The sequence below is a fragment of the Magnolia sinica genome, chromosome 12 (assembly GCF_029962835.1).
Source record: "Magnolia sinica isolate HGM2019 chromosome 12, MsV1, whole genome shotgun sequence".
NCBI classification, from domain to species: Eukaryota; Viridiplantae; Streptophyta; class Magnoliopsida; order Magnoliales; family Magnoliaceae; genus Magnolia; species Magnolia sinica.
The window spans coordinates 78,152,808-78,296,986 of record NC_080584.1 but is presented as its reverse complement, the minus strand read 5'-3'; the positions used below and the strand labels follow the sequence as shown (position 1 = coordinate 78,296,986).

The 144,179-nt window shown below is 40.0% G+C and overlaps 4 protein-coding genes and 1 non-coding gene across 5 annotated transcripts; 1 reads left to right on the top strand and 4 right to left on the bottom strand.

The window, feature by feature from the left end:
- Positions 1-8,485: 8,485 nt before the first annotated feature.
- Positions 8,486-9,858, bottom strand: LOC131221819 (uncharacterized). The gene is made up of 2 exons (XM_058217124.1): positions 9,174-9,858; positions 8,486-9,071 (listed from the first exon to the last, which is right to left on the bottom strand). Exons 1-2 carry the CDS (start codon positions 9,735-9,737, stop codon positions 8,742-8,744), a joined length of 894 nt encoding a protein of 297 aa, XP_058073107.1. The 5' UTR covers positions 9,738-9,858; the 3' UTR covers positions 8,486-8,741.
- A 26,237-nt stretch (positions 9,859-36,095) lies between these two features.
- On the bottom strand, positions 36,096-77,192 carry LOC131221818 (uncharacterized). Its single transcript, XM_058217123.1, has 3 exons — positions 76,590-77,192; positions 37,494-39,143; positions 36,096-36,783 (listed from the first exon to the last, which is right to left on the bottom strand). Exons 2-3 carry the CDS (start codon positions 39,121-39,123, stop codon positions 36,731-36,733), a joined length of 1,683 nt encoding a protein of 560 aa, XP_058073106.1. The 5' UTR covers positions 39,124-39,143; positions 76,590-77,192; the 3' UTR covers positions 36,096-36,730.
- LOC131222170 (small nucleolar RNA R71) lies at positions 67,017-67,123 on the top strand. Its single transcript, XR_009159877.1, has one exon. It is a non-coding gene; the product is annotated as a small nucleolar RNA R71 (small nucleolar RNA).
- Positions 77,193-97,730: 20,538 nt separating the features above from the next.
- Positions 97,731-100,784, bottom strand: LOC131220290 (probable disease resistance protein At5g45510). The gene has a single exon (XM_058215240.1). It carries the CDS (start codon positions 100,671-100,673, stop codon positions 97,731-97,733), a length of 2,943 nt encoding a protein of 980 aa, XP_058071223.1. The 5' UTR covers positions 100,674-100,784.
- A 35,252-nt stretch (positions 100,785-136,036) lies between these two features.
- LOC131220289 (uncharacterized) lies at positions 136,037-143,093 on the bottom strand. The gene is made up of 2 exons (XM_058215239.1): positions 142,636-143,093; positions 136,037-136,133 (listed from the first exon to the last, which is right to left on the bottom strand). Exons 1-2 carry the CDS (start codon positions 143,091-143,093, stop codon positions 136,037-136,039), a joined length of 555 nt encoding a protein of 184 aa, XP_058071222.1.
- Positions 143,094-144,179: the final 1,086 nt, after the last annotated feature.

Genomic DNA, 144,179 nt, shown 5'->3' with positions numbered 1-144,179 from the left:
TGACATAAAATGTCTGTTTTTGTATCAAGATTGTGATTTAAAGTTCAGATTCATTGAATGATGATCATATTAATTGATAATGAATAGATTTGTTGATGATCAGTCATAAAGGCTTAGATCACATTTAAGGTTGATTTTGGGAGATCCTAAAAATCAATGGTTGAAGGACTAGATCTAAAAATAAAGATTATTCTTGACAGTTAGGTAGATTGTGATTTACACCGGGCGATAGTGTGTAGAGAAGATTGTGTTTTCCCACACTCATATATACTAATTAGATTTCCAAGATAATACCCTATTATCGAAAAGTACGGGGCATTATATGTAACCAATGATGAAGAGAACCATCTTGATACGAAGTCAATAGTTAATCCTCTCACATGAGATCATCAAATTCTCGACCACCGCAAGTCGATCTATCATGAAACTTGCACGATCATGGCTTGGAGAATGAGATGTAATTGATCACGTCTCCCTTACAACCATTGTGTTCAATCTCAAGATTCCAAGGACAACTAGAGAAAACAATCTCAAATTCATATGAATGAACATTAATTAGGCTAATGAGTGAAGGAACGAGTCATGCACATAATGTAAATCAAAAGACAATGTAACATTAATTTTCCAGAGCACATCTCTAACATTATCAAAGAGCATCAAGCCTGCAAGAAGATGAAGGGGCACCAACCCTCTTTGATAGTTAAACCAAAGCTAATATAAGAAAACTTGTGAATTTTTATTAAAAACTAATGCTTTTAATTCTCCATGGGTTCCTATTTATTAATAAGCAAACCAACTCCTTCTGTCTCTCTCCTTACTTGGAAATAAGTGGTTCGTAAGTAAATAAATTTTTTCTCTACATCCTAGTAGAATTAATATTTTTGCCTTTCAATAAGACAATCACACCACACAATGGACCCTTTTTGGAGATGATGACTATTCGGCTACATTTAGTTTGAAGTCATTAAATGGCTTATTTTCATGTGATAGACGTTTTAATTGGCCTAGCCTAATGATCGAACCTAATAATCTAATGGAGGAATGTGAGCCGTAGGTTGATCTTATACCAGTTTGCTTTCTCATAATTGTTGATCAGCTACACTTAGAAGTTACTCTTTAATTGGCGGCGGCAAAAGGCCCGTATTAGATAACACCAAATAAGTAATTTTTTCTACTTATATATAAGTAACTTATTTGAAATAAATAAGTTTAGTTTATGGCCAATTATAAGTAGCTTTTTTTTTATTTAAACGTACTTCATTTTAATAATTAGAAATCAAGATATACCGCTTAAAGTAGAAAAACTCTCAAATTGCATACTAACCCTTGCCAACATTGATGGTTCTCCTTGGGCCCTGGGATGATGCTTGTGTTTTATGCGGTGCGGTCCATCCATTTTTTCAGCTCAGCTCATTTTAGGGCATGACCCAAAAATAAGGAAGATCTAAATCTCATGTCGACCACACCAAAGGCAAACAGTGGTGATTGAACCCATATCATTAAATACTTACCAGGGCTCACTGTAACGGTTATCTGCCTTCCAACCTGTTGATTAGGTCACGTAGACATCGACGAAGGGATAGTACATGTAAAAACTTTTTCCACAGGAAAAATTTAACAGTGACCAATCAATCACCACTGTGTCCTATGGTGTGGTCCACCTGAGATTTGGATTGAAATAATTTTTGGGCTCATGATCTAAAATAAGCTGAAAAAATGGATGGATGGCATGGATTAAACACATACATCATGGTCGAGTCCACAGAGCACCGATCAGCAGTGACGTTGTACTGGCAGGGTATGCAATCCGCCGCGTCCATGATCGGCTGCTCTTGTACTGGTGCGTGTTGTCCCATCTCTTATGGAGTATTGCTGGATTTCTCCAGACCATCTATTTTCCTGACACTATTCAAAGGGTTCGCAACACCTAATCTCGGAGATTGTTTTGGGTGTCTCCCATCCCAGTGGGATCCATAAGATCAACGGCCTAGATCACCAAACCACGCACCCCATTTGTACAAACTGACTTTACAATTCATCGTCACACTAACAAAATTAAGATGGGACATACAAAAAAAAAAAAACTGGGGACAACGAACATAAACTCTATTTAGTAAGATAAGGCAGTCTACAACAAGAGATCCCGACCGTTCAATTCTATTAAAGACTTTATTTTCTCTCCTCTCAAAAGTCAAGGTCATGAATAAAGCTGAGATCAGCGGCCATAACAACACCAGCAAAAGCATACCCATTGAAGCTTCTTCCTTTTTGAACCTCCTCTCCCGTCTCTCAAAAAGTGGAATATTGAGTGGCTTTCATCACAAGTTACAAAAAGTAACGTACTAGAGCACATTTCCAGGCCACAACTCAATGAGAATCCGAATCGGAGATCGTAGAAGCTATGAAATCTCCACGGTGGAGATTAACAACAATAAAATAATGCCTTTTAATTTACACCACACATTTATTCTCCTCAATTACAAACGCCACGTAAGCATTGACAGCTTGAAAAGAAGACATGACCCACGGTGGATAGATAATACACCGATAGCCAGTGACTGGATCATGTCTTTGTAGTGGGGCACACACGTGCCCCATCAATCAGGACCGTTCAATTGATGGGTGGCATAATGAATTAGAATGTTCTTTTTCTATTTTGGACTTGAACATTTAAAAGTGCTGTTTGGTGGGCCACGTGTAGGGACACGGATTGGGTAGTTACCCCCCACCAGGACCTAGCTAGAGATGGACGGTCCTGGCAGGGGCTCTGTGGGCTCACATTGATTTATATATTTTATTATGCCGGACTTCCATTTTGATAGATTATTTTAGGGCATGAGCCCAAAAAGAGACAGATCAAAGGCTCAAGTGGACCAGACCATCAGGAAACAGTAGGTATGGAACACCTACCATTGAAAACCTCGTGGAGTCCACATAAGTTTTGTATCAAGCTGATATTTATATTTTCCGCCTGTATGACCTTATGAAAAGGTTGGATGGAAAATTAATTCATGGTGGGCCTTAGGAAGATTTCAACGGTGGATGTCATTGTAACCAGGTTCTTATGATGTGGTCAACTCAAGACTTCAATCTATGTCCTTTTTGAGCTCATGCTCTGAAATGATATGTAAAAATGGATGAACGGTGTGGATAAAATACATACATTATGGACCCTCCACAGCTCCTGCCGGGACCGTCCCTCTCGGGGTAGTACTCAATCTGCTACATATTGAATGTAGACCACATGTTAAGTCGACCAACCTTGTTTTCAGGTGAGGTCATTTTTAAATGTGGGGCCCATCTGAAGCACGGTACACACCACACACACGTTCCTGGTTGCCACGTGCTGTTTCACATGGTCTTAAAAAAGTAAAAACTATGTAAATCAGATCAACAGTCGAGATGAATCCTGATCGAAGATCATATACTTAATTAAAAAATAGATAAATAAATCACACCACATGATCTTCGATTTTATTAAAAACCCAATTAAAAAACATAAATCATGACTTAAAAAAACCATACACTAATTAAGGTTTTAAATAATGAAAAGTAAGTTGCAATTGATAATTCTGAAAAACCTTACTATTATCATGGGGGGTTTGCTAATTTCACACGCGTGTGGGAGACCTGCCCATCCACGTGGGACCGTACGTGCCAACAAGGATTAGACCCTCCCATCTGGTTGGAAATGATGTTTGGATCTTCTGCCTAGAAAATCAGGCAGATCAGCTCATCAGGTGGGCTACAATGTACAATGTACAATGTAAACCAACGGTCAGAAACAAAAGTTCTCAGCAGTCCATTTATTCTGTATGCTATGGCCCACCTGAGGCGGGAATAGCCAGATCTTTTAGTCGAAACGATCAAAACGGTGTGGCCCACATGATAGAGATATATGATATCTCACACGTGTTTCATATTGGGGCGTGTGCCTTCATGAGGATAGGCAGGGCTCCCACGTCCACGCGCGTGGAATTTGTAAGCTCCATTATTGTTATTATTATGGTGGTTGAGCTGAAAATGGATTTGGACCCTAGACCTCAAAGGTGGGTCCCACAAGCCAAGAGCACGTGGTCCACAATTATTATATAAATATAGTTTTAATTCTATTTTTCCAAGGAGAAATGCTCGAATGCTGTAAGAGAACTAGAACTTATAATGGTCTCCAATTGCATTGGGACACATAGACAATCCAATTCGTTGATCCAGACCGTTAATTATGTCCAGAACATATTTTACGGACTACCATACAAATAATGTACTAATCCAATAATTATTAACTTTTGATCAGTGGTCTTTAATATGGACGGTCAAGATTTATTTACATAAAATACGTCTAATGAAAAATCGGTTCCATCTATTGGTTAGGGATCATCATGGATTTCTTATATTTCTAAAGAATCACTTTCTTCAGAGAATCGTAGCCATCCAGTCAGTAACTTGGAAAAAGAATGGTTAAAAAAATAAGACCAAATAAAGGATGGATTAGATCATATTATAGTGTGATTTTTAAGTGGTAGTCCATGAAATGTGTTCTGAACTAAATTGAGGGTTCAGATTAATTGATTGGACTTTTCAAGTGGACGTATCCAACTAGAAGCACTATAACTTATAAGTGCTCTGAGAGTACGTGAAATGATCCGATACATAAACTGATACACCGACGGCCAAACGGCGCTTTCTCTGCCCCAAGAATCGGACCAATCAAAATATCGAAAGATCCTAACCGTCTGATGTTAGATCCAGATACCCAGAAGTAGATTACTCTAATAAGATCATCTCAGCCCATTGGTGCCGTACATGTGTAGGCTGTGACGATGATATTTGCCCAATGGTGCAGTCCATATATGTGAACCACAGATAGGCGGATAGGGTGTAAGGATTCCGTGGGGCCCACCGTCACGTGTGTATCTTATCACTACCGTCCATCCATTTTTCCAGCTAATTTTAGGGCGTGAGCTCAAAAATGAAGCATATCCAAAGCTCAAGTGGACCACACTAGAGGAAACAGTAGGGATTGAATTCCAACCGTTGAAAACTCCTTGGGGGCCACAGAAGTTTTAGATCAAACTGATATTTGTGTTTCCCCTCCATACAGATCTGCGTGATCTTATCACTGTGGGTTCTAGGAAACTTTCAATGGTGTATGCCATTATCTCCGCTGTTTCCTGTGGTGTGGTCCACCTGATGGTTGGATATGCTTCTATTTTTGTCTCATTACCTAAAGTGAACTGAAAAAACAAATCGACGGCCTGGATAAAACATATACTTCTCGGTGGGACCCACAGAGTCCTGACACCACGGAGCTACGTGGTGCGGGGTTCACCACGCAATCTGCGTCCGAACCAAAGTACGAAGAAAGAGGGGTTTGTACACACCGCGTCTCAGTCTGTAATTAATGAGCCGGCCTTTGGTACTCGTTTTGGTACACGAGATTCTGTAGATTCATCACATACTCTACAACTGTTATTGTCCGTAGGAATTCCCGCCACTGTCAATGGACAGTGGAGAATTTACGATGATTCGGTAATCCAGACCATTGGTATGTTAGCTCTGATAGTGGATAGAAGATCCAAACCACCCATCTCCAGGGGACCGGAATCGTGTGCAACATTCGGTTTAGGTAGCAGGTAAGACACCCTAGCTCTGTAGGCACACCATGTTGTATAAGTAAATCCACTCCGTCCATTAGGTGAGAAGCCTTAGTTTAACCGTCCATACAAAGTATCGACATCATCAAAACTCTGATGAGCCTCACCGAAGGGAACAATGTAAATCTGCACTTAAAACATCTACGATCACCAGCTGTAGCTCTCCCAAGTTTTAGATCCGGCTGATTTTTCCATCTACACTCCATCTGGGGTCTCATACAAAATTATGGTTGGCATCCCATCTAAATTGTTTCATGTAGTGTGGCCCAAGATCTGACTAATTTTAATTGAATGACACCTAAATTCTGAGTATTGAGCTGATGAGTGGAGTGGATTTAACGTATACAACTTTAGTGTAGAGGAAAAATATTATCATTATGATTTTAACCCACTACACAAAAATAAAAATTTTCAAGTCCACACTGAAATGCGGATTTTGGGAGAGATGTAAATGAATTTATAATCATTATATTTTTCATATTATAAATTCAAACACTGATGTCAAGGCTTATTTGAAATGGTGCATGGTTTTGCATGAGATGGAATTAACATGATCTTAGAACAATAATTATATATTTGAAAATATCAAGATATTTTGACCATTTAATCCTTTAATTTTTCACTATCTTACATGAAAACATTGCTGGGGTTATAATCAACTAACAAAATTCGCAACTAATGCTACTCACCTATATTCATATGCAATACAAGTGTCATACATAAAGTATGCATGAGGATAGATAATGCCGTTAAAACACACGCATCACCGTAGGGCCCAAAGGCAGAGTGTATTTGGTAATCTACCAAAAATTCTATTATGCCACTATTGGGCTTATTAAGTTCAAATACTCAAGTTAATTTAATACTTCTAATCAATTCTAAATGTAGGATGAAATTTAAAGCCCATCAAATTAATGGAAAAATGCTTTTATATTGTGAAAAACCAAACATAGAAGCCAACCTTCCAAAGATCAAAAAGACCAAAAATACTGATAAATGAATTTATAATCATTACACTTTTTCTTTGCATTATCTAGTAATCCAAATAACAGGCTCATATCCGAATGTTTGGATTTTCCTGACATATTTGGGGTGAGGCCCAACATATCGAACCATCTATATTACTTTACAATGACCCCACTTGTCAGATCTGGAAAACCAAATACGCTGTGGTCAACCTAATTTGGTTAGAGGCCCGCTTTTGTTGACACATTACCCAAATTATCAGGAGCCTAAAAGAAGGACTAATATATTGTCCGCAACCCATCTAGAGTAAACAAGATGATGAATCAAGATATTTCACATTCGCGTAAAAAGCTAAGGGTCAGTTTGGTCCGAGGGATGGGATCGTGATATCCTGGGATATGCATGACGAGCCAAACAGACCCGGTGAACTTGTCCCGAGATATAAGCAATCCCATGGATCTTAAAACAATCCACTGACATCACCATCATTACTTTAAAATTGATCCCATCCCTTGGTTGGATGGATTGGAAGGTAAAATCCCGAGAAATGCCGGGCTAGCCAAACGGACCCAGTGAACTTGTCCCAGGATATAGTAATCCCCTGAATCTTAAACCAATCCACTGGCACCACCATCATTACCTTAAAATCAATCCCATCCCTTCTAATCCCATGGGATTCGCCCTGCCAAACAGGCCCTAAAAATATATTCAAGCCATGAGATTAGAAAAGCCAAACGTTGCCCATTCGGCCATTATCTAATTGCAAATTTAAAAAAATAATAAAGAGTTAGGTGACGATCACGCTCAGTTTGGAGGCATGAGAATTACTTCATGTTGGAGCTTGTGGGGTCCACCTGTGATGTGAACGTAGAATCCCAACCGTCCACCTGGTGAACGTGATCATTGATCCAGGCCGTCCATCAGATCGCCCCTTTTTGGATAGGCTATTGCCCGATACTCAGATAGGGTGGGCCACCACTAGGTAGCCCACAATGTCCACTACTTCAACGGTCAATACAAACTATCGCCCCACTTTCCGAATTTTGACCGTCCAATAACTGAATGGCACAGATCAAGGGTAGATTCCCAATGGAGTGCCGGTTACTCAACCCAACCAACCAGCGCACATTAGACCTGGCCCTCAGGTTTGACGACACATGACTGTACTTCAGATAACTGCAGAAGCAGTTAAAAATCGTGTCCGGAGGAAACAAGTACCGCTCCTCGTATCGTCACGTAACCCACCGGCGCACGTTAGACACCTGCCACGCAGTTAATGCCCAACGAAACGTGCTCCAAAACTAACCACCCCATTTTCTGACATTGACGGAAGAAAAAACTTTGATACTCTGGCAGCGTAATGTTAATGATACGCAGGCACTTTAAAAAATCAATTAGGAATTGTTGGACATAATTAATTCAATTAAACCGTATAAATTGTGGGTCCCAGTCTAGATATACCATATCCCAAAATCTACATTTAATTTATTATCATACAATCAGATTGGTGGGTATTTATTGGACGGTTAAAAATGGAAATATCCACTGGTGTCCACGAACGAGAGGTTAGGATAGTTCAAGCAATCTCGCCTGGGGAATGTGGCTAATGACGATGGGTTACACAATGTAGTCGCTTTAAACTGAGTAAATGCATGCCGCGTAATACGTATACAATATCTAAGTGCCTGCATATCAAGCGTCATATGCAGCCCGAGTATCATAACCCCTGGAAGAAATTTTCTATTTCTGACTACAGACGCATGGACAGATAGAGAGGGCTCTGTTTACCTCTAATAGTTTCCGTCCAAAACCTCTGTTGCTACTTTCGGTAATAAAAAACGTAAAAACACAGAAAATAAAGGCTGTGTCTATCAGAAAGATGGATGTAAATATCATTTTCCGAAAATAAAAATAAAAAAGGAAAATGGCAGACATCTAACATCTTTCTATTACTAGTCATTTGGTGTTTTGATTTTCTACCGCACATTCACATAAAAAAAAGAAAAAAAAAAAAAAGGAAGAAGAAGAAGAAAGTAAAAAAAAAAAAGAAAATCTGATTAAATCAATACATACTGATACGAGTGGTTAGAGAGATTAAGATCTGATTAGAAGATTAAGAGATTAATCTGAGAAAATAGAGGTTGGTTGAAGGAGACGGCCAGGAGAGCTTCTAGAGGGGGAATCAACGGCTCTGGGATCTTTGCTCATTTTGCAGATTCCTATAACGTCATCGTCTCCGCAGACCTCGTCTTCCTTCTGGAATCTCTTGAGCGAGCCGACCAAAGCCGATCTCAACTCGGCGGCTCGAGCCGATTTCAGGAGAACCGCTTTCTTTTTCTCCTTTGACGCCCCGAATGACGTGGCTTCGTCTTCGGCCGAGTTCCGAGCGGCCGATGCCGCCGCTCCGGCATCGGAGTAATGATGCGAGGACGAGCAGGCGAGATCGTCGTCCTGTGAGATAAAAAAATGGCGAATCCTGACCGTTGGATCTTGAAATCGGCGATTTTGAGCGGAAAAATGAAATCAGTCGAACGGAGATCTCGCGAGAAATACCTGGGAGCCGAGATCTGCATTTTCGCGCATACGTTTCAGCGAAACCGCCATCAGTTCTATGTCAGAAGCAGCTCCTCCGAGCCGATTTGAAGACTCATCGCTGCTGGAGGAGCTCGGAATTGGCGGTGGTGTCGAGGACCACGGAACGACCTGATTCTCTCCGTCCTCATCATCATCGTCACCATCATCATCACCATCGCCATCATCATCATCGTCTCCACCATCATCGTCGTCATCGTCGTCGTCATCATCTTCATCCTCGATTTCATTGCCGCCTTCTCCTTCTTCTTCTTCCTCCTCCTGTTCGTCTTCTCCCTGCCTTTGGCTCCGTCCGTCGCAGCGACTGATGCAACGTTCGCAGAGAGAGACGGTCGGAGCGAGCCTCGGTCCAGAAGCTTTCCACGGCGTCGGAGACTGGCAGGCCTGGCAGAGGAGGCTCCTCGAATGCCTGGCGACGAGGAAATTCGCGCCGTGAACCTTCGCATCGCAGCCAAAGCACAAGCTCGCCTGATCCGACTCGCAGTACATGCGCGCCGGTACGTCACACAGCTCACATTCCTTCATCTCCTCTTCTTCAGATCTTCTTTCTTTTCTGCGTTTTCTCTCTTCCAAATCTTTATCTCCTCACCTGAAATTCCGGAAATAAAGAAAAGGGCAAGTTCTGGCGACATATAAATATTTAAGTAGTCCGCTGCACCACCCGAAGTAGTAGTCCTCGAACCTTGGCTGACCTGATTTGACATGGCAACTACTCAACGAGTGATCTGAACCGTCAAAAGGGACCCTGGCCTTTTATCTGACTGTCCACAAGTGGGTCACGGCGTGCGGAGAGTACCTTAGTTGATGAATGGCCAGGATGCGGAATACATGCTCCATGTTAGCACGTGTGTTTCGAAGACCATCATCCATCGTCCGGTCCATATCCCATCTATGTTTGACGTTGACAGGCCGTCGAGGACACGGTTTCAGTTAGTCCCGCTGACCACTTGTCTTTTCTCGTCTACAGAAATCCCATCCCTTCTCACGAAAATGACGGAATTACCTGATCCAGCAGCGAACCGGAAGAAGGGTAGTTTTGTAAAATAGTAGTACCCTACTCTCCAGCCAGAGGGTACTGCTCAAGCCGCGAAACACGTGTCGGTCTCTCCGCCGCCCACATGTAGGATATTTCCGTCGGGCATGAATGATGTGGCACCTAGCTGGCGGGGGAGGGGATGGAGATTCTCGCAGTCCTACGTGTCGCGTTCTGGTCCACTTAGACGAGGGGGGCACGTGAGGCGCACCTGCGTTGTGGCGCTGGTGGGCCCGCACGGTCGGCGATATGAGCCTCGAATAATAAGACGGAATTTTATATTGAGAAATTTCTTTTAATATTTTATTTTTTAAAATAATAATAAAAAAAGGAATATAAAAATGAGAAGGGAAGCGAATGTGTGGGGGAGGCGAGGCTGGCGTCTCGTGGCACGACTACCGCCGCTACCACGGCATACAAGGCGATCGTCTCCGGGCTTTACTCGCTTGCTGACGTGGATACTCCCACGTGATGGTGTACATGTGGCGGTGAGCCATCAGCTTTCCGTGGATGCCAAGGTGATGATGAGAATCGAACTCGGTAGCGAGGCGAGGCCATCAGTAGCGAGTGCTGGAAAAGATCTGTGGCCCATCATGATGTCTGTGTTTGATCCACTCCGTCCATACATTTTGCCAGCTCATTCCAGGCCATGATCACATAAATGAAACAGATCCTAATATGAGGTGGACCACACCACAGGAAATTAGTATTGATTGAACGATCATCCTAAAAATTAACTGGGCCCACCGTTGTATATTTGCCATACAACGTGTTGATTAGATTAGATCACATGGACTCAGTTGAAGAGAAAATAAAAATATCAGCCTGATGCCCAATGAAGTTTATAATAATAAGCATTTAATCACCACTGTTAATTACGTCGTGCTCCCACTTATAATTTGGATCTGTCTCATTTTTTTGCCTATACCGATCTAGCAAAATGAAATGACTGAGCGGAAAAAACACATGCTTCGTGGTGGGTCTACAAGCACCGTGGTGGTTGCTGGCGATGTTACGACCGAATCGGATTCCGATGACAGGGGACGTGAGGGATGGAAACGGTTTGGCTGGGTACCTCCCACCAGTTATATATCTGCTTTATTGCCGTTAGTAAGTTATGTGGGTTTAATTATTAGGTATGTGTTATATCCAAACTGTTCATACATTTGGGGAGCTCGGCTTAAGGCTTAACACGAAAACTAAGATAGATCTAACTATCAACTGGACCACACTGCAAAAAGCAGTATGGGATTGAATGTCTACCATTGAAATCTTTTTTAGATTCACGAAAATTTTGGATTGGTATGAAATTTATTTTTTCTCTTCATTCAGATATTTATGACCTTATGAACGTATTGGATGGAAAATAAACCTTATGTGGGCCCTGCAAATTTTTTAACAGTGAAAATCATAATCTCTACTGCAATTTGTGTTGGGTTTCAAATGATCTTTGGGTATGATTCGTTTTTCGGATATTACTCTAAAAATAAATAAACAATGTAGATATAATAAATGCATCACTACAAGGCCCATATAACTTTGATCTCATTTGAACCGTCCATACAACTCGGAGCCCGAGGAGTATGGTGCTCGTTTATGAACGAAACGTACCAACCGCATAAATATAACTGGTGTGTGGTACACTAGCCAATCCACTTCCGTGAGGGACGCCGGTTAATTGGGTACGTGTCGGGCGAAGACGAAGACGAACACGTACGCTCCTCGAGTTCTGAATTGTACGAACAATTAAAAGGAGGTCAAAGTTACGTGGCCCTCGAAATGATGTATTTATCATATCCACACCGTTTATTCATGTTTTTGGGATCATTTTATAGCATGAACCAAAAAATGAATCATATCCTAATCTCAACTGGATCACACCACAAATGGTAGTGGGGATAATAATTTTCACCGTTAAAACATTCTTAGGGCTCAGCATAACATTTATGTTCCATCTAATCCCTTCGTAAGGTCACGAAGACCTTAATGACCAGGCAAAATAAATATAATATTGATCTAAAACTTCTGTAACCCAAAAGAGTTTCAATGGTAGACGTTCAATCCCCCACTGCTTTTTCCCGTGTGGTCCACTTGATCTTTAGATCTTTCTTATTTTTTGGCTCAAGCCTTACAACAAGCTCACCAAATGGATGGACAGTTTGGATGTAACACATACCTCAAGATAGGACCCCAGAACTTGCTGACATCAACACATTAGCTATATCGCGGGGTACACCAGCCAATCCGCTTCCCGATTAATCACGTGGTGTCAGGATTCTGTGGGACCCACCATAACGTATGTGTTTTGTTAATGCGGGCCATCCGTTTTGCCAGCTCATTCTCGGGACGAGCCCTAAAATTGAAGTATATCCAAACTAAAAGTGGACACACCACAGGAACAGTAAGAATTGAACCCCTGTGGTGGAAAGCTTCTCGGGCCCACGAATGTTTTCAATCTAGCTGATATTTGTATATTTTCATTAGCCAGGCTTATCTAACCTCATCAATAGCTTGGATGATAGATAAACATCACCGTAGGCATTACAAAATCACATAGGGCCCACCTCAATCTCTGTGTGAAATTCGCTCCCTATATCAACGTGGCCATATCATGTTCGAAAATGAGTCAGATATAAGACCCAAGTGGACCACACCACAGGAACTGACGGGATATATGCACCCGCGACTGAAACCTTCATGGCCTCACCGTGACGTGCACATGCTATCCAACTGGCTTAGTAAGTGTTTCCTCCAAGGATAATGAAAACGACACAAATATCAGTCTTTTACAAAAGTTCTGCCTCCTCAACAAAGTTTGAATGGTGCTTTTAGTTCCTATTGTTTCTTATGGTGAAGCCCACTTTAGTATTGGATTTGGTTCAAAATTTTGAGTTGTCATCGTAACATGATCTGGTGACAATGATGGACGGGTGGATTTCAAATTGATATTCCAATGAAGAGAGAGTTACATGGGGCCTACCACCATGACGGTTACATCAGTTTCACGGGCTCATGTTGAGATGGGAGTCGAGACATGAAGAATATAGAAAACTTTAGTTGCACACATTGCATATAAAAACATGAGGATTAAATACCCAACACTGAAACCCAAGGACAAGGAAAATTTGATCAGGCTATATTTGTGTTCTTCGTTCATCCCGTTGAGAGTAATATATTCCTTTAAAAAGGTTTGGATGTGTCGTATATAAATATTACATATCATGGATAGGTCCTATTTGGATCATGTTGTACCCTATCTTTCAACATTTACGAAGTAGTCAATTAGAAATGAACACATGTTATAACAAGAAAAAAGATATAATATACTAGAGATCTTCGGGAATATATGATGTGCTTTTACAAAATCATAATTGGCGAGATGATAAGACAAGGAGCTACTGTGAAGTATTTAAAAGTAAACTGGGTGGCTAAGAGGCATCCAGCAAGGTGCAGCTAAGAGAAAAGATGCGGTCAAGAGGTGTTCAGGAGTAGATCGAGCGGTCGGGAGGCATCTAGAAGCAGAAAACAGTTGAGCGGAAGAGGAATAGTTAGAGAGACATGTATTAAGAAAGGAAGAAAGGATGTAGAAGGCTAACATAGTGACTTTTCGGTTACCGTAATAGTTAGATTGAAGGAGAAAAATGTATGAAAGAGAGTACTTGGAGAAATCTATTAGTAGGGGATATCTACAGAAGAAGGCGTCTCACACCAATCAAATCAAGTCATATATATCAATTTACTTTATGTCAATCTATTATAAGATTAGCGATAATTTAGTAGAAGTAATCCTTAGTTGTAATTCAGGCCTATGCTCATACATTAGACTTGATATTTATCCAATATTACCAGTTCTTTCAAGAGACGCATTCTTACATCCGCTCGTAGTGACCAATTGTGAGTTTTTCCTTTTGTTTGATTGTACTAGTATACTAAAAAGTCTTTTATTGTGAAAGGTAAAACACAACTTACTTTAGGAGGAAGAACCCACCCTCTGATTATCTCCTGATCATTACAAAATTCTACAAGTGGCTGAGTAGGTGACTGATCTTCTTATATTCCAGTCATATACGTTCATATTTAACATATCTGCTTATTTCGACGCTTAGGGTTAAAGATGATTGGTTTGAATCAATCTGCTATATCGATTCTGGCACACTTGTACACACTGCACGTGTCATTAAATAAATATAGTGCAAACAATTTTTAGCATGCTCAGTGGGACTCTAAGTATTAGTATATTTACTAGTGCATTAATCTTGTGAAATTATAAACCGAAGACATGTTCATCAAACGCATGAGTAGTTAAGTTTGCTACCGAATCCAATACTCCTTCCATTAAATTCGGATATGTCATCCTCGTATCGGATTAATCTTCTTGAAATTTTGTCAACTGGAATGCTCGATATGCAACAAGGAATTTAGTATGTCGCCGAACAGTTACTTGTTTAGGCTGAAACTTTAGGTAAATGAATGTCTAGCCATTTCGAAAACATGAATCAAATGATGTCTCTCTTTGCTAAAAGAACACTGTGGCGCCTCAACAATAGGTTGATACTAGTTATATTGAAAACTTAGCACCGATACTCCTGATACAGCCAATACTGCAAGCATATCCTCTACGACGAAACATGCCTCCTACTCTTGCTAGTATAGGAAGTGACTAGAATATGAGATTAAAAATGTCATTCCTGCATAAGGAAACCAGGGTATACCTGGGGGCAGTCATTCCTTGGGAATCCACCGTATCATGAAAGACAAAACTAGGTATGTCTATAAATGCCACCAGTAGTTAAACCACACCATCTGGATTGTGATCGAATCATACAATTGGTCCAAGAAGTAGAAGGCCTAGTTCTCGGTAGTACTACTACCTCAGTCTATCATAAGCCTTATTTGGAATGGACTGATTGACAATCTTTATTGCTGCGACTGACTTTGATATTTTTTGAGCAAGATGATCGAATTTGACTAAGATAAGTGAATTTGATGTTTTTCGATCAAGATGGTTGAATTCGACCAAGGTAACGACTTTGATGTTTTTTGACCAAGATGATCAAATTTGATGTTTTTCAATCAATATGACTGAATTTGACTAAGATGACTGAGTTCGATCAAGACGGTTTGACTTTGATATTATTCGATCAAGACGACTGAAATTGATATTTTTGCCTAGCTGAGCAGTCACATTTATTGCGCCGAATGGTGAGTCAACATCGCTCTCACCTTTAAAAACCAAAGGTAAAGTGATGTGCGGGGGCAATGTTGTACCATATTTTTGATTGTTCCTAAAGTATCCATTTTATTATTATTATTATTATTATTATTATTATTATTATTATTATTATCTTTTACACATGCACTCAACACACACACACGCACGTCGTAGTGGGATTTCACCACCTATGGGTATCGAACCCAAGACCTCGTGTTAAAACTCCTTAGAGTCTACCATTGAGGCAAGACTTGAACCCCCTAAAGTAGTCAATAAGATAGACATGTGTTGGCAATGTTGCACCGTATTTCTGACCGTTCCTGAAGTAGCCAATTAATGATAGACATGTGTTATATCAAGGAAAAAATATAGCATACTAAAGATCTTTAAAGATATTTGTAGTATTTTTTACAAAATCACAACTGGTAGGATGATAAGATAGTGAGTTATCAAGATGTATTTAAAAGAAAACCAAGTGGTCGAGAGGCATCCAATAAGGTGTGGCCGAAAGGAAAGATGCAGTCAAGAGGCGTCCAAAAGCAAACCGAGCGGTTGTGAGGCATCTAGAAGTGGAACAAGTGGTGGAGAGGTGCCCAGAAGCAGAAAGTGATTAAGCAGAAGAGGAATGGTCAAATGGACATATATCAAGAAAGGAAGGAAGGATTTGAAAGGTTGACATGGTGACTCCTCAGCTATTATAACCATTGGATTGAAGGAGAGAAACGTACGAAGGAGAGCAGTAGAAGAAATCGAAAGTAGCAGGGGAAATTCTACAGAGCAAGGTATTACACCAATCAAACCAAATCAAATATGTCAATTTACTTTATTTCAGTTTATCCCAAGAGTAGCAATAATCTAGTAGAAGTAATCCTTGTAATCCAAGTCTACGCTCATATGTTAGACTTGATCTTTATTCAATATCAGCAGTTTTTTGGACTTGATCTTTATCTAATATCAACAGTTCTTTTAGAAGATGCATTCTTACTGTGGCTCTTAATAACTGAATGTGATTTTTTTCCTTTTGTTTGATTACACTGGTATACTAAAAAATTATTTCTTATGAAAGGTAAAACACAAGTCACTTTTGGAGGAAAAACCCCATCCTCCGATATGGTCATGTACATCGGGATGAAGTGAAAAAACAAATATCTTCTCGATCCAAAATTTCCATGGTCCCCGACAATTTTTCAATGGTAGGAATTTAATTCCCATGTGTGGTCCACTTGAGCCTTGGAATTTCCTTATTTTTCGGCTCATAATTTAAAATAATATGAAAAAACGAGTGAGTGGTATGGATGAACTCAATACATCACGAACGCCCCTCGAATCGCAGCCTATCTTAAGTTGAAAAATGCACGGTAGTACCTAATCCCCGCCGGTCATGTGGTAGGATTGCCTCCTACCCCCGCCCGGATGGTAATCCATCCTGGTAGGGCTCTGTGGGGCCCACCATGATGTAAGTGTTTTATCCATGCAGTTCATCGATTTTAAGATATAATCCTAAAAATGAAGCAGGTCCACGGCTCCAATGGACCACACCAAAGGAATCTTCAGTGATAATGAGATCCACGGTTGAAACCTTTCCAAGGGCCACTGTGATGTTTTTTTACAATCCAACCTATTCATAAGGTCACGTCTAACCTATTCATAAGGTCATGTAGACGTGGATGAAGTGAAAGCACAAATATCGGCTTTATCTGAAACTTCTCCCGCTCCTAAGATGTTTTTAACGGTGAACGTTCAATCCCCACTTTGTGGTTCAGTTAATCCCTGGACCTGCCTCAATTTTTCGATCATACGTTAAAATGACTTGAGAAAAATGATAAACGGCGTGGATAAAGCAATTATATCATGGTGGCCCCACATAGCCCTACCCGGGGGTAGGACGCAATCCGCACCCCCATGCGGTAACTAACAAGGGTAATACGGACGCGTATTAGCTTCTGATAGGTTGAGTAGCGAGACTCGCTCCTCAAGTGACACCACCAAGCTCCGTGGCCTATGATGTATGTTTTGTATCCACGCTGTCCATTCATTTGGAGAAATTATTTTAGGGCAAGATGCAAAGAATGAGTTAAATCCAAAGCTCCAGTGGACCCAACATGGAAAACAGTGGGACAGTGACGCCTACCGTTAAAAACTTTTTTAACCCACAGAAGTTTCAGATCAAGCTGATATTCGTGTTTTCCCTTCTCTTACGTCTTTTTTTATCTTTTGAACAGGTTGGATTTAAAATAAATATAGTAGTGGGCCTTAGGATAGTTTCAACGGTGAGAATCACTCTCCTCACTGTTTTCTATGGTGGAATCCACTACAGATTTTTATAATACAATACTTACATCACGGTGGGACTCACAGAACTTGGTGACGGCGTATGTACGTGTCGTGCGAAAACGAGCGCTGACGCTCCTCGAGCTCTGAGTTGCACGAACGGTTAAAAGGAAATTAATGTTACATGGCCCCATTTTTCGAGGTTATTTCAGAGCATTATCCAAAAAATGAATCATATCCAAAAATCAACTCGACCACACCACAAATAGAAAGGGGATAATGATTTTCACCTTAAAAAATTCATAGGGCCCACCGTAACGTTTATTTTCCATCCAATCTGTTCATAAGGTAACAAATACATGGATGAAGAGGAAAAACAAATTTCATATTGATCTAAAACTTCTATGATCCCTAAAAGGGTTTCAATGGTAGACGTTCAATCTCCCATTGCTTTTTTGCAGTGTGGTCCACTTGGCAGTTAGATCTGTCTTATTTATCATCTCAAGCGTTAAGAGGAGCTCACAAAATAGATGAATGGTTGGGATATAACACATACCTCATGATTAAATACATACAATTTGCTGACGTCAATACACCAGCTATATAGCTGATGTGTAGTACACGAGCCAATCCACTTCCGTCATGCGGTAACTGAGGTGGATGCACCCACGTGATATCATCCACATGTCGCTGCTGCATCTTCCGAGGGGCGCAGATGGGGGAAAGGGATTGGCTACTCCCCTGCCACCTGTCCGGTGGCTGATGGTCGGTGCTCTGTGCGTCCACCATGATGTATTTGTTTCATCTATTTCGTTTATCCATTTTTATAGATCATTATAGGGCTTGATACAAAAAATGAGAGGGATATAAATCTCAGGTGGACCACACCATGGGAAAACAATAGTGATAGGATATCCACAATTCAAATCCTCATGAGGTCGACTGTACTGTTTATGTGACATCCAATCTGTTGATTAGGTACTAAAGAGCCAGATGAGGAGAAAAAAAAAATAGCTTAAACCAAAACTTTCATGGTCTGAAAAAGTTTCTATGGCAGACCTTCACGCTGTTTCCTGTCATTCAACACTGTTTCCTATAATCTGGTCTACTGGAGATGGGATATCCTTATTTTCGGTCTTATGCCATAAAATAATCTAGAAAAATAGATAGATAGCACGGATTAAACACATACATGATGGTGGGGCCCACAGAGCACCGACCGCCGGCTATGGGATAATGGCAGGGAAGTAGCCAATCCGTTTCGGATACGGCAGGTGGTCAAAGTTCACTGAGTAGCTCGTTTTGGGAGTCTCGCTGGTTATTCCTGTCCGTACATTCGATCTGAGCCATCCATATTATGGGCCATGATTTTCATGCCTTTGACCATAAATTTCTGGCTACTTCACTTCTCATGTGGGCTATAATTTACGGAAGTGAATGGATGGTTCATCGGCCGGGCATGATGGATGATACGCAGCCACTTAAAAATTATTTAAAAGTTTTACAATTACTTAAAATTTAACCGTTCAAATTATGCATACTTGTATAGACGCATGATGAGTGCGCTTATTTGATCATCTGACCATCAGTTTGGTGGACATTGATTGGACGGTTAAAAATTGTAAAAGTATACAATGGTCTTATTTTTAGTAAGCAAGTGTCCACCAATCAGGGTCCTTACTCTTGCTCGGGTGGTAGACTCTCAGGAGTTTCAACTCCCGGTCAAGGGTTTGAGTGCCCATAGGTGGTGAAATTCCACTAGCGTGAGTGTGTAGGGTGTGTGTGCGTGTGTCCAAAAAAAAGAAGGATCCACCAATCAGAGTCTACGATTGTTCCAAAAAAAATCTGAGCATTGGTTTTCACAAATTATAGGTTTAACTTGAGTTAACATAAACGAAGTGTACCATTTGCAAGCCCGGTGTATCAAGCATCATAGGCGGTGGGAATATCAAATTAGTCCCCATAATATAGTTTATTGGGCCATCACATTTTAACATTGTGGCCCACCGAGGAATGACATCTTATTTTTAAAGCCGAAAGAGTCAAGCCCACCTGACTAACTTGGGGTCAAACCGGATCAGGTCCAACTAAGTCTGAGCTGACTCAGATGAGTCCTACAGGATTTTCATTCCAGGCTTATGTTTCTTTTGAGTGTACGTGGGTGGATATGGGTCTCGATGCATGAATAGGTAGCGGACGTACTCCATTTCACTACCGAGATAATGAGTTCAAGAGCCGATATAAGGTACATAGGTTAGAGTGCCTAGATGAGCGTGTGTAGGGGTGTACATCATGTCGAACCGAGTCGAGCTGGCCTCAGCTCGACTTGGCTCGGCCACTAGCCGACCTCAGCTCGAATTCCACTCGGCTCGATCCTCGAGCCAAACTGGCCAGCTCGGCTCGGTTCGGTCAGCAGCTCAGGCCAGTTCGCGCCAAGTTCGCCATTGCAACATTTTCACAAACACCTGGACTACGGTCTTCAAAATCTCACTGTATTTGAGACAGCAGCAATGGTTTTAGAGGTATTTTATCAAGCACCTTTTAAGCAACATAAAAATCAAAGAAAAAAGGGTGTTGGTTTCATATACATACCTTCATTGCCACCAACAACACTTCTTTGAGTCATTTCATCAATCACTTGGTAAGCAACATCAATATCAAAGTAACTGAGTCACTGAACTGGTTTAATCCGAGTTCGATTCGAGTTGGGCTCAATCCGAGTTGACTCGAGCTGGGGCTAGCTCGAACTCAAAAAATAAGCTCGAGTCGGCTCGAAATCAGCTTCGAACGGAGTTGAACTGAGCTTTTTCGAGTTGAGTCGAGCGAGCTAGCTCGGTTCGTGTACACCTCTAAGCGTGTGAAAAAAAATAATGAAGATATAGACACCTGAGTGGATGGAAGTAACCATGTCCTCCTCTAGCATCATAAGCATGCTTGCATGTATGGTATTTATAAATTTTCATGACATTCATGTGCTTAAAATAATTATTAACCTAATATAGACTCACTATATTGATGTCTTTTAGCTCCTAAGTGCTCGTGTATTCATAGACACCTTACCTAAATATTAACAATACTACTCTTGAACTAATTGGTTATGTTTTGATAAAACTACACCTAAAATTTTCAACAGCCGTTAAATGCCTAGACGAATTTAGAAGTAGAACTCCTGGCTTATTTTAGACAAGGTTATCAAACCTGATCCAGAAATTTTCAACTCTCATACCCTCAATAGGAGCCTTTGGACAATACTCTTCAAAATTCATTATCCTAGTGATACTTTGATAAAACTGCATTTGTCCACCATACCTGTGCCTCGATTCTTCTCAACATAAGCCAACTACAGAACAAGTCAGCCAATTCAAGAACGGGGTCAGATTTAGACACATCCGGCCATTCCTTTCAACCTAAGAGGGCGCCTAACTTCCATTTTTCTCTCTCACATCTCTACAAAGCTCAGAATACAATACAATTTGCACATTTCTGTATCTCATATGCTATTCTATGCATTTTAGCTGCATTTATTTCTATTTGTTTATTTTATTTATTCGACTTGTGTGCTCGAAGTTGCTTGACTTGGCTAGAAAATATTCTATTTTCACCTGCTCTGTCCCTTCATGGGGCTATGCAAAGCACGTCTAGATAGACTCAATCACTGCCAGCTTGAAATTCCCTTGAAAAGTGGCACATCTCTTGAAATAGACACCGTGTGAAGTATGGGCAGGAGAGGGTATCCAACCCCTTTCTCTTCTATAACCTAGACCGCTTACACTAACTTCTGCAGTCGCAGGCCAATCATGCCAGTTATTCAGGTCAAGGGATTCTACGATCCTCAAACCCCAAAGGTCGTATATGGACTCTAACCAACTGAGAACAGGAACAAGCCAAATTGGCTAGTAGTGACTCCAAACATTCAAACACATGAAGGAAACAAAAAGTATTGCACCTTGGGGTATTGCACCAAGGAAACAAGAGGCCAGATCAAATCACAGATATCTCACACCTGAAAAGTCATGGGCACATGAGATTCATCCCTCTCTTCATGCGACATACTGTGACAGGTTGAGCCCCATGGGCGGAATTCACAGTATCACAACAAAAATGCAAACACGTACGATCCTGCCTAATAGTAGGTTTGCCCGTTGCAATTGCATAGATGTTCGTACATCAAAATATTCAATAATAATTATAATTGTGGCTGTAACAACTAGTCTTATGGTTCGCATGATGTCGGCCATAAATAGTCATTATTCTTGTTCTTTCTTTCTTTCTTTATTATTATTATTATTAGTATTATTATTATTATTTTGTTTGTTAATGTATCGGCATGATATGTCCTGTTATGGCTCCATAAAAGTTTGTAAGGGATCTTTTTATAAAAAACCAAATCAAGTATTACAGCCCTGTGTTGCGTAACAGGCATTGCCATTATGTATTTATTGTTATTTACATCACATAACCGTGTTTTAATATCATGATATACAGATACGTATTTATAAGGTTTTAAGACTCAGAGACTGGTATGGACTCATTTAATCCTGCATCAAGTCCTGAATAGGCTGAGTCAATCCCTTGAGTTAGATTAGATCCAATTGAATTCAAGTTGACCCGGGTGAGTCTCACAGGGCTGGGATGAGTCTTGAAACCTTGACATCCATGTGTATGTTTGGAAGCTCATGTGTGGAAAGTAATTGGTAGGAAAGATGTGTGGAGGACATTGGAATAGGAAAGGGAGGGGATGGAATGTGTGGAGGAGGATGCACATGGAATGTTCTGTGCGTTAGGATATTTGATGGTGCATGTTGCAACTTGGGATGCTAACGTGGGCTAAATTCTACAATATTTGAGCGTGCCTGTATATGCACTTTAAAAAAAATAAATAAATAAATAAATAAATTTAAGGTGGGACGATGTCACCACCACTATATAAATGAACATGGATATACAGCCTTTCCAGCTGAGCCTAACAAAAAGGATTTGGACCAGCCTATCATATGAGATCTGCACAAGGCTAAACAGAAAACAGAGAGAAAGAAAGCCAAGGGAAGGCAAGGTAGTGACTGTATATGCACTTAGGTGAATCTGTTGTACATAAAATTATGAGAGCAAAAAACTTTGATACTCTAGCAGAGTGTGATGGATGATACACAAGCACTTGGAAATTAATTGCCCACGTGGCATACCAGTAGTCAAATTAAAATGCCTAAATTTATGTTACCAGTTGTACGTGTCATGAACCAAAACTTAAGCTTATTAGATCATCTGACTATTGGATTAATTATTGGACATTTATTGGATGGTTAAAAGTAAAAATATTTAGTGGTTGTATTTCCTTGAAAAAGTGTCCATGAATCAAAGGTTAGGATAGTTCAACCAATCTCATCTTAGGAATATGGCTGGCTGACAGTGGGCTCTACCAATCTACGAAGTTCTGTTTGAGTTAATATATGCCATTTGTACAATGTGAAGTGCCTGCGTATCATATAACTCTATGCGGCCTGAGTATCATATAAATCTTCATCGTGAAATGGGGAAGCTTAGACAAAATAAATGTACCATATCTATTTGTAGAAAAACATGATATGCATGATAACATGCGGATACGTTTGTCGTTGTATGGAAATGGGACGCGGATTTCCTGCTAAAGCCTTCCGTAGGAAGTTCCTGCGCTGGGAACTTAGGTGGGGCCATTGTGATGTTTGTGAGAAATCCTCCCCGTCCATCCGTTCTGTGAATTCATTTTAGGGCATGTTGCCAAAAATGAACCGTATCCAAAGTTCAAGTGAGCCGTACTAAAAGAAAATGTGGTTAGAGAAATTCCAACGGTTGAAACCTTCCTAGGTTGAATAGTGATGTTTAGATGACATCTATACCGTTAATAACGTCATTCCTATTGGGATGAACTGAAAACAAAATTATTAGAATGAATCAAAACTTCTATGGCCTCATGAATATTTCAACTATGGACGTTTAATTATCACGTTTTCGGCTCACTTGAGCTTTGTATATGGTTCATTTTTGGCAGCATGTCCTAAAATGAACTCACAAAGTGGATGGACGGGAAGGATTTTTCACAAACATCACAGTGGGCCCCACCTGGGTTCCCAGCGCAGGAACTTCCCGCTCATGGCTTTCCCAGGAAATCCGCGTACATGGAAATGAGGATGATGTGGTGCAACCGTGCCGGTGGATGGAGAGGTATTACATGATACTTCATTGAAAGAACCTGCTTTCTTTGTTTGGCCCAGCAACTCAATATCTTCCCTCAATATCCTGATGGTCCATCTGGTGGGGCACATTATTCCGGCTGGATTGTGTTACAAATGGACAGTTTAACTAATGATCCCAGTTCAACATGTAATATATATGTGCAATGATCGTGAGCAATTTTCCCCCAAAATACATTAGATACCTCCCAGACATAAGGAACCAAACAACTTGGAAAACTTTTCCGACGGCCATGATTCATTCGCGATGGATCTAGACCACTGAAAGCTTGCTTTTTTGTGAATCAAATAGGGTATATATATATATATATATATATATATATATATATATATATATATATATATATATATATATATATGTCTTTTATTTATTTATTTTATATTTTAAGTTGTGCCCGGAAAAAGTATAAGGGAGTGTTTGGCTGCTAGTGAGAATGAGTTTTTAATGCATTTTTCTCTCCTGACAATCTTGTTAGTGCTTGTTGGAAGCATACCAATGGTTTGATTGAGGTTAAGGTTGCGGCTTTCTCGTTTGCACAAGGTTCTTCAAATTTCAGCCGAATGGGTTTCCATGATAACGAATTTGATGAACAGTGGATTTTCGACTGAAATCAACTGGCTACAATGTGAGATTCACTGCTGGTTAGTCAGTCTCAAAATAAGAGTGGTTGAATAATCCTAGCCTTTGTTTCATTGGCATGCATTTGTTGAGATATTACTATGAGATGCTTTTCATTTTCAATCATCCAATAAATTTCCACTAATCCAATAGTTAGATAATCGAATAACCGTAATCTTTAGTCATGATATAAGAATTAGGAAGAAATACATAATGAGGAAAAGAAGAAATTTGAGATGGAAAAAATCATATTTTTGAGTTCAAGTTTGAACTTAAATATATAGTCAATTCTCAAGATAAATTTATTGTTTTTTTTTGGGGGGGTGGGGGGGGGGGGGGGGGGTTTGGATTAATTCCAAAAAGTGTAAAAGAAAAGAGATGACAAAATATCTTTAGGATATTCTATTCATTAATAGAAAGATTTAATTAGACAAGTAGTATTCAACAAATTTCTTAGTGTTAATAATGACATGTCCCACAAAAACAATTTCAAAAGAACAAGTGCAAGGGCAAGGATGTGAATACAATGACATCATGTCTTTCCTAGAGAGACATTTTCATGCCTCTCCCAGACATCTATATATACTCTTTTGGATAGAAAATTGCTTAACAGTAAAACACTGTTACCTTATAACAACACATGCAAGTACAACCTAAATTGTAATTAGCTAATTAATTGTCATCACAGGTATAACCATGTGTTAGATATACTCAACCAATACTATAGTTAGAACCTTAGACATTAGTGGATTAAGCTTCTTGCTAGACTCCAGTTCACTACTTGATTGTATTATGATTTAGATGGATTTGAATCAATTGCCTAGCTCATTGTGAGGATTCATATGTATGAAGTATAAAGTGTACTTAATAAACTGCCATTGAAGAAATTCGAACCCAAGTTTCATGTTGCAAAAATTTCTACTCTCACTAGGGCTCTCAATGGGCCATGCTAGGGCTGCTAAAATCAAAAATTTGAATAGGCCGGCATGAAACAACTCAAATCTGGGACGAGCCTAACCCTAGGCCTAGCCTGTTGACAGCCCTATCTCTTACTTCTATGGAGCAAAGTTTCATAAATTATTAGAGACTTTTAAGACTTTAAGGTATGGGGGTATAAATTATGATTATTAGAGAACTAATTGGGTAGTTTAGACTGACCACTCATTTTATAAATCTAATTTCAGACAAATGAAATATTCTTTTTCCACATTTGAGAGTCTAATCTTTCATTGAAGAGAAGTTAAAAATTAGTAAAAGCTTTGTACGTAAAGGTACCGTAGGTGGTCATGCTTGCAGCATGAAAATTTAGAGGATCCCATTCATGATGAGTGTACAACTAGCTGACACATGGGATTGCATACATGGGTCTATCGCTCAGTTGTCCAAACAATCATCTTCTAGGTCCCACAGAGGATGTGCTATGGTTCAACAATCTTCCATATTGCAAGATCCCAACCATTCAATATGGTGAAAAATTCATCAAATGCACCTACTTAACAGGGAAAAGGGCCAAACATTGAAGGGCCAGATCATCTTCTGATCTGGGAGACACGGAAGCATCCCCTATCCAAAATGAGGCCTATTGGATCAATGGTTTGTATCACCCAACGATAGGCTACACATGTTAGCAATGGTACACATAGGCAAACTATAAACTTTCCCACGTGTGGTCATATTTTTACAGTGTATACACTCGAGGATCCTATGTCTTTAAAGACTCAGAAACTCAAATTGACTCGTACAGGCTGGAATAGAGTCGTGACTTGCCGAGTCAGAGCTGAATCAGTAGAGTCTAGTGAGTTGGAGGTGAATCAGGGCATAGTTCTAAAACTCAGTGGGTTGACTAGATAGTTGGCTAAGCCAACTTCATGAGATTTCGAGCCCAATATCATGAAAACTGGGTGACTAGTGTCTCAGCCAGGTATTGATAGGGCTTGTTAAGTCAGCTCAAAAAGTCAGCCTAGTCGATACAACTTGGCATGATTTGACCCAGTCACTCCCCGATCAGCTATGGTTTTACTGGCCTTTAGGTTAAAAGTGTAGTATCTGCTCACGGTTGGAAATTTTCCTGGGAAATTGAAAAGTATTTAATTTTAATATATATATATATATATATTTCCAACAATTTCAAATGCAATGCTCCAACCGAGTTCTTGAACGGTTGAATCCATTTGTTGGCAAATCATTGATCACATGTAGTTAAAGGTGGTGGAGAATCTATCAAATCTTATCTAATGTATTTCACATCTACGGAAATAAGTTTGCTTGCTTCATCGGTGAACGATGAGTTTACTAAAAACTCTTTTCTCTGACTGTAATTTCACATGACAAATCATGTGGATTACGAAATCCCTCTACGTCCAAACTCTCTCAACCTTCTTTATCTAAGGAGCCCTACTACAAAACAAATGTCAGGTCAAGTATACATCATAACTTACATTAAACTACCAACTACACTTGCTTATGGAATGCAATATCATCTCCTTTTGCATCCATCTTAGGGTGGAGATTGAGACTAAGTCCATCTATCTTCTCAACAGGCATGTCAATGGGTTTACAATCGTGCATTCGAAAGTGCTCTAACACTTTCTTGATATAAGTCTTTTGAGATAGACCGATAAGTCTTCTAGAACGGATCCTATGAATCTTGATACCAAGCATAAAAGATGCTTCACCCATGTCCTTCATTTCAAAGTTGAAGGACTACTACTTCTTAGTGGAAACTATCATCTCCTCGTCATTACTGACTAATAAAATGTTATCAACATATAAAGACAAAATTAGATACCATTTCCTAAATGATTGCATCAGGCCATGGATAGACTTTTTAAGGCGGCAAACTTTGGGCTCTCATCTTTTAACCTTGAAGCCTGTATGTGTTGAGGGTCAAATATTGCATATCAGAACCTAGTTATTACCTGATTTTACGAACATGTTACCATTTAACGACCTATTTTAATCGTGTTTGTGAGGCAGGGTGTATTAAGGATCTTGAACTGAAATATGGTGCTAAAAGCATGGATTTGATGTTCAAAATTCACTACGGCAAGGGACGGACCCCAGGGGACCAAGATCGATGGATTTACATACCAGAGATCCAAGAAAATCGAGAAACTGAAACTCAAGTGGCCTGAAAGTCAGCCAGAATGCAAGATCACAGGGTTTCCACCGTCCGTTCAGCTCAAAAATTCATACATAGTCTGAGGGACATAAATTAACTGTACACATCAAATTTGATCTTTTGAATCCCTGTGGAAGTGGCCCAACGGACAGATAAGCCCCTTAAATCCTGATTTAGGGCCCACCTGATGTCTGGATATACTTCAATTTTGGTATCAACACCTTAAAATATATGTAGGAAGGATGAACGGAGTAGATTTCTAAAAAAACAAGGTATGACCCACCTTATTTGATTGGGTTGCATACAGTGCACGTCCACACGCGGTGCACCGGACCAGAAGCCTTGGTCAAAGTCGGTTTGACTGACTACTTAAAAAAACGGAAAACACCGGCAACGGATGTCTTCCGATTGGGTTTTGATAGTGGACCCCACCCATCATCCAATCGGATTATCTGAACCGTCCACTCATTCCAGGAGCTAGACACGACCCTTATCAAGGTGAAATTTTGGTCCTATGCATGTGTACACATGAAATTCAAGTCCCAAAGAAAGATGAACGGTGTAACGCAAAGTATTGTGTACCACAGAGAAATCAAACCGGTCTTGCCATTCCCAGACAGTTTTTTGTCCTGAAGCCAATGGACGGTGTGGATTTTCCACCTGACATCAATCAGTAGGCCACTGTATATTCAGAGTTGACGTGCATCGGCTCTGTTTCGCAACAGAGGCTGCGGGTGATCGCTATGGGCCCCTCTCATTGTCTGTATGGTTAATCAGAACCGTCCATTCGAATTATAGGAGGATTTAGACCAAGATCTAGTTGATCTTGGTTTGAAAAATGGCGGATAGAAGGTGAAAAATGAATGAACGGAAAAACTATGTTACATGATAAGCCAAGTGGGCCGCATCAAAAGAAGTCTAAAACCATCCATATCCGACCGGTTTTGTGAGGAGAAACTGATGGATGGAGTGGATTACTTCTTCGGCGTCAAGAATGGGACTTACCAAGAATCAGCGTAAGTTGATTTAGGCAGGTTGTGCGTTTCTCGCTGTGAGAAACAGGATAAGATAATTACGCACCAACTCCATCTCCGACTTTGTCACAACAGCACCCACCGGCCTCTATCCTCTATAAAGGGGAAAGGACGAGAGAGCATTCCCATCTTGGGGGGTAGCCATGGAGGCATCATCCAACGTGTGGAGTGTGGGTGGGCTAAATGAGTCTTTCTTCTTCCTTTTACTTAGTTTATTTTATTAAGAGATTTTAGCTACTCATGTCTAGGATCAGCTAAACCTCTTAGCTAGGGCTAAGAGGTAAAGCTTGTAGCTTGATTGGGGTGTTAGCTTTGCTTTAATTTATGTTTATTGAACTCTCATAAATTTTAGTTTGATTATAAAGAATGTTTTTAGTTTTAATGGTTTGTTGTGACTCAAATTACAGTAGATCTGGGATGCTTGAAATATTCTCTTTTCAGGTATTGAGATTGTGAACTTAGGAATCCTGTTGTTCGCCATTGTCTCATGGGCATGGTTGGGTGATGGAACCTTTCCTAACTTTCATAATTCTCTCATGATTGGCTGTGAGATTGGTAAATTGTTGTTGTTTGCCATAGTCTCCTGGGCATGGTTAGGTGACGGAATCACTTCCAAATCTTCACCACTCTTATCTATTGATGATTAGATTCATGAGAAGTTCAGATATCTGACAAATCTCTTCCTACAAATTGGATAGGATAGGACTCTGATTCTAATTGTGTTCGTGAATCAATGTAAAGTAGCTTCTCAATTGCTACAAGTGGATCCTTGACACCCTAGTTCCCACCTTTATTTTTATTAGTTTTTAATTAATCTATTCACTATTATTCCCTTCCTTTTACCTAGCTAATTTCGATTTCTTCTTATCCTAGTTCTAGTTCGAGTTATTTTCAGATTACGTACAAGGTTCAGTCCTTGTAGATTCGACTTCGGTCTTACCGAGATTATTACTACATCATAACCATATACTTGGGGTGTGAACAGTAGGTTGATCCATTTAGATGTCTTCATCTAGGTCTCCTATACCACAGCAGGACGATATATTGGACATGCTTAGGGCGCGATGTGCGATATTATTCTCTAAATTGGATCTAAGGAGCGGTTACCATCAGATTCACATACGGCCGGGTGATGAGTGGAAAAATGGCCTTTAATACTAAGGAAGAATTGTACAAATGGATGGTCATGCCCTTCGGTCTTCAAACGTGCCCAGTACATTCATGAGGTTGATGAACCAAGTACTGAAACCTTTTATTGGGCAATTCATTGTGGTTTATTTTGATGATATTTTGATATATAGTCAAGACCAAACCACCCATGTGGAACACCTCAAGAAGGTCCTTCAAGTGCTCGCTGAAAATAAACTGTATCTCAATTTTAAAAAGTGCAGCTTTATGACCGATAGCCTGTTATTTTTAGGCTTTATCGTGATATCTATGAGCATTCTGGTGGATGGGAAAAAGGTGAAAGCAATCAGAGAATAGCTGGTTCCCACAAATATTCATGAAGTACGAAGCTTTCATATACTGGCAACATTCTATCGTCGGTTCGTGAAGAATTTTAGTACAATTGTATCACCAATCATAGATTGCATAAAGAAGGGACAATTTCAGTGGACTGACGAAGTTGACAGGAGCTTTGCTGAAATTAAGCGCAGATTGTCCACAAACCCAGTTCTTGTACTTCTCAACTTCTACAAGCTATTTTAAGTCGAATGCGATGCCTCATATGTCGGAGTTGGGAGAGTTTTGTCTCAAGAAGGTTAGCCAGTAGCCTTCTACAGTGAGAAACTTAGCATGCATGCAAGAAGTGGTCTGCGTATGAAATTAAATTGTACGCAATGGTCCAAGCACTATGGCAATTGCGACATTATGTGATTCAAAGGCAATTCATACTTTACACAGACCATCAAACTCTAAAATTTATCAATAGTCAAGCTAACGTTAACCATGTGCATGCTAGGTGGGTTTCATTTTTGCAGGAATTCACCTTCGTGCTGAAATATAAGTCTGAGCAACAGAACAAAGTAGCGATGCATTGAGTCGCCATGCAACTTTGTTAGTCACTATGAGCAATGAGGTTATCGGGTTCGAATGCCTCAAGGACATATATTCTGACGATGATGACTTCAAGAATGCGTGGGTTAGATGCCAAGAAGATCACCTCGGTGACCTACATATACAAGATGGGTTCCTTTTCATCAGGAGTTCGTTAAGGGAACAGATCATCTAAGAGCTACATGGAGGTGACCTTAGTGACACCTTTGGCGAGACAAGACACGAGCTCTTATGGAAGAACGGTATTACTGGCCACAATTAATACGTCATGCGGGAAAAGTAATTTAATGTTGTTATGTTTATCAGACCTCGAATAGACAATCTCAGAATACGGGCCTCTACACCTCGTTACTTGTGCCTGGATTTATCTATGGACTTCGTGCTTGGTCTCCTACGAACACAACGTGACATGGATTCGGTGTTCATGGTGGTAGATTATTTTTCCAAGATGTCACACTTTATCTCATGCAAGAAAACCCTTGATGCAACACACGTGGTGAATCTATTCTTCAGGGAGGTCATAACGCTACACGGGGTCCCCAAGACCATTCCTTCTGATCGTGACATGAAGTTCATTAGCTACTTTTGGCGGACTTTGTGAACTCATTTCGATACATAATTTCAATTTAGCAACGCCTACCACCCACAAGCTGATGAGTAGAACGAGGTTGTGAATCGCACATTGGGAAACCTCATTCGCTAGATTTCAAGAGAAAAACTAAAGCAATGAGATTTGACCTTGCCTCAAGCGGAGTTTGCATTTAACAACATGGTGAACTGTTCGATAGGTAATTTTCCGTTCTAGATTATTTATGGATGAGTGCCTCACCACACACTTGACTTGGTCCCTTTACCCAAACTCCCAAGCATGAGCACTGCTATAGAACATATGGTAGATAGGATCATGAGCATCCATGCGGAGGTGCAGACCAAGCTATATGCCTCGAACGAGAAGTATAAGGAACAAGCAGACAAGCATCAGCGTCAAAAAGTGTTTGAGGTGGGCGACCATGTCATGGTCCATCTGCGCAAAGAAAGATTTCTGACCAGAACGTACAACAAGTTGAAGAATAAGAAGATTAGACCAATATCAATCATCTGAAAGATCAATGACAACGCTTATGTTGTTGATCTTCCAGATGACATGGTGATCTCACGGACTTTCAACGTCGCGGACCTGATCTAGTATCATGAACCAGAGAAGGACGAGAACTCAAGGATGAGTTTTTTTGAAGTGGAGGGGATTGATGTAGAGTGGTTCGCGGATAGTTTTATGGCCAAGATGGATTAGAAAAGGCCCGGTCGACGATAGAAGTGATCTGGACCGTCAGACCTTAAATCGGACGTATCTCACAATCTGAAATGAGTTATCGGGTGTAAATTATATGATGTTGGTGTAGAACGAGCTACTTTAGCCACCCAACCCCGCTACACCGGGTTACACAAGCCGGATTTGCGAAATACCCCTTGATCGACTGTCATTTGCCTCTTTTAATTCCGCTTTTACTATAAATAGTAAGCTTTAGTTTGATTATTACTCTTCATCTATTGAACTTTAGGAGTTGTGCACAACACGAAAAGAGCTTAGAATAATTAGGAGAACGGCTCGATAAAGCCAAATAGGACACTTACTATTTTTGGCCGAAAACCTTGTGCACTAGTAGACATCACGACTGTCTATAAATATTAAGTCTACTATTTATAGTAAGTTGCGAATTCTAGGAGTTTTAGTTGTAGTTTGCTTCTGATTTCTCTCGCATTGCTTGGTATTCCTATTTGAAGGGTTGTGAACTTGTTTATTTTATTCATTAATTAATTTGAATTTTATAGAATTTATTTTCTAATTTGCTTGCTTTCTTCTCATGGATTTGAGAAGTCTCTGTGAGGAGTCCAGAGAAGTTCTGTGGATTCGAAATAGTTATCCCCCCTGAGGAAGACAGCGCTCAACCTCACGGCCTCCCCCTGCGTCACAATAGGTGTAATATATTGGTTATTCATCAAGTGGGCAAATATGTTTTCTCTACGTCATTGGGAATACGGCTTATCCACAAGGTGAATGAAGAGATCAATGGTCCAGATCACCCTGCATGTTTTCCAACCAAACAAATTTCAATTTTCCCAACCAAATAGATATCTTTTATGCTACAATTGCCTATTCCATTCACCTCAGCTAGCATTCAACAAATCTAAAACATATATATATATATATATATATATATATATATATATATATATATATATATATATATATATATATATATATATATATATAACCAGGTAATTCTCCCACTCAAGTTGAAGATTCACAGAATTGAAGAATTAAGTCATATTTTTTTTTTGTTTTTTTAACACACGCACACACACCCCACACACTCACGCGAGTGGAATTTCACCACCATATGGGTACTCGAACCCTTGACCTGGTGTTGAAACTCCTGTGAGTCTACCACCCGAACAAGAGTAAGGACCCAATGTTGGATCCATCTATTGACGAATCGTGGGGTTCTATTTTTCCACAAGCATCAACCTGGTGACACGGTCGGTAGATTTGCATGGTGGTGTTATGTTTTTCCAAAGTTCAGGCACACAATGTTTTAGTACCATTTCTCTTGCTTTCTTTGCTTTTCCTAACTCCAAGGGCTGTCGAGAGGGTTGCTTAAAATCTCTAAGTGATCTAATCCAATCCAAAGGCTCAGATTACAACCATAAGAAGCATATATACTCAAGTCCGCCATTGCTGTTGGCACTGATAGCTTGCCATGGAAGATGATGATGTCGTTGGATCTTGATTCTTCCATTTTTTTTTTAACACACACCCACCCACCCACACACCACAATGGGTACCCGAACCCATGACCTCTGTGTTGAAACTCTTGTGAGTCTACCACTGAGTCCTGAATAAAGACTCATCTTGATTCTTCCACTTCTTCTCACCTTTCTAACCATTGAAGCTTTTCTGTTGCTCGAGTTGAGATGAATGAAGAGGGCATATAGACTGTTCTTATGTTGAGTTGGATTAGTTGTGAAAACTTAGCCATCGGCGAATTCCACCACTAATACTTCTCCTCCATGCCCCCTTCAAAGAAGAAGCCCTGGCCGACTCTCCAGGAAGAGTTGGGCATGGTATTCCATATCCCCATTGGACACCTTATGTTTACATCTGTGTAGGTTCTCATCACAGTTATCCAAATGATCTGAATCCTCCATTCTAGTACCTTCAACATATGTGGTCCATCTTCGGGTCTAATTCTAACAAGGGTGTGTTTGTTAGATGGGTAAGATTTGAATCTGTCTCATTTTTGGGCTTTCGCCCTAAATGAGTTGGATAAGTGGATGAACGGAGTGCATAAAATAGTTCCATTGTGGTGGGCCGAAAGAGCTTTGACACCAGCTAGCTGGGTAGTGCTGGGTCACTAGCCAAACCACGTCCAAAGCGGATTGCATGGTTTGCAACACACCACCGATCGAGCATGGTGGTGTGTTGAGGTGGCAAAGTTCTTAATGTCCCACCATAATGCATGCGTTATGTTATATCTATGTAGTCCATCCATTTTGGGAGATCACTATAGGATATGGTTTTAAAAATGAGCCAGATTCAAACTTCAAATGATAACCCCAAGTAGACTATACCGTAGAAATGTAGTGGGAATTGAATGTCTACCATTGAAAACTTGTTTAAGGACACATAAGTTTTAGATCAAGCACCTGTTTATATTTCTCTTATGAACAGGTTGAATGGCAAATAAATTTTATGGTGGGCCATAGGAAGGTTTCAACGGTGGGCATCATTGACTCTGTTGCTTTCTGTGGTGTGGTGCATTTGAGGTTTTGATCTGCCTCATTTTGTAGGCCATGCCCTATAATGATCTCTCAAAATGAATGTAGGGTGTGGATATAACACATACATCATATTGGGCCCACGGAACTTTGTTTCATCAATACACCATGGATGTATGTGGTGTGTGGCACACCATGCAATCCGCTTCGAACACACCACGGAAGGCCATTTCTTTAAAAAAAATTTTCAAGCAATGGATGGGTGCGTTGTATCCTCCGACCGATGGAAGTGGCTATCCCTTACGAACAATAGGCAGATTACTCTGTTGTTTGGACCTTTTTTTACATCCAATCTGTTGGTGATTGATTGATCAGACGGACAGAACATCATAATCGGTGTGATTTTTGTTCAAGGAGAAACAACCACATGAGCTAAAGTGTCACGTGTATAATATGGAGGCCATTCTTTGGGTTCATCAACGTAACCCTGCCATGCCCAAAAATCAGGTGGGTCTACTCATCAGGTAGGCAATTACATTAACTACATCATCATCAACTCTGCCACCCATGAAAGCTAAATATACACATCCACGTGTACACACATGTGCACACACAAGAAAATTCAAAGAAAGAAAGAAAACAAACAGGATCTGAACAATCCATTACACTCCCTAAGAGGAAAGAATTATTGAAGCTAAATCAAGTGAAATTGCTAGGTCCACTCATGAAGCTCATGAAGTATGCAATCACATTAATTATGTACATCATTACATCGGTGAGGATGGATGAACATGACGAGGTCTATCACCATATTCCTCAAATATAACTACTCTGAATCTATGAAGCTTCTTTGAACTTTTCATGAAGATTCCTCCAATCTATAAGGAAAACTAAGAAAATAGAAATAAATTTCAAGAGATTCGGAAATTGATTTTTTCATGATAAAAAACGAGTTTACAACCTTTTAATTAGTGACATGAACTTAGGAAGAAGTTTTGGAATCAAACTACAAATATTCTCTAAAATCATGACTTACTATAAATAGTAAACTTACTATTAATACATGGTCATGATTTCTACCGGACCTCATGATTTATGGCCAAAAATAATAAGTGTACTATTTAGCTTAACCATGTTATTCTCCTAAATTTTCTAAGCACTTTTGGTGTTGAATACAACTTCTAAAGCTCAAAGGATGGAGTTACAATCAGAATAAAACTTCTTAGAAATAGTAAAAACAAAATAAAATAAAATTTTGACCGTTGATATGATAAAATTTCGTAAATTCAATGTGGGGAACTTGTAACAGAGTTGGGTAGCTAAAGTAGCTCCTACCTAAAATCATATATGGCCGTTTTAAGTTACGGTAACTCGTTCAATTTGCAAGATACGCCCGTTCTAAGTTGCGGGTGGTCCGGATGACTTTCAACTCCAATTAGGCCTTCTCTGTTCCATCTTTGTCCGCGACCTGCTCTGCATCAACCTGTTATCCATCAAAGCTAAATATATAAATTCACACATGCAACCTCTGTACACATACAAATAAAATAAAAAATAAAAGAAAGAAAAGGAAAACAGGATCTGAACCTTTCATCACAGCCAGAAAGAGAGAAGAATCATCTACGCCGGGTAAAAGGGCGCGGATCCTTGAAGTTGATGAGGTGCTGAATCCTCTTATCTTCCCACTTGAGACGGTCCCACCATTCCGACTCTCCTTCCACATCCACTCTACCACCACCAGTGGAAGTAGAAGCAGCAGCCATGTCGCCAGCTCGAAGAGGAAGCTTCTTCAAAATCCCACATCCCCTCACCTGCAGCTTCTTCAATGCCGACAAGTACGTGCCATGACAGATACTCTCTAGCCTTGGTAGCTCCCATAGAAACACCGTGTGTAGTCGTTGCAGTGAGCCTTCTGCCGCAGTGTCCCCTTCAAACACAGTCTTCAGTTTAGAGCAGTATTTGATCTCAAGCGTCTCCAGGCTTTGAAGGAATACACTAGAGGAGAAGACGGTGACCAGTCTCAGGCAATAGTCCAAATGTATGTGCTTTAGAAGTGCAAAGCTCCGGCTTGCATATGTTCCCTCACACAGGCTCCTCAGTCTTGCAAGGTTCGACATCCATATCTTTTCAAGGTGACTTAAACAGTCGGAACTTGCATTATCTCCTTCAAAGAAAATCTCCATCTGCTCGCACCTCTTGATCCGACATTCTTTCAGTTCCTTCATTTTATCGACATCACCCATTTCTGATAATCTTTGGATCGCCGCATTGTCGCGCAGAGTGAGTAATTCCACACAACTGAGAACACCATGGATACCGCTTGGGGACGTACGACCTCCTCTGATCTCTAAGCACTTGTCAAAATGGCTTCCCGGATCTGGTAAGTCAGTTGTTCGGATCTTGGAATGAATGTTGTCATATGTGAATTGCTTTCTCTGGAGATGGATGGATTTACCTCTTTCTTGTTCGTCTTCTTGGCAAGGAGCGATGTAGATGTGGAATCGAGAGAAGCATTTTGAATCCCACAGTTTTGTGGATGGGCTGAAAGATTGTAAGAGCTTGGAATTTCTTACCCTTATACGAGCCCCACCTCTCTCTCCTGGTCGTTCGTTGACATTTAATGATTCCCAGTCTCCACACTGGCTAAGGTTGAGCTCTTCGAGCTCAGTAGTGATATCATCCCAGTTGATTTTGCGAATTTGCTTCATGTCTAGCATGTCCAGGCGCTTTAGATGAGGTGCTTCGGACATTTTCTCAGGCAGTGTTTTGAGATTGGTACTCGAAAGATCAAGCACTTCAAGTCTTTCCATCATAGCTAAATTTACAGAATCTCTGGTTAGATCACCTTTAACGGACAAACTTGGAATGGTATTTATTCCAGAAATCCCAACATGTCTGAGTTTTGGCAAGATACCTCCCTTTGATAAACGATAATCTTGGTAATAGTCGGACTGACAGCTTGGAATGACAAGCACCTCAAGTTTTGAGAGCTTTCGTAAATGAGGCAGCAAATTCATCTTTAAGGAAGAGCACTCAAACAATATGAGTTCCTTAAGATTGACCAATCCGGAGATTGAAGATGGTAGAGATTCCATCGTAGAATTCCCACGTAGGTCGAGGGTACGAAGCTGCCTCAAATCCTCAAAGAACTCATCTGGGATTCTTTCTAAATATTTGAAGTCAGTTAAACAGAGCTGCCGCAAGTTGTGAAGCATGGAAATCGAGGAAGGCAGTGAAGTGATTTGCATTTCATCAAGATGGAGATAACGGAGGTTTTTCATGTGCTGAAAGATTTCATCTGGTATTGATGGGATAGAATAAAATCCATCTGAAAGTTCTAGGGACTCGAGTTTATCAAAAATCTGAAATGAAGAGAGGAGTGTTTGTAAATGAGGGCAGCTTGACAGCCTCAAAAATCTGAGATTGTGCAAGCAGGAAGCAGATTTGGGAATAGATTCGTTTACTATGCCATCAAGATGGAGGACACGGAGGCCTTGAATTTGCTCAAAGAAGGTTTCTGGTATCTCGATCATAAGATCTCCTCCAGAAAGAAATAAAGTGGAGAGTTTGGAGCATTTTTGAGGAAGAGGTGAAAGTTTTGGAATTTTCAATACCACCATCCTCTGAATGTCTTCCACCTCATCATCCTCCATTGGTAGGGAACCATCTTCAATCCAGAATCTACCATGAGTTGAAGCTCTTCTCTGTCTCGATGTCACCAGAGATTTAGCTTTCTCAGCTAACGATTTTGGCATTTTCACATTTGGATAATCGTACACGACCTTGGAACGAACATGAAGCTCCCTCAACAGAGCGTCCACCTTGTCGAACATCATCAAATCCTCTTCTTCACCCTCTTCCGTGATAATAAATCCTTCAGCTCTCCAACGCCATCTCAGCCATACAACACCAATCGAGAAATCCGGGAAAAGCAAGAGGTAAAAGAAGCAATCCAGGACAGTGTCAGGAGTGAAAATGCCCTTGATCAGAGGAGAATTAGCAATATCTGATGCCTCTGCTCGTAACATGTCCATCGACAAGTCCTCTAACTTAATGGCCACATTGGATTTCAAGTCATTGGGTCCGACGAATACAATCTCGGAACCATTTTGCAATACCTTTCTGAGATGTGGATCTCCAATAAGTTTGAAATCGATATCTTTCAGCACATCTCCTATCACAAGCAAGAACTTCTGCCCCATCAAATAAGTACAGATTTCAGTCGCAGTTTCGGTATCTATTCCATCTTCGTCAACACTGTCACCATCCGTTGACGTCGTCATCCCCAATTTGCTCGCAATTTCCTTCTGCGCCTTTTGAAGACTAAAATCCTCTCCTAGTAGCTTTACCGGTATTTGTAGATCGAAGACATGTTTTGACTTTCGAATTAGATATTCGGCAATGCTCCATCTCCCCACTCCCTCAAACCCCCGAATAAAAGAGACTTTGGGATTTGTAATGCAATCAAAGAGTTTTTCACCAGCACTTTCGATGTCATGTGGAAAGTTCTTCAGTTCACCCTCGGCTACTGCAGATTCATTCCCTCCTCGGCCAGTCATGCGTGCTCTCTCTCTTCTCTCTGCTAAGAAAAAGAAACCCATTGAAAAGATGTTGTGAAGCATTTTACCCATCTGTCGACTGTCGGTCGATCAATTTCATTTCTATGAAATAGTTCGTCTCAACAGTTTTAAATATTCATTCGTTGATCTCTTATATTAACAAAGAATCACTTTTTTATATACAAATCTCAACCATCCATCCATCCATTTCTTGAAAGCTTGATGGATACATAAAAGAAGTGCATCTAACGGATAACCGAAATGATCCGGTTCGATTTTTGTTTTTATTTGACTTGGTAGCCCATGAAATGTTATCATTTTCCGCACACACGAGTAATGATGAAATGCGGGTGTGAGTTCACCACCATTAATTGTCGAGTTTGGCTTTTCGAGGCCCACGTGGTGAAATGAATCGCGTCGTCCACCAACCCGTTAAACGCTAACAGTCAGGGGTTGTGGCCCCACCTTGAAGTAATGGATTTTATCCATCTGATCATTGACGTAACAGTCAGGGGTTGTGGTGCTACAGAGCCTTGCCTAGGCGGAAAAACGGCTTTCCATCCGCGCAGGGGCTGGACGCAATCCGCTTCCCCACGTGGTACCTATATGACATCCAACCTCTCACCAAGTCTGTCACACCCTAGTGATAACCAGAGCAAAAAACAAGGCTAATCCAATATTCAGGTGTGCACCACATTAATTTGGAGCATTTTGGATGGCTTTCTACCATTTTTATGGTGTGAATTAGTTTGATTTAATGGAGAGGTGATCGTTATGGTCAAGTAAACCCGTTAGATGATAGGATGTCAAGCACATCATGTGGCCTCACATAGCTGGTAGCCGATTAGCTGGTGCAGCACACACCACCAACCTAGCTGGTGTGGGTACCTTTCCTGCCAAGAGCTCCTTGAGCTCTCAGTTGTGCATGGTAACGCTTCAAAGCAGCTAGATCAAAGTTACATGGCCAGAAAATAATGTATTAAACCCTAAACCGTTGATTCATTTGGAAAGATCATTATTGATCTTGATCCAAAAAATTAGTATCCAAAGCTCAAGTGGACCACACCATATATAGTAGTGGAGACAATGATTCTCCCCATTAAAACATTCGTGGACCACTATCACATTTATTTTGCATCCAATCTGTTCATAAGGATGGACAAACTTAGATGAAGAGGAAAATATAAGTATCATATTGATCTAAAATTTTTGTGACCCTCAAAAAGTGTTTCTATGGTAGACATTCAATCCTTTGGTGAACTGGCTGTAAGGCTGGTGTGCTGATGTCACCAAGGTTTGTGGGTCCATCATGAGATATGAGTTATATACAAACTGTCCATTCACTTGGTGAGCTCGTCATAAGGCTTGAGCCAAAAAATAAGACAGATCCAAAGATCAAGAGGACCAATATTAGAGCCGGCCATCGAGTTGAGTAGGACTGAGTTAGGGCTGACTCGACTCGGTCCGGTTTTGAAAAAGGCCTGACCCGAACTCGATCCGACTCGATACCGAGTCTAGCATGCCTAACTCGATTAGAGTCCGATCTAGCATGGACTGATCCGGACTGAGTCCAATCCGGTCAGAAGTACCGAGTCAGGTCGAGTTGGCACCGTTGGATTGAGAGATGAGAGAGGGAGAGACTAAGAGAGTGGAGTGGAGAGGAGAGAGAGGGAGGAGAAGGAGGAGGAAGGTGGTGATGGTGGTGGGTGGTTGATGGGCTTGAAAGATGAGGAGGATGAGGAAGAGAGAGAGAGAGAGAGAGAGAGAGAGAGAGAGAGAGAGAGAGAGAGAGAGAGAGACCGAGCTTGGAAGATGAGGAGGATGAGGGAGGGAGGAAGAGATTATGGGATCAGGATGGGGTAGGGTGCAACGGGTAGGGTTAGAGAGTCGGGTTTCGGATCGAGTCGAGTCTAACTGGATCTAGTCGGGTCGAGTTACTAGGTAACTCGAACTCTACTCGGCTTGAGTTCAGATTGGGCGAAGCCTACTTAGTTCAGATCGACTCACCCATTTCGTTCGGGTCTAGTTAAATATGAACGAGTCGGACAAGTCGAGTTTACCGGATCGAGTCGTCCGGTGCCCACCTCTATGGACCATAATGTGAAAAAGCAGTGGGAGATTGAATATTTATCAAGTCATAAAAATTTTGGATCAATATGATATTTTTTTTGGTCTTCATCTAGGTTTGTGCGACCTTGTGAATAGATTGGATGGAAAATAAACATTATGGTGGTCCCTTCAAATGTTTTAACGGCGATAATCATTATACCTACCGCTATTTGTAGTGTGATCCATTGAGCTTTGGATATGACTCATTTTTTTGATCAATATCTAAAACGATCTCACCAAATGGATGAATGGTGTGGATATAATAAATACAGCTTTATGGAGCACATGTAGCTTTGATCTCCTTTGAACAATTTATACAACGCAGAGCTCGAGGCGTCAACGCTAGTCTTCTCACCACACGTACCCACACCAGCTAGGTTAGTGGTGTGTGGTACACCAGCCAATCCGCTTCCCATTCTATGCATAAATGGATTGGTAACTCCCTAGCCACTAGCCGCATGGCTGGTGGTCCGTAGGCTCCACCATGATGTATGTGTTTCATTCACTCCGTTCATCCATTTTTAAAGATCATTTTATGGCTTTATCCCAAAAATGAGAGGGATATAAATCTCAGGTGGACCACGCCACCGGAAAACAATAGTGATTGGATATCCACCATTAAAATCCTCATAAGGCCTACTGTACTATTTATTTGACATCCAATCTGTTGATTAGGTCATATAGACCCAGATGAAGAGAAAAAATAAATATCAGCCTGATCTAAAACTTTTATGGCCCCCAAAAAGTTTTTAATGTTCGATGTTCATTCAACACTATTTCTTATAATGTGGTCTACTTGAGATTGGGATATACCTCATTTTTGATATCGTACGATAAAATGATCTAGAAAAATAGATGGACAGCATGGATGAAACACATACATCATGGTGGGGCCCACAAAGCAGAGACCACCAATCATTGGCTGGTGTTAGGGGGAGTAGCCAATCCGTTTCCATTCTATGCGGGGACATGGATTTCCTGCCAAAGCTTTCGTAGAAAGTTCCCGCGCAAGGATGCGGGGTGGGGCTTATTGCGATGTTTGTGAGAAATTCACCCATCAATCCATTTTTCGAGCTCATTTTAAGACACGTGTTTTTCGAACTCATTTTAGGAGTCGCAATGAAAAATGTGGGGTATCAAAAACTCAAGCGGCCAACATGAGACAAAACAGTGGGGATTCAGTGAGCACCGTTGAAACAATCTTATGGCTATAAAAGTTTTCTATTAGGCTTTTCCATTATTGTTTTTACTTCATCCCTGTGGTATTGACCTTATAAACGGTTTGGATGGCATATAAGCACCAAGGTCGAGCCCAGAAAGGTTTCAACAATAGAAATTTATTTTTCCAATTTTCTCTCTCGTGTGACCCACTTGAATTATGGATCCACATCACTTTTGGTCTCATGTTCTAAAATAATCTCTATATCCGGATTAACAGGGTAGATTTCACGTAAACATTTTGGTGGGCCCCACCCTACATCCTTGCGCAGGAACTTCCTGCATAGGCTTTCACGCGCAGGAAATCCGCGTCCTCTATGCGGTCATTCCCGGATCCATGGACATTTTTGGTAGGTTAAGTGTAGACGGACAACGGATTGCCTACTGATAGCGAGCTCGTTACTGACACTTTTCTGTGGGCTGCATCATGATATATGTCCTATCCACGCCATCCATCCATTTTTACAGACTATTTTATTAAATAAGCTGAAAAACGAAGCATATCCAAATCTTACATGGATCACACCACAAAAATCTCGGATTAAGCTGATATTTATGTTTTCTGTTAATCCAGGCCTGCGTGACCTAATTAACAGGTTGGATGACAAATAAATATTATAGTGAGCCTTAAGAAGTTTTTAATGGTCGGTATTAAATTGCCACTGTTTTCTTTTGATGTGGCCCACTAGAGATTTAGATCTCCTTCCTTTTGGGTTCATGCCCTATGATAATCAGGAAAATAAGATGGCCAGCTTGGATAAAATACACGTATACCATGCTAGGCCACAGAGCATTGTCAGTAACCACTCGTTCTAGGGATGCTTTCAACAGTCAATCTGCGTCGAGTGTAGGCATCGGCAGCCGATGAGCTGGTGTACCACACACCACCAGCTCGACTTGTGTGAGTACGTGTCATGCCAAGATGACTTTTGATGCTCCTCGAGCTCGGAAACGGATTGGCTACTCCCCCTCACACCAGCCCCGTGGCTGGTGGTCAGTGCTCTGTGGGCCCCACCATGATGTATGTATTTCATCTATTACGTTCATCCATTTTTGAAGATCATTTTAGGGATTTATTCCAAAAATGAGAGGTATATAAATCTCATGTGGACCACACCACATGAAAACAATAGTGATTGGATATCCATCATTAAAATCCTCCTAAGGCCCACTGTACTGTTTATTTGACATCCAATCTGTTTATTAGGTCATACAGGCCCAGATGAAGGGAAAAAAAAAACATCTCAATCCAAAACTTTTATGGCCCCCAAAATGTTTTTAATGGTTGACGCTCATTCAACACTGTTTCCTGTAATGTGGTCCATTTCAGATTTGGATATATCTCATTTTTGGTCTCATGCCTTAAAATGATCTTTTAAAATATATGGACAGCATGGATGAAACACATACATCATGGTGGGGCCCACAGAGCACCGACCACCAGCCATTGGCTGGTGTCAGGGGGAGTAGCCAATCCATTCCCCTCGAGCTCCAAGTTGTACGAACGGTTCAAAGGAGATTAAAGTTATTTGAGCCCCATGATGATATGTTTATTATATCCACACCGTTCATCTGGCTGGAGAGATCATTCTAGATCCTCATCCCAAAAATAAGTCACATCCAGATCTCAAGTGGACCACACCACATGTATCAGTGAGACGATGATTCTCACTATTCAAACATTTGTAGGCCACCAATATGTTCATAACATCACACAATATGTTCATAACATCACACAGACGTGGATGGAGAGGAAAAACAAATATCGTATTGAAACTTATATGACCCCAAAAGGGTTTCAATGGTAGACGTTCAATTCCCCACTATTTTTTTTGCAGTGTGGTCCAGTTGATCTTAAGATTTGTATTATTTTTGGCACAAGCCTTAAACGAGCTCGCCAAGTGGAAGGACGGTTTGGATATAACACATTCTTCATAATGGGACCCACAGAATTTGGTGGCCTCAACACACACCAGCCAGGTTGGTGGTGTGCGGTACACCAGCCAATCCACTTCCGTAGGCATCATAAGCTAACATAAGATGCTGAGTAAATGGAAATCGGATTGTGTACTGAGTTACTCAGTACGCTCTTATCGTACTGAGTAAACTCAGTTGGGCCCACCGCGGATGCATGTGGTTTATCCACATCGTCCATTCGTTTTTCTAGATCATTTTATGGGTTCAACCCAAATTTTATGCATATACAAAGCTCAAGTGGGCCATACCACTGGAAAAGGTTGAACTATTGATTTCAACCGTTGAAATTTTTCTAAGCCCCCCAGTGATGTTTATTTGTCATCCAACCTGTTCATAAGATCAGAAGGACATGGATGAAGGGAAAACACAAATATCAGCTTGATCTAAAACCTCTGTTGTCCTCACTAATTTTTCAACGATAGATGTTCAATTCACACAGTTTCTGGTGGTGTGGTTCATTTGAGGTTTGGATATACTCCATTTTTGAGATAAAGCCTTAAAATTATGTCTTAAAAGAGATGGACGGAGTGGATATAATGCATGAATGACACAGGGGCCCACGGAGTTTACTCAGTACGCTAACCGTAATGAGTTACTCAGTACGCAATCCGCTTCCGAGTAAATGGGAGCCGATTAGCTGTTTCCCAAGTAACAATTTGGTGGGTGCTACCCTTACTCGTGTGTGACACTTTGATGAACTTGTGTTATATCCACGCCGTTCATCAGCTTTTCCAGATAAATTTAGTACGGTATGCCAAATACTAACCAAATTTAGTTCACAGGTGGCCTGCTAAACCTGCTAAATCAATGTATAAAGTAGTACTAAATGTTGAGGGTCAAATATTGCATATCAGACCCAGTTGTTGCATAGATTTACAAGCATGATACTGCTTAATGGCCTGATTAATCGTGTTTGGCCTGGACCGAAAAAGGTGCTTAAAGCATGGACTTAACGCTTTGATGACACCAAAGCATGGGACGGACTCCAAAGAACCAAGATCGACAGAATTACACACCAGGGACCCGGAAAAATCGAGAAACCAAAGCTCAAACGGCCTAAAAGTCAGCCAGAATGCAAGATCACTGAGTTTCCACCATCTGTTCGGCTTGAAACTTTATACATGGCTCGAGGACCAAAAACTAACCGTACATGTCAAGTTTCAGCCATTGGATCCTTCTAGAAGTGGGCCAACGAACAGATCAGCCTACAAATCAGTGATTTGGGGCCCGCCTGGTATCTGGAAATGCGTCAATTTTGGACTCAACGCCTTAAATGAGGTGGAAAAATGGATAGACGGTACAAATTTCTCTCGAACATTACGATGAACCCATATGTACATTGCATGTACATAGGGTACATGTGCACGAGCAATGACCGGACGGAGAGTCCGGTCAAAAAACGGGCTGACCCGAAGTCCGTTGTTAAAAAGGAAACAGCGTCCGACGCTGTTTCGACGGGCGCTCGATGTGGGCCCCACTCGCGCCTCATTTCGACAATCCGGACCGTCCAGTCATTCCAGAGGATCCAACCGACCGTACAAAAGGGGTTTCTCCAAACCCATGCACGCATTTATGCGTGGGTCTCTGTTTAAATACAGGATAAACGGCTGAGTTACAATTCAATGGGCCGCATCAACAGACAATAAAAACCATCCATATCCGACCGTTTTTTCGTCACGCATCTAATGGACGGCATGGATTCCTCCGTCGACGTTAATAATGGGCCCCACCGAGAGTCCAGCGGCGATCCGTCTGCAGGCTCTGTTTACGCACAGCGAAAAGCCCGGCCGCTGCGGGCCACTTTGCAAGCATGGACAGAGTCGGTCCGTCCATCTGGACCGTCCAAATGAATCTCCAGGTGTGGCCGACCAGGTTCAAGAGGACTGAACGGTTTAGATATTCCAATCGGTCCGTTCAGAGCGCGAAAACGCGGGTTGAGTTCGACCGCAAGCCGTTCAAGCTTCCGGCTGTGAATCCTCTTCTGGCTGCGTAAAGTCTCCGCAGGGAGTGCGAAAATCCGTCCCGGACGACAGTTCTATATAAGGGAAAACAGAAAGAGGAAGGGGTGGTTCTCGGTTTTGGAGATGAGAAAGGATTTAGGAGGTTGGCTGCTGGACATGGCTGGAGAGAGAGCTGCACGGGAACAGAGGGAGAAAGGTTGGTTGCTAGACGTGGCTGGAGAGAGAGCTGCACGGGAACAGAGGGAGAGAGGTTGGCTGCTGGCACGTGGGAGAAAGAAGAAAAAAACAGAAGAAAAGAAAAGAAAAACATGGAAGGAGTAGGGCGGGGCGCGAGCAGAGGCTGACCTGGTTCTTCTTCTTCTTCTTCTTCTTCTTCTTTTTAATTGGAGCTTAGCCCATTCATGGGTGGCTAAACCTCTTAGCTAGGGCTAAGAGGTGAAGCCTGTAGCGAGATGAGAGATTCTACTTTGAGCCTTTAAAATTCATAAACTGAATTTGATTTAGTTGAGTATTAAAGGAATATTTTTCTTAGTCTTTAATGGTCTGTTGTGACTGAAATTACAATGGGTTTGCAATGGCTTTTAATATTTCTTTCCCATTTTTATGTTTATGAAGTCAGGAAGCCCTGTTGTTCATCATTGTTCCATGGGCATGGTAGGATGACAGTACCCTTCCTGATCTTCATACATTGTTGGTTAGTTGGTAATTAGTTTAATTCTGTTGTTTACTTTGTCTCCTGGGCATGGTTTGGTGATGGAATCCCTTCTAATTCATATACCTTTCATCTCTTCAAAACTATATCAAAGGAAGTCTAGTTGATTTCCATGATTTTCGAAGCAGGCATAAGATCTCCCTGATCTCTAAAAGTGGATCCTCTGAATCCCTAGTTTCCTTCCTCTAAATTACTTAAGTTTTAGATAATTATTCTACAATTATTCCCTAAATTTTATTTGGTTTAGATCACATCTTACTTTAGTTCTAGTTCTACTTGGTTTCAGATAACGCACAGGTATCAGTCCCTGTGGATTCGACCTCGGTCTCACCGAGTTTATTACTACATCACAACCCTATACTTGGGGAGTGAACACTAAATGACAATTTAAAGCTCTTTTTATGCCACAAAAGTTTTAGATCAAGCTCATATTTATATTTTCCCTTCATCCAGGTCTGTTTGACATTATCAACAGGTTAGATGGCAAATAAACTATACGGATATGCTTGCAGGAGGCCCTAAGATGTTTTTAATGGTAGTTATTCAATCAGAATTGTTTCCTGTGGTGTGGTCCACCTGAGATTTGGATCTACTTAATTTTTTGAACCAGGTACTAAAATGGGATGGAAAAATAGATGGATGGGGTGGATATACAACATATCATCAAAGTGGGCCCCACGGTAAGGGTAACACCAATTAAGGTGTTACCCCAATCCGCTCCCTGAAAAACTTTAATACTCTTACAAAGTGTGATGGCTGATGTGCAGGTGCTTAGATATCATTTACATGGCATAAAGGTGAAACTAAATGGTCCAAATCATGCTCATAGTTTAGATATATCATGAAACAAAATTACTCTTATTTGATTATCTAAGTATTAAATTTCTTGATATTTGTTGAACAGTTAAAATGAAAAGTATCCAATTGTCTTATTTCAGTAAACAAGTGTTAACCAATCAGATTTAGGATTGTTCAAACTCATGTATTCATCCCCTCACTTGACTAATCAATCACACCTTATGTTGTTGGATGCCCATTGATTCTACCACTCTTACATCAGTAAAATCTTAACACTAAAAATTAACGATTCATCTCATTATTAATTAACATCCCACTCATACATTTGAGTGATCCTATACATATCCAACTGAACCCAAATCTATCCTTTTGAATCTCATGATCCATTATCTCTAACACCAAACAATCATCCTTGGTAATTATCTAACCCTAATTATACTTCTAAATTACTCGATTATAGGAAAATCTCCAGGTTTGAGTGCAAGATTAGAGAAAAGATCTCTATAGCAGGTCGTTATCCTTAACTAAGTAATAAGAAACTTTGAGAGCGGTGCCTTTACTAATATTAAGACATATCTCCATTTTGACGAGTATTATTTGACAAGTTAAGATGGCCGCAAGGTGGATGAATGCATTCGTATATTAGGATTATAGTTCTTCTAAGCTTAAAGTCTTCCTACCCTACCTTTCTGAATAATACTCTTTCTTATAGAGTATAGCACATAAAAGAAATAGATTTCAGCCAAGATGACTAATTGATGATAAAAAGATAAGAGCTTAATTATGCTTTGATGATTAGTAACCAAATTTAAAGACATGAAAGAATTAGAGTGCTAGTGGAAGTATGTTAGGCTAGAACTCAGAAAATTTGTAGAAACAAATTTTGAAAATGAATTTTTTTAAGGGGGTGGAGTGTAATAACCTCAGCTTTTAATAAGACACTAGAATGGATCTAATATATTTAAAGACGTGAAATATATCGTGAGCACATGTCTTAAATTTCAAGAGTAGCAAGAACGATTCCCTAGTTAAACTCCCCTGATTGTTTCATGGAAAAGAGGAAGTGGCATGAGAGAGTGAGAATGATATGAGAGAGAAATACCATTAACTTCACAACATCACACCTTAAGTAAACTTCAAGAATAAAGTTTATTTTTAAGGGGATAGATTGTAATATCCCAGATGTTACTGTTTTAGCCTAAGTTCAATATATAGCTTGTTATGTGTATTTGTCTTTCTTAACGAGAACTAACTTTTTTTGTAAATAACTATTTATCCGTGATGAATTAGTAAATGATTCTTTTGTAAGAATTACTTAAAAACATGCTTATAAATATGTAAAAGCTTTAGATTTTATAAATGCTTAAATAAAAAATAATTACAAAAATATCATTAACCTAGACCCTTGATTTCTAAATTATATAGTTCACATGATTCGTTTGACTTGAGATTGTATCATATACCAATATATTATAAATGAATTGTACTTTTAGCCCTTACATCATATTAGAAGTGACCAAATTACCAAGTCAGTCCCTTAACCCTTAATTTTAGTGTCTATCGAGTGAGGAAGTGCACGAGTAGTCATAGTCTAATATTTTCCTTCTTGTGAGTGACTTGGACATCATACAGATCGAATGTGAGATATGAGTGACTCACTTCGATAAGCATTTTCTTAAGGTTTTAAGAAATAAACAAGCTTATAAAATCATCCAAAATCTGGACCCTTTAATTGACCTACTATCAATCGTAACTCAAATGTTGATTACACCTTGGTATCATCTGATTATAAGATTATATAAAATTTGAACTCCGATCTATAATCCTATACCATTGAATGATGATCACCCAAAATCTACTTCCTACCTTTTGGCATAATAGGTGAAATATTAGATTTAAACATTTCCCACCATTGATCAACTATATAAAAAAAAAAAAAAAAAAAAAAAAATCCAATTGTTTGCTTATCATGAAAACACATTTTTCTCAATTTTAGACCTTGATCGTCAGGCATGAATCGTTAATTAAGTTCAAGTCCATTTTGACATTTACCAAGCCATTTTTCTAAATTGGCTAATATAGGTAGTGGATCATCAAGAAATTAATATATCTCAACTTTACTTTTCATACTTAACATCATAAATGGATTAGAATTAAGAAAAGATCAACTCTTGATTGAATTTTGGAGTAACCTAATGAATTTGGGAGGAGTGGACATCCACCTCATATTGAGAAGGTGTGCACGCCCCTCTCTTCGTGTCCTTCTCCTCAAAGCAGCATGCCCCTCCCTTGTTTTCAGCCTCACATGTTCAGACCTCTCATGTTAGAGAGAGAGAGAGAGAGAGGACATCCCATAAAAAAGGACACCCAAACCCCCTTCATTCCTTCTTCCTTCCACATGTGTGGAACTTTCGCCCTACCTCTAGTGCCATCATGATTCGTGTAGAAGCCTCTTCCATTAATTTTTACCTAAGGTTTACATCCCAAAGTTAAGGTGAGGAATCCCTTTAGCCTTATATACAATTCTTATTAGGTTTTCTTATAATTCTACATATTATTTTTTCCAACTATTTGTGTGATGTTTTAATTACCTAAACCCGTATTAATTCACATTTTAATCATGATTTATTGTTGTAAATTTGTTGATGATTGATTAATTCTTGTTAGTGCACTTATTTGTGCACTTTGTTTGTCAATCACATGTGTCTGTGTATCATGGAGTCGATTGAACCCTTGAAAGTTGAAGACCGAAGACATATGAAGGCTAGAGCATCAAGGAAGAGAAGAACAGGTAAATAAGGGACCATGGTAACTTGACTTTGACCCAAAACAACCCTTAGCCTTACCCCTGAAATCTCAACGTCAGCCACCACCCATAAGAGGTCTTCAACTATTCCCTTTAACGAAGGCATAAGATTGTCAACTAGTATTGTTAGAAGAATTGCTTACAAGTAAGAATAAGGGAAAAAGCCCACACTGAGCAACATTTCCTAAGCAAGAACCTTAAAATGAGTTAAATTGTATCTTCCCCTTGAATCTCAAGACTGTACCGCCGTTGCTGCCCTTACTAGAATAGGCCCATGAGCTTACATCAATACAACAATCACTGCCCCAGAATAAGTCACTCAAGCTTGTGACTTCTTTTGTGGAGCATCAGGTGGCCCTAATGCTACTTCACACTCAGTCGGGACCTTTGTTCAAAGGTTGCCCACATGAAGAAGTTGCCTATACTAGCAGCTTTTTTACTTTCTTCTCTCTTATAACCATGGAAAAGGACCTGCTTCTAACTCTTCCAAGCTTGGACACTCTCTCTCACACCATGTTTGCAGTGCCATATGTGTCATCCTTCATGTTATACCCTCAGTCATCCACTTCACTATTGCCTGAACCCTTAACAATGTCGATGCCATCTAATCTTCCACCACAAGTGTTAATGCCAGAGAGCCAATGCCCTTACACCAAGGCCTTAGTCATAGTTGGGGAGAAAGGCCGAACCTTTATGGTCATTAATATGCTTGCTCAAAATGCATAATTGCTACGATGCACCTAGGCACTCTCCCTATGCATCGACATCTAGAGGTGCCAATAGCACTTCATCACATCGAGTATTGGGGAGCATCTATTGACACATGAATTTTGACACTTAGCCAAAGCAAGCCTCAATATATTAATAGACGCCATAATCATTCCCTTGAAGATGATATCATCTTGCCATGCTGAGAAGTAGAAAATTAAAAAAAAAAAAACTTGTAACACGTGCAAGACCAAATTATGAACCAATGGAGAGACATTAAAACTAAAAAGCCAATAAGAGTGCAAAGAAGCCGGTGCAATGAACCTCCGACCTACCTACACCTATAAAAATCTTAAAATATTCATTCAAAAAGGGTTGAACATTGGACATTGTTGCAGTATAGACATTAAATGACTTTGGACACAATTGGACTTAAGGACATAGTTGGATCTGAACATTGAGAGAAAAAGAAGACCATTGGAACTTTAGGCACCGACACTACCTTATTAGATGAGATGAGCCTCGATCTACTTGAACTTTTCACCACCCTCAAATGGAAGCCTTATACCATGTGTTAGGGCACCTACAAGGAGGGAAGGCTTGCTAGCAGGCTAGGCTCCAACTAACACCATACACTAGTCAAATTAAGAGTCATGTGCAAGTGTATTAACTCCAATGCTAGTTGTGCCTATGCACAAAGTTCTCCACTAGATAACAAGTCAGTTATAAATACAAACAACCTGCAAGCAGCCTATACGACCTTGCACTAACCTCCCTCATATGGGTAGCGCTAGGCGCAGAGTGCCTTATCATTCGCAAAAAGGGCTAAAGGGGCACCCCCTTTCATTTTTACAACTCATGGTATATGAGTCTCCACATCATTGATGACACAATCTCTTATGTACGCCCATGGTTACCATGACTATCTTTATTCAAGGGTTTACCTTATAATCAAGGATTTTCTTTAAATATATAACTAAGGCTCATTGTCATACCATAACCTTGAATGTAAAAGAACTCCAAATATTAATGAAAGCTACCTAGTGTAATTTTCTGTACAAGTGTGATTAGCAACCACCTGCATTCATGAACAAATAACTATCTAAAAAACTCTCAAGAACTATAGTAATTAGACGATGCTATCAAGCCATTAGACTGTCTATATATTGATCCATTCATTTTTTTTTTTTGTTTTTCTAGCTAATTGACTATCAGATGCCACTGCCTCTCATGATCTACCCATGACACCAAGTATGACTAAATGACACTTTTAACACCCCTATAACTAATAAAGAGGCCAAGGTGTTATCCCTCACTAGGTCAATTTTTCATCTAACATAACGAGCATGCCATCAAAATGCCTTTAACACAACTCCCTGCTAAACAAGTATATACCAATCATAACACATAATTTTCACCAACAAATATTAATGAACTTACCTATAGATCATGATGACCATGGGTCTAAGATGGACATGTCATAATTATAATGCTATATTTAATATATGGGGGTTGTTCAAACATATATATGAACATGGGTTAAAGAAGAGGAATTCCTCTAGTCATCTTTTGGAGCATGAGATTGGATATACCAGTCACTGACTAAGGAAGAGTTGTGGGCCATCGATCTCAGGATCATATTATTCTTATTAGGTCCAAGAACGCACACATAGTGAAATTGTATACAGTACAATTTTAATAAGGAACCTGCCTTAGAAAACTCCAATTATAATGATATCAAATTTCTAAATCAAATAAATATATAGATGATCATGATCATACCTAAATTTGGGGAGTGCATATATAATTATGTTTTGCAGATCTGTCAATATTGATCTCCTAAACTAAGGAGTCTCTCCTTGATCTATTGCAGATGAAGGAGCCTAAGAGAGAACACACTTTATCATTGATAGGAACCAAAAAAACATGTTAACAATCCACTAAATCAACCACACAGAGAAGTATAAAGCGAAGATGAATATGATGGAAGCAGTGAAGGAAGAATATCTTTTCGTCTCTCCCTCACTCACTCATTCTTCTCTTTAACAAGATGCAAATGTCCTAGGAGGAGGGGGGGAAAGGGACATCTAAGCTCTCTTTTCTTAGGTAACTCTCCTCTTTAATACGATTAATATATAAAGAGGGGTTATGATTTCAATTGTTGCACTCAACATGGTGTTCCACCACCCTACGAACTTTGAAGTACTTTACTGTAAAAAAAAGTTCTTTAATCCACCTATATCATGTATATACTTGTGATTTATTCCCTCCACTATTAAGGGCATTTACATATGAAGAAAGCCCACCGGTATAATGCTCCACCACCCTATGGACTTCGGTATACCCTACTATGAAGGAAGCATGTTAGTCCTCCCCTCTCATTCATGAATTTGTGATCTAATCCCTTCATAATCAAGCCCATCAATATATGATTCAGATCCCATGTTGATCATAAAGTGGACCATCAGATCATCAAGTGTAATCAAAGTAATTTTAGAAATGAATAAGCTCATCGTCATTTGTGATCAAAGTAATTTTAACAATTAAAATAAAACTTCAATTGTTAAAAATCTTCCACAAATTGATAAAATCTTCTTAGTATTGGGCCCAACTAAAAAAATCACTTGATGAATTATTGATACATCACGATTTCACCTTAAATAAGTTTCATGGTAAAACTAGTAAATCCATTAGTGCCTCATATGAGAGTCAATGAATTCTTATGGACGTGCCCAACATCACCCATTTTCAATGACCTCTATGTTACCTTATAAAGTGAGTTAAAGCTGCCTAATCAAGATCTAAGACCCTCATACATCCTTAGGCCTAAGGATTTAATCAATTCCTTAATCTCATGATCATAGTCTAGGCTAATGGGCTCATATACTGCTGACTTCAACCTCGATCTACTAATGTGAGTGCCTAAGGATCCACACCAAGATTCCATATTCATGACATACTCACACTCCTATGCAGATTAAGGGCAAAAGGAATGACCAGCACCAAGTTGGTGCTCTATGGTGGAGACCTTTTATACCAACCAAAGTATTTTTCTGAAAGAAGATGACCATACATTTCTAAGATTGATGTTCGTATACATTTTCTAAATATTTGAGTTGGTCATGACTCATATGGGTACTTAGATCCATGAAATATAACTCACCTCGTTCAGTGACCACTATGTCCAATCTTAAGTTTTATAGGACCAGAAGATATGCCATGTACTCCTCAAATAATCCAATGAATAATAACTAATGTAACAATAAATATATCTAAGACATAACATATGTTCAAAAAGGAACCTTTATATGTTTGATTCCTAAATCTCCCGCTCCTATGCAATTTTTTAATTTTCATCCTTTTAATCTTTGCAATTGTGCCTATAAGATTTTTTGCTAATTTTGTTTGCTAACAGGCTTGGTAGCATTCTCCCACATATCATTTTTGCTAAACAGGGAGCGTTCGTCAAAGGTAGATCCATTGTGAAAAATTGTGTGTTAGCCCCGGAAATCTTCCGAGATATTGATAGGAAAGTTAGAGGTGGGAACATCCTCATCAAGCTCAATATAGAAAAAGCCTATGACAGGCTGGAACGGGTCTTTCTCAAAGCAATTCTAGGTAAATTTGAATTCTGCGGTTCGTGGATTACGCTGGTTAAGAAGCGTTGGAAGAATTCTTGATTTTCTATCCTTATCAATGACGTCCCCTCTGGCTTCTTCAAATCCTCTTATGGGCTTCACCAAAGAGACCCTATCTCCCCGACTGTCTTTATCATTGTAGCTGAGTTCTTAATTAATAGAGGCTATAGGCGCTTGATCGACTCTGGTACCTGTCGCCCCTTCTAGACCTTCAAGAACTGCTCCATTTTCTCCCATCTACTGTTTGCTAATGGCATGGTTCTACTCGCTAACGGGTCCTCCAACTCTCTTCGACGGGTTTCAGAGTTCCTTTCCCTCTTTCAGCGCGCCTCAGGCCTGAAGATCAACGCCCATAAGAGCATTTTCTTCATGTCTTCCAGTAGATTGGAGACCTGCGCAAGGGCTATCCAACGCATCCTGGGATTCAACTTGGGATCTTCTCCCTTCACCTATCCGGGAATCCCAATTTTCAAGGGTAGATCACGCAACCTCTACTTCTAGAACATCCTAGAGAAGTTTACAACCATAATTTCATGTTGGAAAAGTCATATTCTTTCGTAAGCGGGTAGGCTCACCCTTATCAACCATGTCTTAACTAGTATTCCGATCAACATCATGGCAACCACTGATATTCCTTTGACCATTCTTGGGGATATTCAGAAAGCGATTGCTGATTTCTTCTAAGGCTGGGAGGGCTCTCGCAAACGTTGTCACTAGGTCAATTGGAAGGCTATTTCTAGCTCCTTTGAAGTTTGAACTAGGCGTAAAGAATTTTAGAAGCATCATGCAGGCCTTCCGAGCAAAGATGGTTTGAATGATTTTGTACAGAAAATCAGGTAGCTGTTGGGCCGAATTTATGAAATCCAAATACTGCGGTGATTTGGTTGATCAGGGGGAAGCTAGCAGATCATCGACGGCCTCCCCACTTTGGAAGAAAATTTGCCATCTATTCCCTTTTATCACCGCTTATTCTCGCTAGATAATACGGAGAGGTGACTGTTACTTATGGGATGATGAATGGTCAGGATCAGGCCCTCATAAAGAATGGTCATCACAACCCCCTCCCTTGCATCTGCAGCTGGTCAGTGATTGGTTAGGTCTTGATGAATGGCATAATCTTGTAACGACATGGGAATTCCTCCCTCAGCTGGTTCTGGACCACATTGTGGACGAGGGCCTTTGCACCTCATCCACACGCTCGACCGTCAGGTCTAGACTTTGTCTAACTCTGGCGAATTCAACATCAAATCAACCTAGGGTGCCTCCCATCCTAGTGGGACGAGAGCGGCCTAGTCTAAGTAGGTATGGCACCCAAATCTTCCCCCCAAAATCTCGTTGCTCTCCTGGAAGATCATCAAGAAGGTGATTCCTATGGACATTAGATTGTAGGCTAAAGGTATCCCCCTTGCTTCCATGTGCATCTGTTGTCCCTTTCAGGCTTATTTTATAGAATCGATAGATCATGTATTCTCTTCTAGTGGTCTAGCTGAAAAGGTGTGGGATTTCTTTGGGTCTTGTTTTGGTACCCCAGCCCGCGTGCACAGCTTCGTCTTTGGACGTGCCACCTCTTAGTGGGACACAGCTTCGGGGTCTGATCAGCTACTCTACCTTAGAGGGCTGACCCCGTCCCTCATTTTTTGGGAGCTCTGGTTGGCCAAGAATGTAGTCCGCATGGAGGAGACTGTGTTCTCGCCTCAATGGGTTATTTTCAAAGTGTCCAACTGGATCTAGAGACTCACAGTCCTCCTCTCCCTCCCGCCTGTGGTTTGCCACTCCTCTGCTTTTGCCATGGAATGTTTGGGCCTCTCTGGGAAGGCTGCAAGCCCAAAGCAGGTCGGATCTGCCTTGGGAAATCCAGGCAGCTCAGCAGGTGGTGGGGTTGTTCGAGGCTGAGATAGGGCTTTTATCTTCACCTTCTCTTCGAGTTATGGCTTCGGCTCAAATAGTCAGGTTGGAGCTAAGGCGATTTGGGAAGGGCTTTCTTGTTGCAAGGAGCTGGGCTTCACGAAGGTGGAGTTGGTCTGCGACTCTAAAGTGATGGTTGATGCCATGAATAATCAGAGCACTCCCTCCTAGGGCTTGTGGTATTGGTGGGTTAGAATTAAGGCCCTCAGGGCCATTATGGATTTCTTTATTTCCTACACCCCTAGAGAGGCCAATGCGGTTGTTGATGGGCTTGCTAGAGGGGTAGTAGCAGTTAGGCCCACCGAGTCTTTCAATCATCTGATCTCCCCCCAGTCATCAAAGGACTTCTCTTATTAGACAAAGTAGGATTAGGCTACTTACGTGAGATGTAATGGGCTTTTGTCGCCTCAGCTTCTTATTTGGGCCTACTTCTCCTTTTTTGCCGGTAGGCCCATCCATTCGGTGTACAGCTCCTTTCAAATACATATACGATACGATGGTTCCTTTAAAAAAAAGGACCTATGGTCATTTAAACTAATGGCTGAGATGGATCCTGTCTCATCCACATGGCTAATAGATTAGAGTGTACGTTGGTTTTTTAGGGCATTAGCTCCAATAATTCAATCACTACCTTGTAGGTTAAAGGACAGACCTGTGGTTATTATTATATGTTGTTATGTAAGGGCACTAGTGATGACCTAGAATGAAAGGTCTCCACCATCGGGTTCTATGGTGAGTAGGTTGCTTTCTCCCTATCCCACATTGGAGTTTGAGTGTGCCATTGAAATAAGCTCCTAGTGTTGGACTTGTTCGACACTTACATTGGTGGATCAATTTCACTCTCTAGACTGGGAGGCCCACATATGGCTCAACAAAGGATTATTGGGTAGATGAATCCTTTGTGCATCTAAATCTGGTGATCAGTCTAAATCTGGTGATCAAACACATTTTAGGGGATATTCAGGATAAGATACGGAGTCTAAATCTGGTGATCAGTCACATTTTTTGAGAGGGGAATTCGGTGGCAGATGCGCTAGTAAGAATGGCAAGTGAGGGCTGCCCCAACAAAATCTTCACACGCCATTCGCAACTTTTAAGGTTAGTCAGAGGAGCTTTAGTGCTAGATAATGTAGGGATTGGAGCTCTAAGATGCCCATGACTGGGGTGGTGGTTTCCTTTATTTCTGTCTAGATTTTTGTAGAGTTTTTTGCTCAAAGGTTATCTTTTAACCTTTTGTCCAATTTAGCTTGTGGATATATGATAGGTGTAGCTGCCTCCTTTTTATTGGGCCCACTTGAATGCTTGTAAATTTTTTATGATCAATGAAATCCCCGTGGCTAGCACCTTTTCCTTAAAACAAAAACAAAAAAAAAAAAAAGAAAGATTGGGAGGCCCATTATGCTTGGACTATAATCAACTTATTGATATACTATATTTGATTAATCCTTAGACCTATGGACATGTGAGAAGTTCAAGGTTTTTATTACATGTACTTTGGTTCACTTTATGAGGTCATCTTATTACTAACAAAAGTGAGTGTAGCTGGTTATATACATTAGGTTTGGTTGAAGCTCACATGGCTCAACAAAGGATTCATTGGTTTCCAATGAACTATATTATGACTTATATCCTAGAGATCAAATATCATCAAGTGGTTTCTCTAATTGGTCTAACACTGTTCACTCCCCAAGTATAGGGTTGTGATGTAGTAATAAACTCGGTAAGACCGAGGTCGAATCCACAGGGACTGATACCTGTACGTTTCCTGAAACTAGGTAGAAATAGAACCAGACTAAGATGTGACCTAAACCAAATAGAATTTGATGAATAATGGTGAGAGATTGATGTAAAACTCTAAGAAATTCAAGGGAAGGAAACTAGGGATTCAGAGGATCCACTTGTAGAGATCAGGGAGATCTTATGCCTGCATCAAGGATTATGGAATTCAAACTGAACTACTTGATCTGGTTTTCAAGAGATGAAAGGTATATGAATTAGAATGGATTCCATCATCTAACCATGTCCAAGAGACAAAGCAAACAACAGGATTAAACTAATTACCAACCAATCAAAAGTACATGAAAGTTAGGAAGAGTACTATCATCCAACCATGCCCAGGAGACGATGGTGAACAGCAGGGCCTCCTGACGTCATAAACATCAAAAGAGAAAAAGAGATATTCAAAGCCATTGCAAACCCATTGTAATTTCAGTCACAATGAACATTAAAGACTGAAAAAATAGTCCTTTCATAATCATCAAAGAACAAATTCAGTTCATGCATTCACATTAAAAGCATAGAGTAGTCTCCCATCTCGCTACAGCTTCACCTCTTAGCCCTAGCTAAGAGGATTAGCCACACATGAATGGGCTGATCCTAAAAAACAAAATAAAAATAAACTGGAAAAGAAAAGAAAAGAAGAAAACACTTATTCTTTCTTCACGCTCTCCCGTTCCAGCATCATATTCCAGCCAAGCCAACCTCTGGACACGTCTCTTCAATCCTTCTCCAAACAGTTACAGCAGCAGACCACCTGTGCTCTCTGTCTACAACCCAAAACCCGATCACCCTGCACTCCACCTTCAGCTCCTTTCCTCAAGAAAACAAAACCCAAAGCTCTTCCCAGCCGTGCACTCCAGCACCTTCCTTCCTTTCTCTCCTCACGTTGCCAGAGTTTCCAAAAACTAATGCTCAAAACGTGCATCAGCAGCCGGGACTCCTCTTCCTTCAAACGCTGCCTCCCTTCCCAAAAACTAAGCTTTTTCTTTTCTTTTTTTTTTCTTCCAACCCCAGATGCCCCGTTCAAACAAAATCCAAAACTCTCCCATCCCCCTCTCCGAATCCTCTTCTTCCCTTATATAGAGCAGGAGGGTGTGCAGGAAGGCCGGAGTCCGCGGACGACTTGGCTGTGGAGACGCCGTTTACGCACAACAGCTAGATCGGAGTCTTCCCCTACTCTTCTTCTTTGCTTTCCTTCCAAAAGGACAACGTCCTCTGGGGGCTTTCGAGCAGACCTTCATGATGAACGGTTCAGATCGTCCGTCCGATCGGCTCCACGAGCGCACAATCTGCCGCAAAAACCGGACGGCGTCGGTTGCGAAACAGAGTGCGTTACGTACTTACGCTGGCTGATGGTGGGGCCCACATGGCTTTCGTTTTTGGAAATCCACACCGTCCATTCATATCAGCTCCAAAAAACAGGTAGGATGCACTGTTTTTGGATAAAAATCGGTGCGGTCCAGGGACGATTTCATTCAGCCGTCCGTCGCTCTTTTGGGGCAGCTAGAGATCAGTATCCATTGTATCGTCAAATTCTGTCGCCTAGGACTTAGTGAGCAGGCCGTTATGGACTCGATGAATGGCTTGGATTCTTTATTTGGCCAATGGGTGGGGCCCACAGGAAAGAGCGCAAGATTTTCTTCCTTCCGCAGGGAGGAATTTGAATCGGAGAAGGAGAGCTCGGTCAGCGCTTGCTGACCGAGGTTTGGATTTTTGGTGCGCGCCCGGTGCACCTGCACAACATGTACGTGCACTACTATATGGGTCCCACAGAGATGTTTGTGAGAAATCTACTCCGTCCATCTGGTTTTTCACACGATTTAAGGCATTGAAACCGAAGATGAGGTGTATCCAGAGATCAGGTGGGCCCCAGATCAGAAATTTATGGGCTGATCTGTCCGTTGGGCCACTTTCACAGTGATCCAGGAGCTGAAATTTTACGTGTACGGTTCATTTATGGTCCTCAGGCCACGTATGAAGTTTCGAACTGATCAGATGGTGGGAACCCTATAATCTTGCATTCTGGACACTTTTCAGGCCACTTGAGCTTCGATTCCTCGATTTCCGCGGACCCCTGGTGTATAATTTCGTCGCTCTTGGTCTTCTAGAGTCCGTCCCATGCTTTAGTGTCATCAGATCGGTAAATCCATGCTTTTTAGTGTCCTTTCCCAGTCCAAGCTCATGAAGACGCCCTGCATCACAAATTCAATTAAATTAGGCTATTAAACGGTGCCATGCTTGTAAATCCATGCAATAAATGGGTCTGATATGCAATATTTGACCCTCAACACAACCCCCAACCAGCATTTTGCTAGTCCCGAGCAAAGTATGCGAAAAATAAGTTGAGAATTACAGGAGAATTTCTATGAACTCGAGTGATTTTGGAAAACAATCTAGGTATTCAGAATTCAACAATTCATGAATGTTGGGCCTTACTCTCTCCTAGACTCAAACACACGATAAACTTCATTCAAAGTATTAGTCCCTTAATTAGAAATAATCCTAAACATTGAGTTCCACAGATGTAAAGTGTAATCCCAACGTTCAACATTAATATTCAATTCTTTATTTCAGGATATCGTTGGTAATCAACAAGAGAATTCATAATAACCAAAGCTTGCCTCAAAGATTATCTTTTCATTCCTGCTTTTTTTTTTTTTTTTTTTTTTTTTTCGACTAAAAATCAAGAAGGGGAATGAAGTCCACACTTATAGGGAGCAAACCTAGAGTGAAGATTCTTTGCCTAACCTTTTTCAACGGTATCTCTTCCTTTTAATTGATCTTGACGGGCAATTGTTCAAGTTGGTTCCTTCTATGCTTACTGATCACCAAATTAACCCTTCAGTTTCAAACTGAAATCTTAATGTGTAAGCGAGATGTGACGTGTGAAATCATGACTCAATCAATGTTTACAACTTCTAATCATGGATTAATAATTAAACGTAACTGTGAAATCTATCAAGCAACTGAATCCAGAAGCAGTAAATCACCAACATTCCATATCCTGTAATTCTAAATCAAAGATGGTCGTCCAATCACTTTGAATTCACCAGAAAGTCCAGAAAAAATTTAAAAATTTTCACAATTTTTGCTCAAGAAAAAACTGATTAGGTAACCTAATCTCCCACCCCCAACTTAAAAGCTACATTGTCCTCAATGTAAAGGATATGAGTATGGAATGCGCATAGGACGACAAAAGTAAAGAAATAGTGAAGGGAAGATAGTACCTGGATGATGAATCGTGAGAGACTTTCCAAGAGATTGCAGCATGGAATCCGGTCAGCACGAGAGAGAAAGTGACACAGAACTAACAAAAATAAAATCCTACCTTTACCACTTTCGCAGGTGCTCTCGATTGCATTTAGCGCATGCAACAAGCCTTTAAACCCCTAAGTTACCCCTAGTGGACGAGTTGTAGTCTCGTGAGGGTTTGCAGTAATGTTACCCACAAACATTGAACTAACTAATGAAAAAAATGACATGAAATGAAGAACTGGGTTGCCTCCCAGGAGCGCTAAGTTTACGTCTTCAGCCAGACCAAAGCAACTACCATAATCCTATGAAAGCGATAAACCTACCTATACCTCCATCAGACTAGGAGATCAGTCCTGGTAAACAGGATCAGTCAGAGGCATGGACATGTCCTCTGAATCAAATTTCTCGACAAATGGCTTTAAACGATGTCCATTTACTTTAAACTCCTTGCCATTGTCGGGATCTCTTATCTCGACGACCCCATGAGGATAAGCAGTAACAACAATGTAAGGGCCGGTCCAACGAGATCGAAGCTTACCCGGAAAGAGATGTAATCGAGAATTATACAAAAGGACTTTCTGGCCTGGTGTGAATGATTTTCGTAGAATATGTTGATCATGAAACGCTTTCATCCTGTCCTTGTAAATTCTCGAATTCTCGTATGCGTCGTTCCGGATTTCTTCAAGTTCATTTAATTGAAGTTTGCGTAGCGAGCCAGCGTTGTCTAGATTGAAATTAAGATTTTTGATCGCCCAGTACGCTTTATGTTCCAGCTCCACAGGCAAGTGACAAGCCTTCCCATAGACAAGTCTAAAGGGAGACATTCCAATAGGAGTTTTAAATGCAGTACGGTATGCCCATAAGGCATCGGTCAATCGGATTGACCAATCCTTACGATCTGGGTTAACCGTTTTCTCCAAAATGTGTTTAATCTCCCTATTGGAAATCTCAGCTTGTCCACTTGTCTGCGGATGGTATGGGGTGCTTACCTTATGAGAGATACCGTATTTCTTCATTAAGCTCTCGAATGGTCTATTACAAAAGTGTGAGCCCCCATCACTAATGATGGCTCGAGGCGTTCCGAATCGAGAAAGGATGTTCTCTTTCAGGAATTTAATGACCGTGCGATGGTCATTCTTTCGACACGGAATCGCTTCAACCCATTTAGTGACATAATCCACGGCGAGCAAAATATACAGATTTCCAAACGATTGGGGGAATGGTCCCATGAAATCGATGCCCCAAAGAATCAAATGCTTCAATGATAAGGATGGGATTCAAAGGCATCATATTTCGACGGACAATGCTCCCAATTTTGACATCGCTCACAAGCTTTGCAAAACTCATGAGTATCCCTAAACATAGTGGGCCATAAAAGCCACACTGCAGAATCTTGGCCGTGGTCTTTTTAGCGAAAAGTGACCACCACAGCCTGAGAGTGACAGAAGGTGAGCTCTGATGCTCATCGTCTAGTACACATCTCCTTAGAATTTGGTCCGGGCAATATTTAAATAAATAAGGATCATCCTGAGAAAAAGTTGCGCACCTCGGTGAAAAATTTCTTCTTATCTTGCGCAGTCCACTGTGTCGGTATGGCACCTGTAGCAAGATAATTAGCAATATCAGCAAACCAAGGTGAATGGGAGACTCTGAACAGCTGTTCATCAGGGAACATGTCATTGATATGAGTCGTCTCAAGGGACTCAGAGGTATTAAGGCGAGAAAGGTGATCAGCCACTACGTTCTCTACTCCCTTTTTATCTTTAATTTCCAAATCAAATTCTTGGAGTAGAAGGATCCATCGTATCAGGCGGGGCTTAGAATCATTCTTAGAAAGAAGATACTTTAGTGCCGCATGATCTGTATAGATAATGATCTTGGATCCGATCAGGTAGGACCTAAATTTGTCCAAGGCGAACACTACGGCTAAGAGTTCCTTTTCCGTAGTCGAGTAGTTCACTTGGGCAGGATTTAGAGTCCTACTTGCGTAGTGAATGACGTAGGGCTTCTTGTCTTTTCTCTGGCCTAGGACCGCCCCAAGAGCATAATCAGAAGCGTCGCACATAAGCTCAAAAGGAAGATTCCAGTCGGGTGGCTGCATGATAGGTGCAGTGGTTAACGTGCCTTTAAGCTTGGTGAAAGCTTCCTGGCATTGCTCAGTCCACTCGTACGGAACATCCTTTTGAAGAAGATTACATAATGGACGAGAGAGGAGACTAAAGTCCTTTATGAATCGCCTGTAAAACCCTGCGTGTCCTAAGAAGGATCGCACGTCTCTGATGTTCTTGGGTGGAGGTAGGTTAGAGATAAGATCGATTTTTGCCTTATCTACCTCGATTCCTTTGGACGAGATGATATGCCCAAGGACAATTCCCTTCTGAACCATGAAATGGCACTTCTCCCAATTAAGTACCAGGTTCTTTTCTTCACATCTTTTCGACACATTTAAGACTTTCCAAGCACTTGATGAAAGACCAAAACTGAGAAATCATCCATGAAGACCTCTAGATATTGCCCCACCATGTCGGAAAAATACTAAGCATACATCGTTGAAAGTGGCGGGGCATTACATAGTCCGAATGGCATCCTTCGATAGCGCAAAGGTGCCGTAGGGACATGTAAATGTGGTCTTTTCCTGGTCTTCGTGGGCTATCTCTATCTGGTTGTAGCCGAATACCCGTCAAGAAAACTATAATAGGAATGACCAGCTAACCTTCCAGGATCTGATCAATGAATGGTAAGGAAAGTGGTCTTTCCTCGTGACGGTATTCAACTTCCGTAGTCAATGCACATTCTCCAACCGGTAGTGACTCTAGTTGGCACGAGTTCATTATTAGCATTGGCTACGATGGTGATTCCGGACTTCTTAGGGACCACTTGAGTTGGACTCACCCATTGACTATCAGATATAGGGTATATAATACCCACATCCAATAGTTTAAGAACCTCGGCTTTAACCACTTCCTTCATATTTGGATTTAGTCTACGTTGTGGTTGCCGAGCGGTTTTTGCATTATCCTCAAGATATATGCGGTGAGTACAAATCGAGGGGTCGATTCCTTTGAGGTCCGCTATCGTCCATCCTAGGGCTCCTTTATGCTCAATGAGAGTAGATATAAGCATACTCTCCTGTTCTTTCTCCAGGTGGGCAGAGATCACCACCGGGTATGTCTCATCCTGACCTAAATAGGCATATTTCAAATCAGAGGGCAAAGGTTTTAGGTCAAGCTTCGGCGGCTTGAGATTAGACGGTAGAGGCACTACATCAGTTTGTGGTAATTCTTCAAATTGTGGCCTCCATCGGTTAACTTCAAGTACCGGTGCAGTATCAAGCAAGGCGCACGTCTCCCTAATCATGTCATCATCAAAATCATGGGAGTGGGCCAGGCACGTCTCTAGATGGTCGGAGGATAAGGTCAGAGGTGTCATATCTTCCACGAAAGAGTCAATCATGTTAATATCGTGGAAATCGTCATCATCCTCTGAATTGCTGCCGTTATTGAAAAAAATGTTTGACTCCAATGTCAAATTTCCAAAAGACATAGTCATGATACCATTCCTGCAATTGATAATTGCATTTGATGTGGCAAGGAATGGGCGACCAAGAATGACAGGAATCTGAGTGCTCATGTTATTGATGGGTTCAGTGTCCAGGATGATAAAGTCTACAGGGTAGTAAAATCTATCAACTTGGACCAACACATCCTCAATTATCCCTCTTGGTACACGAACAGAGCGATCAGCAAGTTGTAGTGTGGTTAGGGTGGGTTTTAATTCACCCAAACCTAACTGTTTGTATACCGAGTAGGGAATCAAATTGACGCTCGCTCCTAAGTCAAGAAGTGCGTGATCAATTCGATGGTTCCCGATTACACATGATATGGTTGGGCTACCGGGATCCTTGAATTTCTGCGGCACGTCTTGCTTCAGGATGGCACTCACTTTCTCAGTCAAGAAGATTTTCTTTTGAATAATTTTCCGTCGCTTGGTCGTGCACAAGTCTTTTAGGAATTTGGCATATGAAGGTATCTGTTTAACGACATCAAGTAGAGGAATGTTAACTTTCACCTGTTTCAACACCTCTAAGATATCCTGAGAGTTAGAGAGAGGTTTTGGTGAAACCAACCGTTGGGGGAATGGAGCAACTGGCTTCTCTAGAAGTTCCGGTTCCACTTTTTGTGGGACATCACTGGATCCATCCTTGTTGTCCTCTTTTGGTTCTTGAGGCTTTTCGGGCCTAACCGGAAGAGTTTTATCGATGATCTTCCCACTCCTAAGAGTGGTGATGGATTTAGCATGTCCCATCTGATTTGAAGAGTTGGGATCATTATTCTCGTATTGCGGTTTAGGATTGGGGAGAGGTTGTGCAGGAAGCATCCCCTTTTCTATAACCGTCATACGAGAATCTATCTTTGGCATAAAATCTGTGATTGCCTGAGCCAGCTCTTGTATAGGATTTTGAACCGGTTCTTCTTGAGGTTTCACTTGATTGGATTTTGATTGAAGAAACCTGGAGGAGTTGCGTTTGTCCATTCCTCCAACTAAAGTTTGGATGATTTTTCCAGCCAGGATTGTATGTGTTGGAGTTAGGTCCATAAAAGGTCTTTGATAGTTATTTACGGCATTGGCTTGTTCATTCAACACTCCTCGGAAGGCAGGTATTGTAGGACAGTTTTCAGTTGTGAATGTTGCAATCACAGATGCCGCAAACAATTTCATTGGCCTTATCCTTCTTTCCTTCCATGGCCTCAACTTTCCTTATGAGCGTAGTCACTTTACACTTGAGATCATCCTCTTCTTTCAAGAGATATAATCCACCTTTCTCCTTTGATTGAGTTGGCCTAGACGTGGTGTTCGACTTCGGGTAATAGTCCCAAGATTGTGTTTTTTCAGCCAAACTGTCGAGGTAGTCCCATACCTCGTCGATGTCTTTATTAATGAACTCTCCATTACACATTGTCTCGACCATTTGGCGCATGGAAGATGTCAGTCCATCATAGAAAAAATTTGTAATGCGCCACGTTTCAAATCCGTGTTGTGGGCATGAACTGACCAAATCTTTGAACCTTTCCCAACATTGAAAGAATGTTTCATCTTCCTTTTGGGCAAAGTTCATGATCGCTTTTCTGAGGGTAATCGTTTTATGGTGTGGGAAGAATTTTTTTATGAATTCCCTCTGCATATCGTTCCATGTGCCAATGGATCTAGGACGCAGTGAATGTAACCACGTCTTAGCTTTCTCTTTTAAGGAAAAAGGAAAGAGTTTCAGCCTAATATTTAAGGATACATTAGGAAAACATAATGTAGCTATTATTTCATCGAACTCTTTCAAATGTAAATATGGACTTTCAGATTCAAGTCCATGGAATTTGGGAAGGAGTTGGATAACTCCTGGCTTGATGTCCATTTGTCCTGTGTTTTCAGGAAAAAGCATGCATGAGGGCGTACTCACTCCCGCCGGTTGTAGAAAATCTCGTAGAGTACGAGGCGGGGGTGCCTGTTGCACCTCATTCTCATCATGGTTATCCTCCACCCTGGGTGGAAGTAGAGGAGGTTGGTCTTCAGCCATAACTTCACTTAACTCAGGGGATTTCGAGTGGTGTCTAGTCCTGCGATGGATAGTCAACCCCTCAACCAATCCTCCTTCAGTCAAGAGACGTCGAGTGTCGTCACGGGCCCACTTGGGCATGAAAACACTCGCAGCCCTAAATTAAAAACTTAACCCTAAGAAAGGAAAAGAAAAGCTAGAAAGAAAAAGAGAGTTGGAAAGAAATTACCAAATTGAAGCCCCTAAGTTAAGGACCTGCAAAATAAAACAAAATAAGTTAGATTCTAAAAAGGAGAAAAACAATCCTTAAAAGAAAGATAGAAGTGAACTAGCTTCTAAAAGAAAGAGTTCCTAAGAGAAGATGAAAATTTCTAAAATAAATTAGGAGAGTCCTAACTTAGAAAGTAAATTACTAAAGGAGAATTTAAAAAAATAGAAAGTAGGGAAGGAGTGTACCGAATTAGAGATTTCTATCTTAAAGGCCTATAAAATAAGAAGGTTAGTTTCTAAACAGATATTCTAAAAATAAATTAGGAAACAAAATTAGTTTCTAAAAGTGTTAGAATTAGAAAGTTACTAAAATAAAACAAAAATAGAAAGTTAATTTCTAAGAAGGGAAAGAAATAACCTAAATTCTAAAAATATGAAAAAGTAGAGAGATTAGGAAGGAATTACCAATTGAGAAACTTATGTCCAGATCCTATAAAATAGGAAACAAGTTAGTTTTGAACTAAAAATAGAAATAAATAAATAAATAAATAAAAACTAAGGTTAGTAAAATCCTAATCTTAAACTAATCCTAAAACCAATTAATTTCAGAAAATCGTAACCGTCAGTCCCCGGCAACGGCGCCAAAAACTTGTTCACTCCCCAAGTATAGGGTTGTGATGTAGTAATAAACTCGGTAAGACCGAGGTCGAATCCACAGGGACTGATACCTGTACGTTTCCTGAAACTAGGTAGAAATAGAACCAGACTAAGATGTGACCTAAACCAAATAGAATTTGATGAATAATGGTGAGAGATTGATGTAAAACTTTAAGAAATTCAAGGGAAGGAAACTAGGGATTCAGAGGATCCACTTGTAGAGATCAGGGAGATCTTATGCCTGCATCAAGGATTATGGAATTCAAACTGAACTACTTGATCTGGTTTTCAAGAGATGAAAGGTATATGAATTAGAATGGATTCCATCATCTAACCATGCCCAAGAGACAAAGCAAACAACAGGATTAAACTAATTACCAACCAATCAAAAGTACATGAAAGTTAGGAAGAGTACTATCATCCAACCATGCCCAGGAGACGATGGTGAACAGCAGGGCCTCCTGACGTCATAAACATCAAAAGAGAAAAAGAGATATTCAAAGCCATTGCAAACCCATTGTAATTTCAGTCACAACAGACCATTAAAGACTGAGAAAATATTCTTTTAATAATCAACTCAAAACCAAGTTCAGTTCATAAATTTAAATGGAAAGCAGGAAATAGTGTCTCCCATCTCGCTACAGGCTTCACCTCTTAGCCCTAGCTAAGAGGATTAGCCACACATGGATGGGCTGATTAAGCAACAAAATAAAAATAAACTGGAAAAGAAAAGAAAAGAAGAAAACACTTATTCTTTCTTCACGCTCTCCCGTTCCAGCATCATATTCCAGCCAAGCCAACCTCTGGACACGTCTCTTCAATCCTTCTCCAAACAGTTACAGCAGCAGACCACCTGTGCTCTCTGTCTACAACCCAAAAACCGATCACCCTGCACTCCACCTTCAGCTCCTTTCCTCAAGAAAACAAAACCCAAAGCTCTTCCCAGCCGTGCACTCCAGCACCTTCCTTCCTTTCTCTCCTCACGTTGCCAGAGTTTCCAAAAACTAATGCTCAAAACGTGCATCAGCAGCCGGGACTCCTCTTCCTTCAAACGCTGCCTCCCTTCCCAAAAACTAAGCTTTTTCTTTTCTTTTTTTTTTTTCTTCCAACCCCAGATGCCCCGTTCAAACAAAATCTAAAACTCTCCCATCCCCCTCTCCGAATCCTCTTCTTCCCTTATATAGAGCAGGAGGGTGTGCAGGAAGGCCGGAGTCCGCGGACGACTTGGCTGTGGAGACGCCGTTTACGCACAACAGCTAGATCGGAGTCTTCCCCTACTCTTCTTCTTTGCTTTCCTTCCAAAAGGACAACGTCCTCTGGGGGCTTTCGAGCAGACCTTCATGATGAACGGTTCAGATCGTCCGTCCGATCGGCTCCACGAGCGCACAATCTGCCGCAAAAACCGGACGGCGTCGGTTGCGAAACAGAGTGCGTTACGTACTTACGCTGGCTGATGGTGGGGCCCACATGGCTTTCGTTTTTGGAAATCCACACCGTCCATTCATATCAGCTCCAAAAAACAGGTAGGATGCACTGTTTTTGGATAAAAATCGGTGCGGTCCAGGGACGATTTCATTCAGCCATCCGTCGCTCTTTTGGGGCAGCTAGAGATCAGTATCCATTGTATCGTCAAATTCTGTCGCCTAGGACTTAGTGAGCAGGTCGTTATGGACTCGATGAATGGCTTGGATTCTTTATTTGGCCAATGGGTGGGGCCCACAGGAAAGAGCGCAAGATTTTCTTCCTTCCGCAGGGAGGAATTTGAATCGGAGAAGGAGAGCTCGGTCAGCGCTTGCTGACCGAGGTTTGGATTTTTGGTGCGCGCCCGGTGCACCTGCACAACATGTACGTGCACTACTATATGGGTCCCACAGAGATGTTTGTGAGAAATCTACTCCGTCCATCTGGTTTTTCACACGATTTAAGGCATTGAAACCGAAGATGAGGTGTATCCAGAGATCAGGTGGGCCCCAGATCAGAAATTTATGGGCTGATCTGTCCGTTGGGCCACTTTCACAGTGATCCAGGAGCTGAAATTTTACGTGTACGGTTCATTTATGGTCCTCAGGCCACGTATGAAGTTTCGAACTGATCAGATGGTGGGAACCCTATAATCTTGCATTCTGGACACTTTTCAGGCCACTTGAGCTTCGATTCCTCGATTTCCGCGGACCCCTGGTGTATAATTTCGTCGCTCTTGGTCTTCTAGAGTCCGTCCCATGCTTTAGTGTCATCAGATCGGTAAATCCATGCTTTTTAGTGTCCTTTCCCAGTCCAAGCTCATGAAGACGCCCTGCATCACAAATTCAATTAAATTAGGCTATTAAACGGTGCCATGCTTGTAAATCCATGCAATAAATGGGTCTGATATGCAATATTTGACCCTCAACAAACACTCAAAAGCTTTTATAACATTTTTAATTGTTAGACTGCTCTTTTAATTGTTAAAAAAATTGATTACACTTAATGATACTCTGATTGATTAGATTGTATGGTCTATTAGTTAATTTACATAGAATTTGATCAATGGTAGATAACTATGACAGTGGAGGGATTAGATTAAATATTAAATAAATAGTTAAGGCAAGATCATATACATCCAATGTAATGGACCGTATGAACGAATATAGGGTGGTAAAGTATCATAGTATGTAGTATTTCTTCTTGAAATCTAAATTCTTTATAAATAGATCTTATCCTAAAGAGTTTAGAGAGAGAGAAAGCCATAGATGTTCATGCTCTATTGGGCATCACATGGAGAGAGAGAGAGAGAGAGAGAGAGAGAGAGAGAGAGAGAGAGAGAGAGAGAGAGAGAGAGAGAGAGAGAGAGAGAGAGCCATAGATGTTCATGCTCTATTGGGCATCACATGGAGAGAGAGAGAGAGAGAGAGAGAGAGAGAGAGAGAGAGAGAGAGAGAGAGAGAGAGAGAGAGAGAGAGAGAGAGAGATGCTTCTCTCCTTCACTCCATTACATTACACATTTTACACATGTGAAGTCCACCATAGTTGGCTTTGTGCATCTCCTTAGCCCTACTCGAGGGTTAATGTTTTGCATCTCATATTCTCTTTTTGCTAGGGTAGATCAAATAGAGACCTTGTTGTTAGATGACTGACATGACAACTCGATAGTTTCTCATTGATTTGATCATGGTATTGTAGCTATATTAGTTGTTTTTTCCTTTTATAGCAACTTCAAAATATCTAAATTAGAATCATAGGACTAAAATCTAAAATGATTATCTTTAAACTTTTACATTCTTTTACATTTTAAATATTCTAATAGAAATGCAACGAAAGGTATTGAGAATCGAGTGACTGAAGATGCATTATGAAGAAAGTAAATGGATGGATTAGAAATTTAGGGGTTGGCAATCCTTTTAAAAGGAGGATTTATTCTCAGATGCCCTTTTCTTAAAGTTATTGGAAAATTCTCACAAGGAGGCAGCTCATTTATGGGATTATGGCGCCCAAGGAGGAGAAGCCAAAATTAGGATGCGTGACGCTAAATGTAAATATGTCGTCAAGGAAAAATCTAGGAGAGAGTGGTGGCAGGGGTGTTTGTAGGAATCACTATGGTTAGGAGATCTTCAATTTTCGACCCATTACATTCAGGGTTCAAACATAATCATGGAAGCAGGGGACATGCTTGATGGTCAAGAAGTTGCGAAATGCAACAAGTGCACGTGGAGAGTGACTTAGAAAATTCTTGTGAAATGCCTAAATAAAGAGAAATACATATCGGGGTGTGTATGGTATCTCTGCGGGGAAATTAGAGAATTTTTTGCAAAGATGTTGTTCAAGTTGCATCTCATTTATTCTGAGAACAATGTGGTTATGGATGGGCTTGTAGGGTTGGGCAATACAGGGGGATGTCATAGAATGTACTCAAGCAAGGAGGTAATCCAGGGGTGTTTAAAGGTCATCTCTTACTGAATCATGTGGGACTTGGCAACAACTGTATATTAGGATTGTATTTTTTGTTTATTTTTAATTTTTGAGGAAGTGTGAGATGTATAGAATTGCATGTTGGTTTTCTTCATAGAGTTGGTGGACCTAGGAATTGTCCGGCATGGAGTGCTTGTACATGCCTCTTTTCTTAAATACAATTATAGCTGGTGTGCTCTCACCTTTTAATTATTTATATGTTTTGCCATCACCTTAATGGCCAATCAAATAGGTAGCATTATGGCGTAGAATGATTTTTGAAACATAAATTATCCAAACTAAAGCATTGCATATAGGTGGACGTGATTTGCACAACACCCTTCCATGTGACCTGATTTACATCAACTAGTTCGAAAACATATATATCCATTCAATAGATATTCTTTTTAGAAAAGATTGGGGGATTGATGTATGGATATAAAAAAGATTTATCTAAACATGGTAAGACGAATGCCATTATACCCCTATACAAATGCAAGGTATTTATGCACAAGACACCCAACCCATTAAAGAACTAGAAAAATGCTTTACATCAGGACATGCTTAAGTTTACATTCAATAGCTATTTTGATAGCACATGAGCTTTCAAAAAGACAATACAAAACCAAAGAAAATAGATCACTATCTACCAACAATGTCAACATCTAATATTAATGTCCATTAATGAAGCACCGACAATGTCAACAAGTAACTACTATCAACAGAGTTCCCAAGTAAATACCTTTTTCCTATGAAAATTTTCATCTCATTGTCGTTTTGCCCGTGAATCCTTTACCATGGATGGTTAGGAAATAGGAAAATATTTACTGCCAACACTTTCTAAGCATAGATTATTGGGACCTTTATTTAATTTCATCCATTGTTCATTCAAATGGTCCACCCACATAGGGTCACCAAATTTTGCACATGTCCCACTTCATATATCTCATGTGAAATATATTCAATGAACAATGTAGAAAACGGTTCAATGTATCGGTTACAACTTGGTCCATCGGATCCCTTCAAACCATGTGATTATATAATATTATAGAGCAATGATCAACATGGCTAAGTGAAAGGGAACCTGTTGAGGGTTAAAGATTGCATATTAGACCCCAGTTATTATCTGAATTTACGGACATGATACTGTCTAACGGACTATTTTAATCGTGTTTGAGCTGCAAGGTGAGTTTAGGAGCTCGGATGGAAACAGGGTGTTAAAAGCATGGATTTAATGCTCTGAAGATACCAAGGCAAGAGATGGACACCAGGGGACCGAGATCGAAAAATTTACATGCTAGAGACCCGAGAAAATTGAGAAACTGAAGCTCAAGTAGCCTAAAATTAGTACAGAATGCAAGATCACAGGGTTCCCACCATCCGTTCAGCTCAAAACTTCATATATGGCCTGAAGACCTTAAATAAGTTGTACACGTCAAATTTTAGTAGTTGGATCCTTGTTGAAGTGGTCTAACGGTCAGATCAGCCCACGAATTACTGATCTAAGGCCCACCTGATATTCAGATATGCTTCAAACTTGGGCTCTATCCATTAAATGAGATGATAAAAGGGACGAACGGATCAGATTTTCCACAAACATCAAGGTAAACCCCACTTCACGTGGAGGGTGTACACAGCGGGTGTACACCCGTTGTGCACCGGACCAACCAAATGGGTCAAAGTCGGTTTGACCGACCTTATTTCTTAAAATGGAAATCTCCATTTTCTCTGTTTCGCAACAGGGAGTTGCGGGTGATCTCAATGGGCCACCATATGGACCCATCAGCTCAATCCAAGCCGTCCATTCGAATCATACGAAGGTCCTGATCAAGATATGGTAGTTCTTGGTCTGAAGAATGCCAAAAAGAGGTTGCAAATGTGCTACATGGTAGAATCTTCGCCGCAAGATCAAGTAGGTTGCCCGCGTCAACAGAAATCCAAAACCGACCATATCTGAACGGATTTTCGAGGAGAAATTGATGGACGGTGTGGATTTCGCTGAAAATTCTGATTATGGGCTTCACCTATCATTAGCGCACGAAATGCGCAGACCCTGTTACAGCGCGTCCGAGACCTGACGATCTGGGTCCGTTTGCACTCATAGCCAAGATCGGTCCGACTATCCTGGCCATTAAAAATCTCTCCAAAAAAGGATCGACCAAGGCCAAGACAATTGAACGTCTTAGATTTTTTATTCATGGCTATAAATTCGATCGGATGCAAGTGATTTTTATGTTGCTGTCGCAAAGGTGTGTAAATACCTCTAACTGTCTCCACCATCTGGATCTCTCCGCACCGACGTCTCTACGCACTCCTCTCCACAGCCCTTTCACAGCTGCTATAAAGAAAGAAGAGAGAAGAGAGAAGGGGCATTGAATTTACGGCTGAGAGAGATATTAGTTTAGGCCTTTTGTTTTCTTTTCTTTTTTTTACTATTTTATATGAATTTTGGAGTGTTTTACCCTCATCATGTTGGGCTGAACCTCTTAATTAGGGCTAAGAGGTGAAGCTTGTGGCATGATGGAGTTGATCATATGGCTTGGATTCATGCTAGTTGAATTACTTTTGATGTTAGTTTGATTTTGAGGAATACCTTTAGTTTTTAATGGTTTGTTATGACTTACATTACAATAGATCTGCGATGGCTTTGAGTATTTCTTTTTCATAATTGTGATTATGCAGTTAGGAAGCACTGTTGTTCACCATCGCCCCTTGGACATGGTTGGATGATGAAATCCTTTCTAACATTCATACGTCTCTCAGATTGGCTGTAAATTAGTTTAATTCTGTTGTTTACTTTGTCTCATAGGCATGGTCTTGTGATGGAATTCATTCTAATTTATATCTGTCTTATCTCTTGGAAACTAGATCAAAAGAAGTTCAGATTGATTTTCATTATATATCTTCCAACTGGATGAAGATAGGACTCCCTGATCGCTACAAGTGGATCCTTGGCACCTTAGTTTCTTACCTTTAAATTTCACAAGTTTTAGTTTAATCATTTACCATTATTTCCTCATATTCTCTCGATTTAGATTTCATCTTATTTTAGTTCTAGTTCTACCTAGTTTCAGATTACGTACAGGTTTTGGTCCCTTGGGATTCGACCTCGGTCTCACCGAGTTTATTACTACATGACAACCCTGTACTTGGGGAGTGAACAGAACCTTCCATGCATGTAGTTGCATTTGGACCATGGGCATCCACATCACCTGTATGGACCGTTTGTTAGGTCCACTATTTCTAGGATCCCCGAAAAAATCACACTTGCCAGGTGATCCAGACCTTCCAGTCGGTTGCATACAAAATGGATGGTCAGATCACTCATACAAGATAGGTTATATCACAGATATTTAAGACCATTCTTTTGCTGTAATGTTTCAACCATTGTGAAAGAACAGGAACTGACTTAACGGAAGGTACAGGTGATGTAAATGGCAACAAAACCCATGCAACTATTATGTTCTCAAACTTTGTGCTATGAGAGCTTTCTATGTTTTGCTTAGCCCATACATGTGTCACTGGCTCACATGTGTGCATGAACCAAGCTGTCCATCAGGAAGGTCCCACAATGTAACTGATCCGCCACAGTAATCTAGCTCATCAACAATTATGTGTCCTAGCTAGTAGAAACAGGTAGATGGCCTGGAAAAAATATTGCCAATATCCAGCGGCTCATCTGTTTTGTAAGTCATGGCCCATCTGATAAGTTGCCTAGCATCTCCAGTGTGGAAATGGTGATATTGGTGGGCTAGGATCAGCAAATTGAGGGAAAGGGCCATTTTTTTTATTTCCCTAATTCCGAGGGAAGGAAGGCCCAGTGATGGCCTGACAAAGGCTGCTGCGATGAACCAACTTCAGTCGACTTTTGTTACTGTTTCAGATCTCCTGGTTTGTGTTAGGGGCCTATATAGGTTAGATAAGTTTGGTCTGGGCTCAATTAGAGAAGCCCATAGGTAGTTTTGGGGTTTTTTTTTTAATTTTTTGTTCAGACTGTACAGAGTTATATCTGGCTCTCCTGGTTCCTTTTTGTCCCCGGGAGACCCATTTTGATGTATGTCATTTTTGGAATATATATACACCCAGTTAAAACAAAACAAAACAAAAAAAAAAAAAAAAGAAAAAAGAAAAAAAGAAGGTTGCCTAGCATCTACACAGTGGGAAACCAAGTAATGAAAAGCTCTGGCGATCACCATACAGAGACGGGAAGACGAATAAGAAGGAAAATGCAGAGAAATTTTGGAGTAAAGGAAGAGCATACCCGGAGCTAAGGTCGTTTGACAGATACAGAAGTCTTTGCAATAATCAAAATACAATCTTCTCTATCTATGATTCTCGTAGAGAGAAACCAAAAACGGAAGCTCGTTATATAGAGCTGTAATCCCATCCACATGCCTCCATTCATGGCACGTGAGAGTGATATCCAAGCTGTCCATCATGTGGGTCACACTTAGAAGATTTTCCAAGCCAAGAATCATGCTGGCCCACCAAGCAGCGTACTGGACTCTTCTTTTAGAAAATGTTCTCTCCTTTGGACACCTTTGCGTAAGAGGAGGAGAAAGACCGAACATCTATTGAACGAGAAGAGCATGAATAATACACTGAAAGAGTATAACCATCCGTATGCATGCACACTACCATAACCTTCTCTCAGTGATTTCGACAAGAGCTTTATGGTCCACACAAAACCAACGGTCTATGATTGCAATAATATGCTAAGCCACTGTACATATGAAATATAGGTAATTCAATCCAAACTGTTCAAATCGTTGGGCCTATATGGCACAAAGTTAAAAAGAACACACTGGATAGATGCACCTAATCAGTGAGCACAAAAGAAAGACATGGATAAATGGCAGATAAACAGTCTTCCGTTTCTTGTCCTTTTCTTTTTTCTTTTTTATATTTTATTTACTTTTTTTTTTTTTTTCCTTTTACTTTTTTTTTTTTTTTTTTTATATTTTTATACTTTGCTTTTCTTCCTTTTTCTTTTTTATTTTTTTATATTTTCTTTTGCTTTTTTTCCTTTTTCTTTTTTCATGAGCCCGCGAAGAGAGTTGTAGGATCCTAGAGAGTGTGGGGTTAAGAGTGGCAATAGGCCGGTACCTGCACCAACCCATATTTGGTTGGGTTGGACCTATGCCGGGGTTGTGCCTGGATGCATGATCGGTTAATTTCCGGGATGGGTTTGGGCCCAATTCATTTTAGCCCAACGGTACCCATCCCCACCACCATTTCATACATGCATGTCTTATGTACCACGGATAACTCATTGTAATCCTTGATTAGACAACCCTTCTGCCTTGATTGAATATGATTGATTCGTTGCCCTCCAAGTGCTTATTTCATTGTATACGTGCATCCTGCCTGATCGCTGGATGGATTAGAAATATTTCAGTTGGGAATAGAATATTTTATAAACTTTTGGGGCAGCTTAGGTGGGTCGGATGGGCCTGGGCCCAATCAATTTCATCAGAGTCAGATCTGTAAGTCAGGTATCCTGCCAAATGCTAGCTTGTCTGGCCCGGCCCAAACCCTGCCTACTTTGCAGAATGGATTGAGCTGCAGCTGGCTTTCTTCCAGGTGAAAAGGAGATCTATCTTAAGCTTCCTCTCTTCTTACCACCAAAAGGGGAAATTAAAAATATAAAAAAAAAAAGAAAAAGAAAAGGAAAAAGGAAAAGAATGATTTTTTTTATTTTTATGTTTTTTCTTTTCTCGCCACCGAGGAGAGCATACATTCTCTGGAAGAATATTACTATCCATTTCCATATGCATGACGGTAACCTAAGCCCACTGCACTGTATATATTCTTTTATATGAAAGTTGAATAACCTGGGTCCCAGTGGGAGTGGATTCAGTCAGATTAGGGTAACACCGAGTATGGTCAGGCCGGGACTGTTGGGTCGCCTTCATATTTGTTTGTCATCATTTAAAACTTCGTAGGACCCAAAATAATGTTTATTTACCATCCTAACGGTTGATAAGATCACGTAGACCTGGATGAAAGGAAATGCAAATTAACTTAATCCAAAACTTCATGGTCATCAAGAACTTTAAGGTAGTGTTCAATCACTCCTGCGGTGTGTTCTACCTGAGATTTCGATCAGCTTCATTTTTGAGCTCATGTCTTGAAATAATCTACCAAAACGGATGGACAACATATACACACACACACAACACATTAATTAAGACGAGCCCATGGCCACGGATTGATCGAATTGGGCATTAGCTTGACTAAAATGAAATCTGCTCCCACTGTGCATGCCCTTGCTAAAACGGAGATAATATGATGATGGCTACTGTACACCTGGCATTTATCTAACTCCATCCTAACTTTCCAAATCAATTCAGCGTATTTAGATATATCACAGCCCAAAAGAATTTCACACTAGGTAGGTACACGTAATTATTGAGTTAGTGATGGTCCAGTGATCAATCAACCATCAAAATTCCAAAATTCTAAAAATGCAGTCCATTCTCCTTTTCTTGTTCATTTTCTTTTCTTTTTCTTTTGTTTTGCCTTTTCTTTTGAGAACTTACAGTTGTAGAATCCCAGCAGTGTATACAATTAAGAATGGTAATGAGCCTGGCGACCCACTGGACAGAGTGAAATTTCGATGGGCTTGGACTTACTCAAATGGCCTGGTGCCGGGCTGGCATGCATGGCCAGATTATTTCTCCACCTATCCTAGCCCAGCATAGCTTTACGTCATATATGCATTTTATGTCCTACGATATACCATTCTAATCCTTAATTAGACAACTCATGTGCCCGTACGGTTGGTGATCTGAACCTCGAATAATATGATTGGAATTTTATATTGAGAAATTTCTTTTAAGATTTTATTTTTTAAATAATAATAAAAGGAATATAAAAATGAGAAGGGAAGCGAATGTGTGGGGGAGGCGAGGCTGGCGTCTCGTGGCACGACTACCGCTGCTACCACGGCACACAAGGCGATCCTCTCTGGTTTTACTTCCTTGCTGACGTGTATGCTCCCAGGTGATGGTGTATCTGTGGCGGGGAAACGGATTGGCTACTCCCCCTGACACCAGCCAATGGCCGGTGGTCAGTGCTCTGTGGGCCCCACCATGATGTATGTGTTTCATCCATGCCGTCTATCTATTTTTGAAGATCATTTTACAGCATAAGACAAAAAATGAGGTATATCCCAGTCTGAAATGGACCACATTACAGGAAACAGTGTTGAATGAGCGTCAACCATTAAAAACATTTTGGGGGCCATAAAAGTTTTAGATCGAGATGATTTTTTGTTTTACCACTTCATCTGGGCCTGCATGACCTAATAAACAGATTGGATTTCAAATAAACAGTACAGTAGACCTTAGGAGGATTTTAATGATGGATATCCAATCTCAGGTGGACCACACCACCTAAACACAAAAGTGATTGGGTATCCATTATTAAAATCCTCCTAAGGTCCACTGTACTGTGATGATGATGGGGCGCGGATTGGATACTGACAAGGTCGGTAGCCAAATGGCTACTGAAGTGACATCAACAAGCTACGTGGACCACACCATGATGCATGTGTTGTATCCATACCGTCCAACCATTTTTAGAGATCGTTTTATGGTATTACAAAGAGAAAGAGATAGATCTAAAGTTCAAGTGGACCCCACCATAGAAAATAGTGGTGAAATCTGCGCATGTGAAAAAACAAAAAAAAGAAGAAGAATAAAGTTTACAATAATAAGCATTTAATCACCACTGTTAATTACGTTCTGGTCCACCTATAATTTGGTTCTGCCTTATTTTTAGGCCATACCTTAATATGAGCTAGCAAAATTAATAGATTGAGTGGATAAAACATGTGCTTCATGGTGGGGCTACGATATCTACGAGTACCGAGGTCGTTGCTGGCGATGTCACGACCGAATCGGATTCCGATGACAGGGGACCTGAGGGACACCGATTAATTGGAAGCGGATTGGCTGGTGTAGGACACACTAGCGATATATCTGGTGTGGGTGGGTGTTGTGCGAAGACGAATGCTTACGCTCCTCGAGCTCCGAGTTGTAAAAACGGTTAAAAGGAGGTCATAGTTACGTGGGCTCCAAAATAATATATTTATTATATCCACACCGTTCATCCATTTTTCGAAATCATTTTACAGCATGTGCTAAAAAATAAATCATATCCAAACATCAACTGGATCACGCCACAAATAGCAGTGGGGATAATGATTTTTACCGTTAAAACATTCTTAGGGCCTAGTATAACATTTATTTTCCATCCAATCATATCCAAACATCAACTGGATGACGAGGGAAAAAAAAATTCATATTGATCCAAAACTTCTGTAACCCCAAAAGAGTTTCAATGGTAGACGTTCAATCCCCCACTGCTTTTTACAGTGTGGTCCGATCTTTAGATCTGTCTTATTTTTTTGGCTCAAGCCTTACAACAAGCTCGTCCAATGGATGGACGGTTTGGATATAATACATACCTTATGATAGGACCCCCAGAACTTGCTGCCATCAACACATTAGCTATATGGCCGGTGTCTGGTACACCAACCAATCCGCTTCCCGATTAATTACGTTGTGTCAGGATTCTGTGGGACCTACCATAATGTATGTGTTCTGTTAATGCGAGCCATCCGTTTTGCTAGCTCATTCTAGGGACGAGCCTTGAAATTGAAGTATATCCAAACTTAAAGTGGACCACACCACAGGAACAGTAAAAATTGAACCCCTGTGGTGTAAAGCTTCTTGGGCCCAGGAAAGCTTTCAATCTAGCTGACATTTGTATTTTTTTGCATTCGCCAGGCTTGTCTGACCTCATCAATAGCTTGGATGATAGATAAACATCACCGTAGGCATTACAAAGTCACATGAAGCCCACCTCAATCTCTGTGTGAAATTCACTCCCTATATCAACGTGGCCATATCATGTTCGAAAATGAGTCAGATATAAGACCCAGGTGGACCACACCACAGGAACTAATGGGGATATATGCACCCGCAACTGAAACCTTCGTGGCCTCAGCGGGACGTGCACATGTTATCCAGCTGGCTTAGAGACTAGTGTTTCCTCTAAGGATAATGAAAACGACACATATACCAGTCTTTTACAAAAGTTCCGCGGCCTTAACAAAGTTTCAATGGTGCTTTTAATTCCTATTGTTTCTTATGGTAAAGCCCACTTTAGTAATGGATTTGGTTCAAATTTTTGAGTTGTCATCGTAACATGATCGGGTGACAATGATGGACCGGTGGATTTCAAATCGATATTCCAATGAGCTCCACATGAAGACAAAGTTACATGGGCCTACCAACATATCAGTTACATCAATTTCACGGGCTCATGTTGAGACGGGAGTCGAAATATGAAGAACATAGAAAACTTTAGTTGCACACGTCGCATATAAAAACATGGGGATTAAATAACCAGCACGGAAACATGAGGGCAAGGAAAATTTGATCAGGCTATACTTGTGTTCTCCGTTCATCCCATTGGGAGTGATATATTCTTTTAAGAAGGTTTGGATGGGTTATATATAAATATTACATATCATGGGTGGGTCCTGTATGGGTCATGCTATACCCTATTTCTCAACATTTATGAGGTAGTTAATTAGAGATGAACATATGTTATAACAAGAAAAAAAATATAACGTTATAGAGATCTTCAGGAATATTTGACCTGCTTATACAAAAAGGAGCTGCTGTGAAGTATTTTAAAGTAAACCGGGTGGCTAAGAGGCATCTAGCAAGGTGTGGCTAAGAGAAAAGATGCGGTCAAGAGGTGTTCAGGAGCAGACCAAGCGGTCGAGAGGTGTCTAGAAGTAGAAAGTTGTCGAGCGGAAGAGGAACAGTCATAGAGACATGTATTAAGAAAGGGAAAATGGATGTAGAAGTCTAATGTAGTGACTTTTCAGTTACCATAACAGTCGGATTGAAGGAGAAAAACGTATGAAAGAGAGTAGTAGGAGAAATCTATTAGTAGGGGATATCTACAGAACAAGGCATCTCACACCAATCAAATCAAATCAAATATATCAATTTACCTTATCTCAATCTACCATAAGATTAGCAATAATCTAGTATAAGTAATCCTTAGTTGTAATTCAGGCCTACTCTCATACATTGGACTTGATATTTATCCAATATTAGCAATTCTTTCAAGAGACACATTCTTACAGCCGCTCATAGTGACCAATTGTGACTTTTTCCTTTTGTTTGATTGCACTGGTATACTAAAAAGTCATTTCTTATTAAAGGCAAAACACAACCCACTTTGGGAGGAAGAACCCCACCCTCTAATTATCGCTTGATCTTTACAAAATTCTACAAGTGGTTGAGTAGGCGACCGATCTTATTAAATTTCAGTCATATACATTCATATTGGACGTATTTGCTTATTTCAATGCTTGAGGTTGGAGTTGATTGGTTTGAATCAAGCTTGTATATTGATTATGGCACGCTAGCACACACCGCACATGACATAAAATAAATCGAGTGCCAACAATTTTTGGCACGCTCAGTGAGACTCTAAGTATTATTATACTTACTGGTGCATTAGTCTTATGAAGTCATAAACCAAAGATAGGTTCATCAAGCACATGAGCAGTTATGTTTACTACCGAATCCATACCTCTTCCATTAAATCCGGATAGGTCATCTTCATTTCGAATTAATCCTCTTGAAATTTTTATTAGCTAGAATGCTCAATATGTAACAAAGAATTTAGCATGTCGCCAAACAGTTATGAGTTCAATCTGAAACTTTAAGTATATGGATAGCCAACCATGTCGAAAACATGAATAAGATGATAGCTCTTTTTGTCAAAAGAATATCGTGGCACCTTAATTATAGGTTGATACTAGTTTTATCGAACATCTAGCACTGATAGCCCTGATACAACCAATATTGCAAGCATCCTCTATGGCGGAACACCCCTCCTACTCCCTTATAGGAAGTATGAAATCTTCCGCTACCTACTAAATTTAAGTGACTAGAATGGGAGGTTAGAAATGTTATTCCTACAGAAGGAAACCAAGGTATAACTTGGGGGGGAGGCAGTCGTTTCTTAGGAATCCACCTTATCATGGAAGGCAAAACTGGTTAAGTGTAGAACTACTACTAGTGGTTGAACTACTCCAATTGAATTGTAATCGAATTATGCAATTGGTCTAAGAAATAGCAAGCCTAATTATGGGCAATACTACTACTCCCATCTATCATAAGCCTTATTTGGAATGGACTGACTGACAATCTTGGGTGGGTGGGGGGGGGGGGGGCAGTCATTCCTTGGGAATCCACCTTATCATGGAAGGTAAAACCAATTAAGTGTAGAACTACTACCAGTGGTTGAACCACACCATCTGAAGTGTGATCGAATTATGCAATTGGTCCAAGAAATAGCAAGTCTAATTATGGGCAATACTACTACTCTAGTCTATCATAAGCCTTATTTGGAATGGACTAACTAACAATCTTCATCGTCGCGACTGACTTTGATATTTTTCGATCGAGATGACTGAATTTAACTAAGACAGGTGAATTTGATGTGTTTTGATCAAGATGACTGAATTCGACCAAGGTAACAACTTTGATATTTTTTGACCAAGACAATTGAATTTGATGTTTTTCGATCAAGACGACTGAATTCGACTAAGATGACCGAATTTGATGTTTTTCGATCAAGATGGCCGAATTCGACCAAAATGACTAACTTTAATGTTTTTCAAACAAGACAATCGACTTCGATCAAGATGCTTGACTTTGATATTTTTCGATCAAGATGACTGAATTTGATGTTTTTGCTTGGCTGAGTAGTCATATTTATTACGCCGAACGATGAATCAACATCGCTCTCACCTTTTAAACCAAAGGCAAAGTGACGTGGAGGGCAATGTTATTCTCTATTTCTGACCGTTCATAAAATAGCCAATTAAGAATAGATATGTGTTATATAAAGAGAATAGACATGTGTTATATCAAAAGAAAGATATAACATACTAAAGATCTTTAAGGATGCTTGAAGTACTTTTTACGAAATCACGACTGGCAAGATGATAAGACAAGGAGCCGTCGAGATTTAAGGGGCAACTAAAGGGCCACCATTATATATGGATTTTATCCACACCATCCATCCACTTTTCCATATTATTTTAGAATATTAGCCAAAACATAAGGCTAATCCAAGGCTCAAGTTAACCACACCACGGGAAGCAGCGGTGCTATGGACGACCACCATTGAAACCATCTTAAGGCCTATCGTGTTGTTTATTTGCCATCCAATATGTTGATATGGTCATATACACTTGGATGAAGTGAAAAACCAAATATCATCTTGATCCAAAACTTCCGCGGTCCCAACAATTTTTTAATGGTAGGAATTTAAGTAGGAATTTAATTTCCATTGTGTGGTTCACTTGAGACTTGGATCTTTCTTATTGTTTGGCTCATAATTTAAAATAATATGAAAAAATAAATAAAATGAATGGGTGGTGTGGATGAAATCAATACGTCATGGTGGCCCTACAAATACCAACATATCTTAAGTTGGAACAGGCGGGGTAGTACCTAGTCCATGCCCTTCATGTGGTAACTGACGTGGATGCACCCACATGATAGCATCCACGTGTTAGTGCCCCATCTTTTAAGAGGCGCGGATTGGGTACTGCACTGCCGGTCTCGAGATAGGGACTGACCCCTTCATAAGTTCACAGAGACCTAGGTGAAGGTAAAACACATAGGTTAGCTTGATCCAAAACTTACATGGCACCTAAGAAGTTTTTAATATTATCGTTTAATCCCCATTTGGTGATTCACTTAAACCTTGATTTGCCTCATTTTTGTGGCCCCATGGGCAGCTCTAAGGGGTAGGCAAGTGAGGCAATCGCCTAAGGCCCCCTAATTATGAAAGCCATATATTATAGCAAAATTAAAATTTCTTAATTATGAAGGTCTTGTATTATAGCAAAATTAAAATTAAGAAGAAGATAAAAAGCTTAAAATTTTTGAAATAAAACTTATTGAAAGGCCTACTAAATAGGAACATCTAAAAATTAGTTTACAATTTGAAATTGAAAATAAAAAATAAATCTTAGAAACTAGCACTACCAATAATAACAGTCTAACTCTATTGTCTCTTTTCAAAATAATAGTATCATTCACGGTAAATTCTTCTCCTAAAACCTAGGACCACAACTACCTACTTTATTGCTAATTAAGTTCTCAAAAAATTAAATTCTAACATCATTTTTCTAAAAAGGTAAGAAGCAAATTTATGGTTTAATTTTAAATTTATTAATTTTTTTTTAAAAATAAACTAAAAAGCCTCATTTTTATGACTTGCCTAAGGCCCCCAAAAATGTTGAGCCACTCCCGTGTGGCCCCATCCTAAAATGACATGGAAAAATGCATGGACGGTATAGATCAAATCCATACATCACAGTGGCCCTTAGGTCCCTAACCTATCCTTGTCTCGGGACTAGCCGTGAAGTACCCAACCCACGGAAGTTCCTGCCTTGGAAACCTAGGTGGGGTTAATTGTGATGTTTGTGAGAAATCCACCTCGTCCATCTGTTTTGTGAGCTCATTTTATGACTTAGACCAAGAGTGAAGTGGATCCAAGGCTCAAGTCGGCTGTGCTAAAGGATAAGGTAGGTAGTGAAATTCCTACAGTTGAAACATCCTTGGAGTCGACGGTACTGATGTTTACATACCATCTATACTGTTCATAACGTCATTCCTACTGGGATAAATTGAAAACAAGGATATTATCCTGATTCAAAAGTTGTGTGGCCCCGTGAATATTTCAACTGTTGACATTCAATCTTCACATTTTCGGCTCACTTAAGTATTAGATCTGCTCATAAGCTCACAAAACGGATGGACGGAGTAGATTTCTCACAAACATCACGGTGGGCCTCACCTAGGTTCCCAGCGCAAGAACTCATTGCCAAAGGTTTTTGGCAGGAAATCCACGTTCCCAGCCCGTGCCCGTTCCTCGGATTAGATACTGACGAGGTCAGTAGCCAAATCGCTACCAAAGTGACGCCACCAAGCTCTATGGACCAACCATGATGCATGTATTGTATTCATATTGTCCATCCATTTGGAGAGATCATTTTATGGCATTAGAAAAATAATGAGATAGATCTAAAGTTCAATTGGACCCCACTATAGAAAACATTGGGGATAGTGACATCCACCGTTCAAAACTTCTTAGGGGCCACAGAAGTTTCTGATCAGCTTATATTTTTGTTTTCACTTCACCTATCTCTATGTTAACTTATGAATAGGTTGGATCTAAAAAATACATCATAGTGGGCCCTATAAATGTTTCAACATTTGGTGTGACTGCTCCCATGGTTTTCCGTGGTGGGTCCACTTGAACTTTAGATCTATCTCATTCTTTTTCTCATGCCATAAAACAATATCTACAAATGGTTGGACGGTATGGATACAACACATGCATCATGGTGGGGTCCACAGAGCCTGATGATGTCACTTGTCAGCATCTAATCCGCGCCCCCTTCCGTACTGTTGACGTGGATATGTGAGGTGGTCAAAGTTCACTGAGTAGCTCGTTCTGGGAGTCTAGCTGATTAGTTCCGTCGACGTGCAAGCACCACTGTCAATATGGTACATTCAATCTGAGCCATCCATATCATGGGCCATGCTTTTCATGCCTTTGACCATAAATTTTTGGTTACTTCACTCCTCAGGTGGGCAATAGTTTACGGAAGTGCATGTGGTGGTTCATCGGCCGAGCATGATGGATGATATGCAGCCACTTATAAATTATTAAAATTTTTTACAATTACTTCAAATTTAACTGTTCAAATTATGCATACTTCTATAGATGCATGATGAGTGCGCTTATTTGATTGGACGGTTAAAAATTGTAAAAATATACAATTGATTTATTTTAGTAAGCAAGTGTCCACCAATCAGTGGTTACGATTGTTCCAAAAAAATCTGAGCATTTGTTTTCCCAATTCATAGGGTTTAATTTGAGTTAACATAAGTGGTGTGTACCATTTGCAAGCTGATCTGTTGTTTGTTGGTCCAGGCTGTCGGTGTTGGATTGCTCTTGTTGTTTGAACATGCCTGATCTGTTGTACTAATGCACGGAACATTGACATAGCTTTTCGGAAAAACTTGAATAAATTTCCGTGCCCTTGTATCCATGCCTGTAGCTGAGAGATGTTATCTTTCTGTTCTTTGTTCAGGTATTTGCACTTATTCTTACCTTCTATTGCACATGGCAACATAAAGGTCGCCAATGTCTTGCTCAAAGATGACCTTGATCTACAGGAAACGAGAGATGGTACATGTTGAACTCATTAACTCGAAGTAAATAAACCCTTCACATGTAAGACCTATTGCTTATGCAATTTGGGATCCTCAGTTTGGTCGGCCAGCTGCAAAAGCCTTTACTTAAGAAGGTGCTCTTGGCCTAGCCATTTCAAGTTATTGTTTCCCCTCGGAAGGCAGATTCTTACACTTGATTGGTTAAATAACAATTCCTATCTCACAAATTATAAAAATCTACTATAATGAAAAGGAATGAAAAGTGAAACCTTGTATTTTGTGTTAAAATTTTGGGATCCACAGTAAATAGGTCGGAATAAAATCTACTATCAATTAGACGTCCACCAATTAGCCACGTAGGAAAAAATTTTGCTCTTTATGTTTATTTGGTGATCCATCTAAATTGGACCTTTAAAAAAATGTTGTTGGTCATGTACTGTTTCTTTTATGTGGTTTTGTATCAAAGTTTAAGGTCTTGGTAGAGCCAAATGCCATATTCGAGTAAAACACTTGGTTCATCTCTTGTTTGCTTTGTTCACAGGGGCATCTGCTACAGTTCGATGGTCTACTGGAATGAAGATTGCCTTCAGTGCAGCGAAAGGGCCTGCCTTTCTTCATGGAGCAGAAAGGCCAATCATCTATCATGACTTCATGACATCAAACATCCTGTTGGAAACAAAACTGCAGCCAGGACTGAAATAAAAGAACAAGGCAGCATGATGCTGCAACTGGACAATTACAAAAACAAATGACACATCATCTGCTGTCAACCTGGCTTGTAATCTCCTTCCATCTACTGATGAATTGTGGCAATTACTATAATTATATCAATGTGGGCTAATTGTTACAACAATTGAATTCGCATTCAATCCCATCTTAAATGTGGGTGGGGCCTAGTAGGACATTACGTCCATCTTCCACTCAGACAAGTCTGGTACCAATCCAACTGTTGACTGTATTACAAGCAGTGGAAAAAATTTTCATACCACAAAATGTAGTGTGACTAGTGAAGTGCACGACCTCATAAGAGTGTGATTATACCAAGTTTCCATTAATTGGCATATTACTTCTCATTTTCCGCAACACTAACCGGCCCTAGACTCGTCTTGGTTACACCGGACTGAAATATACGCCAATCTCTTGAGGATACTCTCAACTTTAGTGAATTTTCATATTTGTTCGCAGCCAGGTGTTCAAATGTGTTGAGGAGCACGTTAGCTAGCTATGAACTCATCTTGTTTGTGCACATAAACTTGTAAGCTACAAAACCAGACAACCTTCTTGAAGCACTCATACCCATCCATCTTGGTCTGATCGCTTTCCTAGACTAGCTCCATTATACGCTTTTCTACATGGTCTTTAAAAAACAAGCTAGAGTAGCAGCATTATGTCTCCACTTCAAGGCACAGTCCACAGTTATAAGGGCACAAGGGTAACGTATACACCAATTCTCTCACATGGAGAAGAAATTTAGATAGCTCACCATCAACTGTAGGTGTTTTTAGTCGTCTCTAGCACATGTTGTTTGTAGAGCATGTTACGGCGGAGCTCATAAAAACGAGTACATCAACATCTACACCGTACAAATCTTATCCTAGTTGTTTTTAAAGCGTTTAGTCCGAGGCACTCAACACAGTCACTCTTATAAGTGCCTAAATGAAGTCTCACATTTGGCTTATTTAGGCTGCATATGACCTTAGTGGGAACAATCATATTCGGTAAAAATGGATCTCATCTCAAACCTAGTTCAAGGCGATATGCAGGTATGATCAATTGCAGATATGAATTGATCACATATTTCTGTTGAGAATAATTCAAACTCAAACGTTTAAAATTCCACGATTTACTCTCTGTTTGTTGTAACTAAGTTGGATGTGGTCAAGCCACATGTCAGTAGTTGCTTAATTCTCTCAAGTGTTAGGTGTCTCATCATATCTATAAAATAGTCTACTACGTAGTGTAAATAAACAACAAAAAAAAAGAGTTAATATACTCTACTATCCTACAATTCCAAAGAAAGCAACTCTTATTGTTTTTCATGTGTGTTATTTGTGAAGTGTGTTAATCGTGATTTAGTTGCTGTTACTCCAACAAATTTGGTATCAAAGCTAAGTTCCACAGCGATCTGGAGCAAGGTAAAAGGTAATGGCAACCACAAGTAGTACGGTAAGTATTAATCAAAATTTTGTTCCCATTTTGAAAGGAGAAAATTATCCATTTTGGGCTATTAAAATGAGAACGATATTTATGTCTCACGATTTATGGGAATTGGTAGAGACTGGTTTTACAGAGTATAATGATCAAGAAGGAAGGGTGACTGCAACTCAAAAAGCGGAGATGAAAGAAAATAGGAAAAAAGATGCAAAGGCCCTGTCATATATCCAGCAAGCTCTGGATGACACAATCTTCCCAAGAATAATGGGAGCTAAAACATCTAAAGAAGCATGCGACTTGCTTCGAAATGAATTCCAAGGGTCAAGTAAAGTAATCATTGTAAGATTACAATTTCTCCGTCGTGAATTTGAAACTTTATTGATGAAAAATTCAGAATCGGTTCAAGAATTTTTCACTCGGGTCACCTTAATAGTAAATTAAGCTAGGTCTCTTGGAGAAGACCTATCTGAACAAAAAATTGTTGAAAAGGTGCTTCGGAGTTTTAATTCAAAATTTGATTTCATTGTTCCTGCAATAGAGGAATCTAAAGATCTAAGCACTTTGCCTTTAACTCAATTAATGGGATCTCTTCAAGCTTATGAAGAGAGGTTATAAAAAGACACAGAAAATTCTGTTGAGCAGGCATTGCAGACAAAACTCACTGCAACTCACCCATTTAAAAAGGGTCATGGTAGTGAAGCTCGGTCAAACCAATCCTTTAAAGGGAAAGGAAAAGGCCACTACAACAACTCTAGAAACTCAAACTCCAATCAAGGTAATTGTAAATCCCCTATTCAATGTTACAAGTGCAAAAAGAAAGGGCATATTGAAAGAGACTGTTGGTATAAAAATAAGGATTCCAATGTGCCACATTGCTCAATTTGTAAAAAAATTGGGCATGCTGGAAAAGATTGTTGGTATAAGCCAAAAGATAGGGCAAATTTCCATGAAGAAAAATGTGATGATGAAAAAATTGATGAAGAAAGCCTATTTCTTTCATGTTTTACTGCATGTACTGAAAATGTTTGGTATCTAGATAGTGGTTGCAGTAACCATATGACAGGTGATAAATCATTATTTGTTGAGATGGATGAGACTATTAGGTCTCAAGTACGGATGAGAGATGATAATCAAGTTCAAGTGCGAGGAAAGGGAACTATTTCCATAGACACCAAATCTGGGAAGAAGCTTATTCATGATGTTATGTATGTTCCTGGCATTGCTCAAAATTTAATTAGCTTGGGACAATTGATGAAAAGAGGACTTTATGCTATTTTTGATGAAAATAAATGCATGATATTTAATAAGAAAAATAAGGAATTAATAGTTTCAGTTGAAATGACTGATACTAAAATGTTCCCTCTTAAATTTTCTGACCTCACCATCAATGCTTTTAATGTTGAATCTAGGGATGCCTCGGGGCTATGGCATAAATGATATAGCCATCTAAACTTTGGTGGGCTAAATTTACTACATAAAAATACAATGGTTGCTGGTTTACCCATGGTGACAAATGATGGAAAGTTGTGTGAAGCATGTGTATATGGAAAACATCATAGAACTCCCTTTCAAGTGGGTAAATCTTGGAGGGCAACTGAACCTTTGATGCTTGTACATGCTGATATCTGTGGTCCTATGAGTATATCCTCTTTTGGTGGATGTAGATATTTTCTATTATTTGTTGATGACTTTACTAGAATGTCATGGGTGTATTTTCTTGAAAAAAAGTCTGACGCTCTTTCATTTTTCATACAATTTCGGGCTTCTGTTGAAAAACAAAGTGGCTATTCTATTAAAAAATTGCGTACTGACTGGGGCGGTGAATTTACTTCTAAAAAATTCTTTATGATGTGCAAAAGTGCGGGTATAAATAGAGAACTCACGACTAGCTTTACCCCACAACAAAATGGGGTCGCAGAATGAAAAAATCAAATAATCGTTGAAACCGGAAGGTGTATGCTGAAAGAAAAGGATCTACTAAAGACCTTTTGGGCTGAAGCCGTCACAACTTCGGTTTATTTATTAAACTGATTTCCTACCAAGGCTGTCACAGGAAAAACCCCATATGAAGCTTGGTTTAGGAGAAAACCAAATGTGAGCCATCTTAGAATTTTTGAATCCATAGCCTATGCTCATATTCCTTCGCAAAAAAGACAAAAATTAGATGATAAGAGCAAAAAATATTTTTTTATTGGTTATAGCGATGAAACAAAAGGCTATAGACTCTATGATCCCAAAACTAAGATTTTGACCATTAGTCGTGATGTTATCTTTAATGAAAATGGTGCCTGGAATTGGAACAATAGTGCCGAAAATACTCATTTGGTTGTTGATCATGAAGAAATCACATCTTGTGTACCACGAAATGAGTTTCATCCACCACCTTCACCACATATTGAATCAAGTGAATCGTCTCCAAGAAGGGTAAGAAGTCTTACTGATATTTATCAATCATGTGATTTTGCCTTCTTTTCTTCAGAACCCACATGTTTTGAAGATGCAGTGACAAAAGAAGAGTGATATGATGCAATGAAGGAAGAAATTGATGCTATTGAAAAAAATAAAACATGGAGATTAGTTGATTTGCCCCCAGGAAAAGAAGCCATTGGACTGAAATGGATTTATAAATCCAAATTCAATCTTGATGGATCTTTGAAAAGGCATAAGGCTCGTTTAGTTGCAAAAGGTTAAGCTCAAATTCCTGGCATTGATTTTTTTGAAACATTTTCTCCTGTTGCTCGATTAAAAACCATTAGAACTGTTTTATCTTTAGCATCTCAAGAAAGTTGGCATGTTTATCAATTTGATGTCAAATTAGCTTTCTTAAATGGTGAGTTACAGGAAAATGTATATGTAGAACAGCCTGGAGGATTTAAATTCAATGGGATGGAAAATAAAGTTTACAAATTGGAAAAAGCTTTGTATGGACTCAAACAAGCTCCAAGAGCATGGTACAGTAAGATCGACAGGTACTTCCTTGATACTAATTTTAAGAGAAGTGAAAGTGAACCTACTCTTTATGTGAAAACTCAAGGTATGGAAATCCTTATAGTTTGCTTGTATGTTGATGATATGATATATACTGGTAATTCTATAAGTTTGATGAAGCAATTTAGAGAAAATATAATGTCTAAATTCGAAATGACTGACTTGGGCCTTTTACATTATTTTTTAGGTATGAAAATTATTCAAGATTCCAATGGTATTTTTGTATGTCAAGAAAAGTATGCTCATGATTTATTAAAAAGATTTTATATGACTAATTGTAATCCTGCAAAAACTCGCATAAATACAAATGATAAACTTATGTTAGAAGATGGGGTAGATAAAACTAATGGAAAAGACTACAGAAGCTTGATTGGTGGACTGATCTATCTCACTCATACAAGGCCAGATATAATGTTTGCAGTGAGCCTTCTTTCCAGATTCATGCAAAATCCAAGTAAACAACATATGGGAGCAACAAAAAGAGTCCTACGATATATTCGTGGCACATTGAACTTTGGAATCAGGTATCGCAAGGTGAGTGATTTTAAACTCGTGATTTATATTGATAGTGATTGGGCCGGTTATGCAGATGACAGAAAAAGCACTTCGGGATTTTCGCTTAGTCTCGGATCCGGAATGATATCATGGGCGACTAAGAAGCAAGAAACTACCGCACTATCAAGTTCGGAAGCCGAATACATTGCTACCATAAGTGCCGCTTGCCAAACAGTATGGCTTAGAAGGATCTTATCCGATTTGAAGGCAAAACAAGAAGAAGCTACGGTAATCTACTGCGACAACAAATCTACCATTACAATGACAAAAAATCCAGCATTTCATGCAAGGACTAAACACATAGAAGTACGTCATCACTTTATAAGAGAACTCGTGGCAAAAGGAGAAATCAAGTTGGAATACTGCAATACCGAAGATCAAATTGCAGACATTTTCACTAAAGCACTTTTCTGGCAGAAATTTGTCAAGTTACAAGAAATGCTCGGAGTTGAGGTTGTTTGAATTAAGAGGGCGTGTTGAGAATAATTCAAACTCAAACGTTTAAAATTCCACGATTTACTCTCTGTTTGTTGTAACTAAGTTGGATGTGGTCAAGCCACATGTCAGTAGTTGCTTAATTCTCTCAAGTGTTAGGTGTCTCATCATATCTATAAAATAGTCTACTACGTAGTGTAAATAAACAACAAAAAAAAAAGTTAATATACTCTGCTATCCTACAATTCCAAAGAAAGCAACTCTTATTGTTTTTCATGTGTGTTATTTGTGAAGTGTGTTAATCGTGATTTAGTTGCTGTTACTCCAACAATTTCATCCTGCTCACAGACCAATGTGTTGGGTTGGTTGTCGTGTGAGATACACAATATTTGCTTGGTGACGTATCTCAATCCACGTCTCACATAGAAGGGCGTGGCGAATGTGTGTGCTCATAATATGTCCATCCACAAACACAAATAGAAGAACCACTAATATAAACACAAACGACTGAATATAAATAAGTTGAGAAAAAGAAAAATGTATTGAACTGTCCATGTCAGAGAGTCACATCCTACTAAAATCTAGACTCTTAATATGAGTTTGAAAAGCATCTTGAGTGATTGACTTAGTAAGCAAATCAACAACCATCCCTCCGGCAGGTACATGTGCCACAGACCACTTTTTTCTTCACCATCATATCTCAAGTGTAGTGATGGCGGATCTGGATATGTTTTGATTTGCTATGATATTTGGGATCCTTTGCATAAGCAATGACCGTTATGCTATCACAATGCAATGTGACAAGTCATCAGCATGTGTTACACATTTTAAATGCCTAAGAAACCTCCTTAACTTCATAGCTTCCTAAATGGCAGAGAAACCCACGATATATTCTGATTCCATGGTAGAAAGCGCAATACCCGACTGGATTTTACTACTTCAAGAGATAGCCCTGCCACCCATTAAGAATAGATATTCAGAAGTAGATTTGTGCTTATTTAAATCACTACTCCAATCTACATCATAATATCCTTTTAGGCAAAGATTTGTTCCCTGTTAGCATAGCATGTAATTCGCAGTCCCGCGCAGGTATTAGAATATCCTTTTAACAACCCCATGATGAGCTACTATTGGGTTATTCTTATAGCGACTCACCAACCCTACTGCAAAACAAATATCCAGTCGAGTACACATCATAATGTATATTAGACTAAGAACTATACTTTCTTATGGAATGCGCAACATATCATCTCTTTCTACATCCTTCTTTGGGCAGAGATTGAGACAAGTCCATGTATCTTCTCAACAGGCGTGTTGATGGGTTTGCAATCCTGCATTCAAAAGCGCTCCAGCACTCTTGATATAATTCTCTTGAGAGAGACCAATAATTCTTCTATAGCGAATCCTATGGATCTTGATCCCAAGCATAAAAGATAATTCACCCGTGTCCTTCATTTCAAAGGTGAAGGACAACTACTTTTGAGTGGCGACTATCATCTCCTCGTCATTTCTGACTAATAGAGTATCATCAACATACACAGATAGAATTAGATACCACCACTAAATGATTGGTGGCAAACTTTGCACTCTCATCTTTTGACCTTGAAGCCTGTAGGTTGATCCATTTAGATTTCTTCATCTAGGTCTCCATTGAGAAATGCTTACTTGACGTCCATTTGATGGAGTTTCAAATCTAAATGTGTGACGATAATCAAAAATAGCTAGGCGGATCGAGGCAAGTCTTACCACTAGGGAGAACGTTTCCTCATAATCTATGGCCTCAATTTGTATGTAGCCCTTGGTTACGAGTCTGACCTTGAACTTATCTATCGTTTCATCCTCCTTTCTCTTGACTTTCAGGATTTATTTGGCTCCGACAGTCTTGCATTTAGGCCAAAGATCAACAAGTTTCCAAACTTGATTTTCCTACATAGAGAGGATCCCATCCTCTATAGTTGTTATCCACTCTTTGGCAACAGGTGTAAGATATTGGTTATTCTTCAAGTGGGCCTACACTGGATGTAGCAGGAAAAAAGCATCTCAATTCATCATATGGGCAAACATGCTATCTCTACATCATTGGGAATATGACCTATCCACGAGGTGGCCCATGAGATCAACAATCCAGATCACCATACAAGTTTCCCAAGCAAACAGAAATCTTTTATACTACCCATTGCCTATTCCATTCACCTCAGCTAGCATTCAACAAGTTAATCCAAAAACATTAATAATAATAATAATAAAATAAATAAATAAATAAACCTGGTTTAAGGCAACCAAGGTGCACCTCTCAAGTCTCTGATACCAATGTTGGATCCATCCGTTGACAAATCGTGGGGTTCTGTTTTTCCACAAACATCAACCGTGCGGTGGGTGAAGATTTGCATGGTGGGGTTATGTTTTTCCAAAGTTTAGGCGCACAATGTTTTAGTACCATTTCTCTTGCTTTCTTTGCTTTTCCTAACTCTTAAGGGCTGCTGAGAGGGTTGCTTAAAATCTCTAAGTGATCTAGTGCAATCCATAGACTCAGATCAAAACCATAAGAAGCATATATCCTCGAGTCCGCCATTGCTGTTGGCACTGATAGCTTGCCATAGAAGATGATGATGCCGTTGGATCAAAACCATAAGAAGCATATATACTCGAGTCCGCCATTCTAACAAGGGTGTGTTTGTTAGATGGGTGAGATTTGAATCTATCTCATTTTTGGGCTTATGCCCTGAATGATTTGGAAAAATGGATGAATGGCATGGATAAAACAGATCCATCTTGGTGGGCCCAGAGAGCTTTGACACCGGCTAGCTGGCTGGTGCTTCGGGTTTATAAAACCAAGTGGCACGTGTATAATACCGAGGCTATTCTTTGGGTTCATCAACGTAACCCTGCCACGCCCAAAAACCAGGTGGGTCTACTCATCAGGTAGGCAATTACATTAACTATATCATCAACGTCCATCCATGAAAGCTAAACATGCACATCCACACGTACACACACACACGTGCGCATAAAAAAAAAATCAAAGAAAGAAAGAAAGAAGGCAAACAGAATCTGAACCATCCATCACACTCCCTAAAAGGAAAGAATCATTGAAGCTAAATCAAGTGATCAACTTGCCACTTGCAAAAATCAAGTCGGTCCACTCATCAAGTATGCAATCACATTAATTATCTACATCATCACATCCGTGACATAGGGATGAACGTGATGAGGTTGATCACCGTCTTCCTCAAGGATAACCACTCTTGAATTCACGGAGTATCTTTGGACTCCCCATAGAGATTTCTCGAATCCATGAGGGAAAATAAGAAAATAGAAATAAATTCTAAGAGATTTGAAAATTGATTGATTGATGATAGAAAACGAGTTTAAAACCTCTTAAATGGTGACACGAAAGTTTCAGAATCAAACTACAACTAAAACTCCCTTAAATCGCGACCGGTCATGATTTCTACCGGACCTCATGGTTTTCGGCCAAAAATAGTGAGTTTCCTATTACCATATGTTATTCTCCTGAATTTTCTAAACACTCTGTGTTGGACACAACTCCTAAAACTCAAAGAGTACTAAGAGTTACAACCAAAATAAAATTTATTAAAAATGGTAAAAACGAAAATAAAATGGAATTTTGACCGTCCGTCTGATCGAATCTCATAAATTTGGCATGGGAAACTTGGTGTAGCAGGGTTGGGTGGCTAAAGTAGCTTCTCATATCCAAAATCATATATAGCATGTCGGATGACTCATTCTGGTTTGCAGGATATGCCCGACTTCCACCTCTGATCAGGCCTTCTCTGGTCCATCTTGGCCATGAAATCGCCTGCAACCCCCTGTTATCCATTAAAGTTAAATATAAACATGCACACAACCTCTTTACACACACAAATAAAATAAAATAAAATTAAATAAAAAATAAAAGAAAGAAAAGGAAAATAGGATCTGAACCATTCATCACAAGCACAAAAACAGAATAATCATCTACGCTCTGTAAAAGGGCGCGGATCTTTGAAGTTGATGATGTGCTGAATCCTCTTATCTTCCCACTTGAGATGGTCCCACCATTCCGACTCTCCTTCCACCTCCACTCTACCACCACCAGTTGAAGTAGAAGCAGCAGCCATGTCGCTAGCTCGAAGAGGAAGCTTCTTCAGCATCCCACATCCCCTCACCTGCAGCTTCTTCAATGCCGACAAGTACGTGCCATGGCAGATACTCTCCAGCCTCGGTAGCTCCCATAGAAACACCGTTTGCAGTCGTTGAAGGGAGCCTTCTGCCGCAGCATCCCCTTCAAACACAGCCTTCAGTTTACAGCAGTTTTTGATCTCGAGCGTCTCCAGGCTTTGTAGGAATACACTTGAGGAGAAGACGGTGACAAGTCTCAGGCAATAGTCCAAATGTATGTGCTTTAGAAGTGCAAAGCTCCGGCTTGCATATGTTCCCTCACACAGGCTCCTCAGTCTTGCAAGGTTCGACATCCAAATCTTTTCAAGGCGAGTTAAACAGTCGGAACTTGCATTATCTCCTTCAAAGAAAATCTCCATCTGCTCGCACCTCTTGATCCGACATTCTTTCAGTTCCTTCATTTTATGGACATCACCCATTTCTGATAATCTTTGGATCGCGGCATTGTCGCGCAGAGTGAGTAATTCCACACGACTGAGAACACCATGGATACCGCTTGGGGACGTACGACCTCCTCGGATCTCTAAGCACTTGTCAAAATGGCTTCCCGAATCTGGTAAGTCACTTGTTCGGATCTTGGAATGAATGTTGTCATATGTGAATTGCTTTCTCTGGAGATGGATGGATTTACCTCTTTCTTGTTCGTCTTCTTGGCAAGGAGCGATGTAGATGTGGAATCGAGAGAAGCATTTTGAATCCCACAATTTTGAGGATGGGCTGAAAGATTGTAAGAGTTTGGAATTGCTTACCCTTATGCGAGCCCCACCTCTCTCTCCTGGCTGTTCGTTGACATTTAAAGATTCCCAGTTTCCGCACTGGCTAAAGTTGAGCTCTTCGAGCTCAGTAGTGATATCATCCCAGTTGATTTTGCGAATTTTCTTCATGTCTAGCATGTCCAGGCGCTTTAGATGGCGTACTGTGGACATATTCTCAGGCAGTGTTTCGAGATTGGTACTCGAAATATCAACAACTTCAAGTCCTTTCATCATATATAAATCTAAAGAATCTGTGATTAGATCACCTTTAACGGAAATACTTGGAATGGTATTTTCTGTGGAAATCCAAACATGTTTGAGTTTTGGCAAGACACCTCCCGCCGCTAAAGAATAATCTTGGAAATAGTCGGACTGAGAGCTTGAAACCCAAAGCGTCTGAAGTTTTGAGAGCTTTCGTAAATGAGGCAGCAAATTCATCTTTAAGGAAGAACAATCCTCCAATATGAGTTCCTTAAGATTGACCAATTCGGAGATTGAAGATGGTAGAGATTCCATCATAGAATTCCCACGCAGGTAGAGGGTACGAAGCTGCCTCAAATCCTCAAAGAACTCATCTGGGATTCTTTCTAAATATCTGAAATTAGTTAAACAGAGCTGCCGTAGGTTGTGCAGTACGGAAATCGAGGAATGCAGTGAAGTGACTTGCATTTCATCAAGAAGGAGATAACGGAGATTTTTCATGTGCTGAAAGATTTCATCTGGTATTGATGGGATAGAATAAAGTTCACCTGAAAGTTCAAGGGACTCGAGTTTGTAAAAAATCTGGAATGAAGAGAGGAGTGTTTGTAAATGAGGGCAGCTTGTCAGCCTCAAAAATCTGAGATTGTGCAAGCACGAAGCAGATTTGGGCATAGATTCGTTTACAATGCCATCAAGATGGAGGACACGGAGGCCTTGAATTTGCTCAAAGAAGGTTTCTGGTATCTCGATCATACGATCTCCTCCAGAAAGAAATAAAGTGGAGAGTTTGGAGCATTTTTGAGGAAGAGGTGAAAGTTTTGGAATTTTCAATACCACCATCCTCTGAATGTCTTCCACCTCATCATCCTCCATTGGTAGGGAACCATCTTCAATCCAGAATCTACCATGAGTTGAAGCTCTTCTCTGTCTCGATATCACCAGAGATTTAGCTTTCTCAGCTACCGATTTTGGCATTTCCACATTTACATTATCGTACACGACCATGGAACGAACATGAAGCTCCCTCAACAGAGCGTCCAGCTTGTCGAACATCATCAAATCCTCTTCTTCACCCTCTTCCGTGATAATAAATCCTTCAGCTCTCCAACGCCATCTCAGCCATCGAACACCAATCGAGAAATCCGGGAATAGCAAGAGGTAAAAGAAGCAATCCAGGACAGTGTCAGGAGTGAAACTGCCCTTGATCAGAGGACAATTAGCAATATCTGATGCCTCTGCTCGTAACATATCCATCGACAAGTCCTCTAACTTAATGGCCACATTGGATTTCAAGTCATTGGGTCCGACGAGTACAATCTCGGAACCATTTTGCAACACCCTTCTGAGATGTGGATCTCCAATAAGTTTGAAATCGATATCTTTCGGCACATCTCCTATCACAAGCAAGAACTTCCGCCCCATCAAATAAGTACAGATTTCAGTCGCAGCTTGGGTATCTATTCCATCTTCGTCAACACCGTCAACATCCGTTGACGTCGTCATCCCCAATTTGCTCGCAATTTCCTTCTGCGCCTTTTGAAGACTAAAATCCTCTACCAGTAGCTTTACCTGTATATGTACATCGAAGAGATGTTTTGACTTTTGAATTGCATGTTCGGCAATGCTCCATCTCCCCACTCCCTCAAACCCCCGAATAAAAGCGACTTTGGGATTTGTAAGCCAATCCACAAGCTTTTCACCAGCGCTTTCGATGTCAGATGGAAGGTTCTTCGGTTCACCCTCGGCTGCTGCAGATTCATTCCCTCCTCGACCAGCCATGCGTGCTCTCTCTCTGCTAAGAAAAAGAAACCCATTGAAAGATGTAGTGATGCATTTTACCCTTCTGTCAGTCGATCAATTTCATTTATGTGAAATAGTTCCTCTAAACAGTATTAAACATTCATTCGTTGATCTCTTAATATTAACAAAGAATTGCTTTTTTTTATATACAAATGTCAACCATCCATCCATCCATTTCTTGAAAACTTGATGGATACAGAAAAGAAGTACATCTAACGGATAACCGAAATGATCCGGTTCGATTTTTGTTTTTATTTTACTTGGTAGCCCATGAAATGTGATCATTTTCCACACACACGAGTAATGGGGTGTGAGTTCACCACCATTAATTGCCGAGTTTCGAGGCCCATGTGGTGAAGTGAACCGCGTCCTCCACCAACGCGTTGAACGCTTAATGTGGACGCGGATTGCGTACTGAGTAACTCAGCACGCTAAGCGTACTAAGAAAACTCTGTCGGGTCCACCATGATTTAAATATGTTATCCACTCCGTCCATCCATTTTAAGAGATAATTTGAGGGATCTAGCCCAAAAACAAAGTATATCCAAATCTCAAGTGGACCTCACCACGGAAAAGAATGTGAATTGAAATTCTACCGTAGAAAATTTCTTTGGGGCCACAGAAGTTTTGGGTCAATCGGTTATTTGTGTTTTCCCTTCATTCACATCTGTGTGATTTTATGAACACGTTGGACAACAAATAAATATCACTGTGGGCCTATCAAGGTTTCAACGTTGGAAGTCATTATTTCTACCATTTCCTGTGGTGTGGCACACTTGAGCTCTGGGCATTCTTCAATTTTCAGATCAACCACTAAAATGAGCTAGAAAAACGGATGGACGGCGTGGATAACTTACACACATTCACGGTAGCCCCAAATCTGTACGATAAAAGTGTACTGAGTAACTAACTCAGTACGCAGTCCGATTCCCTTAATCTGTACAGGCAGGGGTTGTGGGCCTATCATGATGTAATGGATTTTACCCTTCTAATCATTTCAGGGTAAGAAACAATAAATGAGCGAGATCGAAAGCTCAAGTATACCACAAAGCGGGGATTGAACACTGACCATTAAAAACTTCTTGAGAGATGCATAAGTTTTGGATCAAGCTTATATTTGTGTTTTCTCTTATCTAGGCCTATGAACTTATGAATAGTTTAAATGACAAATAAATATTACAACAGGTTCTAAAAAGGTTTTAACATTGACCAACATTATATTACCGCCGGAAGCATTGAATCTTCCACATTTTTAGCCTAATGTATTAAAATGATATGAAAAATAAAAATGGGAAAACAACGTAGATAAAACCAACACATTACGTTGGGCCCTACAGAGCCTTGCCTAGAAGGAAAAACGGCCACACCGTAGTGATCACCAACGGAAAAACAAGGATAATCCAATATTCAGGTTTGCACCACATTAATTTGGAGTATTTTGGATGGTTTTCCACTGTTTTTATGGTGTGGCCCACCTGATGATTGAATTAGTTTGATTTAATGGAGAGGTGATCGTTATTGGTCAAGCAAACCCGTTAGGATGTCAAACACATTATGTGGCCTCACATAGCTGGAGGCGGATTAGCTGGTGCACCACACATCACCAACCTAGCTGGTGTGGGTACCCTTTCGTGCCAAGAGCTCCTTGAGCTCTCTGTTGTAGGAACACTTCAAAGCAGCTAGATCAAAGTTACATGGCCAGAAAATAATGTTTTAAATTCCAAACCGTTCATTCATTTGGAAAAATCATTATTGATCTTGATCCAAAAAATTATCATCCAAAGCTCAAGTGGACCACACCACATATAGTAGTGGAGAATGATTCTCATCATTAAAACATTTGTAGGGACCATCATAACGTTTATTTTGCATCCAATCTGTTCATAAGGCTGGACAAACTTAGATGAAGAGGAAAATATAAATATCATATTGATTTAAATTTTTGTGACCCTTAAAAAGTGTTTCAATGGTAGACGTTCAATCCCTTGGTGAACTGGTTGTAAGGCTGGTGTGCTGATGTCACCAAGTTTTGTGGGTCCATCATGAGATATGAGTTATATACAAACTGTTCATTCACTTGGTGAGCTCGTTATAAGGCTTGAGCCGAAAAATAAGACAAATCCAAAGATCAAGAGGACCATTAGAGCCGAGCATCGAGTCGAGTCGGACCAAGTTAGGGCTGACTCAACTCGATCCGGTTTTGAAATAGGCCTGACCCAAACTCAATCTGTCTCGATACTAAGTCCACCATACCTGACTCGATCTGAGTCCGGTCTAGCATGGACTGATCCGGACTAAGTTCAATCTGATTAGAAATACCGAGTCAGGTCGAATTGGCACCGAGTTGGATTGAGAGATGAGGGAGGGAGAGACTATGAGAGTGGAGAGGAGATAGAGGAGGATGAGGAAGGTGATGGTGGTGGGTGGTTGACGATCTTGAAAGATGAGGAGAATGAGGGAGGGAGAGAGAGAGAGAGGCTGAGCTTGGAAGATGAGGAGGGTGAGGAAGGAAGGGAGAGAGAGAGGCCGAACTTGGAAGATAAGGAGGATGAGGGAGAGATTTTGGGATTGTGTCGGGGTAGGGTGCAACGGGTAGGGTTAGAGATTCGGGTTTCAGATCGAGTCGGGTCAAGTTACTAGGTAACTCGAATTCAACTTGGCTTGAGTTTGGATTGGGTAAATCCTACTTGGTTCGAATCGACTCACCCATTTGGTTCAGGTCCAGATGGATCTAAACGAGTTGGATGACTCGAGTTATCTTGATCGAGTCGTCTGGTGCCCACCTCTATGGACCATAATGTAAAAAAGTAGTGGGAGATTGAACATCTACCAAGCCATAGAAATTTTAGATCAATATGATATTTGTTTTTGGTCTTCATCTAGGTTTGTGTGACCTTGTGAATAGATTGGATGGAAAATAAATATTATGGTGGTCCCTTCAAATGTTTTAATGGTGAGAATCATTATACCTACTGCTATTTGTGGTATGAACCATTGAGCTTTGGATATGACTCATTTTTTAGATCAATATCTAAAATGACCTCGCCAAATGGATGAATGGTGTGGATATAATAAATACATCATTATGGAGCACATGTAGCTTTGATCTCCTTTGAGCAATTTATACATCGCAGAGCTCGAGGCGTCAGCGCTCGTCTTCTCACCACCCGTACCCACACCAGCTAGGTTGGTGGTGTGTGGTACACCAGCCAATCCGCTTCCCATTCTATGCGGAACGGACTGGCTACTCCCTCTGCCACCAGCCTGGCGCTGGTGGTTGGTGCTCTATGAGCTCCACCACAATGTATGTGTTTCATCCATTCCGTTCATCTATTTTTAAAGATCATTTTATGGCATTATCCCAAAAATCAGATGGATAAACATCTCAGGCGGACAACGCCACCAGAAAACAGTAGTGATTGGATATCCACCATTAAAATCCTCATAAGGCCCACTGTACTGTTTATTTGACATCCAATCTGTTGATTAGGTCATACAGACCCAGATGAAGAGAAAAAATAAATATCAGCTTGATACAAAACTTTTATGGCCCCCAAAAAGTTTTCAATGATCTACGTTCATTCAACACTATTTCCTGTAATGTGGTCCAGTTGAGATTGGTATATACCTCATTTTTGGTATCGCACAATAGAATGATCTAGAAAAACAGATGGACAACATGGATGAAACACATACATCATGGTGGAGCCAACAGAGCAGTGACCACCAATCATTGGCTGGTGTTAGGGGGAGTAGCCAATCCGTTTCCATTCCATGCGGGGACGCGGATTTCCTGCCCAAGCTTCCGCAATGATGAGGAGTGGGGCTCGCTGCGATGTTTGTGAGAAATCCACTCATCAATCCGTTTTTCAAACTTATTTTAGGACGCGATAAAATATAAGGTGTATCAAAAACTCAAGTGGGCCACATGAGAGGAAACAGTGGGGATTCAAGAGCACCGTTGAAAAAATCTTATGGCCATAAAAGTTTTCTATCAGGCTTTTTCTTTATTGTTTTCACTTCATCCCAGTGGTATTGACCTTATAAACGGTTTGGATGGCATATAAGCATCAAGGTGGAGCCCAGGAAGGTTTCAACAATAGGAATTTATTTTTCCAATTTTCCATCTCGTGTAACCCACTTGAGATATGGATCCACATCACTTTTGGTCTCATGTTCTAAAATAATCTCCATATCCACATTGACAGAGTAGATTTCACAGAAACATCACGGTGGGCCCCACCCAGCATCCTTGCACATGAACATCCTGCAGTAGGCTTTCGCGCGCAGGAAATCCGCGTCCTCTATGCTGTTGTTCCCAGATCCATGGAAATGTTCAGTACGTTAAGGGTAGACGGACAACAGATTTCCTATTGATAGCGAGCTGGATACTGACACTTTTCTGTGAGCTGCATAATGATATGTGTCCTATCCATCCATCCATTTTTACAACTATTTTATTACATAAGCTGAAAAATATTGAAGTATATCCAAATCTTACATGGATCACACTAAAAGAAATAGTGGTAATTGAACACTCACCCTTAAAAACTTCTTAGGAGCCACAAAAGTTTTGGATTAAGCCGATATTTATGTTTTCTGTTCATCCAGGCGTGCGTGACATAATCAACAGGTTGGATGACAAATAAATATTACAGTGAGCCTTAGGAAGTTTTTAATGGTAGGCATTCAATCGCCACCTTTTTCTTTTGGTGTAGCCCACTAAAGATTCAGATCTCCCTCTTTTTGGGCTCATGCCCTATGATGATCAGGAAAAATAGATGGCCAGCTTGGATAAAATACACATTTACCATGCTGGGCCATAGAGCATTGTGGATAACCACTCGCTCCAGTGATGCTTTCAGCAGACAATCCGCGTCAAGTGTAGACACGGCAGTCGATGGTCTGGTGTACCACACACCACCAACTTGACTGGTGTGGCTACGTGTCATGCGAAGACGACTGTTATGCTCCTTGAGCTCCAAGTTGTGTGAACGGTTCAAAGGAGATCAATGTTATTTGAGCCCCACGATGATATGTTTATAATATCCACACCGTTCATCTGGTTGGAGAGATCATTCTAGATCCTAATCCTAAAAATAAGTCACATCCAGATCTCAAGTGGACCACACCCAGATCTCAAGTGGACCACACCACATGCATCAGTGAGACGATGATTCTTACTATTCAAACATTCGTGGGGTCACCAATATGTTCATAACATCACACAGACATTGATCCAAAACTTATGTGACCCCAAAAGGGTTTCAATGGTAGACGTTCAATCCCCCACTAATTTTTGCAGTGTGGTCCACTTGATCTTAAGATCTATCTTATTTTTGACACAAGCCTTAAACGAGCTCACCAAGTGGAAGGACAGTTTCGATATAACACATTCCTCATGATGGGACCCACAGAATTTGGTGACCTCAACACACCACCAGCTGGGTTGATGGTGTGTGGCGCACCAGCCAATCCGTTTCCGTAGGCATCATAGGCATCCGGATGATGAGTAAATGGGAGCCGATTAGCTGTTTCCCAAGTAACAATTTAGTGGGTGCTACCCTTACTCGGGTGTGCCCACTCTGATGAAATTGTGTTATATCCACGCCATTCATCAGCTTTTCCAGATAAATTTAGCAGACCTGCTAAACCAATGTATAAAGTAGTACAAAATGACAATTTAAAACTCCTTTTATGCCACAAAAGTTTTAGATCGAGCTCATATTTATATTTTCCTTTCATCCAGTTCTGTTTGACATTATCGACAGGTTGGATGGCAAATAAACTTCACGGATATGCTTGTAGTAGGCCATAAGATGTTTTTAATGGTAGTTATTCAATCAGAATTGTTTCCTGTGGTGTGGTCCACCCGAGATTTGGATCTACTTAATTTTTGGAACTACAACTAAAATGGGATGGAAAAACATATGAATGGGGCGGATATACAACATATCATCAAAGTGGGCCCCACAGTAAGGGTAACACCAATTAAGGTTTTACCCTAATCGGCTCCCCTGAAAAACTTTAATACTCTTACAAAGTGTAATGGATGATGTGCAGGTGCTTAGATATCATTTACATGGCATAAAGGTGAAACTAAACTATCCAAATCATGCTCATAGTTTTGATATATCATGAAACAAAATTACACATATTTGATTATCTAAGTATTAAATTTCTTGATATTTATTGAATAGTTAAAATGAAAAGTATCCAATTGTCTTATTTTAGTAAACAAGTGTTAACCAATCAGATTTAGGATTGTTCAAACTCGTGTATTCATCCCCTCACCTGACTAATCAATCACACCTTATATTGATGGATAGTTATCGATTCTACCACTCTTACATCAATAAAATCTTAACGCTAAAAATTAATGATTCATCTCATTATTAATTAACATCCCACCCATACATCTGAGTGATCGTATACATATCCAACCGAACCCGAATCTATCCTTTTGAATCTCATGATCCGTTATCTCTAACATCAAACAATCATCCTTGTTAATTATCTAACCCTAATTATACTTCTAAATTACTCAATTACAGGAAAATCTCTAGGTTTGAGTGCAAGATTAGAGAAAAGACCTCAATGGTAGGTCATTATCCTTAACTAAGTTAGAAACTTTGAGAGTGGTGCTTTTACTAATATTAATGTTGTCAGAACAGATGTCTCCAATTTGTTTTGGGTTGCTCAACCGGTCGAGAGTCAAGCTCAACCGGTCAGGCTCGACCGGTTGAGGGAGCTACTCGACTAGTCGAGGCGTGCTCGACTCGAAGTCTAGCGAGCTCATTTTTTGGGTATCCGTAATGCTCGACCAGTCGAGGGTTAAGCTCGACCGGTCGAGCGGGTTGCTCAACCAGTCGAGGCCCTCCTTCGACTAGTCGAGGGTTACGCAGCCGGTGCACAGACTGCGTAAATTTAAGGCAGTTTCCAGACTTTTCCAAAGGAGGTGCGTAAGTAGAGTTTCCTAATCTATAAATAGGGGTCCCCAGGGCTATTCTAAAGTATTCTAAGGCTTTCTAAAGGAGTTCCAAGGTTTTCTAAAAGGATTTTAGGGTTTCTAAAGGGTGTAGCAAGGGTGATATTCGAGGTTGTTCGAATCGAGTAAGTCCTCTCTCTTTGTAATTTCTATTTTCATAGTGGAGATCTGTTGCTTTGTGCCCTGTTTTTTTCCGTAAGAGTTTCTACGTTAAATCTTTGTGTTCTCTTATGTGTGCTTGGTGCCATTGGATTGCTATCCTAGATCTAGATCTGTGTGATTCCGCAGCATAAATCCCTAACAAGTGGTATTAGAGAAATCGTTGGGGCACAGATCTGAATTTGAGGGATTAATAATAATGGCAAGCACTAGGTATAATATTGAGAAGTACTCGGGGAAAAATAGTTTTGAGTTATGGAAGATCAAAATGATCAGTTCTTTAAGTAAGCAAGGCGAAGATGGTGTTCTTGAGGAGTGAAAGTCTACTATGACTGATGATGAATGAAATACTCTTGATAAGAATGTTTTATCATCGATTCGTTTATGTCTCACGGATGAGGTGCTCTACAACGTCATGAGGGAGAAAACCGCGGCTAATTTATGAGCGAAGTTAGAGGATGTCTATACGAAAAAATCCTCTGAAAATCGCCTACACTTGAAGCGGCAGTGGTATAACTTTAAGATGATAGAGGGTGGAGATTTAGAGGCTCACATCAGCAACTTTAATAAATTAGTTTGCAAATTGCTGGATATGGAGGAAGTGATGAAAGATAAAGAACAAGCATGTATGTTGCTGAGTTCTCTTCTAGCATCTTATGAGTCATTCAAGAACACAATGTGCTCAACGAATAAAATCCTGAGTGTTGACACCGTTATCTCTGCCCTTCAAGGGAAGACTATGAGAAAGCTCAACGTCGACATGGAGATATCTTCTGAGGCACTGCTTACAAGGGGTAGGAATTCTGAATAAGGTATAAGTTCTTTAGGTTTTAGGTCCAGATCCAAGGGCAAGAACAAAGGAAAGGTAAAGTGCTGGAACTGTAGGAATGAAGGACATGTGAAGAAGGATTGTGAAAATCCTAAATTGAAGAGAGAAGATTCTGAGGCTTCATATAGGGAGGCTAATACTGCCATGTCAGATGGATCGAGTGAATGCGATGGTAATATTTTGTCTGTGTCTACAATCAGATGGTCATACGATGATCGTAAGAGCGAGTGAATTCGAGACACAGGGGCATCTTTTCACATGACTCCTCATCGGAGTTGATTCACTAGTTACAGGGAGTGCGATAGTGGATAGGTATTTATGGGCAATGATATTGCCTGTAATCTTGTAGCTGTTGGTATGGTGCATATCAAGATGCTTGATGGGGTGGAGAGTACCTTGATTGATGTCAGGCACGTTCCTGATTTGAAGAAGAATCTGATTTCTCTTGGTGTACTTAAGGCAATGGGCTGCAAGTTCATAGGTATTAATGGTGCTCTTAAGGTATCTAAGGGGGCACGAGTAATCAAGAAAGCGCAACGACTCACTAACATGTACAGGTTGATTTGGAGCACTTCATAAGGTGGAACTGCAGTGGCTGTAGCAGAATCCACCTCTGCACGTGTGTGACATATTGTGCATGGCCACATGAGCGGGCAGGGCAGGAAGGCTAAGACATGCGGACAGGGATACAGAACAGGTGGAGCAGCCACTACGGCATGATCGCAGGATATCAGCGAGGTACATGGACAACTCCAATATCACAGGAGGATCCGTCTTCTATTCTGATGGATCTAGGTGAGCCTGGTGCTGAGAAGTGGAAGGTGACTATGGGCGATATGATGAACTCATTGTACCAGACCGACACATGGGAGCGAGTGGAGCTTCTAGTGGGCCGGAGAGCGGTTGGATGCAGGTGGATCTTCAGGAGGATACAACATAGATACAGAGCGAGGTTGGTGGCGATGGGTTTTGCTCAGAGAGAAATTATCGGCTTCTCAGAGATATTCGTGCCGACGGTATAGCAGGTGTCTATTAGATCCGTGATTGGTGCTGGTTGGCTAATGTGATCTTAAGCTGGAAGGATGAATGTGGAGTTTGCACTTTTGCAAGGAAAATTGGAAGAACAGATTTACATGAAGCAACCAAAGCGGTTCAAAGTTAAAGGGGTTGAGAAAAGACTTTACAAGAGGTCGTGGTTTGACCTGTCGCCTAGGCAGTGGTTTGATTCCTTTATGGTGAGTCAGGAATTGATGATATGTAGATCGCCAATTATGACATATCTGAAATCAATATACTGAAGACTCGGTTAAGTGGGACATTAAGGATGAAGGATCGGGGGATTGCAAAGATGGTTCTCGGTATTGAGACTGAAGGAAGAGTAGACTTTGGTAATCATAGGAGGAAAACCTTTTGTGTAGGTATTGATCAAGGATGTGATGGGCCAGGTAAAACCGGAGAGCGTTCCCTATGCGTCTCTCCTCAAGTTTTCCTCAGGATATATCCCAAAACAGATGAGTAAAAGTAGGATATCTCATGAGCCTTATTCGAATGTGGTTGGCAGTGTATGCCATGGTTTGTCTGGATTAGACCAGTTATTTCACAGGCTATCAGTGTTGTGAGCAAGTACCCCGGCAAGCAATATTGGGTAGCAGTGAGATGGTAAGAAGACTACGTCTTTCCTTTTGAGAAGACATGAGCAAAGGTGGTCGAGCACGTGGATTTTAATCCAGCAGACATGCTCACCTAGATCGTTCCTGAAAAGAAGTTCAAGTTCTGTATAACTTCTCTGGGCATGGCGATGACATAAAAGAAAGGAGTGTGCACGAGAAGCTATGATATGATGCAGAGATAAGAGAAGACGTCAAGAAACTACACGATTGAAAATTGAAGACATGGTGGAGATTGTTATCAGAACAGATGTCTCCAATCTGTTTTGGGTTGCTCGATCGATCAAGGGTTAGGCTCGACCGGTCGAGGGAGCTGCTTGACTAGTCCAGGTGCGCTCGACTTGAAGTCCAACGAGCTCATTTTTTGGGTGTCCGTGATGCTCGACCAGTCGAGAGTCAGGTTCAACCGGTCGAGCGGGTTGCTCGACTAGTTAAGGCCCTCCTTCGACTAGTCGAGGGTTACGCAGTCGGTGCACGGACTGTGTAAATTTGAGGCGATTTTCAGACTTTTCCAAAGGAGGTGCTTAAGTGAAGTTTTCTAATCTATCAATAGGGGTCCCTAGGGCTATTCTAAAGTATTCTAAGGCTTTTTAAAGGAGTTTCAAGGGTTCTTAAAAGGATTTTAAGGTTTCTAAAGAGTGTAGCAAGGGTGAGATTCGAGGTTGTTCAAATCGGGTAGGTCCTCTCTCTTTGTAATTTCTATTTTCATAGTGGAGATCTGTAGCTTTGTGCCGTGGTTTTTTCCCACAAAAGTTTTCCATGTTAAATCTGTGTTCTCTTGTGTGTGCTTGGTGCCATTGGATTGTTATCCTAGATCTAGATTTGTTTGATTCCGCAACACAAATCCTCAACAATTAAGACATATCTTCATTTTGTAGATCAAAAATTTAATTGAGAATCACGACGATATTATTTGATGAGTTAAGATGGCCGCAAGGTGGATGAATGCATTCGTAGATTAGGATTATAGTTATTCTAAGCTTGAAGTCTTCCTACCCTACCTTTCTGAATAATACCCTTTCTTATAGATTATAGCGCATAAAAGAAATAGATTTCACCCAAGATGACTAATTTATGATAAGAAGGTAAGAGCTTAATTATGCTTTCATAATCAGTTACCAAATATAAAGACATGAAAGAATTAGAGTGCGTAGTGAAAGTATGTTAGGCTAGAACTTAGAAAATTTGTAGAAACAATTTTTGAAAATAAATTTTTTAAAGGGGGTGGAGTGTAATAACCTTAACATTTGATAAGACACTGGAATGGATCAAATATATTTAAAGATGTGAAATATATCGTGACCACATGTCTTAAATTTCAAGAGTAGCAAGAACGATCCCCTAGTTGAACTCCCCTGATCTTTCCATGGAAAAGAGGAAGTGGCGTGAGAGAGTGAGAATGATATGAGAGAGAAATACCATCAGCTTCACAACATCGCGGGTTAAGTAAACTTCAGGAATAAAGTTTATTTTTAAAGGGGTAGATTGTAATATCCAGATGTTACTATTTTAGCCTAAATTCAATATATAGATTGTTATGTGTATTTGTCTTTGTTAACGAGAACTTTAACTAATTTCGTAAATAACTATTTATCCATGATGAATTAGTTAATGATTCTTTTGTAAGAATTACTTAAAAACATGCTTACAAAAATATCATTAACCTAGACCCTTGATTTCTAAATTACATGGTTCACATGATTCGTTTAACTTGAGATTGTATCATATGCCAATATATTATAAATGAATTGTACATATCAAATTTTAGCCCTTACATCATATTAGAAGTAACCAAATTACCAAGTCAATCTCTTAACTCTTAATTTTAGCGTTCATCGAGTGAGGAAGTGCACAAGTAGTCGTAGTTTAATATTTTCCTTCATGTGAGTAACTTGGACCACCCATCATATGGATCGAATGTGATATATGAGTGCCTCACCTTGATAAGCATTTTCTTAAGGTTTTAAGAAATAAACAAACTTATAAAATCATCCCAAATCTGGACGTTTTAATTGACCTACTTCCTACCATCAATTATAACTCAAATTTTGATTACACCTTGATATCATATGATTATGAGATTATATAAAATTTGAACTCCGATCTATAACCCTAAACTATTGAATGACGATCACCCAAAATCTAGTTCCTACCTTTTGGCGTAAAAGGTGAAATATTAGATTTAAACATTTCCCACCATTGATCAACTATAATAAAAAAAAATTTCCAATTGTTTGCTTATCATGAAAACACATTTTTCTCAACTTTAGACCTTGATCATCAGGCGTGGACCGTTAATTAAGTTCAAGTCCATTTTGACATCTACCAAGCCATTTTTCCAAATTAGCCAGTATAGGTAGTGGATCATCAAGAAATTAATGTATCTCAACTCTACTTTTCACACTTAACATCATGAATGGATTAAAATTAAGAAAAGATCAACCCTTAATTGACTTTTGGAGTAACCCAATGAATTTGGGAGGAGTGGACGTCCACCTCATATTGAGAAGGTGTGCACGCCCCTCTCTCCTTGTCCTTCTCCTCAAAGTAGCATGCCCCTCCCTTATTTTCAGCCTCACCTGTCCAGACCTCTCATGTTAGAGAGAGAGAGAGAGGACATCCCACAAAAAGGACACCCAAACCCCCTTCATTTGTTCTTCCTTCCACATGTGTGGAACTTCTGCCCTATCTTTAGTGCCATCATGATTTGTGTAGAAGCCTCTTCCATCAATTTATACCTAAGGTTTACATCCAAAGTTAAGGTGAGGAATCCCTTTAGCCTTATATACAATTCTTATTAGGTTTTCTTATAATTCTACATATTATTTTTTCTAACTACTTGTGTGATGTTTTAATTAACTAAACCCTTATTAATTCACATGTTAATTGTGATTTATTGTTGTAAATTTGTTGATGATTGATTAATTCTTGTTAGTGCACTTATTTGTGCACTTTGTTTGTCAATCACGTGTCTGTGTATCAGGGAGTCGATTGAACCCTTGAAAGTTGAAGACCAAAGACAAATGAAGACTTGAGCATCAAGGAAGAGAAGAATAGGTAAATGAGGTACCTTGGTGACCTGACTTTGACCCAAAACAACCCTTAGCCTTACCCCTGAGATCTCAACGTTGGCCACCACCCATGAGAGGTCTTTAACTATTCCCTTTTATGAAGACATATAAGATCGACAGCTAGTATTGTTAGAAGAATTGCTTACAAGTAAGCATGAGGAAAAAAGCTCACATTGAGCAACATTTCCTAAGGGAAAACCTTAAAATGAGTCAAATTGTATCTTCCCCTTGAATCTCAAGACTGCACCGCCACCACTGCCCTCGCTAGAATAGGCCCATGAGCTTATATGAATACAACAATCACTGCCCTAGAATAAGTCACTCGAGCTTGTGACTTCTTCCGTGGAGCATCAGATGGCCCTAATGCTACTTCACACTCAGTTGGGACCTTTGCTCAAAGGTCGCCCACACGAAGAAGTAGCCTACACTAGCAGCTTTTTTACTTTCTTCTCTCTTAGAGCCATGGAAAAGGACCTGCTCCTAGCCCTTTCAAGCTTGGACACTCTCTCTCACACCATGTTTGTAGTGCCACATGTGTCATCCTTCATGTTATACCCTCAGTCATCCACTTCACCATTGCCTAAACCCTTAACAATGTTGATGCCATCTAACCTTCCGCCACAAGTGTCAATGCCAGAGAGCCAAGGCCCTTAGTCATAGTTGGAGAGAAAGGCTAAACCTTTATGGTCATTAAAATGCTTGCTCAAAAATGCTTAGTTGCTATGATGCACCTAGGCACTCTCCCTATGCAGCGACATCCAGAGGTGCCAATAGCACTTCATCACATCGAGTAGTGGGGAGCATCTATTGACACATGAATTTTGACACTTAGCCAAAGCAAGCCTTAATATATTAATAGACACCATAATCATTCCCTAGAAGATGACATCATCTTGCTATGCCAAGAAGTAGAAAATTGGGAAAAAAAAAACTCTTGACACGTGCAAGACAAAATCATAAACCAATGGAGAGACATTAAAACTAGAAACCCGACAAGGGTGTAAAGAAGCCGGTGCAATGAACCTTTAGCCTACCTACACCTATAAAAATCCTAAGATATTCATTTAAAAGGGGTTGAACATTGGACATTGTTGCAGTATAGACATTAAATGACTTTGGACACAATTGGACTTAAGGATACAGTTGGATCTGAACATTGATAGAAAAAGAAGACGATTGGAACTTTAGGCATCGACACTACCTTATTAGATGAGGTGAGCCTCGATCTGCCTGAACTTTTCACCACCCTTGAATGGAAGCCTTATGCCATGTGTTGGGGCACCTATGAGGAGGGAAGGCTCGCTAGCAGGCTAGGTTCTAACCAACACCATACACTAGTTAAATTAAGAGTTGTGTGCAAGTGTAGTAACTCCAATGCTAGTTGTGCCTATGCATAGAGTTCTCCACTAGATAACAAGTCGGTTATAAATACAAACAACCTTCAAGCAGCCTATACGACCTTGCACTAACCTCCCTCATATGGTTAGCACTAGGCAAGGGGCACCACCTTTCTTCTTTACAACTCTTGCTATATAAGTCTCCACAGCATTGATGACACAATTTTTTATGTACGCCCATGGCTATCATGACCATCTTTGTTCAAGGGTTTACCTTATAATCAAAGATTTTCTTTAAATATGAAACTAAGACTCATTGCCATACCACAACCTTGAATGTAAAAGAACCCCAAACATTAATGAAAGCTACCTAGTGTAATTTTCTTTACAAGTGTGATTAGCAACCACCTGCATTCATGAATAAATAAATATTTGAAAAACTCTCAAGAACTACTGTAATTAGACGATGCTATCAAGCCATTAGAGTGTTTATATATTGATCCATCCATTTTTTTCATTTTTAATTTTTGTCTTTCTAGCTAATTGACTATTAAATGCGACTGCTTCTCATGATCTACCCATGACACCAAGTATGACTAAATGACACCTCTAGCTAACACCCCTATAACTAATGAAGAGGCCAAGGTGTTATTTCTCACTTGGTCAATTTTTCATCTAACATAACGAGCATGGCATCAAAATGCCTTTAACACAACTCTCTACTAAATAAGCATATACCAATTACAACATATAATTTTCACCAACAAATATTAATGAACTTACCGATAGATCATGACGACCATGGGTCCAAGATGGACATGTCATAATTATAATGTTATATTTAATATGTGGGGATAGTTCAAACATATATATGAACATGGGTTAAAGAAGAAGAATTCCTATAGTCATCTTTAGGAGCTTGAGATTGAATATACCAGTCACTGACTAAGGGAGAGTTGTGGGCCATCGATCTCAGGATCATGTTATTCTTATTAGGTCCATGAAGGTACACATAACGAAATTGTATATTGTATAATTTTAATAAGGAACCTGCCTTAGGAAACTCCAATTATAGTGATATCAAATTTCTAAATCAAATAAATATATAGATGATCATGATCATACCTAAATTTGGTGAGTGCATATATAACTATGTTTTGCAGATCTGTAGATATCGATCTCCTAAACTAAGGAGTCTCTCCTTGATCTATTGCAGATGAAGGAGCCCAAGAGAGAACACACTTTATCATTGATAGGAACTATAAAAACATGTTAACAATCCACTAAATCAACCACAAAGAGAAGTATAAAGCAAAGATGAATATGGTGGAAGCAATGAAGGAAGAACATCTCTTCATCTCTCCCTCCCTCACTCATTCTTCTCTTTGACAAGGTGCAAATGTCCTGAGAGGAGTATGGGAAGGGGACATCCAAGCTCTCTTTTCTTAGGTGACTCCCCTTTTTAATACGATTAATATATAAAGAGGGGTTATGATTTTAATCGCTGCACTCAATATGGTGTTCCACCACCCTTCGAATTTTGATTTACTTTACTGTAAAGAAAGTTCGTTAATCCACCTCTATCATGTATATACCTGTGATCTATTCCCTCCACTATCAAGGGCATTTACATATGAAGAAAGCCCACCAGTATAATGCTCCACCACCCTATGGACTTCGGTATACCCTACTATGAAGGTAGCATGTTAGTCCTCCCCTCTCATTCACGAATTTGTGATCCAATCCCTCCATAATCAAACCCATCAATATATGATTCAGATCCCATGTTGATCATATAATGGACCATTAGATCATCAAGTGTAATCAAAGTAACTTTAGAAATGAATCAGCTCATCATCATTTGTGATCAAAGTAATTTTAACAATTAAAATAAAACTTCAATTGTTAAAAACCTTCCACAAGTTGATAAAATCTTCTTAGTATGGGGTCCAACTAAAAAATCACTTGATGAATTATTGATATATCATGATTTCGCCTTAAATAAGTTTCATGGTAAAACTAGTAAATCCATTAGTGGCTCATATGAGAATCCATGAATTCTTATGGACGTGCCCATCATCACCCATTTTCAATGGCCTCTATGTTGCCTTATAAAGTGAATTAAAGCTGCTTAATCAAGATCTAAGACCCTCACACATCCTCAAGCCTAAGGATTTAATCAATTAATGTGAATAATCAATTCCTTAATCTTATGATCATAGTCTAGGCTAATGGGCCCCTATCAATTAATGTTGACTTCAACCTCGATCCACCAATGTGAGTGCCTAAGGATCCACACCAGGATCCCATATTCATGACATACTCACACTCCTATGTAGATTAAGGGCAAAAGGAATGACCAACACCAAGTTGGTGCCCTATGATGGAGACCTTTTATACTAACTAAAGTATTTTTCTAAAACAAGAAGACCATACATTTCTAAGATCAATGTTTGTATACATTAACTAAATATTTGAGTTGGTCATGATTCATATGGGTACTTAGATCCATGGAATATAACTCACCTCGTTCAATGACCACTATGTCCAATCTTAAGTTCTATAGGGGTAGAAGATATGCCATGTACTTCTCAAATAATCCAATGAATAATAACTAATGTAACAATAAATACGTCTAAGACATAACATATGTTCAAGAAGGAACCCATATATGTCTGATTCCTAAATCTCCCGCTCCTATGCAATTTTCTGATTTTTGTCCTATTAGTCTATGCAATTGTGTCTATAAGATTTTTTACTAAAGTTATTACTAATAGGCTTGGTAGCATTCTCTCACATATCATTTTTGCTGAACAGGGAGCGTTCGTCAAAGGCAGATCTATTGTGGAAAATTGTGCATTAGCCTAGGAGATCTTCCGGGATATCGGCAGGAAAGTAAGAGGCAAGAACATCCTTATTAAGCTCGATATGGAAAAAGCCTACGACAAGCTTTACTAGGCCTTTCTCAAAGCAGTTCTGGGTAAATTCAGATTCTGCGGTTCATGGATTGAGCTGGTTGAAAAGCGTTGGAACAATTCTTGGTTTTCTATCCTTATCAATGGTGTCCCCTCTGGCTTCTTCAAATCCTCTCATGGGCTTTGCCAAGAAGATCTTATCTCCCCAACTCTCTTTATCATTAGAGCTGAGGCCTTAGGTAGAGGCTATAGGCGCTTGATCGACTCTGGTACTTGTCACCCCTTTCAGACCTTCAAGAACTGCTCCATTGTCTCCTACCTACTGTTTGTTGACAACACAGTTCTACTTGCTAACGGGTCCTCCAACTCTCTTCGACGGTTTTCAGAGTTCCTTTCCCACTTCTAGCGCGCCTCGAGCCTGAAAATCAACACCCATAAGAGCATTTTCTTCTTGTCTTCCAGCAGATCGGTGACCCACGCAAGGGCTATCCAATGCACATCCTGGGATTCAACTTGGGATCTTCTCCCTTCACCTATATGGGAATCCCAATTTTCAATGGTAGATCACGCAAGCTCTACTTCCGGCACATCCTAGAGAAGTTTACAACTAGAATTTCAGGTTGGAAAAGTCGTATTCTTTCGTAAGCAGGTAGGCTCACCCTTATCAACCATGTCTTGACTAGCATTCCGGTCCATACCATGGCAACCACTGATATTCCTTTGACCATTCTTGGGGATCTTCCAAAAGCGATTACTAATTTCTTCTGGGGTTGGGAGGGCTCTCGCAAACATTACCACTGGGTCAATTGGAAAGCTATCTCTCCCGTGAAGTCCAAAGGTGGGCTAGGTGTGAAGAATTTTAGAAGCATCATGCAGGCCTTCTGAGCAAAGATGGCTTGAATGATTTTGTGCAGGAAATTGGGTAGCTGCTGGGCCGAATTTATGAACTCCAAATACCTCGTTGATTTGGCTGATCAGGGGGAAGCCAACAGATCATCGACGGCCTCCCCACTTTGGAAGAAAATTTTCCATCTATTCCCTTATATCGCATATTCTCGCTAGATAATAAGGAGAGGCGACTGCCACTTCTGGGATGATGAATGGTCAGGATTGGGCCCTCACAAAGAATGGTCCTCGTGGCCCCCTCCCTTGTATCTGCAGTTGGTTCATGATTGGTTGGGTCCTGATAGATGACATGATCCTTTAATGGCCCGAGAATTCCTCCCTCAACTGGTTTTGCACCACATTACGGACGAGGGCCTTTGCACCTCCTCCATGCTCGACCGTCAGGTCTGGACTTTGTCTAACTCTGGCGAATTCAACATCAAATCATCTTAGGGTGCCTCCCATCCTAGTAGGACGAGAGTAGCCTGGTCTAAGTGGGTATGGCACCTAAATCTTCCCCCCAAAATTTCATTGCTCTCCTGGAAGATCATCAAGAAGGCGATTCCTATGGACATTAAATTGCAGGCTAAAGGTATCCCCCTTGCTTCCATGTGCGTCTGCTGTCCCTCTTAGGCTTCTTCTATAGAATTGATAGATCATGTCTTCTCTTTTAGTGCTCTAGCTGAAAAGGTGTGAGATTTTTTTAGGTCTTGTTTTGGTGCCCCAGCTCACGTGCGTTGCTCCGCCTTTCGGTGTGCCACCTCCTGGTGGGCCATAGCTTCGGGGTCTGATCAGTTGCTCTCCCTTAAAGGGCTAACCCTATCCCTCATTTTCTAGGAACTCTGGTTGGCCAGGAATGCAGCCCGCATGGAGGAGACAGTGCTCTCACCTTAATGGGTTATTTCCAAAGTGTCCAACTGGATCTAGAGACTCACGGTCCTCCTCCCCCTCCCGCATGTGGTTCGTCGCTCCTCTGCTTTTGCCATGAAATGTTTGGGCCTCTCTAGGAAGGCTGCTAGCCCGAAGCAGGTCCGTGTGGTCAAATGGACCACCCCTCCCCAAGGACATATCAAGGTTAATGTTGACGGATCTGCCCTAGGAAATCTAGGCAGCTCAAGAGGTGGTGGGGTTGTTAGAGGCTGCGACGGGGCTTTCATCTTTGCCTTCTCTTCGGGTTATGGCTTCGACTCAAATAGTTGGGTTGAAGCTAAGGTGATTTGGGAAGGGCTTTCTTGCTGCAAGGAGCAGGGCTTCATGAAGGTGGAGTTAGTCAGCGACTCCAAAGTGATGGTTGATGCCATGAATAATCAGAGCACCCTCTCCTGGGGCCTGTGGTATTGGTGGGTCAGAATTAAGGCCCTCAAGGCCATTATGGATTTCTGTATTTCCTACACCCCTAGAGAAGCCAATGTGGTTTCTGATGGGCTTGCTAGGAGGGGTAATAGCAGTCAGGCTCACTGAGTCTTCCGAACCTCGTCTGATCTCCCCCCGGTCATCAGAAGACTTCTCTTCTTGGACAAAGTAGGATTAGGGTACTTACATGAGATGTAATGGGCTTTTGTTGCTTCAACTTCTTATTTGGGCCTACTTCTCCTTTTTTACCAGCAAGCCCATCCATTCAGTGTACAGCTCCTTTTGAATACACACACACACACACACACACACACACACACACACACGATGGTTCCTTTAAAAAAAAAAAAAGGACCAATGGTCATCTAGACTAATGGCTGAGATGGATCCTGTCTCATCCACATGACTAGTGGATTAGAGTGTACATTGGTTTTTTAGGGCATTAGCTCCAATAATTCAATCACTACCTTGTAGGTTAAAGGACAGACCCGTGGTTGTTATTATATGTGGTTATGTAAGGGCACTAGTGACGACCTAGAATGAAAGGTCTCCACCATCGGGTTCTATGGTGAGTAGGTTGCTTTCTCCCTATCCCACATTGGAGTTTGAGTGTGCCATTGAAATAAGCTCCTAGTGTTGGACTTATTGGACACTTACATTGGCGGATCAATTTAACTCTCTAGACTGGGAGGCCCATCATGCTTGGACTATAATCGACTTGTGGATATACTATATTTGAATAATCCTTAGACCTATGAACATGTGAGAAGTTCAAGGTTTTTACTACATGTACTTTAGTTCACTTTATGAGGTCATCTTATTGCTAACAAAAGTGAGTGTAGCTGGTTATATACATTAGGTTTGGTTGAAGCTCACATGGCTCAACAAAGGATTCATTGGTTTCTAATGAACTATTATGAATTATATCTTAGAGATCAAATATCATCAAGTGGTTTCTCTAATTGGTCTAACACTCAAAAGCTTTTATAACATTTTTAATTGTTAGACTACTCTTTTAATTGTTAAAAAAATTGATTACACTTAATGATACTCTGATTGATTAGATTGTATGGTCTATCACTTAATTTGCATAGAGTTTGATCAATGGTAGATAACTGTCACAGTGGAGGGATTAGATTAAATATTTAATAAATAGTAAGGCAAGATCATATACGTCCAATGTAATGGACCGTATGAACGAATATAGGGTGGTAAAGTATCGTAGTACGTAGTATTTCTTCTTGAAATCCAAATTCTTTATAAATAGATCTTATCCTAAAGAGTTTAGAGAGAGAGAAAGCCATAGATGTTCATGCTCCATTGGGCATCACATGTAGAGAGAGAGAGAGAGAGAGAGAGAGAGAGAGAGAGAGAGATGCTTCTCTCCTTCACTCCATTACATTACACATTTTACACATGTAAAGTCCACCTTAGTTGGCTTTGTGCATCTCCTTAGCCCTACTCTACGGTTAATGTTTTGCATTTCATATTCTCTTTTTGCTAAGGTAGATCAAATAGAGACCTTCTTGTTGGATGACCGACATGACAACTTGATAGTTTGTCACTGATTTGATCATGGTAATTGTAGCCTTTAAAAAAAAAAAAAAAAAAACAAACAGGAATTCTTCTATTCATAGGAAAAGGTTACAGCCATTCAGGTCGGCCCCAACAAAAAGGATTGGGCTGAGCTTATCATATCTGCACACACAAGCTATACATAAGATCCGCTAACCAATAGTGCTATCTAAGGTTGCCAAGACCGGTGTTATCGAGGAACAGAGATCCCCTGATGCTCCTAGGAAGCCCATCCTGGGAGAGAAAGAATTGGTTGGCGTGACCTTCACTTGCTAGTCTAGCCAATGCGTTGGCAACTGAATTACCCTGACAGTAGGTGTGGAGAAACCTGAGGTTGAGCAGGCTAGAAAGGTGGTGGATCAGCCCCATCCTGTACCAAAGGTTCCACGGGCATTGAGCCAATAGATTCAACGCTACGTCGACCACCATTTTCGAGTCTGATTCCACCTGAATGAAAGAAAGCTCCAGATTCAAACATAAGACTATGCCATCAAGCATGGCTTGAGCTTCCACACTCGTGTTCATTGCAATGCCATAGTGTCTGTGAAATGCGAAAATAAGACTGCCCTTGGAGTCTCTACAAGCGCCACCCCCTCCACTGGCCCCCGGATTGCCACGAGAAGATCCATCCACATTTAGCTTGAGCCAGCTGGAAGGAGGTCTATTCCATTTAACTATCATCGGTCTCTCAGGATGAGCAGGGCTGGATTTGGCTATATGGAGAGCCTGAAGAATAGCCGCATTGCTGAGGGAGGGAGCATCGCTATTTGGCAAGTGGATGCCAACTTCCTAGATCCATTTAGTAACTTTGGAGATGATTTTCCTGCTAGACATGATGGTCCCTTCAAATCTGGAGTCGTTACGACTAAGCCATAACTCCTAACAAATGAAAGAGGGGGTGAGGCCCAAGAGCTGCTTAATGCGAGAGGTTCGGGCCGCCCTCAAGAACCAGTAGGAAATCCTTTGATGGATGGATTGGTTAGGGATGTAGGGAATGTCAAAGATGCGGGAAAAATGGAGACACACCTCGCTAGCTATGGTAATTGTAGCTATATTAGTTGTTTTTTCCTTTTATAGAAACTTCATAATATCTAAATTAGAATCATAGGACTAAAATCTAAAATGATTTTCTTTAAACTTTTATATTCTTTTACATTTCAAATATTCTAATAGAAATGCAATGAAAGGTAATGAGAAGTGGGTGACTGAAGATGCATTATGAAGAAAGTAAATGGATGGATTAGAAATTTAGGGGTTGGCAATCCTCTAAAAAGGAGGATTTATTCTCGGATGCCCTTTTCTTAAAGTTATTGGAAATTCTCACAAGGAGGCAGCTCATTTATGGGATAATGGCACCCAAGTGGGAGAAGCCAAAATTAGGATGGGTGACGCTAAATGTAAATAGGTTGTCAAGGAAAAATCTAGGAGAGAGTGGTGGCAGGGGTGTTTGTAGGAATCACTATGGTTAGGAGATCTTCAATTTTCGAACTACTACATTTAGGGTTCAAGCATGATCGTGGAAGCAGGGGACATGCTTGATGGTCAAGAAGTTGCGAAAAAATAAGTTTGCACCAAGTGCATGTGGAGAGTGACTCGAAAATTCTTGTGAAATGCCTAAATAAAGAGAAATACATATCGTGGCGTGTATGGTATCTCTGGGTGGAAATTAGAGAATTTTTTGGAAAGATGTTGTCCAAGTTGCGTCTCATTTATTGTGAGAACAATGTGGTTATGGATGGGCTTGTAGGGTTGGGCAATACAGGGGGATGTCATAGAATGTACTCTAGCAAGGAGGTAATCCAGGGGTGTTTAAAGGTCATCTCTTACTGAATCATGTGGGACTTGGCAACATCTGTATATTAGGATTGTATTTTTTGTTTATTTTTAATTTTTGAGGAAGTGTGAGATGTATAGAATTGCATGTCGGTTTTCTTCATAGAGTTAGTGGACCTAGGAATTGTCCGGCATGGAGTGCTTGTACATGCCTCTTTTCATAATACAATTATAGCTGGTGTGCTCTCACCTTTTAATTATTTATATTTTTCGCCATCACCTTAATGGCCAATCAAATGGGTAGCATTATCACATAGAATGATTTTTGAAACATAAACTATCCATACTAAAGCATTGCATACAGGTGGACATGATTTGCACAACACCCTTCCATGTGACCTGATTTACATCAACTAGTTCGAAAACATATATATCCATTCAATAGATATTCTTTTTATAAAAGATTGGGGGATTGATGTATGGATATAAAAAAAGATTTATCTAAACATGGTAAGAGGAATGCCATTATACCCCTATACAAATGCAAGGTATTTATGCACAAGACACCCAACACATTAAAAAACTAGAAAAATGCTTTACATCAGGACATGCTTAAGTTTACATTCAATAGCTATTTTGATAGCACATGAGCTTTCAAAAAGACAATACAAAACCAAAGAAAAATAATCACTATCTACCAACAATGTCAACAACCAACTAACGTCAATTAACGAAGTACCGACAATGTCAACAAGTAACTTCTATCAACAGAGTTCTCAAGTAAATACCTTTTTCCTATGAAAATTTTCATCTCATTGTCGTTTTGCCCATGAATCCTTTATCATAGATGGTTAGGAAATAGGATAATATTTACTACCAACAATTTCTAAGCATAGATTATTCGGACCTTTATTTAATTTCATCCAATGTTCATTCAAATGGTCCACCCACATAGGGCCACCAAATCTTGCACGTCCCACTTCATACATCTCATGAGCATGTGAAATTCAATGAACAAAACGGTTCAATTAATGTATCAGTTACAACTAGTTCCATGGGATCCCTTCAAACCATGTGATTATCTAATATTAGAGCAATGATCAACATGGCTAAGTGAAAGGGAACCTTCCATGCATGTAGTTTCATTTGGACAGTGGGCGTCCACATCACCTGTATGGACTGTTTGTTAGGTCCACTATTTCTAGGATCCCTGAAAAATCACACCTGCCAAGTGATCCAAACCTTCCAGTCGGTTGCATACAAAATGGATGGTCAGATCATTCATACAAGATAGGTTCACTCACAGATGTTTAAGACCATTCTTTTGCTGTAATGTTTCAACTGTTGTGAAAGGACAGTGAACTGACCCAATGGATGGTACATATACATATAGGTGATGTAAATGGCAACAAAATCCATGCAACTATTGTGTTCTCAAACTTTGTGCTATGAGAGCTTTCTGTGTTTTGCTTAGCCCATACATGTGTCACTGGCTCAAATGTGTGCATGAACCAAGCTGTCCATCAGGTAGGTCCCACATTGTAACTGATCCGCCACAGTAATCTAGCTCATCAACAGGTTATTTGTCCTAGATAGTAGAAATAGGTAGATGGCCTGTTAAAAATATTGCCAATATCCAGCGGCTCATTTGTTTTGTAAGTCATGGCCCACCTGATAAGTTGCCTAGCATCTACAAGGTGAGAAACCAAGTAATGGAAAGCTCTGGCGATCACCATACATGCAGGCCATGCTGGATCATGCGATGTCACGTAGATGGGAAGACGAATAAGAAGGAAAATGAAGAGAAAATTTGGAGTAAGGGAAGAGCATACCCGGAGCTAATTAAGGTCGTTTGACAGATACAAAAGTCTTTGCAAGAATCAAAATACAAACTTCTCTCTCTGTGATTCTGGTAGAGAAAAACCAAAAACGGAAGATCCTTATATAGAGCTGCAATCCCCTCCACATGCCTCCAATCATGGCATGTTAGAGTGATATCCAAGCTGTCCATCATGTGGGTCCCACTTAGAAGATTTTCCAAGCCAAGAATCATGCTGGCCCACCAAGCAGCATGCTAGACTCTTCTTTTATAAAATGTTCCCTCCTGTGGACGCCTTTGCGTAAGAGGAGGAGAAAGAACCTAACATGTATTGAACGAGAAGAGGATGGATAGCCTGGAAGAGTATAACCATCCGTATGCATGCACACTACCACAACCTTCTCTCAGTGATTTCGAAAGAGGTTTATGATCCACGCAAAACCAACGGTCTACCATTGCAATAATATGCTGAGCCACTGTACATGTGAAATATATGGCACAAAGTAAAAAAGATCACACTGGATAGATGCACCTAATCCGTTAGCACAAAAGAAAGACATGGATGAATGACAAATAAACAGTCTTCCGTTTCTCTCCCTTTTCTTTTTTCTTGTCTTTTTTCCTTTTGCTTTTTTTTTTTTTTTTCATGAGCGAGACAAGAGAGTTGTAGGATACTAGAGAGTGTGCAATTAAGAGTGGCACTAGGCCGGACAATATACCTGCACCAACCCATATTTGGTTGGGTTGGACCTATGCCAGGCTTGTGCTTGAATGCATGAATGGTCAATGTCTGGGATGAGTTGGCCCTAGCCCAATTCATTTTAGCTCAACAGAACCTAGCCCAGCCCGGCCCAACCCCGTTTCATACATGAATGTCTTATGTACCACGGATAAGCCATTGTTATCCTTGATTAGGTTAGAAATATTTCAGTGGGGAAAAGAAAATTTTATAAATTATTGGGCCAGCCTAGGTGAGTCGGCTGGGCCCAGTCCCAGTCAATTTCCTCAGACTTAGACCTGGACATCGAGTGTCCCGCTGAATGCTGCTAGCCTGGCCTGGCCCAAGCCCTGTTATGCTATATGGATTGAGCACGAGCTGGCTTTCTTCTTGGTGAAAAAGAGATCTATCCTACGCTTCCTCTTTTCTTGCCCCAATGAGGAAAAGAATAAAAGAAAAAGAAAAAGAAAAAGAAAAAGAAAGATTTCTTTTTTGCCTTTCCTTTTATAGCGGCCAAGGAAAAACACTGCTATATGGACCCCTTTACGTGAGAGAAGGTGAAAGAACCTAATATGTGGCACATAAGACGAGCATACATACTCTGGAAGAATATAATTATTATCCATTTCCATATGCAAGACCGTGACCTTGAAGCCTACTGCACTGCATATATTCTTTTATATGAAAGTTAAATAACTTCGGTTGCCAGTGGAAGTGAATTCGTTCACATCAGGGTAACATCAAGTATGGTCAGGCCATGACCGTTGGGCCCACCTTGATATTTATTTGTCATCATTAAAAACTTTCTAGGACCCACCATAATGTTTATTCATTGCCATCTAACTGGTTGATAAGGTCACATAGATCTGGATGAAAGGAAAATGTAAATCAGCTAAATCCAAACCTTTTGTAGCCTTCAAAAGTACTCAATCACTATTGTGCTGTGTTTTACCTGATATTTGGATCTGTTTTATTTTTTAGCTCGTCCTAAAATAATCTGGTAAAACGAATGGACAGCATATAATATATATATATATATATATATATATATATATATATATATATATATAGAACACATACATTAAGACGGCCCATGGTAATGGCATGATCAACTTGGCATTAGCCTGACTTGACCGAATCCCATCCCACTGCCGTCGTTGCTAATACAGATAATATAATGAAGGCTACTGTACACCTGGCGTATATGTAATTCCATCCTAACTTTCCAAATCGATTGGGCCTATCTGCATATATCACAATCCAAAAAAACTTCACACTGGACCTAATTATTCAGTTAATGATGGTCCAATGAATAGTCAACAGTCAACGATCAAAATTCTAAAAATGCAGTCCATTTTACTTTTCTTGTTTAAAAAAAAATTATTTTTGAGAATAGGAGGACTACTTTCGAATAAATGAAGTTTTTATAATAAGGATTCGAGCAATAACAGTTCACAAATAACATTGTCTATGGATTTTGTAAGTGCTATATTGTATAAAGCACACTTTTGTTTGTCAAATTTCGTTTAAACAAAATATCTTATAGAGTAGTCCGCCTAATGTGGATCAAGATAGAAATTTTAAGACTTTACTTCAGGTCAAGAAAGTTCAAAATCTACTAAGTTCAAAACTCTACTGAAGTTCAAGATAAGTGAGTTCAACTTCTACTATACTTCTAGTAGAAGATAAAGCTTCATCTTCAACTTCAAGCTTTATTGAAGATTCAAGTAGAAGAACAAGTTCTGAAAAGTTCAAACTACTTAAATGTTCAGTCTTTTCAAGTATTACAGACCCTAAAAAGACTGTAGGCTTAGGTTTTTTTCAAAACATAAACTTAAATAGGTTTTTATACTTATTATATGCTAAATTTCAACTAGTCTACGCTTAAGATTGACTACTCTAAACCGTGGCTTGACCAGTCTAAGAAATCTTTGACCAATTTAAACTCAAATAAACGGATTTTTCCGTTACTTCTTCGACCGGTCGAAGAGAGGCCTTCGACCAGTTGAGGGTTGCTCGCCTCGAAGTCTAGCAACTAAAATCTGGCACCCTCAACTAGTCGAAGCCCATGCTCGACTAGTCGAACAGGGCCCTCGACCAGTCAAGTAGGGCCCTTGACCAGTCGAAGTTCTGTTTTATTCGATCGTGCTCAAAATTTGAAAATTTATTAGACCTTAGACGAGTTGAAGAAAGTCTTAGATGAGTTGAAGCAATAACTTTTCTACCTATAAATAGAGGCTTTCTCTTCATCCGAAATTATCAATTCAAGCTGAAAAAAGCCTACATCAAGAGAGAGAGAGAGAGAGAGAGAGAGAGAGAGAGAGAGAGAGAGAGAAGTCCCCATTATTATTAAGCTATTGCATGGTATTTTTAATATTTCTTTAATAGCTTTTTGGTTTTAATTCCTTGATATCCTATTTTATGAATCTTATTTTATAAATAGAGTAAATACTCTTCTTTGAGATCTTTAGGAATTCAAACAGGTAGTCTTTGGTTTGAATCGATTTAAAATCAATCTAGAACCTATAACCTTTGTTTATATTATTGAACATTGAATAATTTACTTCAAGAGAAGCGGTTCTACAGGCTACATCAAGCGATATGTCTTCAAGATGAAGATAAATATATTATATCTTTTGTATTTTGGTTTTATTGAGATAGCCAGAAAATCTCATTTGCTGATTTTTCTAAGATATCCAGAAAATCTCAGAAAAATCACAATTGTATTAGGTTTTAAGGTGACCCTATGAAAACCTTATTTTTAATGAAAGTCAATATCACATGGATAGGATTAATTATTAGGAGTGGAGTAGGTGTGGCTGTTTAAGAACAATTGTTGTACACACCAAACCACTATAACTCTTGGTGTTGTGGTAAATGTTTACTTTTTGCATTTGTGGAGAATGATTGTAATTTTATTTATACAAAAGTGGTAAATGTTTGTAATAAATAGCTTTATTTTCTCTTGCTTGATTTGAGATCTTGATTCTTACAAACATTCATGAAATAAGGTTGTCCTGCCTAAACTTTGTTTTGGGTGTAGGTTGTCCTACGAACCAGTTTGAATCAATTTTTCAATACTAGTGCGATTGAGTTTTCTAATTTATTTATTATTTCAGGTCTTTAATTTTTATTTGGCATAATCTTATTCAACCCCCCCCCCCCCCCGCTCATCTTTTTCAGCTTTGTACTCAACTTCTGTATTGGAATGTGCAACCACCTTTTGCTTCTTCTTCCAGGTAACTAAAATTTCTACTAACAACGGTACAATATCCTGAAATAGATCACCTATTTATAAATTTATAATGAATCATGCCTAGTGGGCATTTGCAAATGCCTCTACCTAAAGATGACAATCAACAAAATATAAGATCCCTTGGCCAAGAGCTTTCTTAAAATGTATGAGAATACTAAGAATTGCCTCTTAATGAGGAACTCTTGACTCACACACACACACACACACATTCACCATGCATGAAAAATGTAGTATATAGTACCATATATCAATTTCCCAATTGGGTCCTTACTCATGCCTCAGTAGTACACTTACAAGGTTTTCAACATGCGATCATGGGTTCAAGTACACATTGTGGTGAAAACCCACTTTGGTGTAAGTGTGTTAGTGTGTGGGGGGGTGTGAGTGCATGTGTAAAAAGAAAAAAGGAGAAGAAAATATCAATTTCCCAACCATCCTCCTGAATCTACCTAGGTCATCAAATAACTTACCCTGATCATCTAATAATTTCCCATTAGTTTCTATGGGTGTATCAACTGACCTACATCTAAGCATACCAGTCTCCTTTAGTAAATCAAGAAGATACTTCATTTGAGATAGGTTAATCCCAAACATCGATCTAGCGACTTCAATCCTCAAGAAATAGCAAAGCAACCCTAAATCTTTAGTTTGAAAATGCATTTAAAGATACTTCTTTAGCTTTAAGATGTGACGTGTATTATTTCCTCGAGTACTTGTCGGATAAAATAGTGATGTACATCAATTTGTTTAGTATGTGAGTGATTAACAGAATTTTTAGATAAATTGATCGCACTCTCGCTGTCATGATTGACTGGAGCAACCTCTTACTGAAGACCTAACTGATTTACCATCCCCCTCAATCAAATGCCTTCCTTAAATGCCTCGATCAGCGCAATGTACTCAACTTTGGTTGTGGAAAGAGCTACCATGATTGAAGCTTTGACATCCAGCTAATCGCTCCACCTGCTAGAACAAACGAGTAACCAGAAGTCAACCTTCTACTATCCACACTGCATGAGTAATCAGAATCCATATAACTTACTAACTTGGCCCATAATTTCTCAAAAGATAAGACGTAGTCTTACTTACCTCGGATGTATTGAAGTAGCGATTTCATCGGTTCCCAGTGTTGCTTGCTGGGGTTAGACATGTAACTGCTAACAACACCAATTGCATGTAAAATATCTGGTCTAGCATACATCAAGCAGTTAACCACAGTCGAACAAGGCACATGAGACATAACATACTTTTCTTCATCGGTTTTAGAACAATGTTCTGAAGAAAGCTTAAAGTGTGTCACGTGAGGAATGAGGAATGCTGACCAGCTTTACTTATTCATCCCATACTTAATCAATATCTTCTCAAGATATTCTTCCCGAGATAACCAAAGCTTGCTCCTCTTCTTATCTTTGTGTATATCAATGCTGTGAACCTTCTTTGTAACCCACAGATCTTTCATTTTGAATGTCTCTAATAATTAAGTCTTCAGTAAATCGATCTAATACATGTTGTGACTGGCGATAAGCATGTCATTGATATACAAAATCAGGATAACGAATTTTTCATCGCTCAGGTCTTGTAATAAACATAATTATCATATTCACCCTAGTGAACGTCTGACTTACCATGAATGAATTAAACTTTTTATACCATTGCCTAGGTGATTGTTTTGGGTTTTTTTAACCTACAAATCTTGTTCTCTACCCTTTGTACTTTGTAGCATTTTGGTTTCTTCATGTAGATATATTTTGTCAATTCTCCATGCAGGAAGGCAATCTTTCACTACCAGAAAACTGGGCAAAGGCTACGGATAAAAACCGTAGCTAAAGGCCTATGGCTACAGTTAAAGTCCGTAGCACGACCGTAGCCATTGGTGTCGTAGCCATAGGTCTAAAATCTTTATCCGTAGCCATATAAACAATGGATACGGATTAAATCCGTAGCCATTGCTTCTATAGCGCTAAAGTATTTACAGCTACGGATTATATCTGTAGCTAAAAGTAGAGTGAGAACCGTAGCAATAGGCTTAAATCAGCAACAGCTATGGTTTTCAGATAAACAGCTACGGTGAATAGCTGTAGCTATAGAAACGATAGGTATGGATTAAATCCATAGCAATATTTTCCATAGCTCTAAATTATATACAGGTATAGATTATATCTATAGCTAAAAGTACAATGAGAACCGTAGCAAAAGGCTGAAATTAGCAAAAGCTACGGTTTTCAGCTAAAGGGCTACGGTTAATATCCGTAGCTAATGCCTATTTTAATTTTAAAAATTAGATAATAATGGCAGTTCTTACCATTGTAGTACACCCTGATAACTCATATAAGCTAAAATACATAAATACTTTATGGCTAAATCATTCATTCATTCAATCAAACAAAATCATTCATTCATTCAATCATATAAAATCATTCATTTCCATTCACAAAAGTACAATGCCAACATAATAGTTATATGTCTATTTAAAGTTCTCATTAGCAGCAGAATCTAATGCCTTCTCGCAGCCAAATAGCTTCTCAACAATCGCAAGCGAAAACTCCATGGATGTGCCTCTACTGGTTATCAATTTGCCATCAACTAACACCCTATTCTCGGCTTCGCTTTGATCCGAAAGCTTACTGCACATGACTGAAAATCAATTTCATCATACAAAATGGAAGAAATTGAATGTTATGACATTATACGTAAGAGGCTGAAAATGTGTTTGTGTGTGTTTTGAAGATTGAGCTGAAAATGCAATGGACGCACTTGGAACATGGCCATCCCAAGACCTGCATTCGACAAGATCGTGACAGAATTTTCCATGATTTGAGGCTTCTTAACACCCATCTACAGTAAGAAAGATGTTAGAAGAAAATCAGATTCACATGGAAAGAGCAACACATCTAAAATTCAAATCTCTGTTGGAAAAAAAGAAAACTATAATTCCAAATACCCACTTCCAGTTCATGAAGAAAGACTAACGATCACATTGAAATCCATCGCTCTCCCCGAGGACGTGAAATTCCAAACTCCCAACCTCAAATTCAAGAAAAAAGAGCAAAAGAACAAAGCTGAACTCAAATCTCTCTCTGAAAATCTGCAAAACCCTTCACCAACTATTCAAGTAAACCCTTCATACCCCAACAACTGTTCCACACACTTCAAAAATCTGCTACCATTGTTCTATACAACAATAGTATTAAGATATATTTAAACAACAACTGTCAGTTTGGAACAACAACTTCCATTGTTTCTTAGAAAATCTGCAAAAGGATTTTCAATGATATTTAATGTATAGAAAATCTCCTAACATTGTTGTGTGGAACGCAACCCTGTCTTTGCACTTCCTCTATATGCAACGTAACCCAACCCAACCAAAATTCAGGTTGATAGTGAAACCATTTCGGGATTAAAATTAAAAACAAAAAAATAAAAAGAAAAAAAAGAAAAAGAAAAGAAGAAGAAGATGCATACCGAGTTCTGTTCCCAGCAAGGTTCGTAAAATTGTGATCCTCCATTGATGACGTTAAATGCAGGCACAGGCATAACTAGAGTTTTGTTCCCAGCAAGGTTCGTAGTTGTGATTTTTGCATAGTAGCTCATTGAATCTGTGATTGATCAAATGAACAGCTTAGATCGATGAATTGTGTTGTCAAAGTGACCCAGTGCAACTAAGAGTAATATAAGTTATTTTGCTTTGATAGTAGTGGATCATTTCTCTATTTCACTTTTGAGGAGATATATGATACTCAGGGTGTGTATGACGCTCCATACTCAGAAAATCTACATGCAACACACATTGACTCAAACAGATATTAATGTACCATCGAATGCACAATATTTGGATAGGTAAAGAATTTCAATCCACAGATATGTCGATAAGGGTGTAATCTGTGTGTATATTTCAAGAAAGTTGACTCTTGGCTATCAAAGAAAATAAAGAAAAATTTTCCAACACTTGGGTATTGGCCAATAAAGAGAGCTAAAGTTGACTCTTTAAAAGGAAGAAGAATAGGACATGAGACATGTTAGATGCAAGCTGCAGTAGTTGAGAATTATAAAATATGATAAAGAGGTTCAACTGTTAAGAAGTTAAATCAATGTGTTGAACTAAACAGCAATGTCAAAACATTTCAAGTCTCAGAGATGTGCAAGGATAAATCAACAAGTTGAACTTAGCAGCATTTTTTAAGATTGGCAATGGAATGATTAAGTTGATTACCCCATCAGATGCAGAAATGATAGAATGCAGATTTGGTATGGAGTCTACACTTTCAATTTTAACAGTTACATGTATATCTGCACCACAGCCTGCAGAAACCATAGCATAGGACATTAACAACACATAAAATGTTTAACCAAACCAAAAATGACATTCAAAATTTAATTATACAACCATCAAAAACAGATATTTGTACTGAGTATTTACTTCGGAGATAATCCTTCAATTCGTGGACCACTTTCGCATCTTTGACAAAGGAAACAACATAAAAGTCTACTTTATTTTCAACCCCAAACTTAATGTCATCTTAATCCTTTTCTACAGTAAATCAAATCAAATAGTTATCTGCATTTGCAAAACAATAGAAGTTCATCATGTAATTAAGACCTTCCATTGGGAAGGAAGCAATAAAAACAACATGCACGTTTAGTACACTTAAGTGATACATGCTCACCATGCATGTTCTAAACCCTATTTCTTGGATCGAATCCATTTTTCATTAGATGTATTTCCAAATCATTATAAGAAATCTGTAAACGTGCACATCTGCAAGTGGTGCATGGACAAAAAATGGTTTCTCTACCAGGAAGGTGATCTCGTGCAAACTTTAAAAAACTTCTCATTCTAGAAATAAAACATGGGTCCAGAAAACTTAGTGTTATCCACTCCCTATCCATTATAGGCGAAACTCGATTAACCAAAGGTTCCTTTGAACCTGCACCTTACCCAAAAAAAAAAAATTAATAAGTATTTTTCACCCATTCAGGAATCTAATTCTAAACATATGCATCTATGATCTTGATTTGAAACCAACTAAAACACCAAAGAGGTTTGAAATACTTAGCTAAAATGCTAGTCAGAAATGGTTCATTGTTGTTATCAATGCACAATGAAAAAAGATCATCTATTAGCATCCATACAAGCACAACAAGTTATCCAAGGCAAAAGTTCCTTTGTTGCCATGAAAATAGATTTTGAAGACTTAAAACCCAGATGATGCACCCAAAACGTTATTTCAATAGTACAAGATATTAAAAGCTACTAAATATGCATTTTTTTATAAGTAACAAATATGTCAGTTTATCAATGGGATAAAATGTTGACACTGATAACTATGCTTAGTTCCTACCATAAACAAACAAGTTATCTATCACCTTTCACCATCTATTAAAGTAAAAGGTTCTACATGTCCTGGAAAACTGCTAGCAGCCATAAAGCCCTTTCATACCTAAAATGCAATTTATCAACATGGATCATTAAATCTATGACATTCAAACACATAATTAAGGTCATCATGTGCATGCACTAGTAGTTGACACCATAAATTCCTACATCTCATATTCTCTTATTGTAAACAAACACGTTATCCACTACCTTTCTCCATCTATTAACATAAAAGGGTTCTAAATGTCCTAGAAAACTGCTAGCATCCGTAAAGCCCTTTTTCATACCTAAAATGCAATCTATCAGCATACCAGCGCTTATGGAGCAGAACCCAATTTTGAACATAGCTAATTTTGAACCACTGATAGAAGTGAATAACTTGTAATGAAATGGACCTCTTAATGAATTGCATAACCTATTTATAGTTAATTCTTCCTTCATCTCAACCTAACATTGATAGGTACAACGATAATACTGAAAATGCTGCTATATTTTAGAACTTGAACTTTTAGTAGGATGGGAATTAAAGTGAAAATGCTATTTCTTGGGGTTTTTTTTTTTACTTCTTTCTATAATAATTTCATGGTCATTTTAGTGGGATTGAACTGTGTTTCTCTAAATGTTTCAAGAATTCAGTGGATTGAACTTAATTGGAAGTTAAAATGGCATGCCTAATTTAGCAATTAAGGCTCTAATTAAGAAAGAATCAGTTTTGCCTCCATTGTTGCTGGAGATCTTTGAAAATATTTTCAATGGTAAAGGATGGAACCCAAAACAAGGGTGGTTCCCATCCGACCATCTTAGCATGTGGACCCAAGCAAAGCAATACAATGTTGTATCCTTCCCTAAAGTAAAAGTTTAGTGAAAAAGATAAGGACAATGTTTCTTGTCCATAGTCTACCTACTACTTTTTTTTAGGACAAACATCATAAAAATAATTAACAAAAGACAGCATAACCAAAGAGACATGGTCTATTTGGGACTATTGGTAGGGGCCCACACTCATTAAGAAAAGACAGCATCCAATCAGTTCATATCATCACATCACATCACATCCCATTTTGGATCTAATTTCTGGCAACCCATGTCTGAATCACCAAGAAACGTGTTGGGAAACAACGAAACATGGAGTTAGAAAGGTGCATTTGGATGCACTATCATACTAAATTGTAAGTAGTAAATAGCAGTTGCATTCTCATCAGGTTAAGCTTGAAAGAAATTTAGCAGCATGGGAGGAGAGGCTTCTTCTTCCTCAATATAGATAGTAGGATACATTATCAGTTTATCTTGACTAAAATGAATGTTTGCAATTTAATTTACTTGTGCATCCACACGCAGCCAAAAAGCTGGTATGAGATGTTTTGAGCATCAAAAAATTAAATAATCAAGCTTCAAGAAAAGATAACATCTAGCCATAAGCAGCCATGTCATCGAAGCACCACGCATTACTTTCCTTCCACAGATTCCATATACTAGCCATAAGCAGCAATCGCCAAAAAGATTATCTGTCTTTCGCAAAACAGACGTCATACAGTATAGATTACAGTGTGTGTGTGTGTGTGTGTGTGTGTACACACACACACACACAAGAATCGTTGTTAAGAAAGATCAGACAAGAACCTGTCACTCTAATCTGAGAGCACAGACAACTCTTTTCAGTACTTCAGATGCCTTCAGCAGATCAGATTCCGAATGGGCAGAAGAAAAAACATGCGAATGCCTGCAAAGCAACAACCATTAGCATGAGGATCACGCTGAAGTAATCTACCATTCTCCTTACTGCCAGTAATATCATCGAGTACCTTTAGATCATTCTTGAAGGAACTGGTTGATGATTGGCACCAAAGATAGCAAAGGAATGAACATTGGCAGAATGTAGTTCTTTCATGTCAGCCAGACTGCAGTTCTTTCAATGTGAAGTGCCAGACCACCGGCAATCGGAACTCCACATTTCGGCTTCCCCTACATTCTAAGTTTGCAGGGGAAGTAATCAGAAAGATCCACATATACAAATCTAAAAGGAAAAAAAGCTCATATTAGAAGCTTACCAAGTTCTGAATTTGCTGCCGAGATGTCTTCTGGAGTGAGAGAGAAAAGGGGTGCGGGAGATCGAGAGAGAGAGAGAGAGAGAGAGAGAGAGAGAAGGGGTGCAGGAGATTAAGAGAGATAGAGAAAAGGGACGCATGAGATTGAGATTGAGAGAGATAGAGAAGAGGGGCACAGGAGATTGAGAGAGAGAGAGAAAGGGACGGACATGAGAGGGAATAGGGTTGAGTGGAGGGAAATGAATGTTTCATGAGAGGGGGAAAAGAAAAAGGCAGCGCGATTTTCTGCATTTTCACCTGCTATGGTCCTGCTATGGTTTTTAACCATAGCTAAAAGTCAATATGACCGTAGCCATTACACAATCCGTAACAACCCCTCCATGATTCACATTTCACGGGATCTGGACGGACGGCCTCGTCAAGGGCTTTGTGGGGTCCATCTTGATGCAATCGATATATCCACTCCGTCCATTAATTTTGTAATTTTTTTTATAGGGAATGAACCCAACATCTTGGCAAATCAAAGGTCTAATTGAACCACACCATCGATCAATGGATTAATCTCTACTCTTTCCTACTATGTGGTCCACTTGAGCTTTCGATCTACTTCCTTTTGCCCTAAAATACTCTTAAAAAATGGATAGACATATTAGATGGAGACCACACATTTTAATGGGCCCCGTAGAGTCCCCTATGGGGTATCTAAGGTTGTACGTATGCCTGACGGAGTTAGCATTAGCTATGGTTTGGACAGTTTTAGCTACAGTTTTAAGCTGTAGCAAGTGAACTATGGTTTATAGCCGTAGCTAAAAACCAGAATAGTCCGTAGCCTTTGATCGTTTTTTTAGTAGTGTTCATATCCATCTGCTCTAACTCAAGATCGTATTAGGCAACTAGTGCCAACATGAATCTGATATATGTACACACACACACACACACTTGTTTCACCACCAATCTGAATATCTCAGTGAAATCGACGCATTCTCTTTAAGCGTATCATTTTGCTACCAACCTTGCCTTGTAACTGTTATGTTTCTTCTTGAACATCCACTTGTACCTAATCACTTTATAGCCAATAAGAAGCTTCACCAACTTCCACATCTCATTCTTGTATAAGGAGTCCATCTCATCTCTATCGCTGCTTTTCCCTTTTTAGCATCAGACTCATCAAGATCTTCCTTAAGAGTAGAGTGAAAATGCGATGTCTGAGTCATCCATGTATCTTGCTGGTAACCTCCAACCCATAGTGGATTCCTTCTCACAGGTAGCTGCTCCATCTATTCTTATAACTTTGTCTGCGTCTCTATATCAGCCCGAGTATCATTTGTGTCCATTTAAATGTCCGCAATTAACTTTTTTGGTTCCTCGTTCTCATTTTTATGAAACAAGGATTCCTCATCGAATTGACTTCACGACTTAGGTTGATTTTCTATGTGACTCAATCATACCTCTACCCCTTCAGACCACCACCCTAGTTGATAAGGATGTACTTCTTTGCTATTTGGTCTGGCTTATCTCTCTCAACTAATGGTATATGAGTGTAAGCATCACAACCAAACACACTCAGTTCCTAGTAATCTACTTGCTGACCACTTTACACTTCTTTAGAAATTTTATAATTAATAACTATAGAAGGGGACCGATTCACTAAGTAATAAGCCATGTTAACGGCCTTAATTAGTTCACAGTTTCTTGCCCAATCTGGCATTACTAATCATGCCTCGGTCCCTCTCGAAGAGAGTCCAATTTATTTGATCGGCTATACTATTTGGCTCTGGCATGTGCCACACTATGTTGTGCCTCATGATTCCTTCATCCTTACAATATTGATTGAATTCTCTTGAAGTGAATTCACCACCATTATCTATCCTTAGTACCTTCACTTTTTGCCCTAGTTATTTTCAATCATTGCCTTCCATTGCTTAAAGTTGATGAAAACATCAAATTTATTTTTCCTAAAATAAGTATACACTTTCCTGGAATAGTTGTCAATGAGCATGACAAACCATTATGACCCTCCACCGGAAACCACAGGCGCCAACCCGCATACATCAAAATGTATATAATCAAGAACCCCTTATATACGTGTTTACCAAATTTAAAAGACAACTTAAATTATTTACCATATATACAATGCTCACATATACTAAAATAAAAGCCTTTAAAAACTATAATTAAACAACTGTCAGAAAGTACCTTCATACCTTACTTGCTCATGTGGCCCAGACATATATGCCACATACCTACAGACATGACATTTGTTACAGACGCCACAACTCCACTAGATGACATACTCCCAATCAAAAGGTGATGGTTCCTTTATGCTTTTATGACTATGAGTACCCCTTTTAAAACTTTAAGGACACGATTAAAATCGATGAATTTACACCCAAACGCCTCACATCGAGTGCTCTATGAGATATCGGGCTCTTCTTCAACTCAGGAACGTGACTCATGTCAATTAAGGTATGCTCCATACCATCAAATATCTTGATGTGCACCAATCCAACACCAACAACTTTATAGGCATTATCATTACCCATAAAGACCTGGCCACTATCACACTCACTATAACTGGTGAATCAACTCTAATGAGGGGTTATGTGGTATAAAGTCCCCATATCTAAAATACATTCACCATCGAAGTATTCAAATTTTGATGCAGTGAGCATGTCACTATCGTTCATCTCCTCATTAGATTTCACCATGTTGGCCTCCTTAAAAGAACCCCTTGATTTCTCTTTTTTTGCTTTAAGATTTGTGCAATCCTTTTTATTGTGCCTAGACATCCCACAGTTCCAACACTTCAACTTCCCTTTGCCCTTGCCCTTAGATTTGGATCTTAATCGTGAGTATCCATTATCCCGCTTAGAATTCCGTCCACTCAAAACAGTGCATCTGTAGAAGCACTCATGTCACCGCTTTTCTTTCTAATCACCTTCGACTGAAGGGTTGAGATAATGGTCTTAACGCTAATGGTGGATCTACCAGTGCACAATAAGTCTTCAAATAACTCATATGAAGCCAGAAAAGAATGTGACAGAATGCATGCATGATCCTCATCTTTCACCGTTTCCTCCACATTCAGCAATTTTATATTAACTTATTAAATTTACTAATGTAGGCCTCAACATCAATTCCTTTTGTCATCTTTAGATTGAACAATTGAAGCTTTAAGTACAAGTGATTTTCAAGAGATTTCTGCACATAGATGTTCTATAATTTTGTCAATATACTTGCTGTTGTTTTCTCTCTCATGATGTTATGGAGGACTTCATCCATTAGGCACAATTGGATAGATGTTCTCTCTTTCTTATCCATCTTGTTCCATTCATCATTTGTCATAGATTCTAACTGGTTCTCAAGGAAAGTATTGTCCAATCCTTGTTGAACTAGGAGACTAGTCATCTTGACCTTCCATATTTTAAAATTATTTTTTTCAAAATACTTTTTAATATTAAATTTTAGATTAGAAGCCATTGATACTATTCTTTCAAATTCAAACTGCTTCCCAACGAATTCTTTGAAACCATTTGTTGGGGAACTGTAAAAGCATAGAGAGTTTAATCAAGTAAAGTACTCCAATCACACAACCAATTTCAAACACAAAAAACTGGATTTAATGTGGAAAAACCCTTACGAGAATAAACCACAACATAAAGTAACAATAATGCACTGTGAAAGTAAAAAAATTTACAAGAGATAGAGATTATCCGATTCGAACAACCCACGAATCTCCCCAAGCTATGCCCTTAAAACCCTACTATGAATTAGAAAGCCCATAATACTCTTAAATCTCGATTACACCCATATATATAGCGTGCATGAGAGTTATAATCCAAATAGGAAACAAATCCCGCACTTACGCAGTTTTGCATGTATGCTCGATGGAACCTTCGATGGTATTTCTTTGGCATCGACAAATTGTCGATGGCATCGAGAAAGTTCCAAAACTTTCCAATGATAAAACATGGATTTTTCAAAATTTTCAAATGGCATCAAGCATCCGTCGATGGCATCAATGTTTGCTCGATGGCATTGAATTGTCTATTGATGGCATCAACAGACCAGTTGTTTTCAAATTTCAGACATTTACAACAATATACTGTTGACCAACTGCCTAATCATCTATTTTAATAGGCACATCAAACACTTATCTTGTTTTTCGCTTTTTATTTATAGATGGTTGTAAAACCTAACGGTGGTAGCATGGCCAAGATATAAATAAAATTGATCATGTTCATCCTAGCTTATATTTCCTTTTTTGAACAAATCTTCCATTCTGATTGAGAAATACCATGGGAAAATACTGGTGTAATAAAAAGTCTTTAAGTTGGCTAATCTTGCATCTATCAGCATAAGGCAAAAAGAACTCATTCGTGAGGGCTAACCCTTACCCTTGCATAAATTGCCTGAGTATGGAGGACCTTAGATCCCAACCCAGTCTCCAATCTACCCATCTCAGCACGGGGAGGCACCAAAAGTTCAGCCAAACAAAGAAAACCTTTAGTTAGGCAGACTCTAATATGCCTACGCAATTATAGATGCACACGTACAATCGATCTAGGACCTTGATCGCACGAGCAACCCTGACTAGCTGAATTGAGGGCAACACCCTTTTGTAGGGTGCACAGTGGGACCCATTGAGTGTGCGTATTTCTCGATCTAAAAGAGATACCATTAAAATTGAAAAAGGCTAGTTTTATGACTGATGCTGTGAAAACTAACAAGACCCGACTCAACATTATGAGCCTATAAACAATGTTGATACAAGAACATCCTCCCAACATGACCTGAGTAATTTTGCTACATTCGTCGATCAGTTTACAAAGAGTATACAATAGATCACTACGAATGCCTGGTCACTATCTAAGATAAGTGAGAGAAATGTTGAGAGTCATCTTTGGGAACTTAAAGCTATTGATAGATGTTCTCCCATTCTCCATCATAGTGGACATGAGGCAGAACAAGCAGCTGAGCTCTCGAACAAAGCTAGCCAAAGTGAGCCACCCATCCTCTATTGCCCTCATTGGTGGTAGAGGAAGAACAAGATAGTCGCAGTGATGACGAGTCACAACGTCTTGGCTAGCAAAGTTACCACACTACTGGGAGTCACATCCTAGTCGACTCTATTAACCCTGTTAGCCAGACAGCTACTTTGCCATTATTACATGGCCTAACGACCAACCTACTCAGGGGGAAGCCCTAAAATGGATCAGTTAACTATAATGGATTCCAGAGGGCCACATACCGTCGGGGACAACCCCAAGTTATGCAAGCCTCGTATCAAGGGTAATACAAGGTACAAACACTTGTAGGGCAACCTTCGGTTGTGCCCTAGTCATCTAGTGGCTGATATATGACCAAAACACTCCGGGAGCAGCCCTCGATTGCGGACTTGGTCTACCAAGAACCATATATGACCACGACGCTTGAGGGGCAACCCTCAACCTTGGCCCCGATATACCAAGAGCCTTGTAAGACAAAGGCACTCATGGGGTATCCCCACATTTTGCCTTTTCCTCATAATGGCTACCAAAAGGTTGATGCACTCGATGGACATCCACTGATTGCACCACTCCTTATGGATGCACCGTATGCGACACAGGACTTTAACCCTGGCCATCCATTAATATATTCAACTTTGCAACATCAGTCAGTCCTCCAACGACCACTTGGCCATGATGATGTAATATGTCTTATCTAAGAGTACATCCAACCAAACGACCGACGATTGCCTTAACCGACCTATAAAATATCATACCCTATGTGGATCGACCGATACCATAAATTCCTTAGAGCGTTTAGATTCCTTGAGTTCACCTTATTCTTAGGGGATAATGAAACCTCAACAATTCAGCACATAGGCCAATTCACCATGCAATGGGCAAAGCATTCTGAAATGATTTCCTGAAGCTCCGACTATTCAGGAACTCATTCACAAGCATTGCGCTTACATGGTATATTAAATTATCGGTGAATACTATTCAAACTTGGGCCAAGATGGAAGAAATCTTCCACATGCAATTCCATCGAGTCAAGCAGTAAGTATCCATGACCAATCTCTCTAGATTGAGACAATTGAAGGAGAAGTTGGCGGAATAGTTCATTCTGCATTTTAAGTTGAATATGAGGTTAAAGCCCCGCCTTTTAAGCTGGATATCTCTCAATCTGTACCAGATATTCCAAGGATTGGGGGCTAACGAATCCTCCGTCGCATTCGCAATGAGCTTGGAATCAGTTTCCACAATGATATTGGCGAGGCCCAGATTGGAGCAAATGTTCAGCCCATCTAACATGGCCTGAGCTTCTACAACCGTGTTTGAAGCTGACCCATAGTATCTATGGTAAGCGATGATGATCCTGCATAGGTGATCCTTGCATACACTCCCTCCTCCACTCTCTCCTGGGTTGCCTCTCGATGAACCATCGATATTTAATTTCAACCTATCTTTTGGGGGCTTTGTCCATCTAACTATGATGAGTTTACCTGCAGAATGAAGGTTGGATCTATTGATCATCAGAGCCTGGAGAATGATGCTTTCTGCCATAGAATACTTGTCCAAGTCGAGAATGGAAGAGCCGATCTCTCTCAGCCAGTGAGAAACTTTGGAGATGATGAGATTTTCTGACATTATATGGCCCTCAAATTGGATAGCATTTCTGCTGAGCCATGTCTCCCAGATGATGCAGCAGGGAATGAGGCCAATTAAAAAAGGAGATTCTTGATTTTTTACTAGCCTTCGAAGTCCATTATTGAATTCTCTGAAGAATAGATTGATTGTGGATTTGAGGGATATCAAACAGTTGATTGAAATAGCTCCAGCCCTTTCTTGCAATGCTGTTGAGAGAAAACAGGTGGTCTAAGTCCTCAGCATCAAGAGGATGGCCAGGATCATGGCAGGGCTGCTGACCCCTATTATGCGAATATCTCTGGATATTGACATCAGGATTGGCTGAGCCATTGGCCAAGATTCCTGATCCACGCTAAGCAGCAGTTGTGGGATTCCGATATGGCTATTGAAGCCTGAGATATAATCTGTAGCATTCACATCTTGACGCTAATGAGACATCAAACCTCTGCACCGCTATGTCTACTGCGACAACTCTATGGATGGTTTTCCAAATGAAAATCGCCACTTTCGGGGGGGGGGGGGAATTTATTCCAGATCCACTTGGTCTAATGTATATTAGGTTGAAGCTGCCTGGTCCCATTCCATGCAGATTTTAGAGTGAATTTTTCTGAGGTCGATAAGTCCCAGATCAGCCTATCTGCTCTGCTTGAAAGCATAACTGCACTAACTAAAATGGACTGCATTGCTGATGGAGGGATGATATGCTAGACATCGGATAGTCTCCATTTACCGGATTGGGGGTTGAAGTCACTGACCGTGGCATTCAACAGATGATGTGGAATTAGCCCCACAATAGCTCCAGCAATCAACCCACCACCCGTGGCCACACATATGGACAAGATGCTGGACATCAGATAGTCTTCACAAGTCTGCTAGATGCACTTACTAAGCACCTTAAACCTCTCTACATGGCCACATATATGGACAAATATCCCATGCCCTGCATCATGGTCGACAATGGAGCTACAATCAACATCATGTCAATGGCGACAATCAGGAAGCTATACAAGATAGCTAAGGACTTGTTACCCACTGAAATTGTAGTTTTGAGATTTGCAAGAGTGGTTACCAACATGAAAGGGATAC

What these genes read in the sequence shown, in the direction of transcription:
- LOC131221819 (XM_058217124.1), bottom strand. Translation starts at nt 9,737, where the DNA reads ATGAAGGAATGTGAGCTGTGTGACGTACCGGCGCGCATGTACTGCGAG. An exon ending in ATGCAGATCTCGGCTCCCAG is followed by an intron (nt 9,072 to 9,173) that starts GTATTTCTCGCG and finishes TTTATCTCACAG; the next exon opens with GACGACGATCTCGCCTGCTC.
- LOC131221818 (XM_058217123.1), bottom strand. Translation starts at nt 39,123, where the DNA reads ATGACTGGCCGAGGAGGGAATGAATCTGCAGTAGCCGAGGGTGAACTG. An exon ending in CGACTATTACCAAGATTATC is followed by an intron (nt 36,784 to 37,493) that starts GTTTATCAAAGG and finishes GATAAAATGAAG; the next exon opens with GAACTGAAAGAATGTCGGAT.
- LOC131220290 (XM_058215240.1), bottom strand. Translation starts at nt 100,673, where the DNA reads ATGGCTGGTCGAGGAGGGAATGAATCTGCAGCAGCCGAGGGTGAACCG.
- LOC131220289 (XM_058215239.1), bottom strand. Translation starts at nt 143,093, where the DNA reads ATGTCAGAAAATCTCATCATCTCCAAAGTTTCTCACTGGCTGAGAGAG. An exon ending in CCCAATCCTTGGAATATCTG is followed by an intron (nt 136,134 to 142,635) that starts GTACAGATTGAG and finishes GTTGCTTTGCAG; the next exon opens with GCATTCGCATGTTTTTTCTT.